Source organism: Mustela putorius, unplaced genomic scaffold (genome assembly GCF_011764305.1).
Source record: "Mustela putorius furo isolate JIRA1106 unplaced genomic scaffold, ASM1176430v1.1 tig00003949_pilon_pilon_pilon, whole genome shotgun sequence".
Taxonomy (NCBI): Eukaryota; Metazoa; Chordata; class Mammalia; order Carnivora; family Mustelidae; genus Mustela; species Mustela putorius.
In genome coordinates, this window is record NW_025422093.1 from 5,123,621 (window position 1) to 5,256,272 (window position 132,652).

The window sequence follows — 132,652 nt, forward strand, 5'->3', positions numbered from 1 at the left end:
GGATGGTAATCCCTGATACTGGTCACTGGTGAAACCTGCCACTGTCAAGCAAGAGAGCTATCTGTCACGGGTTAAAGTCTGGACAAGCCTTTGTAAGAAACACTGTGGAAGGTATCCCTATAACGGCAAACTGTATTTATTCCATTTCTTTTTTTTTTAATTTATTTTTTATATTCAGCATAACAGTATTCATTATTTTTGCACCACACCCAGTGCTCCATTTCTGAAATTGATCGCTTCTAAAGCTAATGTCTGACTAGGACATGGCTGGAGGGGAAGGGTAAGAAGGTTGTCAGGGCAAGTCCATTCTCCTTTTTGGGGCCAAAGAGGAATAGAAGATAATTCACATAAATCCCTCCAATGTGGGGGATAAATGTGGCAGAGAAATAAAAATCCAATGTGATTCAACAATAATTAAACAAACAACCCAACTGAAAATACTACATACAGATACTAATAACGTTGTATGCCTGAAATGTGTATAATGTTATATACGAATTTTACCTCGATTTACAAAAAGGGGCCAAAGACCTTAATAGACACCACACCAAAGAAGAGAGATAAATGGCAAGCAAGCCTACGAAAAGATGCTCCTCATCACACGTCATCAGGGAAACGCAAATTAAAACAATAATGGATCCGGCCACACTCCTGTTAGAATGGCCCAGATCCAGAGCACGGACAACAGCAAATGCTTGCAGGGAGGCAGAGCGCCAGGAGCGCTCCTTCATGGCTGGGGACAAGGCAGAAAAGGGACAGTCGCTTTGGAAGACAGTTTGCGGTTTCTTGTGAAACTAAACATATTCGTACCATACAATCCAGCAGCGCTGGCAATTGCCAGTCTTGGTATTCACCCAAAGGAGATGAAAATTTATGTCTTTATCAAAACCTCCTCACAGATGTTCATAGCAGCAGTTGGGGTTCACAGCTGCCAACACTTGGAAGCAACTGGGATGTCCTTCCGTCGATGAACAGGTAAAGAAACGGTGGTCCATCCAGACAGCGGAGAGTTTGCTATCCAGCACTGGAATGAAAGGAGCCATCAAGCCATGAAAAGAAATGGAGGACACTTACATGTAAAGTGATAGAAGCCAGTCGGAGAAGGTTGTATACTTTATGGTTCCAACTACATGCCGTTCCGGAAAAGGCAAGACTATGGAGACAGTAAAAAGATCAGCAGTTGCCAGGGCTGGGAGATTGGGGGAGGAATGAAAAATGGAGCGCAGAGGATTTTCAGGGCAGTGAAAATACCTATACGATAGCATAATGATGGAAATCTGTCATCGTACAATTGTCCAAACCCACAGAATGTGCAACACCACGGTGAACCATAAGGTAAACAATGGCCTTTGGGTAATTATGATGTGTCAATGTAAGGGCATCAACTGTAGTAAAGGTACCACTCTGGTGGGGGCTTTTATAATGAGGGGGACTATGCAGAGAGAGGGGCCGGGGATGTATGGGAAACCTCTGTACCAACCTGTCAGCAATTTATGACCTTGAAATTACTCTAAAAAAAAAAAAAAGTCTTAATAAAAACAACAAATGTGGGGGCTCCCTGAGAAGACATCTGAATATTTTCATTTGGTGGAAAAGAGGAAATCAGGAGTTGAGTTCACTATGATCTGTCCTGGGAGGCAGATTTCAGGAGCAGGGCAAAAGGTGAGTTTGCAAGGTGTAGGCCCAGGAAACCCGAGAGGATTATTTAGAAGTTGATCATTAAGCACCAAAAACAAAATTAGCCCTCCAAAACTCTAGGAGTAACACAGAAGAAAATGAATCCATCCCTTCAACAACATGACTGTGCATGTTACCCTCCACCATCTCCACCGCCAAGTGAACACCTTTAAATATCCTCCTGGTTTTGCACACAGATAATTAAAGAGTGCACTCTGATTGCTCATCTCATCTGTTCGATAGATGTGAGTCAATGTATGGAACTTCCACTCTGGCTGTGGTTCATCTCTGAGCATTCAGCTTTGCAGGGGAATTTTCCTTTTCTTTCTACTTGGGGTCCTAGTTCTTTAAATTCTATCCTTATTGGCAGGCTGTTGTCATGGAGAAAAATAACTTTAAGTAGCTCTTTGAAAAGCTTTGAGTTGCTGTTCCCTGCTATTTAAAGATCCCCCAGTAAAGCGAAAAGTGCACTTTGTTTCCATATAAGGCACTACCGCTCCACGGCGAGAGTGTCACTGGGGCCTGATTCCATGTGCTCAGAGCAGAACATGACATGTCCTGAACATCTGGGGATCATATTTATTAAGCATGTCTACCCAGCTGAGAAGGCAAAAGAAAAATCAGAAATCCGAGCTCTACTATCTGAAATCTTTGGCCAACCACGATTCTGAGTCATTATGAGCCGAAGCAAATAAGACAAGCCAAATCTTATAATCACCACCTATTTCGCCTCCCACGCGGAGCGTTTGCTCTATGTGGCCTTGGAACTAATTGCCATAATCCATTTCTCTGCCACCTCCTCATCAAGTACTCAGTATCTAAAACTTTCTTCATTTCAATTCACAAGCATTTACTAGACGCTTAAGACACGTCTAGCTCCTGGTTGGACATGGTAGGGGTACATTGAAGTATAGAATAAGTATAGAATAAGTATAGAAGTATACATTGAATATATAGGAATATGTGCTCACCATTTTGTTTTGCTATAGGTATATTCTATCCCTGTCTATAAAGTGAGCTCACCCTTCAGTGAACTTGTAGCCAAATTTTGTTATGCCCAGTGCTCAGGTTCAGGAATAGTGGAGAAAAACTTCACAAAGAAGTCGAGGATATACCAGGGGTTGTGGATCTAGAATGTTTTGTCTTCATTTCTAAGTGCTCAAGTATTTTTAAATAAATATTATTCTTGGTCTCAACTTATTTATATTTGAAACCAAGAGAATCATTGAAATAGTATGTCTTCTTGGTTGTCACAGAAAACATTTTGCCCATCTAAAAAGGGGGCTTTTCTACTTTAAATGAAATATTCTGCCTTATCAGTAATTACTAGGTTTTAAAGGACTGGCTTCAGAGATTGGATCTGAGTTTGAGAGACTGCTTTATCTTTGTATCATTCATGTATTCATTCTATGATTTACTTATAAGTAAGATTTGAGAGAGAAAATAACGCAGATAAAATAAATGAAACAGCCAACACCATTGAAACACCAAGTGATACAGAATACTAATGATTCCCAACTTTGTCTGATGATTGAACTCAGTCATGAGTATATTTTAAAAATGCACATTCCCAGGCCCTTGCACCTGATAATGAATCAGGAACTCTAGGAGGAAGCCCCAGAATCAGCAAGGTTCTGCCCTAAAACATGGCTGAGTTCTGTAAGACTTCAGACAAGAACAGCCTCTCTGGTCCTCAGGTTCCTCCTTTGTAAAAGAAGTGAGGTGATTGGGCGCCTGGGTGGCTCAGTGGGTTAAGCCTCTGCCTTTGGCTCAGGTCATGATCCCAGGGTCCTGGGATAGAGCCCTGCATCAGGCTCTCTGCTCAGCGGGGAGCCTACTTCCCTTCCTTTCTCTCTGCCTGCCTCTTTGCCTACGTCAAATAAATAAATAAAAATCTCTTAAAAAAAAAAAAAGTGAGGTGATCTAGACAACCTCTGAATTCCTGTTTTTTCTCCGACATTCTGTAATGTTATGATTTAAAGTAACAATATGTATAGTTTTATAATAATCAATGTAAAACGTCAAAGAGGGCTTCATGGAAAATGAGAGACATGGCATGCAAGAAAAACAAACAAACAAAAAAAAAACCCCATAACAATCCAATGAGTGCATGATGGGTCAAAGGATGGACTTGGATTTGAATCTAGCTCTGCCACATGCTGGCTGGATGACCTTAGCCAAGCAATTTACCCCAGCCCCGCCACACCACCACCCACCACTCCCCCTCCCCGCTGCCAAGGCATCCATTTCTTATCTATAAAATGGGGATAGGAGTAGTACTACTTTCTGGAGTTGTAACAAACATTCAGAGAAACAATATATATAAAGCACGTAGTAACCACTCCATGGTTATTAGAAGCCTTACTCTTATTGGTGACCAGAAGAGAATAAGAAATTCCAGTTGGATTAAAAGATCTTAAGCAAATACATACTAGTCTTTAAGGAGTATGGCATATTGGCCAAAGGGGGGAACTGGCTTGCCTCTCTGTTGGAGAGAGAGTTTGGACAGCTATGGTGGGGTTAGATGACCCAGTTTGTCTCAGTTCCCTAAATCCACACGCTACTAGAACATCCTTCAACATCAGCTGCTTAAACAAGAGCTTTCTCCCCTCCTGCCCTGAAAGAATCCAGATGTTGTGTCTTTCTACAGCGGACCTGGTTATGCCAGGGTGGATCACACGTAGCATCACCCCACTTTAGCAGAGCAAGGAGGCACCAGTCTCTGGAACCACAGCTTTCAAGGAAATGGGGCTGTGGCTGGCGTGCCAATGATTCGGCCTCGCCCTGGGCTCAGAAGAGCAGAGTGACAGCCAGATTACCACTTGGAAGAGGAATATGTGCTCACCATTTTGTTTTGCTATAGGTATATTCTATCCCTGTCTATAAAGTGAGCTCACCCTTCAGTGAACTTGTAGCCAAATTTTGTTATGCCCAGTGCCCAGGTTCAGGAATAGTGGAGAAAAACTTCACAAAGAAGTCGAGGATATACCAGGGGTTGTGGATCTAGAATGTTTTGTCTTCATTTCTAAGTGCTCAAGTATTTTTAAATAAATATTATTCTTGGTCTCAACTTATTTATATTTGAAACCAAGAGAATCATTGAAATAGTATGTCTTCTTGGTTGTCACAGAAAACATTTTGCCCATCTAAAAAGGGGGCTTTTCTACTTTAAATGAAATATTCTGCCTTATCAGTAATTACTAGGTTTTAAAGGACTGGCTTCAGAGATTGGATCTGAGTTTGAGAGACTGCTTTATCTTTGTATCATTCATGTATTCATTCTATGATTTACTGAGATTCTAACATACGGGAAGCACTTTGTCAGGAAGTGGGGCAGAGATTCACAGGTGAGTAAAATAATGGATTCCTAAACCTGCCTGCAGAGGTTTTCTTTCTATAGTATCAGAATAGGGTCCAGGAATGGGAATTTTAGCAAAGCTCTAGTTGATTCTGAATGGTCAGACTATGTTTAGAAACACAAATATGGAAGACTAATGTTTAGAAGATATAGCAGACTAGTGTTTAGAAACACTAATATAGGGGCACCTGGGTGGCTCAGTGGGTTAAGCCTCTGACTTCAGCCCAGGTCATGATCTCAGGGTCTTGGGATCAAGAAGTGCATCAGGCTCTGTGCTGAGCAGGAAGCCTGCTTCCCCCTCTCTCTCTGCCTGCCTCTCTGCCTACTTGTGATCTCTGTCAAATAAATAAATAAAATCTTAAAAAGAAAAGAAAAGAAAAGAAACACTAATATAGAAGATCCAAAGACAAATAAAGGATAATTCTGCTTCAAGGAATTTACAGCAATCTCTCAGACTTTTCAAGTAGCCAAATCCAAAGCTACTTCCAACTAGCCTTCCAAGTAGCCGACATCTGTAGCCAGTGCTTCCAACTTTCTTCCCTCCTCTCTCTCCCCAGTCAATTCACCCACCGCCTGCATGCTTTGTACTAGGAAACAGAGTTGGCACTGGCAGATAAATAAAAAAGAATAACCTCTCCTTCTCAAAGCATGTATTTCAGAAGCTCATTATCATTAAAATTTGCCATGGCAAACTGAGCATAAACTACCCTCTCACACATATGCATCTGATATAACATGTGTTTTGTCTTGACCCACGTGGAGCAAAGTCCTTGTCCTAATGGAGCAGTTTCTTATACAAGCACATGAGACTAATTTCTGAATGTTCATTCGGTGATGAACTTGAGAAAGTGGAAACCACGAAGGTAAACATGTAGACTGCATCTCTCCATTCAGGCACGACTCTGTTCTGAGCACTGGGCCACGTTCTCAGCATTACCAAATTAAAAGGGTGGGGATAGTTTTGAGGGATTTCAGTATTCAGATTGGGTTGGCTAGGGTCTGTTTGGCCCCCAGGACCAGCAGAACTAATTAATAGTGGGGCAAATAATAAAGATATTAAATTAAATAATGAGAAGGGCGGTCATTCCAGAGCTGGTTCGTCAGTTCATTCTCAAGAGGACTGGCTTGGCATCTCCAAGAGTCTCCTGGGTTTCCCATTTTGTTCACAAGATGGTTCGGCAGATCCAAGCACTCCATCCTTTATAACCTCATCCCAAGGAAGGACAAGGGAGAAGCCAAGGCCAGGAGACGGCTTTTTCCTTTGTCATGGAGAATATATCTTCTCATAAGATACCAGTATATTTCCCCTTACATCTCACTGGCCAGAACTGAGTCATTTTTCTCAACCTTGGCTGCAAGGGAGGCTGGGAAAGGAAGAGACTGTCGAGTAAGCCAGACAACATCTTCTTTTAACAGAGATGAAATGATTATAAAATACTAAGGATGTAGTATTTAACCAATCGCGCAATTACATGAGTGTTTCTGGAATAAAGAAAAAAAAAAAGAGAATAGTTGCGGAATGCTGGGAAATTTAAAGAGAGACAGAGATCTATTAGATGAAAGAGGAGGTGGGTTTGAGTTGATGGAGAACAAAGGCGGAGGGTCTTTTGGGTAAGGAAAGAACTCAAGAAACTCGGAAATGGCATTAATGACTAGAAAACACTGCAGTGTTTTCCAGGTTATTTATTTTCATAGCACCAACGTTATGCTCTTCCCAATATTTATATCAGCATTAGGATCATTTTCTTATTTTATATGCTGGATAACTTTAACTTTAAATGAACAATATCTTTCATTTTTTAATTTATTATTTTTTTAATTTTTAAAATTTTTTTTTAATTTTTATTTTTTATTAACATATAATGTATTTTTAGCCCCAGGGATACAGGTCTGTGAATCGCCAGGTTTACACACTTCACAGCACTCACCATAGTACATATCTTCCCCAATGTTCATAACCCCACCTCCCTCTTCTATTTTTTAATATTGTTTTTATAAGGTGAAATTCACATAACATAAAACTAACCACTTTAAAGTGTAAAGGTCAGTGGAATTTAGTACATTCACAATGATGACAAAATTACATTTTAAACGGTCTAACTTGTTGATGTTTTAGGAAGAACATTCACTGACCCAAGAGTCCGGAGTTCTGGTTCTAGTTCACACTCATCCAAACCAAGCCTGTAACATCAGCTAAGTTGTTAAACATCTATAGAACTGAGGTATCTCTCTGTAAAACGGTGGATGACTTTCACTGTTTGAATCAAAATCACCTTGAGAAGTGTTTAAAAATATCTGGCATTGTTTCATCCCCAGAGCTTAATTCAGTAAATCTGGCATATGTGATTTTTAACAAGTCATGCTTAAGAACTAGGAGACGATTATCTTAAATTATTTTAGATAATTTCTAAGATTCTTTCATAACCTTATATTTTTAGGATTCTGAGAGCCATGATTCCACGGTGAACAATATCTTCGGGGGGGGACAGAGAGAGAGAGAGAGAGAGATTCCCCAAGAAGTTCTCCAACTATTCAGACAAAATGGATGCAAGTCAGCTGGTTACGTCACAGAAATTTCCATTCCGAAGTGCAGAAGGGAAAGAGACAGGCATATTCTTTCCATTTGATGCCACTTGTAATGAAGTTTTCCAAGTATCCGCGAGAGGTGTCCTGAGTGGGGGGAATAGGCTAGTGCCAGATATCAATTATCAGCAATATTCCAAGCTCGGAAGTCTCCAAAACGCTGAATTATGAGATCCTGCCAGAATCTATATGAGTGGAAAACAACCAAAGTAGGGCAGAAATGTGTCTCTGAAATCTGCTGGTTAGATGGAGACTAGCAAAGCCTTAGATTAAAGTAATACTTGATCTAATGTAGTCTCTCTTTTCTGACTCCAGTTACTCTGTATCTTACCCTCATCTTTCTTTTATCTGTCTTGGTAAACTCACAATTATTTTATTGGTATGTTTGTTGACCTGGTTTTTATTATTTCCCCCCTACAGTAAAACCTCTGTGAGGACAGATAATAAACTATTGTTCACCACTGTATCCCCACTGCCTGTCACAGGCCCGTGAACTCTCAAATAGTTATTAAATAAATGAATGAGTGAATAAATGTTCCTGTTAACTAATTTTCCAGAAAGTTACCTGACATCTACAAAGCTGTCCAGGACTAGCTGTCCTTCCATCAGGCCCACTTTGTTCATCACAGTAGGAATCCACCTGGGTGTGGAACATGTTCAGCAAACAAAATGTATCAAAGCAAACACCACCACACCGTCAATAAAAGAAGAAACATCACTGAACACCTACTAAAACAAGCCAAGTGATTTGCCGCATATTAAGGGAAGCTGATTCATTATCAGCTGTCTCCCCCTAGTGGTGAAGAATATATTTATCAGGGCTCCCTGGCTTGGGATCTTTTTTAAAAGAGAGGAAAGCAGCCAGGCGCTTTTGCAGAAAAGTGCTTTTGCTACCAATTTCACAACCTTTGAATTATATATAATACATACACACATAAATTTAGAAGGAAAAAGTGCATGAGTTGCACTTTATCTTAATGATCTGTTTGTTAACCCTGGAAAACATAGCTGGAGTTAAAAATAACTTGCTTAAAATTCATTTTGAACTCTATCTGCTCGTGTCATTTCACGTGCTTATGGAACCCTTTCCTAAGAAAGATTTAAAATAGCTATTTTTTCTCAAAGGCTCTCAGAGAAGAGTATTGATTTCTCATTTAAAATTTGACATTTACTCTATCACATGAACAGATTTTCCTGGAAGCAAGAAAATCATGACGAAGTTACCCTAAAGCTTGACATAGATCAACTTTTTTTAGATGAAGTTCAGAAACTATATGTTTAAAAAAATTCAGCCAAACTGCTACTTACAAATCATTAGTTGCAAAACAGCTAGCAACTTAACTGAATTCAACATTTCCCTGATTCTACCCGATCCTAGCCCCCAAAACACCCACAGAAACCTATATTTGTATCTACGGGTATAGATTGAGGAAGGCTTTTAAAAATAAGCTATCCAAAATGATCTCTAATTCTGAAAGTATTAGCAGAGCAAAGAACATATTTTTTTCATATATACATTTAAATTTGGTACTCTCTTAGCTAACGAGGTCATAGTGAGTTTTTAAGAGAATTTAAAGAGAGAATATCATTTGCTTATAGGACTTGTTTCAAGTTTTCGGGCACATGTGTGTGAGTGTGTGTAGGTACTAGGAAAATTTTTTTTTGAGCATCAACTATGTACTAGGCATTGAACTTGGCATATAACCCTCCTAATAAACTGATGAAATAGACACATTATTTTCACCATTTCACCAGTCTGCTCAGGTATATATTAAATTCCTGGCCCAAGGTTGCCAACTGTGGGACTAGATCTTACTGGTTTCCATCAGTTATCCTTTGAGCAATTTTTCAGTTCATTGGTACTATTCAACAAGCAAGAACTTAGTAACTGCACGACATTGGGCAAGGAGGGTGCTCAGCAATATTCAAACAACTTCAGGGAATATTTATCTTCTATGGATTAAAACTGATGAAAATCGTTCTACCTTAAGAGGCAGTGAATTTGCGACGCCTGGGTGCCTCAGTTGGTTCAGCGACTGCCTTTGGCTCAGGTCATGATCATGGAGTCCTGGGATGGAGTTTCGCATCAGGGTCCCTGCTCGGCAGGGAGTCTGCTTCTCCCCTGACCTTCCCACTTCTCATGCTATCTCTCTCTCTCTCTCTCTCATTCACTCTCTCTCAGATAAATAAATAAAATATTAAAAAAAAAAAAGAAGAAGAAGAAGCAGCAGTGAATCTAATTGACGACTACAGTCTTACAGGAGATCAAAATCTATCCTTAATGATACATCTTTCATGCACTATTACTGATAATCTGGACATATTCTAGAATTTTCTTATTTAACCAAACCTCAATTATTACTTCTTCTGTTGACAGTTGCTTTCATTTTTCCTAAGTGTAAAGTGTGGTGCCCTGGGCCTTCTTTTCAATCATCAAGAAAATGATAATTTAATTAAGGATTTTAGTTACTTTAGAAACAGTTAACCAATATTTTATTCTATTAGATTTGTGTGGCCACTGGAACTTTCCCACCTGTCCATAAGAAACTTCCCAGGGTCTGGGAAATTGGCTGCTTGCCTGGTGGGATTGCAACATGCTAATTGTAGTGTCTTCTCTAATACACCAGATGGCGGTGGCTCCTTTATCTGTATATAAGTGACCCACACGAAGATGTTCAGACTAGTGCATCAGTTAGGTTGATAAAGAAAGGAAAGTCATAGTCTTAAAGCGTTACACTAGGAAAAACAAACACGAAAGAGGTCATTATTTCTATCAACTTCAGGTGTCAAATCTTACCTTCTGAGTATCAGGGGAGGAGCCCAAAATGCCATAGGACCATTACCATGGGAAACTGACGCTGGACTAATCCTGAAAAATCATTTTGATACAACTAATCTTTTATTTAATATTTCGGAGACAGCACCGCGTTTGAAAACCACAGCTCATCCACGTGACTTATGGGAAGCGAACCGAAGTAGACTGAGCCAATACCTTTTGAAAGAAAAGAGTTTCATTGTTTTCTTGCAGGGGAAGGATGCAAGCATTACCAGGAGTCTGGAGGGAAATGGGGCTGCCGAGATCCGTGGGAAAAATAACTTTCAAGCTGCTTAACAGAGAGGATGACAATTGGGACTGGTCTTCCTGACAATCAAACCCTGCCAGATCTCCTTTGATTGGGAACAAAGCGTTTCCCCAGAGTCTCCGTCGGGTGAGGTTAAAAGTCTACGGTTCTACAGCCCCTCGGTATTTCTTGCTCATGGTTGTCCTTTAATCTTTTGAAAACGGGCTAGGACGACTCCTCAGCGCTGAGGCCGAAGAATCTTCTAGGACTCCCGCACTGAGACACCCCCCCCCCCAGGTAATCGATAGATACAAAAGGGCTCGGAGAAATACAGCGACACAATCTGTGAGGCAATAATAAAACGTCTTCGTTGGGAATTAACATTCAGAAAGTTAAATTTATCAGGAAAAAATTACCTCTGAACACTAGGAAGGTCCTTTGTCCTCCATGGACCTCAGTTATTCCTCCCTCCAGACGCAGAGACGCGCGCGCGTCTCCGACTGGGGCAAGTCCTGTCCAACGGTCCAGCCCGCGGTCCAGTCCGCGTCTCCAGAGCAAGGCCGGCAGAGGTTGGACCTCACCTCTGCCGTGGTCTTATTTATTTGTTCCCTTGGTTATTGTCTATCTCCCCTTTGTAGGAGAGGGAAAAGAAACTCTTCTTTGCCTTACTTGTGCCCGTGGGGTCCTGAAAATCAAATTGACAAAAGACAGATTAACGGGAGAAGAGGGGTTATTTCACATGCATATGGAGGGCCTAAAGGAATGAAGCGAAAATCCCAAAGAAATGGTTAGACCAGGGACTTAGATGCCGTTTGAAGGAAGAGCAACACTTTGGTGGAACAGTGACAAAACAAAGGAAAAGTGGCTTTGGCACGGAGGTAAAATGGTGAGAAGGTCGATGGAGGAGGGAAACGGATAGAAGATAAGGATTATTTTAGTGAGGTTTGTTTTTGTAGGTCCATCTGGCCACTGTCTCTGTCTCAGGAGATAAAGGATGTTCTGCTTCTGACACAGGAGAGGGGCACCCTCCTGAAGGGAATTTCGTGTACTCTGCCTTTAGACAGGTCCCCGAGGGTAAAGCGCTTTTACCCGCATCGGCTCTTTCTCAGTTCAACTCAAAATATTTTTTATGCCAAAGTGGCATATTTGGGGAAAGCATATTCTGATCCCCTTCACCTTCTAGAACTCGAGCTCCAGAGCATCTTCTAGAAGGCACTCTGGAATGCATCTTGTTCAGTGCTGGATCCAGAAGACCTAGAAAGTGCCTGGTGGATGCGAGCACATCGAGCACATCGGTAGCTGATGTTGAATATGAATGGATGACTTTCCTCGATAAGTAGTATTGAATACATGCAAGAATTGCTCTTCTAAACATGTTTACTCCAATGTCTCTTGTTAGCAGATAGGTCTGTGATTAAAAACTGCTCAAGGAGAACATCCAGAGTTTGTACTCTGCAATGGGGACACTAATTGTGCCCTGATTTCTGATATACTTCCTTGCCTGGAGGCCTGAGAGGCTGTGACACCGTCCGTGAACTGATGCAGACTTTCCTGCTTCCTGTTGAACCTGCTCAGCACGGTTTTCTGAGTAGGTGAGGTCATTGCTTGATTTGGGTGCCTACCCTCCTTCCTGGCATTCTTGATGCCTTCCGAGCTTGTTAATGTACCAGAGAGAATTCAAAAAGGCTGTTGAGATTTTTTTTTTTTTAAGATTTTATTTTTTGTCAGAGAGAGAGAGAGAGAGAGAGCACAAGCAGGGGAGCAGCAGGCAGACAGAGAAGCAGGCTTCCCGCTGAGCAGGGAGCCGGATGTGGGACTCCATCCCAGGACCCTGGGATCATGACCTGACAGAAGGCAGACACTTAACCGACGGAGCCCCCCAGTGTCCCGGCTCTTGAGCTATTTAAACTCCAGAGTGAAGGAACTAATCAGGCCCTTTCTGAGAGGAGGTGTTAATTTAGAGCAGGCATAACACAGAAGTATCTTCAGTGTCTAAGGCTGAGTGTTCCCAAGACAATCTTCATATATATTATAATCCGGTGGCAGACCAGCCCCACCGATATTTTTCCACCCACAACGTAACTTAATTTGTTTTCTATTTGATTCTTAACTCCCCAATTTTGGGGGGAGGGAGGAAGATTTGGTATTTTGAAGGGTCCTTTGAGCAATCTTTGAGCTGCAAGATATCTTACCGCTCATCTAACACGGTGTTTCCCATACTTGTCTAAACAGAAGAATCACCCAAGGTGCTTGTTAAAAAGGTCCATTCTCAGGCCTCACCCTGTTGATTTGGATTTGGTAGGCTTGGGTGAGGCAAGTGGTATCTGTATTTTTAACCAGCGCCCCAGGTGATCCTCACATTCAAGCAAGTTTGGGAAGCACCAACCTAACACAAGGCTTTCATCTGAATGTTCGTTCATCTGGGTCACAGGGCTTGAGAATCTTCTCGTGCTCTGACCTGATTCTTTCCCATATGCCATCTGGCCTCCACTAAATCGCTATCCCCCCTTAAAAAAAAAAAAAAACTATTAAAATAAGACAACTGAGCACCTAGAAATGCTTCCTCAGTATTTCCAGTGAAAATGTTAAGCTGACTTCCTTCAATATTCTCTCTTTCTGAAACATCTTTTTCCTCAAAGCCTCTCTACTCACTGTGTGTGTGTGTGTGTGTGTGTGTGTGTGTGTGTGTGTGTGTTCCAAAGGAGCATCCAGACTTCTGAAGCAAGCTCCACAAAGGACATCTCACGATGTTCTCTGGACCAGCCTACGGCTCTGTGGAGGTAGCCATCGGTCTCTTCAGTCCTGCTGATCTGGAACTCCATCCAGCATTACTTGGTTTATCTGTTGTGCAACAGAATCCGGGGGGTAGGGGTCCAGGCCACTGTTTTGATCATCAGGAAATAAGAACAGTTGCTAATCTGCTCTCACTAATGCAGTCCATCTGTGCATGAGCCGTTTGTGTGGTTCTTCTGAAGAAGGACATCATATTCTCCATATAGTTCAATGCTTAATACTTGCAATCAAAGAGACAGAAATATCCATCCAGCCTCAATTCTTATAAAACAGAGCTGAAAGCAGGTGCTTCAGCTGACTTTAGATGACTCAGCCTGACTTGATGGCCAAAGTGGGTGAGTCATCTTGTCTACTGTCTGAGGAAGGAACATAAGTTCCAGGGACCTCCGAAAGCTCATTAAGCTCATAAGGAACTTGCTGGTTCCACTTGAGTTACCCTAACCTTGTCCCCTTAACACTTTTTATCCCTTCTCATAGAAATCCAAGCTGAACTTAAGAGATAGCAAGCAGCCGGTCCTGTAGGAACCTATCACATCTACGGTGAACTTGTTACTTCCTTTTGGTATGATGTGTCTGGTAATCTGGGATTTCAGGGGAAAACCAAAGTGTGGGTTTTGCCAGGGATAAATCCATAGATTTGCTAAGCCTCATGATGAATGAAAAATAAGAAAAAAGAAAGAAAGAAAAATGAATAGATAGATATATGTGCCTAGTCTGTGTTTACTGAGAGAGCTCAATGTAAATTTTTAAAATTTATAATAAAATGTGCTGGGGATTAAAATTATTTATATACTATTTGATATAAAGAAGTTATGTTTTCTACCTAGATTCTCTTCAATCCTTTGATGTATTTGAAAGTCTCTCAGATCCTGAACCTTATCTTAATTGGCTACTTACTCCACAACTGCTCACCTTTTGTCATTGTAATAGTATTAATAGTTGCTATAGTTAGTTAGCATTTTCTTCTTTTTTTTTAAATTTTATTTCATTTTTTCAGTGTTCCAAGATTCATTGTTTATGTACCAGACCTAGTGCTCCATGCAATACATGCCCTCCTTAACACCCACCACCAGGCTCACCCAACCCCCCCATCCCCCTCCCCTCCAAATCCCTCAGTTTGTTTCAGGATTTACTTCTTACTCAGTATTGGGTCGACTTGCAAAAAGGGAGGTACTAATTTACTTAGAGGAGTCTAAAAAGGGATGCCTGGGTGGCTCAGTCATTAAGCATCTGCTTTTAGCTCAGGTCATGGCCCCAGGGTCCTGGGATGGAGCCCCGCATACGCATCGAGCTCCCTGCTCGGCAGGGAGCCTGCTCCTCCCTCTCCCTCTGCCTGCTGCTCCCCCTGCTTGTGTTCTCTCTCTATATATGTCAAATACATAAATAAAAAATCTTAAAAAGAAAAAAAAGAGTAGTCTAAAAAGATGGTGGCTTTTTAAGGAAATTAAAAATATTAATTATTTGTTTATTTGTTTAAGTGAGGGATTTAGAAAGAGAACTGGGAAAATATCAATGGTCAATCTTTCTGTGCTAGGTTTGTGAATGCCAAAGTGCCCATTTCAGTGAAATACTCTCTGAAAATCGGACTCCAAGATGGAAAAGACCAACGTCCTCAAACTATAGCACCAACACTGACATTCCGTCATCCCTAAGGTTGCTCCTTGTTCTGGAAGATTCTGAGGGTTGAGTCAGGTCGAGTATGGGCTCAGATTCCTCCTGGAGCTGATGAGTGCATGTTTGGGCCACACAATAAAGACAATACGGGAAATATGAAAAATGTTCTCAGATGTCTCAGATTTGCCCCTTAGCATCCAGCAGTGCTAATCCGGGCACATGGAGCCCATGTTCAGAGGGAGTTAGCTTCCTGGTTTGCTCATGTCCTCTCATGAGCAGTACTCCCAAAAACCCTGTGGGGCAGACACAATACGGAAAACCAAGTTTAGAGATCTTCCAACTCTTTCCTTTCACATACGAGAAAGCTGAGACCCTAGGAGGTGATTTGCCAAAGATCATAGGGTGTTTGTGACCAACCACAGCATAAGCTCAGGTCTCCTATTCTTTCTTCTATATCACATCTTTTTTTTTTTAAGTATCATTTTTGGATCTCAATATCATTACTGGAGTCTACATTTGCACTGGGTATTTGGTGGTGGGGGGGGGGCGAACGACACCCAAACAAGAACAAATGCTCCTTTAGCCTCTTTACTTCCTTACAATGGCAGAATGGAAAATTTATCAGATGCTTCTTTCTATGAAATCCTCCTTAAAATATTACCTATTTTTACCTCATTCTTATATCTAGAGGCTCATGACCTGTTTTGCTTTGTCCTTATCATTGAGAGATTATTTTGTTGCACATACACTTCGACCTAGAAATGCATCGTAAAGGTAGACTCCCAGAAGTATTACTGTAATCTACGTTGAGGCAATGATTGAAACCATCAAAAACAGGATGTATCTACATCAGTATGGACTGGTTTAAAAAATTGCATTAGAGACATACATAGTCCATTTTGCTATTAAAAAAACAAAGAAAGGAAATGTCTCTATTTACTAATACAAAGAGATGTTCAGGATATGTCGTAGAATATATCACATGTACACATGTATGTGGGATGACTGCATGTGGGCTTGTTTTTTAAGTGTTCATATACATGCATATCTTTATTTCTTTGTTTCCACACAGAAAATTCTGGAAAGATACCCAAGAGCGGTACTGTTTTTACTATTCACGCTTTTACTTGATAATTTCATAAGTAATAAGAAAGAGCAGGAGGAGGGAAAGCCATTGTGTTTTTCTAAATCTGAGACTGTTAGCCAAGATCAATAGATTTGGCCCATTTGAAAAAAGAAGTTAGTCCTCCCCGGCAAAGCTGCTGGAAATGGAGACAGGGAAACGTGATAGAGACAGATGGTGAAACACTTGACTTTTACCCACTGCTTTGGTTTTCCCCTTTGGCCAAACACGTTTAAGAGCCATTTAAAAGGGAAACACTATAATTACACCCTACATGATAAATAAAAAGAGCAGCAAGATGATAGGATTGGACTCTTAATCCTTATTACTATCTCCTCGGAAGATGGGTGTGACAGCCTCTCATTCAGAAGACACCCGAGGCCACACCTTGTTTGTCATATTACATCTTGTTTGTCAGATCCCTTATGCTTGGTTTTACGGCAGAAAGAAAAATAACCCAAGAAATTTCACCCAACAAGCTATCCAGGTTAGCTAAGCATTTGCACAGACACACAAACTTGGCCAGTGTCTTTCTCCTTCCTGTTTTGGCAGATTGCACTTTGATGACGAGGGATGGGTGACTGTTTGTAAATGTCACCAAACTAGCGTTTCCTGTTTTTTTTCCAGAACTTTGGCTTTATGACAGGTGAAGCTTAAGGTAAAAACCTCACAAGGGTCCATTCCATCTGATTTTTATTATGAATCTTAACATAAGGAGGGCTTTCATTGATTTAAGGAAGATGGGAATCTCATGGAAATGCAATCTTTTAAAACCTTTCTCAAAAGCAGTTTCTAGCCTACTAAACAAGAACATTAAAAATGTCTTTATGTTTGACTCTCATGCAGTGTTGGTGGGAATATAAATTTGTACAACTACTGTAGAAAACACTATGGAGGTTCCTTAAAAAATTAAAAACAGAAATACCATATGACCCAGTAATTCCAGTATGGGTATTTGTCCAAAGAAAATGAAGACACTAATTTGAAACGATATATGCACCCATATATTTATTGCAGCATTATTTGCAATAGCGAAGATATGGAAGCATCCCAAATGTCCATCGATAGATGAATAAGGAAGCTGTGACATATATAGGTACATAGACACACACGCATACACGGTGAAATATTACACAGCCCTAAAAAGGATGAGATCATGCCATTTGCAACAACATGGATGGATCTAAAGGGTGTTAGGCTAAGTGAAATAAGTCAGACTGAGAAAGACAAATACTGTATGATTTCACTCATACGTGGAATCTGAAAAACAAAAAGTGAATAAACAAAGAGTCAAATCAGACATATAAATACAAAGAACAAACTGGTAGTTGCCAGTGGGGCGAGGGCTGGGGGGAATGGGCAAAATGGGTGAAGGGGAGTGAGGGGCACAGACTTCCAGGTATGGAATGAATAAGTCACAAGAATAAAGACACAGCACAGGGAATATAGTCAAGGTTGTCCTAATAGCATTGTATGTATACACTTGTGATGAGCACAGCATAACAGATAAAAAAGTTGAATTACTATGTTGTATACCTGAAGCTAATGTAACATTGTATGTCAATTGGACTCAAAAAGATCTTTTTAAATGTGTTCATTTATTTTTTTAAAATATTTTATTTATTTGTTTATTTGTCAGAGAGAGAGAGAGAGAGAGAGCGCACAAGCAGGCAGAGGTGGAGAGAGAAGCAGGCTCCCTGCTGAGGAGGGAGCCTGATTCATGACTCGATCCCATGACTCTGGGATCGTGACCTGAGCTGAAGGCAGCGGCCTAACCGACTGAGCCACCCAGGCATTTCTAAATGTGTTTATTTTTTGATATCATGATTTCACATCCATTAACTCCATCCTAACCACATAATCAAAGAGGTAGACAAGATTTATTACTATAATGGAGTCATGCTTGTATAGACCAGTAAGAATTAAATCAGCTGTAGTGAAAATCAGTAAAATTCATATGACAGAATAATTCAGTGTCATTAAGAGTAACAATGACAAGATTCATATGAACTATGCACGTACAATACCATTCTAATGTTATTATTTTTAATGCTGTCAGTCTCCTCAGATTTGGGATGATTTTCTGCTTTTGTACTTTCTAAGTTTCCTACAATGACTGTTTCTTGTTACCAGAGAAACATAAATGTAAAGATGTCACCAATTTTCATGAGAGTTTGCTCAGTAACTACTGCCTTTCACTGGCCCACACTCCCCACAACGCCAGGATCAGTGTCCACATAATAAGCAAGCCACCAAAACTTAGACTGAATGGTAAGCAATGCTGGTGCAAGAAAGCCAGAGCTTTCCTTTCCTTCAGTTCCAATGAGGCCTCCTAGTGGTAGGCAAACGTCTAGATTTGGTCTTTGTTTCCTATAAACGTAAGAAAGACAGTAACCGGAAGTCCATCAATAAGAAAGAAGTTCACTTCTCACCCTGACATTATAAGCCAGTTATTGAAACAGCCTCAGAAGTTAGAAGAATGACACATCTGATGTTACTATGTCCCCAGAAGGTTGAACTGTGAGCAGCTAAGATATGAATATCCAGAGAGTTCTAGCCCACAACACACACACACACACACACACACACACACAGTTCAAGAGTAACAGATATTGACCCCAACATGTTACCAACAATTAGATAAAATTGTTCATCTCCTAATTTATTTGAAAGATCAAAATCTAGTTTTTTTAAATAAAGATTGTATTTATTTATTTATTTATTTATTTATTTGACAGAGAGAGAGAGTGAGCACAAACAGAGGAAAGCGGCAGGCAGGGGAGAAGCAGACTCCCTGCTGAGCAAGGAGCCCCATGCGGGGCTCGATCCCAGGGTCCTGGGATCATGACCCAAGCCAAAGACAGACTTTTCACTGACTGAGCCACCCAGGCGTCCCCAAATCTAGTTCTTCTTGGAGTAATTCATCAATAAACGTGTGCGAAGGGAACACCCAAAGGACTCAGTAATCCCTCCGGAAGCTGGTCGTGAGCAGACTCTTAAAAAGGCAAATAGGCTTACAGCAATTCAGTTTTTAATATAACAAAAATGTGAGTTGCTGGAGGTGTGGTGCTACGCAGCACTCAGTACCTCCTTCGTCAGCACCAACAATATGTGAAACCGGGTTTCTCAAATGGACCAAGGCTGAGACTGGGTCATCTAGGTAGAGGAGCACTAAACACAAGTGATACCCTCTCCTCCTTCTCCCTCTGTGCATCCCCATGATTTACCTGGGAGCTGAGATGCTTCCTGGAAGAACTCCGTGTCCGAAACTAGAGATGCTAGCACAGACATGACTGGCTGCAGACAGACTCATCCCCCAGAGGGGTACCACGTGGGCACCTGCCACCTCAAGGTCATGGTGAGCCTCTCCGCCCAGCTCCCTGGTCAGTAGCCTGACTCTGAGCATGGAAAGCGACAAATGCTGTTAATTCAGGACCTTTCCTACACCTCACCACCCCCCTACCCTGGCCAGCTGTTTCTGTTTACCAGCATACCATTGGGAGAGTCCCCGCAAAACAGCACATGTAGGGAATGAGGTGCCCGGAGCGACAAGCCACAATCGGCAACATGGTGTGGGACGGTCTAAAAATTGTTCCTTTGCCTTAACCTGTGGCTGAAGCTACAACGTCCTGTACCACTCCTGCTTTTTCATCATCCTGACCTCGGTGATGTCCAAATTAAGTGAATTTGGAATTTTCCCCTGTATTCAAGTCTCCAGGGGTCTTTCTCGATAGCTCTGAGGCCTATTCCACAGGAGGATGGCATCAAGAACCAACGAAGGTCCCCCAACCCAGGAGCTGCCTTCTAGCATCTAGGAGAATCTAGGAGAGTGCCAACAGGGAGGGGCGGGAGTCGTTCCCCTCCTCGTGTCATAGACCGCACATTGCATGTGCAGGGTGATTAGCAGGGCTCAGCATCCCTCCGGGTTAGTGCTGTGAGGAGAAAGGGGTCAAGGACACAAATTACCCAAGTGGGAGGTAAAAGGAAAATTACAAAGTATTATGGGGGCACACTGGGAAATCATGTTTCCTGCTGGGGGAAACCAGAAAACTTCCCAGGGGGAAACTGATACTGGAATTGGGGCTTAAAGGCTAAGTAGGCTTTCAATAATAGATGGGGAGGAAGGGGGGTGTTTGGCAAAAAGTATTCTCGGTCATGAAGACAGCATAGACGGAATTACTGTATTGTTTATACTACTTATTTTCCGTGTATTATGATGTTTTGACATCTCAGAATCTTTTCTGGCTGGGGGGAGCCTGCCTTTCCTGGGACTAATCAATTCGGGGAGCTAGTAAGGGCTCCCTGGGAGTGTGCCTTTGATAGATGAACCCACCAATCCAGAGCCCTTTCTCCTCTCTGGCCAGTGTACGCTAAGAGGCAATATTCCTCCGCCTGAGTCTTCCCAGCACCAGTTACCAGGCAACTAGAGACCATCCCAAAGGCTTCGAGCCCTTCGTATTCATGGTAGCCAGTCCTAAGTTGTTTGCCCTGTCCTGCCTTGTTTCTCCTGCAGAAATCCCAAAAGAGACAACATCCAGGTTTTCCTCTGGCCCTGTCTTGGCCCACCAGACCAAAATCGGCGTTCCTCACATGGCCCTGCCTGGCACAGTGCGCCTTCTGTCTCTAGGACCTGTGATTCTAACACACTTCATTTTCCTGCACGTCTCCTGTGTCCCCTCCTGTGGCCATACCTGACTGACCATCTCATCAAGGAACACGCAGCTATCAAAGAAGGAAGTTCTGGTTTGCTGGGCTGTGTGTGTTTAGGAGGCGAAACTGAGGGGCGGTTGACCAAGTCTGTGAAGGATCTAGACCTTCCGTGATGGAGAATCGATGACAGAAGCTTCTGAACGGGGCGGTACCCGGGGCAGAGCTGTGCTTCCGGACAAGGCTGGACAGGGCTGGAGGCAGGAACCTAACAAAGTTGCGGGAGCCATCCAGATGAGCGGGCCTCAAGACGCAGAGAGAATAAAGAAGAGTCAAGGACCAGAAGACAGTGGTGTCATCAACAGAGAAAGTGAACTATGAAATCAAGTTTGGGGATAAAGATGAAGAGTTTGGTTCTTGAGTTACAAGAATAAAACTTCTAGTATAGGTTTTAAGATAAAGGAAAGGATTAATGACATTTTGAATGATTGTTGACAAGTTACTATGATAGCGTCAAAATGAAAACCTGTTACAAAGTGATCGTTTTGACTTGCATTTTGTTCATCATAACAAATGTGAGCATCTTTTTATTCATTCACTCATTTATTCCACAAATACCGAATTTCTACTATGTGTCAGTGCCGGACTGTGTGAGGGATATAGCAGTAAGCGCAAGAGACTAAATTCCCTGACTCTGGACCTTGGCTTCTAGCGAAGAGCAATGAAAAATAACCAGAGAAATAAGAAAATAGATAGTGTACCCAACGGTGATCAGTGTTATAAAGAAAAATAAGGCAAGAAAGGAGAATAGAATATGCTGGCATATTCTATGCCATTGAGGGTGCAATTTTAAATAGGGGAGGTCTCAAAAGCTTCACAGGTAAGGGTGTGGAGAGGAAATATGTCAAAATAGCAATTTATGCATAAGAAACAGTGAGCATAAAGGCCTCTGGCTGGATCATATCTGATGTCCTCTTTGCAAATATTTATTGAGAATTCATTGTTAGTACTCTGGGAACTGCCTGCTCATTTTTATCTTAGGTTGCCAGTCTTCCTATTGATTTATAAGAGTTCTTTGCATGTTAAAGAAATTGGTCCTTTAAAAAAAAGAAAGAAAGAAAAGAAAAGAAACTGGCCCTTTTTTATGGCTCAATAATATTCCTGTGTGTGTGTGTGTGTGTGTGTGTGTGTGTGTGTGTTTGAGAGAGAGTTTTTACTATATCTTCCTTATTCATTCATTCACTAATGGAGTTACAAGGAAAAAAAAATAAAAGTAAAAAAGAAACTAGTCTTTGCCTAGCATTTATATTGCAAGTATTTTCATCATTCCTGTTTGTAGTTATAGTGCCATATATTTACCATATATGAGTATGTATCATGTTTAGACATAATTGTGATTCAGAAGTATTAAATTTTATGCAATAAAAAATTTCAACCTTTTCTTGGGGCACCTGGGTGGCTCAGTGTGTTTAAGCCTCCGCCTTCGGCTCAGGTCATGATCCCAGGGTCCTGGGATCGAGCCCCACATCGGGCTCTCTGCTCAGTGGGGAGCCTGCTGCCTCCTCTCTCTCTGCCTGCCTCTCTGCCTGCTGGTGACCTCTCTCTCTCTCTGTCAAATAAATAAAAAATATTAAAAAAAAAAAAATTCAACCTTTTCTTTATTGCTTCTAGGTTTCGTGTTTTATTTAGAAAGTTTATCTCCACTCCAAGGATAAAGAAAATTCATTCTTTTCTTTTCTTCCTTTAATTTTATGGTTAAATGAAAAAAGACACTTAGAACTTGGATCCTCTGAAACATATTGTAATAAATACAATAGGATTTACTACCTAAGAAACAAAGGACTCTTGAAATTAAAAAGCTTCCAAATCAAGTGAAGTCATTTAATCTGCCTTCAGCTCAAAAAATATCGGGCTCTGCTCAAGTCCGCTTCTCCCTCTCCCTCCGCTTTTAACCTTTGCCAATCTCAAGAAAATGGATTTCTAACTTCCAATATCCAAGAAAATGGATTTCTAAATGCAATGTAGCAGGCAGGGTCATGTTAACTGAATTTGACAATGCCCAATGCCACCAGCCATCCTCTAGTGTCATTTCCAGGGTGCGCCTGTGGCACTCAAGTTTTACAAGATGACTACAGGTATTAGGCGAAAAAATTTCCATGTTAAAAGAAGTTTGGGAATGTTGGAATACTTATTTTTTAACTCCAGGACAACCGAGACCCTCTAATATATTAAGATCACGGAGCGTCTCCAACAGGAGCACTTTTGTTTCATAACGCAGCTGGGGAACCGGTGTTCTCTGCCTGCAGCGGTGATTCCTAGACTTGGTTACATCAGAAATACCTAGAGAGATTTTTATAACACAGACAGTTCAACCTCATGCCTGTTCCACTGAATCAGAATCAGTGAGGATGACAAGCGCAAGTTTTTCTAGCTCTCACTGACTGGTGTTTTGGAATCAGTATCCAGAGCAGACAGAGGTTCCACTAGCGAATTAGAGGAAAATTCTTTGAATGCGGAAAATTATTGAAATTCTTGAAAGCGGAAATTATTTGAATGACTATTTTCTCAATTCTCCCAAGGATGGGACACTCTTCTTGATGCACTGGAGGGAAGCTAATTCATTGCGTTTAATAAATTCTTGAGGGCATTATGATTTAATTCTTCCCCAAAACCCAGGTTAAAAAGAGCTGGTCTACAATATCATGTAATAGCTACAATAGAGCTATATATACGGTTCTTATTGGGAGGAAAAAATCGAACCCCTTACATCTTACCACCTCATATCCCTTACAAACAACACTAAATGTTGAATCTGGTAGCAAAGATGGGCAAGAGGACCGAAATTACACTAAACTCCATTGGGCTAGCACATTCACTTGCAGCTGCTCAAATTAATAGAGTTCATTAATAACACAGAGTCCTTTGTAATAAGATCTAATTTTTTCCTTTATTCTAACCTCACGCCTTTACCCTATTTACAATTATCTCCTCCACCAGGTCCTCAAAAGAAAATATCATATACTTTAGACCCCCTGAACTTTAATGCCTTGTGCAAAACTAGGTACATTCAATTTTGAAATTAAGAATGATTTTAATAACATGAGTAACCTAATGTATAATCATAGTGCCAAATATATCATGCTTATTGTTATAATTATTTCTCTTTCTAAATCAATTGGTTTGTAAGCTCAAAGAGTGCATTTCATTATAACCTAATTGGATTCACAGAGCTGTGATCTCCTTGTAACCCTAATCCCTATTACAAAATGGAAAAATCATCATTAAATTTGATTTAAGCACTCCTTTTGGGTACTGCCACCTACATTACCCTCATGGCAAGGATTTTCTATTAAAAAATCTTTCTCTGAACTAAGAATTTTAGTCATTTAGAATAACCAAGTTGAACACATATCCTAGTCAGTATAAAAATTTAACACTTTCATTCCCAGCAATCAAAACTACTACTCAGTCAAAGCCTGAATCACTGAAAACCACAATTACCAAAGCAGATTCTGAAAAAGCATTACTCCTCTGAAATGCTCTGTGAAGAAGGGGTTTTAGGACCTAAGGAGTTGAGGTGCTGTTGAAATTCACTATATATCTTCGTATCTTATCTCCTTTAGAATCTCTACAGGTTTTTCTTAAGTTTCTATTCAAATTTTTCCAAACTCGTTAGATCAAAAATTCTTTTTGAGTGTCTCGTTTAATCACACCCTACAAAACAGTTTGGAAATTGCTGAGCTGGACTAACATTTATGGAACATCTATTATATGCGCTAATTTCACAATAAATTCATTTAACATTACAATAAACCCCACCTTAGCTGGTGCCAACATACTGTGTGAAATCATCCATTCCCCAGGTCCAGAGAGTTCCTACTTCAGACAACAAGTCATAGGAAAATCGAAGAAACCAGAAGGTCTGCTGGATTTCAATCCCACAGACAGTTCTTTCTCGCTCCTGTGATTACAGAGTACTCTGTGAACGCTCAGTTTTATGTTTGGTGGATGTGTTGACATTTAGTTCGGGATGGACAACCTAGGTTGCATGGTCACGTGGGGACCTGTTTCAGCATTCAGTTTTCACCAGGACCGAGTGCAACACTGAGAATTATTTGATAAATAAAGAATAAATATTTTCAGAAGCGGGCATGACTTAGCTCTAAAATCCTACAGCTCTGCACTGTGATTACCTTACGGGGGTTTCTCAAAGCCCCATATAGGATCTCCAGCTGCCAGGCTGGTTGGGCAGAAGGCCCAGATAGTACAACCTCACTGGACCAGCGAGGCCCAGTCAAAACTGGCATACTGACAGGTTGTTACCTGGTAAATGGGTCAAAGCAGTACATTCAAATGCAATGTGTGTTGCCTTTCAAATCTAAAGAAACCCACCAAAGGTTGTACCTTCTTGGTGATAAAAGTATAAAGTATAGCCATTTGTCTTCCATTCTTTAGGAAATACCACATTTCCCAGGCCACACAACCCTTAGAAATTTCACCTAAAAGACATGCCTTGAATTTCCATGTGGTTTCTCCCACCTCCAGTGTGCAAGCATTTTACCAAGGTATCTAAAGAACTCATTACTTGCTACTCACCTGGTCCACTCAGTGCGAGGCATCCGGTCATGGACTCCCATGCCGTCCTGTCCTGTAGAAAATGGTGAGATGATCTTGGTCTCTGGGGGACAGACTATTGCCCCAAGCCGGAGTGTTGACACAGCTCTGAATGAAAATGATGAAGGTATACTGCTGTCCCTAGCAGATAAGGCAAAATGCTTTTGATGTATTTTGTTATTCAGAACTGGGGGTGGGGTGGGGGCAGATGTTATTCAGATCAGTGGCTGAGTCCCAGCTATTGTTCCAGCAGAGAGCCCACACCTGTAAGAGCTGTAGTTGTAACTGCAATCATCTGCAGCTGTTATTATTCCAGACTCATCTGTATTCTGTAAGGACCAGACAGATGAGTTGATGTTGATGTGAAATAAATCGATAGCCCTACTGCTTTCAAGAGTTTGATGGTGGCACTGGGTCCTTGCAATTACTGTGGGGATGCAGTATTAATCACTGTTTACTATTTGGGGGAAGAATGTAACAGACAAGGACTTCCTCTTAGTCTATCCTATTCTAAGCCTCCTACTCCAGCAGTTAGGATGCCATTGTGGGGGTATTGCCAGTAGCTAATTAGATCTGCTTCAACCATGCTTTTGGAGATTAACACAGTATGGTTTTGCAGACCTCTTAGGCCAGGTGTGATATGAACTTAGGTTAACTTTCCATTTTCTACCTAAACTCCAAAGTCCCCACTCTAACTAATGGACCACAGGAGCATTTAGAATCCTTAACAGGTTTGCATGGTCTCAGAGCCAGTGAAAAACAATTTCTAAAAATTTCAGGTATTTTACTTTATGTACTATGATTCACCCTGGTAAATGGCCATAGATTCCTTTGAAAAGAAGCTAGGTAATAGATTTTCAGTATGTAATTGTGCCAGTGTTGTAAGATGCAGGCATCAGGTTGAAGGCCCTCCATTAATAGGGCCCTGTGAACTGGCTCAGATTAGAAAATGTGAATGAGACTATGACTGTTGATGACTTAGGTCTGTTGTAATCAAACAAATGGCTACCTATCTATTTCAGTCCAAGGTACATCACAATAAATCAGGTGCCCCCCCAAGGTAAAACTAGTCTGAATACTGCTCTGGTCCTACCACTCCCTACAGTAACCACAACTACTTTGTCTCTGGACATTAAGTGCTGCCACTCTACTGCTCCCACTTCAGGCTCCCCTCATCCTCACTATAATTAAAGAGGAGAGCCCTTTTCAGTTATGGCATTTCCCACCATTATCTCTGAATTGCAGAAGACAGCTATGGCAAAGCTTTCCAAGGGTACTTACTCTTTGTCTCATTTGCCTTGGTTATGAAGAGTCCAGTGGCCCTTCTGAGAGAATACAGTGAAAGAGTGGGGAGCAGGACACATATGATCTATCCTCTCTGATATTCTAGCCTCCTAAGCCTTTAGATTCATGCTTCTACGTTATACCAAGAATGTTCTAGCAACTCAACTTCATTTAATGTAGGTCATCATTGATTTCACTTAAAATCAACTAACTAGACCAAATAAAGCCACTCTCAGTTGCTTAAGTTAACATAATGAATCCAGAATTTCTGTAAGTACCTCAGAATAAAATGTTGGCCTGTTTCTAACCGGTCTATTAGGTTTGCCATCCATTCTCACACCTATTCTCCAAGTTTCTGCCAATTTAAATCAGCCATGTCACAAAATTCTTTTGGCATTTAACCTATCCCTTGTTAGTTAGACTTTGTAGTTGTTCCCCTATACCATGTTGGTTGCCAATCTAGAGATGGTGTGGGGTAGGGGTGGGTCTTAAGAAAGATCAGCATCTGCTTCCAAAGTAATTGCCTAAGGTAAAGTTGTAATAGAATTGTCAAGCAAAGGGAAATCAAAAAAGCAGGAAGACTTAGTGGGATTTGGGGGATTTACCCATGCAAATTTCCCGATTCCAACTCTCAGGGTCTCCATCAATGCTATAATTTTTGTAAAAGATATCTATACTTACACAATCATTCAGCCATATGCAGAATTACACTTAACTGTAGTTTTAAGATATGTTAATACCACAATTACAAGAGATAATGTATTTTTTAGGACAGTCATAATTATGATTTTTCAGTAGTCTAAACCTAAGAATTTAAAACCCCACACTCATAAGCTCGGTTAAAATTTGCACTAGCCCTTTTCATTATTCTTATCTTAGTAATCAATTGTAACAGCCACTTCATTTCCCAAAGACTTCCTCTCAAACATTTCATTCCAAGTAAAAATATACGAAATAGATAAATATATATTTTGCCAGTGAATGTCATGAATCACCACTACCAGTTATCAATGCCCTTAAACCTAAGTAGACCACATTCCCAACTTTGAGAGTTTGTTTCCTGGAACTGCTTCTGGTACAAAATGCTTTCACAATAAGTGTTCAGTAAGAAAAACAGAAACCACTCTAGAAGGTATTAAGTGTACATAAGACCTAATTAGGACATTAGGCTCTTATAAAATCATTGGAAGGGATAGAAGACAGAAAGTCAGAGAAGGCCATCACTTGTTTTCAAGTTCCCTGCCAATTTTCAGGGAATCAGGATATTACTTCTCCCGTCCAGGCCAAGAACTCAAAAAGCTGCCAGAGACAGAAAAGATTGCCAAGTATTCTATTTGCTTTCCTTTATTTCTTGTTTCTTGCAGTTATGTAGTCTCCATTGAAACGTGAGAATTTAGATGCATCATTTCTGGGTTAGGAAAGAGAAAATCCCTCTAGTGGTCACAGCTGCCTACAGCACTGAAGTAACAGGTGACAGGTAATCTAGAGGTTGCTGCAAAATTTCATACCTGTTGTCACAAAAAGTGTAACAGCCTCTGCTTCCCTCTGCCTTCCAAACTGTGTATGAGTAACTCACTGGCAGAAATAAATTGGAACTCAGTTGGCAGGAAATTCCGGGAAATAGTTACAAGACATCCCCTGCTATATGGGGATACAAAGAAAACAGGCAAGGTGGTGCTGAGTACCAACAGACAATCTGAAAGAATATATAAAGACAAAAACAGTAACTTAAAGATATAACCACAAAACAAGAAATGATAAAGAATGGCAAATATTTTTCAATAAATGAAAAACAAAATATGGAGAAATTTAAAAACATAAGAATTTAAATGGAAAACTAATGGGTAGATGAAATGGCAGAATAGATATAGCTAAAGGAAGAGAAGGTAAAAACTATATCCAGAATTCAACTCAGAGAGACAAAGTCATTGAATATGTGAAGAAGTTAAGAGGAAAGAAGATAGAATGAGAAGGACTAATACATGTTCTCTCTAGTTTCCAGAAGTACATAAGTTAGAAAAGAAAATCGATCTTAAAAATAGTATTTGTTGAGATTTTCCTGATATGTCAACTGTTTAAAGAACCCAGTTCTCAAATTCAAGAAGCCCAAATAACCCCTGAACTATGAAATACAAGGAAATCCATAACTAGGCCCACTGTGGTAAAATTTCAGAACACTATACCAAAAACAAACAAAAAAGATCTTAAAAACAGCTGAAGAGAAAAGAAAGATCACCTCTCAAGGAAAAAAAAAAAAATAGAGTGACAACTGACTGCTGAACAGTAACAATGTCAATAAGAAAAGAATGGAATGATATCTTCAATGTACAGAGAGAAAAGGACTATCAACTTAGTATTCAGTATCCAATGAAACTCTCATGAATGAGAGAGAATAGAGTGATTTCAGTAAATAAAAACCAAGTTTAATACAGAATGGGAATAGTGTGGATAACCTCCAAACAAGTAGCAGAGGAAATAAAGATAAGAAAAACTCAATCCAAAATGAAAGGCAAAAAGGGAAAAAAATTTAAAGCAAGACAAATAGAAATTATATAAAAAGATGGGGGTAGTAATACAGATATATAAGTCACCATATCATTATAAATAGTTTACACTCTCAAATCAAAAAGCAAGTAATCAGATCAGGAAAAAAAAATCAGTTATATGTTATTTGGGTAAAGACAAAACTTAAGGACAAAGAAGACTGAAAGTAGTAGGGTAGAAAAGAGAACCAAGCAAATATCAACCAAAATTAGCTGCTTTTGCTCTATAAACATCAGAGAAAATTGATTATAAGGCAAAAACTTTAACAGAGATAAGAAGGGCCATGTGTAACAATATAAGAATCAAGTCTTTGGGAAGGCATAAAATGCCAAATGTTTGTACCTAATAATATAGCCTAAAATAAATATAGACACTGACAGAACTAATAAGGTGTGGTTGATATGCACGCTATTATAATAAGGGATTTATAACAGTTTCTTCAATAGTTGATGGATTATGGAGGCAAAATAAATTCAGGTGGGATATAGGTAGTATAATGAATAGTCAAATAAGTTAATTTTGTATGTATGTGATATAAATAGGTATATCATTGCAGCCAACATTAGGAGAATATACATAGTTTTAAGTATATATGAATACTGATCATGTAATAGGCCATAAAGCTAGCATAAACAAACTCCAAAGGACTGGTGTAAAAGCAGCACATATTCTAATTGGTATGTAACAAATTTACAGTGGATTACAAAAGATAAATAGGGGGAAAATCCTTTCAATTAGAAATTTTAAAAATACACTTTCAAGTACATATGGGGCAAAAAGAAAACATAATACAATTAGAAAATACTTAGAATTGAAGATTATAAAAACATTTCACACTGAAATTTGTGGAATATAACTAAAAAGGTACTAAAAGGGAAAACTGTCGCCTTCAATGCTTATATTAGGAAAGAAGAAAACCTAAAACAATGAACTAAATTTCCAATTTAAGAAATTAGAAAAGCAGTAACAGAATAAATTCAAAAAAAGTAGAAGATAAAACACAACAAAATTAAAATTAATGAAACATAAAAAGAAAAAGAACAATAAGAAGAAACGACAAAGGTAAGACTTTATTCCTTGAAGAAATTAATAAAACAATAAACTGGCAAAATAAACCAAGGAAAAAAGAGAGAAGAACAAAGATAAGTTATTCTGAGACACTTGAAATCTTAATTAAATGGATATTTTAGTAGGGAAAAATGCAGTATACCAAGAACTGACAAAAGTCCAGGAATAAGGATCTGAATAAGTCCAGGAATAGGACTGATACAAAACCAAATCAGCAGCATAAAATCTTCTCACCAAAAAAACTAAAAACTAAGCCCCAACAGTTTTATACGTACATTCTAACAAATATTTAATTATGAATTAATTTCAAATTTGCAGAAACTGTTCTGGAAAATAGCAAATCCTAATCTAGCTTTGATATCCAAATAAAAAAATATATATCCAAACAAAAATATACAATGTCAATATAAGAAAGGAAACTTACAGACCAATCAGTCTCCACTTAAATGCAATAAAATATATAAAAATAACATATACTAATCACATAGGATTTATTCCAGGAATTCAAGTTTAGTTAATATTATAACATAACATGATATAAGCTACTATACTTCTCTACATTAAGAGGCTAAAACATAAAAACAGAATAAAATAAATCTTATTAGGTATAAAAGAAAACATCCCTTCAAATTTACATGCATTTGTGGGATACGTAATTAAAAATAAAATCTCTTAACAACCAAAACCCGAAAAGAACTATAATAACCTGGAATGGGTACATACCTAAAACCCATACCAATCATCATACTCAATAATAAAACATTAATATATGAAGATATTCCATGACCTTGATAGGAAAAGAAACAAAAATGTACCAAGCATAAGACTATTGAAAAATGACTAAATTAACATTCTGATCTTCTGTTCATCCAAACATGCACACACACACACACACTCACACACACCTATGAGAAAATCAGAGAAGATAAAGATCTTCTACAGGATAATTTTAAAAAGAGAGAGAAAGAGAAAGAAAACTAATTCAATAGAAAGTAGCAATTAACATTTAAGGAGTTTCAACCTAACCTTGTAATCGTGGAAGGTAAATTCAAACAAAAATGAAGTCTGCACATACATCCAAAAAAATGCCTAAAATTCAAAAGACTGACAATGCTTAGTGCTGACAAGGAGGTGGATAAGAGCAACATTAATACAAGCTGGGGTGATGATAAATTAGTAAACTACTTCAGAAAACAATTTGCAATTACCCAGCAAAGTTAAATATACATTTTATAACACAGCAATTCCATGCACATGAGTGTGTGCTAGAGAAATTCTTGTATATCTGCACCTAGAAAATGTATAAAAATGTTCATATCAACATTGTCATTGATAAAGTTAATACAAATATCTGAACCCACAAAATGGTGATCAACCCTGTACCCCAGTCCACCTCACCTCATGCACTGGGCATGGAGCCTACTTAAACAACAGCAACAAAAATACATATTTCCTATTCTTCCCTTTCCCTTTTTGTGCAAGGTGAGCACACAATACACAATATAACACAGATTCTGATTTGAGTATTTTTTTATATACTGATGCACGCTAAGAGGAAAGTGAGTTTCTGAAGAAAAGTAAATATGTTACTTGTTTCCAAGGAGTTTCAATTTTAAGAAAAATTAAGAGGCTTAGGCTGTTGTCCTTTCTCTGCTACTAACTCTTCATGTGATTCTTGGAAAATCACACTATCAATCCATCTCTCAGTTTCCCCAAGTATACAAAAGAAAGGAGACTACAGGTTTCTAGTTTCCTATCCATCTCCAACAAAAAAGGTCACAACAATGTCTGAGTTGTGGGTGCTGAAGTACATCAATCTTGAGTTAGACTGTACAGAGATTCAGGATGTTACCCCAAAATATGCTCCATTGGCATATTGATTATTTTGAATTAAAGGTACCTGAGAAACAGCCAATGTAAAAAGGATACTCTGACTCTCTTGTATCCTCCTGAAAGCAGGAGGTTAATCTGCCATGGAAAAGGCATCCTTCTCACCAGGCAGGGAGTTTAGGGCTAATAGGCTATATGAACAAATCGTGTTACTTTTTCACCATTTTATTACCCCCTAGCCCAAACTTCTTTGTTTTGTCAATTCTTCACAAATTTATTATTTTTGTCTAAATGGTATCAAAGCTTCCTGCTTTTGGTCACTTCTTTGAGTCTCATACCTTTGTGAGGCTCCCCTACATACATACGCAATTAAAACAGTTTTTCTCTGGTTGATCTATCTTTTATTATGGGGAGGGGAGAAGTGTCACAGTCAAGAACCTAGAAAAACATTTTTCCTCCTCTACAATAGATCTGACAACTATTAGCAATGCCTCAACATTTTAATCATGATGAGCTGATTTTTAATTTTCCCTCACTTTTCATGCCAACCCTTCAGAGGTAAAATCTGTAGAAAAGAACTTTAGCTGACTCAAATATGGCATTAAGAAAGAAATGAGAATGAACATTTTGTTCATGTTTAGGGCAGTTTCTTTTTATGAAAGACTATTGAATGTTTTATCTGCTGGAGTCATTACCGGTTTGTTTAAAAATGACTACTAGGGCACAAAATACTAAAATAATCCATTCTAAGGACTTCAGACAGGATGCCCAGTAATAATCAGCATTAGGCTGCTATATGAATAAATATTACAATGACGCAATATAAGGAGAAAGATGGTGTGTTTAGCTCAAGTAGATTCAAGGAGTTGATGACCAATGTTGGAAATTTTTAGAAGCAATATAAGTGGTCATTTGGTAAACAAAGTAAGTACATTTCTTGTGGTTGATTCTCTTTAATAGAAGTATATACTTTAATATTATTTCCAGTAACACTTCTGTGAACGTAATAGGACTATTAGATCTCAAATCTGAAATTCTCTGGGTTACGGAACTACAGAGGGACCTTGCCTTCAAGGGTTTTATAATTGGTTTGGAAAAACACATCAAAGCACAGTAATAACCTTATGCTGTATGATTACATATCCACTCAACTTCCTTTTCTCTCTCTTATTCCCTCTTTCTCATAAGATTTCCACGTGAATAGAAAAAAATTTATATTGAGCTGTAAGTTGTCCCCTAATATTTTAGGATCTATAGCTTTTCAAATATCTTTAACCCATTATTATTCCTATTTTCTGTCATCAGGAAATTGGAAATAATGGGTTCTCTCCTCAAGATATCAGACATGTACTTTTTAGATTTAGTATTAGGAAAACATGGGAATATTTCAGATGAAAATAATTCTTCAGAGAATGAATGCCAAGAGAAAATGCTTTCCTTTCTTTTGTTAGGAGAACATTACTAGATTAGAAATAATCATTCTGGGGCACCTGGGTGGCTCAGTGGATTAAAGCCTCTGCTTTCGGCTCAGGTCATGATCCTGACCTGGGTCCTGGGATCAAGCCCCATGTCAGGCTCTCTGCTTCAGCAGGGAGCCCTAAAACCCCTTTCTCTCTCTGCCTGCCTCTCTGCCTACTTGTGATCTGTCATATAAATAAAGTCTTTTTAAAAAAAAGAAATAATCATTCTTCCACCAAAAGTTATTTCTTGCTTTAGCTCCTTCTGTGTTCAGTTTATGCTGTTATAGTTTCATAATAGTTTTTTTTTTCTGGTAATATTCCATTTGATCAGGTGGAAGTCTAAGACCCTTGACCTGTGTTGGGAACCCATGCTGGGGAAGGATGAGATATTTGCACTGCTCAGAGCTGAGGGTACAACTACAAATACTGTATAACACATAGATTCATTCATTTAAAGACATCAGACAGTTGCTGAATTAAAGAAGACAAGAATGACTAAATCTCTCAAGTAGAAAGAACTTCAGCTCTCTGGCAATCTACAGCCACTTTTTCCTTTGGGACATTTGCAGGTTCTCAGAGATTGGCAATCTGATTTTTTCCCAGATAGCTGTGGGAAAGAAAAGCCAGCAGAGATTTTAATGGTCTTGTGGGGCTACAAAGATGTAATTAAAGTCTTGAGGGACCTCAAACACACAGTCTTTCAAGACATTGTCTAATTTCTGAGGCTATGAGGGCAGGTTATTAAAAAGCTAATCATAAAACTTCTGAAACCCAAAATAACTTTTTTTTTCATGGACTTTTGGAGCTAAGGAGACAAAGAGTAGACTTTAGAACTTGGAAGTTAAGCCAAAACCTCTGAAAAGTAGAGGGAAGTTTTCCACTGTTTCACAATGCTGAAGAGACAAAGATTAGATCCTGCTAGGAATAGGGAGGCCAGTGAACACACCACCATTCATTCAGTTGAAAACCCTGAAAGACAACATCTCAGTAACAAATCAGAGGCATACTAAACCTTACCAAAACTGAAAGTCATTATCAACTCTGTTCAATGTCTGACTGGTTTAAGATTGGGACTGACTCAATCCCAATTTCATCTGTCTCGCAGAGGAAAAGATGAACCCACTGTGAAAGAAGAAAAAGTCATATGGGAGTACATATTTTTTAATATACAATGACCAGCATTCAATAAAAAATTTCCAGACTTGCTATGAGTCAGGACCATATTCTGAAAACCACAAGTAAAAGCATTCAGTAGAAATAGAACCACAGGTGACATCGATTTTGCAGTGAGTAGATAAGGACTTTAAAAAAACTATGATTTATATGCTCAAGAATACAGAGAAAATAAAATTTTTAGAGAAAATAAATTTTAAAATGGAGAATTTTTCAGAGAATTATTATCTCTAAAAAAGGATCAAATGAAAATTTCAGAATTTTGAAATACATATATTATGTGTTTAATACAGATTAGACACAGAAGACAGGATTAATGAACTGAAAGGCTGACCAATAGAAAATACCCAAAGTGAAGTGCAGAGAAAACAGGAATGGAAAGTAATAGAAAAAGCACAAGAGATATGTGGGGCACGGTGAAAAGGTATTAATACATATAATAAGGAGCCCTAGAAGGATAAGAGAAAATGAAGCAGAAATCGTATTTGAAGATATAATGGCCAAGAAGTTTCCCAATTTGAAAAATGACACCAACATACAAATTCATGAAATTCTGGCACAGATTCAAGAATAAGCCATCAGCAACATAAATATAAAGAAAACCATTATCGAGGCATATCATGATTAAACACCTGTAAATCATAAGGCGAGGCAAGGGAAAGAATCTAGCTACATGGTGAAGGCCAGAAACTTGGGGAAGGCTGTCTGAACAACAACAAAACGAGGATGACTTCCGGGATGATCCAGGGTGGTACACCTGGCAGGCTCTTTCAGAGACGGAGGTGAACGCTCTTGAGAATAGTACAGGATAATCTTGAGCTTCACTCTTAGCTCTCTTGTGTTAAGAAACCTAAAAACAGTGATAAAATCCCGAGCAAATTTTTGCCTTAATTTATTTGAATCACAACCAGTTTGCTCTCTATTATCTCTAATATATAATTTGTATAATTTATTCTTTGAGAAACACTCCAAGTTTCAGGAAGTGCTTGCTTTTTGCTGGATATCCTGAAGATCAAGGACTACGATCCCTGACTTTCTCAGCCAGGAGTTCAGCCTTGGAAAATTTGAGCCAAAGTACGGAAGATCCAGAATATATGAGTATATGAGTATTGCCTAGGGGCACTTTCTCCCCTTCTCTCTCTCTTTACAAGAGTCAATCAGAAATTAGAATAAAGGAAGGTGAGAAATGGGCCAGTAATTGCATATTAAATTGCTCTCCACATATTTCTATACCCCTGATTATGAACCCCTTCTCTCTATGCAAATAAACCATCCAGAAATCCTATTAAAATGCAGATTCCAATTCAGTAGCTCTGGGGAGGGACCTGGGATTCTGCATTTCTAACAAACACCTAAGTGATGCTAGAAACCGTTGGTCCATGGATGATTTTAAGAAACAAGGTTTTAGGGGTACCTGGGTGGCTCAGTGGGTTGGGCCACTGCCTTCGGCTCAGGTCACGATCTCAGGGTCCTGGGATTGAGTCCCACATCGGGCTCTCTGCTCAGCGGGGAGCCTGCTTCCCTCCCTCTCTCTCTCTCTGCCTGCCTCTCCGTCTACTTGTGATTTCTCTCTGTCAAATAAATAAATAAAATCTTTAAAAAAAAAAAAAGAAAGAAACAAGGTTTTAGGTAAATTCAAAAGTAACCTAAAAATTGGCCACTCCAGCTATTAACTGTGAGCTGCTTTAGGACAGAGCGCTTTAAGATAAGTGCTTGAAGTTCTCCTAAGGAGAGAGGGGGGTGTCCGGTGTTTGTACTTTTGAAGTACTTACTACAGTATATTCTGAATATTAACTATTGTAGTTGAGAAAGTATGCATGCTCCTTAGAAGTAAACGGTTCCATGGTCAGAGAAGTTTGGGAAGAATTTGTATACTTTTTTCCCCTCTAGGAGATTCATAATGCACATTTGCATTTTAATGATTCTGAGCCATCTGCAGTGGGAAAATATATTTAACCTGATAATTCATTTATTTAACTATTAACATTCTGAGAAAATGGTGTTCCATGAAACTAACTTTGGGAAATGCAGCCATACACAGCAGTAGTTTTCAAGTTCTGGTGTGTATCAGAATTAGCTGGATTGCTGAGAGAGAATACAGATGCCAGGGCTTGCTGAAGTAGGATAGGTCTTGGGCCTTTGTATTTTCACCAAATTTCCCCAGATGATCATGATTCCCACCAATGTTTGAGAATCTCTGCTATAGAGCAATCTCAGAAGAGTTCATTACCATCTGGGGGCACAGGGCTATCTGTGAGCCCAGTTTCCACCTTGCAGAAGCCTATGCTATGTGGGGGGAGGACCAGCATCAGCTATCAACTACCGCCATCTTAGAAAGAACATTCAGACCGCATGGGGCACCGCAAAGATTCTTCTCTCTATTCTACATGCTGGAGGGATTCTTCCAAGTCTCTTTTTTTCAGTCAACAGAGAGGGAGTTATTCCTTAGCCCTGTTCTAAATCGAATCTTCTGAGAAGTGTTTGCTTTAGAACCAATGCATTTGTTCATTGAACGAGTCTTCATTAATCAGCATTTTGGCAGTATTCAGTGAAAAAGACAGGTCAGGCACTCCCATAAGGCAGGGTTAGGGGGACAGACCATAAACAAGTAAACAAATAATTTCCGATAGTAACCCATGTCATGAAGAAGATAAACAGTGTCACAGGACAGGGAATGAGGCAGGATTCTGTTTATACATTGTGGTTCTGGAACACTACAAAAGCTGTAAGGCCAGTCAAGGTAATTTGGATACCATTCCAGAGGCCAATAGTGACTGAGATTGGCCTTGATGGTTCAGAAAACTTCACCAGCCACCTCAGATATATGTGGTCAGGAGGCAGCCTATATCCCTTTTAACTCTTACAGTGATTGGCTTTTACAGAATCCTCAGTGACTACTGGTGAATGGCTGGTTGGATAGATGGATTGTTGAATATGTTCTTAATTCTAGTGATTTTGACAGACAGGCAAACATGGCTTGTATTTCCCATAGGTGAAGTAACCTTATTTCCCAGGTCTCACTGGTCCTGGGCCTTCTCCCACTGTGGCTCTGCTCAGACTCTTAAAATGCTCTCCTTTCTTCTGCCACCCCCAATCCTACTCAGCCTTCAAATGCTACTTCCTCTTTGATCCTCCCCAGCTGGAAGAAAATGTACTTACTCACTGTTTGCCCCTCCCCCCCCTTTTTTAAACATAGCTGATGCTCTCACATACTCTGCAAACACTCCCTCTGAAGACTCACTCTGTGCCAGCTCCTACACCTGGCACTGGGGGGACATACTGTGGATAAAAGGTGTAGACATGGCCTCTTGTCCATGGAATAACAGGCTAGTGGGGGAGGCAGGTGTGAGTCAAGGAATCACACTAATAAGTCTAAAGGGGCACCTGGGATTCGTCCTACAGGGAGGAGGCACATGGTGTTCTAAGAGTTACAAGGCTGCCTTGGGGAAGTGACAATTGACCTGGAACCTGAAGGCTGAGTAGAAATTAACCGGGTAGAGAAGAAAAAGGGCATTCCAGGCACCCGGCCTAACCTGTCCTAACTGTTGTATAGGGGGAGAGCAGAGTAATGGAGAGGTTCTGGAGGGAAGCCAGTGGCTGGCAAGGCGCAAGTCAGCACTGAGGGGCTAGAGGAAATCGGAAAGGCAGGCCAGAGCGAGAGCACAAAGGCAAGCTTCGGGCTTTGTTCTGTGTCCAACTGCCACCTCTCTCATTTGCCCTGCCCATCCCCCTACCTCACACCTCCCTGTGTTTCTGCTAGGGTGTCCCTCCCCTAATAAGAATCCTGGTTCCCTTCACCAGCCCTTTGTTTAGGATTACATAAGTGTAAGGACCTATTTAGCCAGAGCGACTCCATCTTGGTTAAAAGCCATTTTGTTGTTTGTGCAGTAAAACTTAAACTGACTCTGCCCCTCTCCCCCAGAGAAACTTACTTAGAGGCAAGTCTGGGAAATCAGTAAAATATGGTCGGCTAGTTCCTAATAACAGAGCCCAGAATACAAGGCCAGGTTGGCCAGTTCCTGATAACAGAGCCCAGAATACAAGGACGAGTCAGGCCAGGTGGAGACATCCAATCAGTAAAAGTACACATATTGTCTCCCTAACTACCAAAGAATGTAAACCCCGCCCTTTGGGCCCCAAACTTGAGCGCCAATTCTGACCAGAGTAATCGGTTAGTTCAAACAGCTACTATAGGGTAAACTATAATTCAACTGGCCACCTGCATGTGACCTAACATGACTATGCAATGTTACAATCTCATTGGCCACCTATGTGTGGCCAGGCTTTTGCTCTATAAAAGGTAGTCTGTGAGCCTGGGAGGGGTCACCCTCTTTGGAGGTGGCCCTGACCAGTAGGTCTGACTTCTAATGCTTAGCATAGAATAGAGCTTTGCATAATTTTCACCTTGTCTCAGTCTTGTTTCCCTAGCCAATCAGTCTAACTTCTAATCTTATCATAAAATAAAGCTTTAAATAACTTTCACTTTGTCTCAGTCTCATTTTATTTAATAACAGACCTAGCAATAAGAAATTTCAGCTATGATCTCAAGTTATAGGTAGACTTAAATAGGAATAAAATCAAAAGGGTGCATTCTTGAGATAGAGGGAAAAGGCTACCCTGCCTTGAACAAACACAAGGAATTGAGATCTAGAAATCAGCTGTTTCTCTATGATATATCCAATCAGGTAAATGTAGTGTCCCTCTCATCAGTCTGCAAACTACCGATCTGAGGTGTCCAAAACGTGTACCCTAAATTCTGACAGATCTGAAACTCTGAAATTCCTTCCAAGCTAGGGTGTTTCTGTTATAAGGAAGGCATCTAGAGATTACAAAGTGTGGTATTTATATTCTCCCATAGCAGTTTGCATTAAAGAGGTGCAATTGTTTGTTTGTTTTTTAAGATTTTATTTGTTTATTTAACAGTGAGAGAGAGAGAGAGATCACAAGTAGGCAGAGAGGCAGGCAGAGTTGGGGGGGAGCAGGCTCCCTACTGAGCAGAGAGCCCAATGCGAGGCTCCATCCCAGGACCCTGAGATCATGACCTGAGCCAAAGGCAGAGGCTTTAACCCACTGAGTCACCCATGAGCTCCTAAAAAGGTGCAATTATTGATAACAAATATAAAACTGAATTGTAGGACATTGGGAACCATTGTGTGATCAACAAATAGACAGACTTAGGGCAATTTCTGGGACTCTTGTCAAAGAGATGGCACAGTGGTGAAAAGAGCACAGGCTGAGATTCGGAAAGATGGTATTCTGGATCTCACTCTGGCTCTGTCATGAAGGAGCTCTTTGGCTCTGGACAACATTTCTCAATAATTATAAGCCCCACCTTCATTGTAAAATATGGTGAAGTCACATTCTTAAGTATCATCAGGAAGCAAAAATAAAGTATCATCAAAACCACCTGAAAAATGCTTGAGGAAGGCAGGATATTGGAGCCTGATATACCACATGTCATCTCTAAGTCCAGTGTGGCCCTCCTCCCCCAGCACTGGACAGCATTGCTGTTGACTCAACTGAACACCAGGTGAATTAACTGGCTTGCATTTGGGAGCCACACTGTACCAAAAAAGCATACTGTCTCTTGAAACACTGAAACCACGTGAGATAAGATGCTTCCCAAGAAGTACATGGTCCCAACTGAGGCAACAGGGCCAGGTGTCTATCTCCCATTTCCCCTGATAATGTTTCTGCACATACTAAGAGAAGAAAATGATACCTCCTCATGCCTACCCACCTCCAATGCATTTCATAAGGTTAGCCATGGAAACACGTCACAGGACAATTCACAAAGTCCACGTCAGTGGAGTTAAATTTCCAAAACCAGTTTGTCACGTCCACATTGTTGGACACAGCCAACATTTACATTAATGTAATATCAGTACTTATGACAGAATCCCAGGGCTCGATGTTATTTGAAGACTCCCGGTCCCATTCCCTACCCAAAGTAGAGTCCCATCAACCACAAAGGAGGGAACTGCACAGAGACAGGGAGCTAGCTCTCTCTTCACGAGATGACCTCCTCCACATTGCCCTTAGACATGTTTTATTGAATGACTTAATGTCTGCTTCTGTAGAACTCTCATTGACTGATTTTCATAGTGCCTTGCATACCCACACAAAATAAGTATCCTTGCATGAGACAGAACTTCAGATATTCAGGGAGAGTGATCATGTCTCCTCTTCCCACAGGACATGGGTATCAAAGCTCCCATTCACCATCGACACCTGCCTCCACATTTACAAAACTTACCAGTGTCCCCACTACAGTGTGGGCAGGAGAGCCAGGCCTGCCTATATGTGAGGTTCCTCTCAGAGAAAAGCTCATTTCTTGGAATGGCTTAGATTTTAGAAAAATGGCTACACATGTAGAGTAAACACAGCATAGTGCTATAGATTAAAGATCCTTTTCTACTTTTTTCTTTTTAAGATTTATTTATTTGAGAGAGAGAGAGAGAGAGTGTGTGTGTGTGTGTGTGTGTGTGTGTGTGTCGAGGGGAAGGGCAGCAGGAGAGGGAGAGAGACTCTCAAGGCAGACCAAGCTGCTGAGGGCAGAGCCCGACACAGGGTTCAATCTCACAATCCTGACCCGAAATCAAGAGTCAGACCCTCAACAAACTGCACTACCCAGGCATCCCAAATCTGTCTTAAATGAAAATTTCAGATGTGTCCATTTTATTGATACAGAACATGGACAGAAAAGAATAAAAAAAAAAAGAAAAAATTCACCACCTTAATTATACACACACACACACACACGCAATTCAGTGTCTAAAGCTCCCCGTTGTTTAAATTTTGAAATGTTTCCAGGGTTTGTGTTTGGGCCTGCATGTATGCCATCTCCAGAACTCATTTTTTAAGGATCCAGCCTAAACAGAATTAAGATACTAGGATTTGTTTATGTTTTCTAATGCCCAGAGATAATTGAGAATGTTACAGTTATTTTTCAAGAACACTATATGACCTGGTGAATCCATCAACTTTAACACAAGTTAAGTGTAAGAACAGACTAAGGTTATCTCCTTAAAAGCTCTAACAGCTCCTAAACAAATGGCATCCCCTAAATTTTCCCAATTCCGTGGCTCTTAAAGGACAAATGGCTAAGTAACTTACTAGTGATATACAGTCGTTCTATTATCTATTGTAATCCCTCTCTGGGTCTTGCAATGACTGAGATGTATGGCCTATATAAGCTGGGATGTACACTGTGAAATCTGTCCATGGTTTTCGCTAAGAGTTGCCAAGTTTAAAAATAGAGTGTAGGAAAATTACTCATCGTGTGGAGGAAGATGGGAGAAAAGCACAAATGGGCTTTTAATGAGGACTTCTCAGTGCGAACATATGTAAAAGGAACTTTTAGATACAGGCATTGTGATAAATAAAAACGATCCTGCTAAGTTCTCAAGAAAGCTTATAGGTACAAGATCATGGTGATTTTATGTACAGTGAACAGCTTATTCATGAAAAACCATTTTGTTCACTGTTCAACGGACCAGCACACTTGGCTCCCCAGAAGCATTTCAACTAGACAAAACATACCAACACATTAGTCATAAATATAGCTTTATTATTATAATATTTATTTCATAATCTAAAAACTTTTTCTTTTTATTTCTGGGAAAAGAACATTCCAGATTCCATAAAACTGATCTACCCTGCAGAATGCTAGAAAACAGTGTCTTAGCAACCTGAACTTTGCAGCTGAAAATCTATAACCTAGTTTGGGAATAAAAGAATGAAAGACGAGTTCAAAGAAAAATTTCTTCCTTACAAAACAGATAATAAAATTAGATCCATTCTTCAGTTTAGCCTTGAACATGTTTTCTCAGGAACTTTGGTAATTTCTCCAAAAATCAACTCGCAGGTTGACTGGCCATGTGGACAAAAAATATATATATATTTAAAAATAAGACCCAAGTGGGACATGGTACATGGCCTAGGCCATGGCATATAAGTGAATTATCCCCTAAAGTGAGCCAGCTCCCATGTTCAACAGCAAATTTATGTCTCTAAAGATGTACAACATATATAATGCAGTGCCTTGTATGAAGGTCAGAATTTAGTTGGAATTAAAAAGAATTTTTTAATATAATCTTAAAAGTCATTTGTCTTGTGTAATGTACATCGAGTAGCTATGACATTATGGTGCTTTCTGAAGATCACAGAGTACCACTGTCAAAGAGAGCTGTCATGCCCTCAAGGCATATTAAATTAAAACTAGAAATGTAGGTTATGTTAAATAAAACGAAAAAAATCTGGCTCTACCACCTTTAAAAACAAGCTGTTGTCATTGCACACACGTGTTACAGGACAAATGGCATGCCACACAACTAACGAGTCCACTTTTTAGTATGTAAAAGGCTAGAGTGCAATCATGGTATAAACATCAGTAATATATAACTTTGGAGGAGATTAACTCTCCAGATAAACAATAATTGTAACACTACAATTTTTACAATGTTAGCCTAAACAGTAATATTCACTTCACAGCAAAGTTTTTTTCCCACTTGATAGTTGCCTATACACCAGACGAATGGCTCACCCCCGTGAGCCAGATGTCAAAGTGAAGGTTCAAAACCAACATTTTCACTATGATAGGTTCGAAATGTTTGTATAATGATAAGTTACACTTTTCGACTTACTGGCATTTTAAGTAACTTCATTATACCTATTTTTAATGCATTGCTAATCTGATGTTTATTACAATAACAATCATTCTACTAATCATTCTACTAATGTTAATTAGGTTACAGTTTTAATTTTCAAAGAAAGAGAATTCAGCTTACATGAACTAATATATATAGTTTAAAAACCACCCACCACAAATACACACATTTTGCATGAGTATTTAAAAATAAATTATTAATATACCTGACATATATATTTTGTGTTATATATATATATGTGTATATGTATACATTTGTGGACATAACTACTCTTTTTTCCAGAAGGGTGTCAGCACTTGTAAACTCTGCAGAAGACCTGATGATATTGTTAACGTTAAAAAAAAAAAAAAAAAGTTTAACATGGAAATTCATTCTTGAAGAGAACCATAAAGCAGGAGGCCCTTAGGAGATGGTTCTTTGTGGAAACGAAGGCTATTTTAGGGAGGGACAGGAGAACAGTCTCAGACTGTGGACCCCACATGCACCGTTTCAGAAACTACTTTAGAAAGCAGTGTCCAGTGAAAGCTTCAAACACCTGGTGGAAAGGTAAGGACGTATATTTAGTCATCAAAGGGCACCGAAGCAGTGGGAAGTGGAAAAGTGAGGCCAGCAAGGGAACAGTCATGTCCACAGCCCACAGTGGCTGCTGCTACTCCCAGGGAAGCAGCGAAGGGCTGAGTCACGTCTGCAGCATTGCCAGGCCCTGGCTCACGGGGCACTAGACGTGCCATCTGCTGCTGTTCCAGCCCTTCAGACCCGGAACTGGTGATGGGTGTTGATCAAAGAGTTTCGTGGTTGGAAGGTTTTGATGGGGTTTTCCATCCTAGCCCCAGGCAACACTATTGGTTTTGAAGACAGAGGCTGCAGCTTGGTCTCGGGGTACAGAACACTCAGCTGAGGGAGAGAGCAGAGGCACCCCCAAATCAGAAAAAAAAACACGCATCCAGAGAAACAACAAACCTGAATCGAACAAACTAGAAATGAGAACTGAAGTCGAAGATGAGTCCCGGAAGCCACCCAAACACTGGAATCTTAATTAACCACAATAGTTGGGGAAACAGGAACCCTTATTTTGGAAACTTTCAAATTAATTGAGGGCAGGTTAAAAACAAGTAAAAATCTTACCGTTGCACTGCTGTTAAGAGAACTTTGCATTCCTATTCTTTGTCCCACAATTTAGAGAGGAGTAGACACAGAAGACCTTTTTCCTAGTGCCCGACATCTGGTGTGGCCTTGGGCCTTGGCTCAATCACCCCAACACAGAACCCCAGATGCAGAAACTACTGGAGAATGGTCTGTTTATTTTACAAGTTGGAGCTTTCTTTTAACTAAAATTTTGGAATAAGACAGTTTTGTTTTGTTTTGTTTCCAAGTCTTTCTGTAACCTGCCTCTTGGTTCTAAAAGGAGCCTGTAATAAATTTCTGGTTCCCCAAGATTCCCATTTGTTAAATTCTGGTTAATCTAGGTGCCTGTTTGGCCACAAAATAAACGTGTTCTGCCCTTCTTTTTCCTAATGTGTCTCATTGTGGGATGTATCCCAAAAGGCATTACCGTTGGCCCCCAGAGCAATATTCTGCAAAGCCCGCCAATGACTCTTCTAGATGATGTTCACAATCGCTGTTGGCTTTTTTTTGGCCATTTTGGGCCTGATGTTGCCTTTCCGGCTAAACCCCAGAGGCTCCCCTTTCTTCGACGGTCTGCAGAGTTCTCTTGGGGACTCAGCCTGTTCGTGAATGGATTTAGCAGGCTGCATGCTGGCTCTATCATCCTTGGCTTTTCTCAGGTAGCTCCTTCCTTTTGGATGGAAGTGGGTCTTGAGATCAGCGTGGTTACATGCAGGATGTGGGTGCCCTCTACTTCTACAGATGGTTGAGCAGAGGAAGATGAGCAGAAAGAAAGATTTTGTTTAGAACCTTAAAAGAAACAGAAGAGGGAAAAAAGAAAAAAAAAAAAACCATCCACGGCACAATTACTCCTGCACACTGGAGTGGCAGAAAGACTGCCAGTAAGTCAAATAGGAAAAGATATTTTTCTTTCAAAAAGTCCTGTGGCTTTCATGAAATGATCTCATGATGCCAAATTCTCAGGGAGAATTTGTCTCTTACCAGTGACAAAACTGAGTCTCCCAAAATGGAAGGGACTCCCCAGAATAATACATACAGTTGGTCTATGGAAAAGATGAGACCAGAATCCAAACCCTTGACTCATTAAGTGACTGTATATAGCAGTATTAGTCATGCAGCAATCATAAAGTATGTGATTATGTGATTCCCAGCATAAATTTATACATATATTTATATTATGTATATCTAACGTGGTATATATATACTATATTAATACTACTATAGAGCTATGATAATTATACTATACCTCAGTAAGAGAAAGTTACACTATAGAATACTGTAAAAATACTGGGTACTAACATACTGCCAGAAACTAATAGGCTATTAGCATAGTTAAAAGTTGTAACCACAATTTACAAAATTAGGTGCCGAGGCAGGTGCATTTTCATCGGAAATTCTCAAATCCATTAAAATACAAATATTATATTTTAAAAAATGTAACAGGAAAGCACATCATGCAAATATAATCAAATGGCCCAAGTATAAAAAGGTATACATACAGGCATTTGGGTTTCCTATTTGAGGAGATATCTGTAAGCTGAAGGAAAACAAATAAGAAAAAACATTACTTCACTTAAAGGTTGGATTTGGCTTTAAGAATCTCTCTGGCTTATATTTTTAAGAAAGCGTTCCCATTAAGGAAGCCAGGAACTGTTATCAGTAGCACGGCCTGTGGCACCTTCCAGAACAGCAGGGAGCACAAATGTCTTGTGATCGGCCTCAGCTTCCTCAGGGAGCCTCTGTGGCTCCTTGCTCTGAGATTTCCAAGAAGCCCATTATCAGTCCATCTAAAAAATTTCAGAATGTCAAAGAGCCCTCTCACAGAGCAACATTTGAAGAAAGATGTTTTTTAATACTAGAATGATGCGCCATTATTTCTTGATTAATTCAGGCGGCATGTGCAGCTAATTCACTACAGCTGCGCTTGGTCACAGTGTATCAACTAAAGGGAAAATTGGCATCAAATGTTTATTGCCTAAAATACATCATTTCTAAAGTGAGAGCATATGAAGACCAACTCCACAACAGTCCCTGGGGCCATCTATCATCGAGACTATTTTCCACTCCCAATGAAGTGTCTGCATGCCCTTTTGTGGCTGGGCTCAAATATCACTGGCAGAACAAATTGAGAACTATCATTTTGTGAGCCAGATGTCACCATTCCCTTCAGAGGCAAACCCAGTGCATTCCCAGCCTTCATTCCTGACCTCCCTCATGGAGCCTCTGCAAAAAGAAGTGCTGACACAATAGCAGGCAGAGACCCACAGAAGAAGAGAATGATAAAGAAAATGTGCAGAAAGGGCCACCTTGGTGTTGGGGCCCAGTGTGGCCAAGACATGAGTCTTATCATATTCAAATAATCAGAGAAACCAAGGTCAGCATAACAGGGTCACTCCCCCGAGTCCCCTGTCTGCAGTCAGAAGCATATCAGAAAGAAGCTTTCCTAAACAAACTTTGGAGGGCCATGGCCCCAGGAAGGCAAGACCAGATTCCTGGCTTCTGCTTTCTGACTCAATCAAAAGTAAGCTTTGCCACTGACCCTGGGCATACTGGCTGGATTCAACAGGAGATTCATAAGGTGGACAGAAAAAGGCATCTTCCTTGCAGGAAGGCCTTGACATTATGCAATATACAAAGAAGGTTGGACAGAGGGTTCAGGCTGGCAGGTTCTGGGAAACCCCAAGGTTTCAGCATTTCCATCTTTCTGCCATGGCCCCACTACCACTAGTAAAAGTTTCTCAGCTCAGCTCCTCGAATGGACTTTAGTATTTGTATAAACTATTAAAAAAAAAAAAAAAAAGCTTACAGAGTTTTTCTTCCTTTAAATTGCTTCCTGCTTTCCAAAGCTATTCTTAAGGCATAGCAAATTTTTTTTTCACTTCACTGTATATATGTATGTAAGCATACAGTTTGATGATGTGTTGCATATGTATATATAATACTCTTTGGAATTTTATGTAAAGTTAAGTGTCTGTGTGTGTGTGTGTGTGTGTGTGTGTATTTACATGCATATGCATATCTTCGTCCCTGGGGAAAAGGCCAAAGATGTTATCTAATTCAAAGTGGTCCCTGACTTCCAAAATGTTTTAAGAACCAAAACCTTGGTGCCCATGAATGTCACTGATGGACCCTGCTAGGACCTCAGGAAACTACAGGAGTTTACTGTGTATTACAGAAAGGGAAATGCACAAATAAATACGGGTAGAGATGAGCCATCAACCTCGCATATACATAGATATGTAAGTATCGTAACTTGTGCAGGTCTCATATGCCACACAGTGGACAAAATACTGGCTATATAAAACCACCACAATTAACCCTCAAAACAACCCTATGAGGTAAGCATTTTCATCCCCATCCTACAGATAGAGAAAGTAAGGCCAAAAAGTTAAGTAGCTGGTTTGAAGCCTCCATGATTCACCAGTTTCAGAGCTGGACTTCAAACCCAAGTTAGCACCTTCCACGTCCAAGCAAGACTTCATGCTGCTCAGCCTCCTTAAGGAGCATGTGTTTGTGGAAGAGCAAGTCTGTACCCAAAAAGTTAAATGGAATCCATGGCTGGATCCGAATTTCTCCAGTGATCCTACAGATCATGAGGCTTGGCTGGACACGGGGCCTGCTACCACGGTCCCCCCAGAACCTCACATGCTCTCCTCCCTGCAAACACAAGAGGCCACTAGTCCTTCCGGCCCCACAGCCTCTGGCAGATGGAAACCCTCTTCCTTCTCAGGTTCCATCATTTGTCTCCATTTTCTCATAGTCCAACTACTTTATAGGAGGATGGAGATCAAGAGAGTCCTTAAGGAAGGTTCCACGTTGGAAAAATACAAGCAGCTGCATGGAGAGCCTATCTGAGTGCAAACATGGTGTCCCAAGTTGTTTCAGGTTGGAGAGACTGGGCGCTGGGTCTTCCTCCCACCTCCTCTCTGTGTAAATAGCAGCACTGTATACTCAACTGTTCAGGCCAAAATCTTACATTCATTCTTGATTCCTCTCTTTCTTTCACCTGCTAAAACCTAATCCTTCAGCAAGTCCAACTGGTTTAGTCAACATTGTCCCCAGGATATGTCCTATACCCGCCATTTCTTTCCAGCTCCGCCCTCCCGAAGCTGCCATCCCCCCGTTCCCCTGCCACACCATAATGGCCTTCTAGCCTTCTAGGTCCTGCACCCCTCTAGTCTATTCTGCACCCAGCGGCCAGGAGGATTTTGCTAAAACACAAATCACCTCCTCCTTACAAACTTCCAACAGCTTCCCTCTGTGCTCTGGAATGAATCCAAACTCCTTATGTGACCCAGAAGCCCCAGCACGATCTGGAACCTTCTTGCATCTCCGGCTTCAGCTCATTATTCAGATGTGCCAAGCTTGTTCCCTCCTAAGCCACTTCCCAATTTTCACAGAGCCGCCTTGGTCCCGTTATTCAGGTCACAGTCCAAACGCAGCCTCTCGTCTGCAAGGCAACTCCTGACCTGGAGGGACTCGTACACATTCTTACATTTTTCATTACAGGGGTTATCAGCCTCTGAGATCATCCTAGTTACTTGTGGACTTGTTTCTGGGGTCATCGCCCTCCTCAGTCACCCTATTTCTGCAGCACCCAGTAAGTGCTATGTTCCCAGAAAACAGATACTAAATGAATGGCTGCTAGCCTTCATTTACAACCTGCAGGAACTAAATGCAACACTTAATCTGTTTCATAACCTTCCTTTTGGCATGACTTTTGGCAGATGGGATATTAGGTCACTTTATGTCTAATTTGACAGCATTTTTTAGAGCACAAAGACAAAATATCAGAGTAAGCATGTTATGTTATAAGAAATCAGCCAGGTGAAAAAGAACACAGATGCTCAAGAGAATTAAGGGGAAATACAGATGCTGAAACATCATTTCAGAAGAGGCCTTTACTAAATGTGAGGGGGAATTTTTCTAGGGCCTAAAAGAATCTTAAAGCCAGAACGCACCTTGGAAAGAAGCACCTCATACATCAATCTAGAGATTTCACTGCTGTCTGGAGGTGGTAAAGAGAGAAGGGAGAGGACAGCCAGCGCTTCTCCGTGCAGCCTTCATGGTGAAGAAGAGTCAGGTCAGCTGGGGACGGCACTCCAGGCTGTCCTGAGCTGCAGCGTGGAGGGCCTGCGTCAGAATGTTCTGCTCCATCTCAGGGCACACAGGAGCAAGGAGCTCTCCTGGGAGGGGCTGAGGCCCCAGAAGCCAGGGCTCCTCACTGCTCTGTGCCTTCACTAAGCTGGGCCAAGTCAGTCAATAAAGCGAGGACTCGAAGCTTTTCCTGCTAAAAGCATCCAAGTTCTTCTGTGTGTGGAAGGCCACAGGAACCCTGGGAGGCCAGACTTAGCACTTGCATTACATCAAAGACAGTGTTCCTAATTTCACAGGTGCGTGTCTATTGTTCAGATTAAAGAGCTGAGGGAAACGGGAGAAAAGGTCTGAGGGTGGGCAATGGGGATGTGCTACGTAAGGTTCAGAGAGGAGTTTGGAGGACTTCCATGAACACGGGGGAAGTGCATCTCTGCTCTATCCTTCCAGAAACAAAGGGCCTCATTCTGGGTCTTTTCAGGGCAACGCACCATCCCCACAACAGTCACAGTCGCTTCACTGCAGCCTGACCATGTCCTATTCACAGACAGCTCTCACTTCTATGTTCCCCACTACTGTCTTAATGGCGTTTTCCTGTATTTCACTCAGTCAATTCTTCCTCGGGTAGATCAAGTCTGATGAGGGCAGATCATGTCATGTTTGAGACACAGAAGGCATATGCATGGATTAATTCCCTGATTATTTGTATCTAGAGTTGTGTGTGGACATGTGTGCCTGTACATCTATGTATTTATGTGTATACATGCGTGTGCACACGCACATAACTTCATACCTACACAGTTGACTAGGAGAGGTGAGACCTGCCCAACTTCTGATGGCGTGTACCAGCTTGGAGAAGAGAATCACTGGCAATGTCTCTTAAAAGATGTTTAATTTTCAAGCTGGAAAAATAAACTGAGCAGAGGAAAGAGCACAGAAATATAAATAAGAGAGAATGATAGACTTCTTCCCTTCCTCTTTGCCTTCCATTGCTTTCTCTCTTTCTTTAAGATCCTCTTGGCTTAGTACAGTAGACGTTTATCCATTTCTGGGTTATTTGTAACCTAAATATTAAAAGTATTCAGGCTACATTTTTATTTTAGAACTGTTAACCACTCAAGTCAGGTGACGATCAGAGAATTTAAGAGGCCAGAGACCCTAGCGAGCATCTAGTTTAACTGCTTTGTTTCATAGAAGATTTATAGGCCCAGGAAAATAAGGAGCAGGGCCGGAATGATCTGGAAGCCAGGCCTTCACATCTCACATCTAGGCCCCGTGACCCCATGCTGCACACTCTCCTGGTAGAGAGCAAGATGGGGAGAAGGCAGGGAAGGGTTCAGAGTGTCCCTCCTGCTACACAAGTTGGGACTGGCCTCACAGTTTCCCAAGAAGGTAAGAGAAGACCTGAGGAGGGAAGTGTAAGCTCCCTCTCAGGAGACCACAGACACCAACAGGAAAATAATAAACATATCAGGTGGCTGAACCTGCCTTGATTACAGTTACTGGAACCACACAGAAGTAACACACTTACTTTTTCCAGTCCACTTTTGTTCCTGACTGGAAAGTTCTAGAGCTCCCGCTGCTGCCCTGCTCTAATGCTGAGTGCACATTACAGTAAGATTGCATAACATTTCTTCACTTCTTCCTTCCTCCCTCTCTCCTTTATTCCTGTTGCCCGTCTGTCCCTCCCGCCTTCTTTCTTTTATCCACCTGCTTGTACTCTCATTTCTTCTTTTGTTATTTAATCACGTTTCCTTTACGTCTTGGCTTCCAAAATGCTCAAACTAAACTTTTTAAACAACCAGTAGCAACTTTACCGACATTTCGGTTCGCATAAATGTTCCCTGTTTTTCTTTCCCTCATAGGTACAGTCCACTTGCGGGGTAAGTAAAAGAATCGTTTTAAAATCTTTGGGAAAGGGATTAAGCATAAATAAAGTCAAACAGATCATGAAAATGTTATAAACCACTTTGGGGTTTCAAAAATCCTTCCTTTGGCCTTGTTACCGATACCAAAAAAAAACTGTTTGGAGGGCAAATAGGACCACCCATCCCCCTCATCTCAAGGGCGATTATTTATACCTCCTTCCACCCCTAAAGAGACCAGGGAATCCCGATCAAGCCACTTAGCAGAACCTGAACCTTCAACCATATCCACAGTTCCTATCTGGGCTCCAGGGGTTTCTCGAGTCCCTGAAACAATATATAAACTTGTATGCAAATATTTATTACAGAACTATAACCTGTGAAATTTTCTAAGACTTCTTGAAAATCTACTTAAAGAATGTCTCACCTATTGAGACTTTTGGATGGTGCTGCCCCTCCTCTAAAGGAATAAAAAAAAAAAAAAAAAGAGGCATGTGGTTAGATTTTGCTGTTACTGAGAAAGGCCAAAGCTTTCTTAGGAGCTCCTTAAAAAGATTCCGAACAGGGTAATGATACCTTCTAGTCTACTTGAGCACCAGGGTTGGGACCGATGATTTCTTCGGCCACTTCCAACTCTATTATTCTTTAATATAAAAAATATCTCTACCTATTTCTCTTGGTGTGGAGGGGTCAGGTGAAGACAACCATGTATCCAGAATTTTGTTAACTTCTAAGGGAGGTGTCTGGGCTTCACTGTATCACCTCATACACAGGGATGACGGGTGCTGATGTCGAGAGGTTTCCCAAAAGTCATTCCCCAGCTCCCCTTTCCTCTGTCCTTGACCCAATCTTGCCAAACCCAAGGACTGCAAGCATGGTGGCTGGACCTGTGTGACTTACCACGTGCTCGCTGATGTCTCGGCAGAGGCCAGCAGCCTGCTGGGTTTGATAGTACTCTAACTGCTTTTCCGCCAGCTCTACCCGCTGCAACAGATTCTCAATAAAGTCCTGGAGCCGAGCTTTCCCTTGAACCTCCTTCTCAGCTGCTGCTTCCAAGAAATGGTTGAATGTAACGACTTCTCTGCAAGGCAAAAGTGTCAGAACACAAAGCGGAGAAATGAGACAGGAATTCATTCCTTCAGCACGTACTTACTGAGAGCTGACTGTGTGTCGGACACTGCCCTGGGCAGCGTGCTCGCGGCAGTGACAACAGAGGTAACATGATGTTTTGGTGATTACACTTTGAGATTACATTTCAGTACAAAGAGAAGGTCATTATCGAATATCCAAATAAATATCTGGGCTAGGAGTGATAAGTGCTAGGGAGAAAACTGAAACTGTGTGCAAGGGGACAGAAAGTAACAGAAGGAGGGATAGCATGAGTGGTATTTCAGAAAGGGGTCAGGGACCACTTTCAGGAGGGGAAAAGAGGAGACCAGATACCTGAAGGAAACAAGGAATAAGCCAGGAAGATTCACGGGGAGGGTAAGCCAGGCCTTTATGGGAACAGGCAGACAGGACGGCTGCCTGGCTGCAGGCAGGGACCGGGGAGGACGGAAGGAGCAGGGGCCCCTGTGACGACTCCAGATTTTCTTATAAATGAGATGGAAAACCAGTGGACACTTTTGAGAAAGGTTCTAACTTACATTTTAAAAGTCTAGCTGCTGGGGGAGAAGAGAGCACAGGGAGGGAAGGTATGGAAACGAAAGGGCATACTGAGCACTGAAGGGTGTAAAATGAGTCATCTTGTCCAATTATGCATTTTTGAACTAAAAGTGAAACAGTCCAAGAAATGTCATCCTGAAGTAGACTCAAGGTCCACCGGGAAAGCTATGTTAGCTGACAGAGAAGAATGCACATGCAGATTGCCCTTCCCCTAAAAAGCTGAGCAAAATATCTCAAACAATATTCCTTTATCCGCATAATTCATTGTCATTTATAGACCCAGAAAAGTTGCAATAACTTTATTACTATTTGATATCTTTTTATTTCTAATGCATGGATGAAAACAACACTTTCCTGAATTATAATGAAATTTGTTCTTTATAAAGATTCAAATACAGGAGGAATATAAAGAAGAAAATACCATCTGAAACCCCGTCATCCTGAGACCACCACCTGTAACTATTTGGTAGCCATTCTCACCGGCAACTCTGCATACGCACACACGCGCGCACACACACACACACACAGGTGATTGGCCTGAGAATTCTCAGCACCAGGTAATCAGCACGACCAACATATCATCACAACTCCCTTCATCCAGTTCTCTATAAGAAATTATAAAGATCCTTTCGGCCTTCCCCTCCGTCATGCACACCACCAGGGGTAATGAATGCCATCATTTTACTACTTGTTGGCTATAGTACTTCTTGTATATGCCTTCAGGATCTCTCTAGACTGTCAAGAAGTACCCCCTCCTTTTTCTGGCCACGTTCAACATATGCAGAACCAAGATTCTAAAGACTGCTCAGTCTCCTCCTAGCCTCTTTCATTTCAGATTAAGAAATCCCAGTTGGAAAACATCTAACCTCATGTTCTAGATAGTTGATGAAATCCACTGCCGTCTCTGCACCTTCCACTATGCTCCATCGTTTCCTGAGAGCAGGACTTCAGGTAAGCCTGACCCAGGAAGTCTGGCAGAAGGTGTTGGCAAAAAAATGGTTTCTTGCTCCTTTATTCTTACAACCAGTCAGTGACTCGCTTTTACAATTAGTTGTGATTTTTTTCTCTCATAAATAAGTCACACTTGGCTACACTGAAACCTTTCTGACACTTCCTTCAGAGTCAAACATCTCTGCAAAACCTTGGAAATTATGTATTTATAAAAATAGAAAGGAGATGGTTCTGATGAAATGCATCACAGAACTGCTTATCATAGTAGCCCCCTTTTTTCCCTAGTTTCCTAGCCAGGATCAAATATAAACCCCAATTCCTTAATAATTCTAGTATTTTTCAGTAGCTAAGAAATATTCACATAAAAGAAATGAATCCCTTTGGAAAGGAGCTTTCTCCCATCACCAAGTCTCAAGTTAATTTCCAGATGTTTCTGTATGAACCCAGCATGGAAGCAGTGCATTTTCCAAGCTGTTCAGGCCACAGACTGGCCAGTTTTCAAGCTCTACCATCATTCAGCTTTGATCCGCCTCTAAGTAACCTTACCTAGCCGCAAAATAATGGATGGAGGGTCCATCCAGGTGCTACGTCCAGCATGCCACAGCTGTTCATGGCTCCAAGGAATGGTTGGGATCCTTTAGATGGAGCTCAAAAGTACCACTAGAACAAAGAGCCCAGGAAATGGCTATGCCTTCCTCTTTCCGATAAAAAGGCTTCCATTCATTCAGAGTCAAGCCCATTGTAGAAACTTCATAGGTGATATTTAGGTAATATTCATATATGACACCTGAATCATGACACAGGTCTCCAAACTGTACTTCTCAGGAAAATAGCCAAAACCCACAACCCTCTCCCCTACCCAAAAGAAAAACATAGAAAAAGAGCCAATTTTTTTCCTGTTCATTTTGGTTTGTAATAAATAAATAAGGCAATAGATAAATAAAATAAAATAAAATAAAATAAATAAAATTTCCTCATTATAGAAATATTATTTACATTTATTTGGGAAACATAAAAATTGACCTATTGAAAGATCTAAAACTGAGCAAGGGCCAAATCAGCTTTTTTGTTCTCTGCTTAAGCCCATCATTCGATAGTATACATGACACATAATGTTCACTATGTATTCATTGTAATGAGTATTTTAAAAGGACAAGGAAGAAACAAAAAATGACCCACAATCCCAACACCCAAAGGTAACTACTATCAACATCCTAGTATGTTTTTCCAGTCTTTTTTTTTCTCTATGCAATATTTACTATGTGGGGTTCTCAGGCTGTAACGCCTAAAATGTAAAACAGCAATATTTGACAACTTAATCCCACAGGATTAATATCTCAAAAGCAAGAAGACAAATCTGAGTGCAATACAGTTTATGGCTGTATTTTAAATCATGGAATGTTTTGCTATCGGTTCTATATAAAACTTTTGCAAATTAACATTAATGCTCCTAGCTGATCCTGGGGAGCTATGTCACGTCGCAGAAAGAAGCATCTTTTTCTAACATCTCCCTCACCCAATTACCCTGTGCCCTGAAGCTGAGAAGTTAACACCCTTTGCATTTTTCAACCAACCTGGCGTCAATACTAACATAATTTCACTTTATGAGTGGTTCACATCAACTAAAAAAAGAAAGAAAGAAAAAGAAAAGACAGAAGAAGCCTGATGATTTCATTTTAAATACGATGTTATATCAGACGATGGCTGGAGAAGTGCCTCGTGCTGAGAATATGTCTGGGTGTATTAGATAAAAACGGTTACCAAACCCAGTGACTAATTGGGGACTAGCCTGTGTGTACAACTTGATTCCCCTTTCACATCCTGTTCATTCTGGACTAACAATATCCAGAAACATTTCCTATTTCCCCAGGGAATCTTGGGAATTTCCTGAATGAAAAGGAATGAGGTTTAACCACATTGCATTTATAAGCACTTTAATAATTAGACCAAACCGTCGAATAACCATTCAAAGTGGAAGAAATACTAATGGGTTTCAATACAAAGAAGAACAAGATATTCCCTGATAGGATTTCAGATCTCATATCTTGATGAATCTTGAAGAAACTACCAGTTGTCAACTTTTGGCATAGTAGCCAAGCAGAATATCTTCTGTTCTCTGAAAAAGCTATTAAAGTACACCTCCCTTTTCTTACTACATATATATGTGAGCTTGGATTTCCTTCATCTACTTCAACCAAAAGATTTGCAGCAGAAGAAATGCAAAAGTGACAAGGTACAGCTGCATTCTATTTAAGTCAGATATTACAAATATTTGCAAGACCTATAAAACCATGCAACTCCTTCTGCTAAATTGTTTTTAGGAAAACAGTTATTTTTATACAAACATGTTATTTATGCTAACAAGCAATAGATTTCTTATTATTTTTACATAAATTAATAATTGTTTTTTAAATTTCTAAATTTTCTTTTTTTTGTAAGATTTTATTTATTTGAGAGAAAAAGAGAGAGAGAACACGAGTGGAGGTGAAAGGCAGAGGGAGACGGCGAGAGAGAAACAGATTCCACACCGAGCAGGGAGCTTGATGCGGGGTTCGATCCCAGGACCCTGAGATCAAGACCCGAGCTGAAGGCAGACAGTTAACCAACTGAGCCACCCCGGTGCCCCTAACTTTTAATTTCTAATACAGTAAATATTGATAGATAAAACTCATGCAAACAAAACTTCTGGGGGGCCTCGGGTATTTTTTTTTTTAGCAATATAAGGAGAAGGGGGGCCAAGGAATCTGAGACGCTGCCCCACTCGGTACAAGTGCTACTGAATCTCAGAACGCGGGTGCGGAGTGGACAATGCGGTCTGCAAGCCCAGGAGGATGCGGTCACAGCCCGCACATTTATTTATTCTGCTATTCCGTAACTCAACAAACATTTATTGAATGTTAGCTAGTACTGGGTTTAGTGTTGGGGCTTTCGTGAACCCACGGCTATCCTTGAGAAGCTGACTGCGGTACGCGGGGTCAGCCCACATTTCCTGGGAAGGACTGAGGAGTATATATTTCGGATTCCGCAGGCCATCTGGTCTCTGTCACACTTACTCAACTCTCCCTAGCACAAAAGGACCACAGGGGCTGTGTAACAATAAAACTTTATTTACAGACACTGAAATTTGAATTTTGTATACTATCTATATGTCATGAATTATTAGTTTTCTCTTGAGTTCTTTTTCGAATTAAAAATTCTTGGCTCACAGGCTCCTCAAAATCAGGTAGCAGGCTGGATCAGGCTGGTGGTGTGCTAAGCCTGGATACAGTCGGAGAAGCAAACATTAAAAGAAACAAATACTGAAATAAATATGTAATTACAAAGCTGAGCTGAATGACTAAGAGAAAGAATAACACGATGCCATCTGAGAGAAGAGGAAGACACTTGTGCGGTTTTATTTTAGGTTCTCAACCCTGTGACCTAGAATACAGGGGGAAGACTGGAGGGCCAGATGGGTGAGAAGACAGAGGGAGCCCGTGTGAAATCCCATCAGGCCGTGGTGCAAACCAGCTTTGGGGAAGCTAACTGATTCTACCTTACCTCCTGCCCTATCTTTGACTTCTCTTATATGTATTTTTTAAAGAGGTTAAATATAAGAGAACTCAAGGTTTTAAGCTTTGGTGGAAAATATGCTTATTCAAAATCAATATTTGGTACTAAAGAAAGAAATACCAGTATAGGAAAAGAAACTGGCCTGAAGCTCACTGTTACGCAGAATGATCTGCAGAGCTAGAAATCTGTCCATATCTTGAGATTCAGAAACAGAGGGGCACCAAGTGAAAAAGCCCTTATAGTGCAATCAAAGCTTTATTTGGAAAAAGTATTTTCCCCCCATGCACTTATCCATTTACAGGATAGCCATAAGGTCTGAAACATTGATAATATTTAATTTTTTTACAGATCAAACCTTTCCATTTCTTCCTCTGAGGTGGGTTAAAGACAGGATAATTCAGAAAAATTAAAGATACACTCTCATGGGATGAAACCACTCTAGAAGCAGGTGTAGAGACAGAGGGATTATGTGCACTGTGGTGTTCGCTACAATGTTACATAGCCATCGAACCCTGCACTGTTAATAGGAGACAACACACTGATCATATCATGTACGGTAATTTACAGTTATTTCCCTATGTTTCCAGCTTTCAGGGCCATCCTGTAGCCTGATGTCCCCCTTGGGCCTCATAAATGCACATCACCTCCCTCTCCGTTCCAGCACCAGGAATCTTCCTTCATCCTGGCTGTGAGTCAGATTCTTATTTCTGCACACACCGTTTTTCCACTAGGGTCTCTCCCCTTGCCTTTCCCTAGTCCCTGTTCTTAAGGAGTCTTCTGACCTCAGGGCTCTCCCGTTAGGAAGCTTTCCCACACATGCTTAGGTGTGGGTGACCTGCTGTGTTCTCCTGCAGAACGTTGCACCCTGTCACAACGCACACTGCAGAGAGGACCAGTCATGCCATGTACCCCATTCCACTGGGACATCTGTGTGGTCAGGGACCTTGCCGCCTCTTTCACTGTGGTCACCCTCGCACCAAACACAAGTCCAGCACACAATAGGCGCACAACAAATTTCTGCTGAGTGCGTGAAATGTACAGTCCATTTCTAGTTGAAAATCGTTAACTGACGAAAAGAGCCTGAGGTTTCTTTTTATCTTTTTCTAGACAAGTACGGGGCATAAAACCAAAAAGTAATCCACAATACAGGTACCTCCCACAGGACCAAAGGTGGGATCGAAAATGGATGCTTCTCTTCCATTCTAAACAACACTTTAAAATCAGCTTCTCCTCCCAAAGGCAAAGCTCTACCAAGTTATTTAAATTTCATTTTACATTACTGATTTATGAACCTCTTTGGAGGTATGTGAAATGGTAAAAATACCTCTGGCTAAAAATAGGCTAGCTATTGATCACAGAACACCTCAGACAGACCGTGATGTCAGCCACAAGGCAAATCCTGAAGCTGAAGTCTACAGCCAGCCAGTGCTGGGAGCTGGGCTGCCGACCTGGAGTTCAGGGCTGGCTCCTGCGTACCCCCATGGCCCCCCAGGCCCCCTGTGGAATCGGCACCTGTGGCACATCTGAAGCCAGGCCATCTCTACTTTTGTTGGCCTTTGGCCTCAACTTTCTCTCTTGGCTTCTTTGACTAAACCAAAACGTATATAGTTCTCATTAAGAGCTTAAAAAAATACCTTTAATGAGAAAGTCAAATGACTCCTACTGGTACTAAGTCGACCAACACTACATGTACGGCCCTCAATCCAGAGAGAAGGCGACTGACACTAGACAGGGAAAAACGGAATATTCTCCTTGGTCTCCAGCCTTTAATCATCCCGAACAGGACATGTTTGACAGTCCAGTTTTTCCTACATTATTTTTAAGTCTGCAGGGAAAGCAGCCTGGAAAGAGAGGACCTCATTTACATAAACACACTAAAATATGGAGCAAACAGACCCCTCCCTGTCCCACTGAACCCTACATGTAATGTGATTTTTCTTGGCCTGTTTCCTAGCTATGGATCCATCTGGAGACCAAGTTGTTACTGCTTTCACTGATCAAAAATAGGAATGCTGTAATTAAGTGGCAAGAGGGTTTAGCTGTGCAAAGCAAGTTACCAAGTCAAACTTACCTTTAAAAGTCCAGCATCCCACAGCAAGCTTAGGATAGAAACCTAAATGCCGGTTACCTGGCTCAGGCCACCCTTTATGCCTCTTTCATCATGTCCCTAGGGATCCGTTTAACATTTAATTTTACCTTCTGGCCTCTTGCTGTCATGAAAGCAGAAACAGGACTCACCTGCTATTCTACCCATGACCTAGAACAGTATCTGGCCCTCGGCAGGGACTTAGTGCGAGGTTTGTCTCCTGGGCTGACTCCCAGCAGAGAGCAGGGCAAATAATGAAAGAAGGGAAGGATTATCTCTATCAGAGTTCGCAAGGGAGTAGGATGGAGTTGAGACAGAATTACAAGGGGGCCCCTCATCACAATCAAGGGCTGGCTGTGGCACATGCTCCACTTTGACTGGCCATGGACATCCAGAGAGTCAAGTTAAAAAGACCTGGCCTGGTATTCCAGAAGCTGAATAGTGTAACCACACTTATGACGCCAGCATTTCCCTATTTCCCAACACTTTTGATGCCAGCTGACATTTGCTTTAATCTCATTAGAGAAATAAATGATGTCACCATAGCAGTTCTCTCAAAACAGCAAGGAAGCCAGCCCATTCCAAAATGGGCCAGATTCAGTATTACATAAGTCTTGACGCTTTGGGCAAATACCACATTTTCAAAAGTCTGGCTGAGACACAGTGAATTAATGGGAAAAGCACTCAGAAGAGAGACAGGGAATATGGGTTTCGATTTCAGCTGTGCTACCAAATTTTTGTCCTTGGGCAAGTCATTCCACTGCTCTGGGCCTTATTTTCTACTTCTGTAAAATGAGAGTGCTATCCTGAAGGAGACAGGAATACCTTTCAGTTCCCAAATCACACGACCTCCCCAGGGCCCCTCACTAACAGTCCTTCTTCTTCCTGCTGTCCCTTCAACGTCACTCTCCTCAACGCCACTGATGCGAACACTGCCCTTCCTCCTCACTTTCTCAGTGTGGACACTCCGCATTAAAAAAAAAAAAAAAAATCTGTTCTTTAATGGCTTATCAACTTGAAACCATACCTTGTATTTAAGCACTTGCTCAGCTACCTTGGGTCTGAACATGGACATGATTACAGGATCTTTTATTCTTCCTATGTAGGATCTTAGCTCCTTAGAGGAAAACAGCGAGAGTTTTTGCTCCCCGTATGCCCATAGCACAGTGTCCGGCCCATCACGGGTGCTCAGGTAGGGCTTCCCAGTCTCACCAGAGGAAGGTACAGAAATACTCGGGATTCACGGCATTGCACGGGTGTGCTCCAAACCTTGGATGACCAACTCAGCTACCATCCAAGTCCGTCCTCTCTTGTTAAGGGATACCTTACTGCAAGGTCGGCTGGGATTGATTTACCTGATTATGGGCAGTGCTAACTTATAGCTCTGAAAACTCCTGAATAAGTAAATACCTGCTTCAGTAGGACTTGTAAAGTTGCAGAGACTTTGCGAAGATGATGGGCACAGCTCCCTTGGATTTGTGCTCCAGAGACTTACAGACACCTCTCTCCAGAGGCACAATGAGACTCACCAGCCCCAAAGTACAAGATACTGCCTATCCAACCCATTTCCTCTGTTAGAGTTTACTTCGGCCTCTACAATGCACGGTGATTCAGCCTATAGACAGCTTTGGGGCAGAAGCGGCCCTGGAGTCTTTCATTTCAGTTTGAAAGAAAGGATTTTAAAGTTGAGAGAACAAATCCGTAAGCAGAAGAGCCTCATGCAAAATCCATAACCAAGTGTGCCTCCTAAGCCTCACTTGAAAGGCTTTTAAAGTGGATGGAAAAAAAAATCCATACGCAAGAGAGTCTCATGTAGGTGTTCGGGTTTTTTTTTAATGGAATCTCCCATTTGGGTCTCAAAGGGTCCCCAAGTTGACATCCACATCGACTAGGACTGTAACCACCTGCGTTTTCTCACAAATGAGTCTTGAGAGCTCATTTGGAGGGGTTTAGCCCCTGGTTTGCTTTCTGGCCAAATAGGGTTGTCCCATACTAAGAGGTCACCTCTTGGGTCCATGACACAGCACTGTGAGGCTGGTGAGGAGGGAAGGGCCTTGTCCCAGGCAGGCAAATCTAGTCAAATGAATTCGGTTTCAATGGTGTGGCAGATGGGCAGCTGACTTGCTCTCCATCCCCATTTTGGGGGCAGAGGCGGGTGTCAGGGAGATTGAACACCACAGACCCTGACAGAGCTGGCCATAGTCTCCCTCTCAGACCAAGAGCTCTAGTGTCCTTCCTGGAAACAAGACTCTTTCAGTGTTATTTTATATACAGAAAGAGTGATTATTTGAGACTTGAATACAGAAACTGACAAGCCAGGCCAAATGAAGGCTTAAAAAAAATGGAGACTTTGTTAATTTTATGTCTAAAAGTTTAAGGCAGCTTCACTATATTTTCATTTAAAGTTTTTGTTTGTTTGTTTAATACTATTGCTTCCCCTCCTCCCCGGCTGTCCAAAATGACATACTAAAAACCAATTCATAATTTATCTTCAGATATACTCACAAAAACGTGAACAAAGATGTATGTATAAGGATGTTAACTGAGGCATTATTTTTAATACTAGAAAAACAGAACAAAACTGTGTATTCATTAATAGCAAACTGATGGAATCAGGCATGAATGCATCCACACCACAGAATACCATGCAAGAGCCAAAAGGAATGACATAATCCTATACTCAGGACCTGAAAGATGCCTGCGACATACCACATTAAAACGAAAAATATTCCATGCACAAGTGGCAGAACAGTATATGTCACGATTCCATTTGGGAGAATATAGTATGTCCGTGTATAAAGTACATATGATTGTATCTACACAGGAAAGCTCTAGAAGGACATTCACTGACCTAAACCGTAGCTTTCTCTGGAGGATGGAGCAGGGTATCGTTGGAGAGGAAGGGACCCTTTTAACACATACAATTCTACCCTGTTACATTTTTTTTGAGTATGTATTACTTTTTCAATTGGTCCTCAGGTGCTAGCACTGGGTTAACATTATCATAATTGATCCATGCATGTCCCACTTTTACAAAGTCAACCAGATGTTCTTAATAATAAAGCACTTTTGAACTCACAATGCCAAATAAAATTTAGATCCTTGAGAATAACTTAGATCTAACTATAGGATTCTCCCTGCCATCATACTGGCTTCCTTCCCAGCAACCACCAGCCCAAATCACACATTTGTTATTACTTGTGTAATTAATAAGTAAAATATGACAAATCAATATGTGAAGTTTGTTTTCCTTTTAAATTCACTGCTCTTCAACCAAACAAACACCACAAATTTCATTCTAAGCTTTTCTTTGCACATAGGGAACCCCAACTGCCATTTTTCCGGTGATGCAATGTTAATCACCCTGCTGGCCACAATAGTTCATCATGGCACAACTTCCCACAAGGAAACTCCAGAAGCCCAGAGAGAAACATTTTTCATTACAGATCATTTCCCTAAAAGGCAAGTAAATCCATGGCTGATTCGAATCTGTGCTCACTAGGTAATTAAAAAAATTTCTAGATGATCAGAGCAGGTTTTCCCTCTAGGTACAATGTAGGTATTTAGTGACACTAGGTAATGGTCTCTTTAATATATAGGGTTTCTCAGCCTCAAACCAAACAGAGAAGCTTTAACTACTACATTTTAAGAGATAATACAGGGTAGAAGTGTTCTAGTAGCCACGGAAAGTAGGAAATTAAGTCAATCTCTATAATATAACCCAGATTATTTGAAACCTTGCTCCTACTTTTTCCTAGGGTATCCATTTTTATGCTCTTTGATTCTACAAATTCTGAGCCTCCATTTAAAATTAAATCTAACATTCTGCATTTGGGAAATACACTGCATTACTAGGTAAGCTTTTCTAGTTTGAGTTGAAGCCATAGTTATTGATGAGGAAATGCTTTTCCAAGTACGATGTCTTTCACCTCTATCTTGTGAAAACCACTTGCCAACTCTGTGCGAACAGGCCTGACTGACTCTAGTCATACCATTCTACAAAAAGAAAATTCTCAAACTAAAATCACAGAAGCTAGCAGGATCAGAAAGTCTCCTCTGGGTTTACTAATGTCGGCTTCTTCCAAATAAAAACTATAATTAAATGGATTCTCAGCTACCAACATTTAATTAACACGAGCAGATAATCCAAAATGGCAAAGCAGCCAGAATTACTGGTATTCAGAGCATATTTTTATACTTGAACAAGACAGCATCTCATGTTCTTGACTCTGCTAGGCGGAGGCTACCAAGAAGGAATGGCTGGGCTAGAGCCCCCTCTCTGCCCGCCCACTCACCTCCCCCAGCTCACCAGCTAGCGCTGGGAACCGATCCCACCATGCATAGACCCCACTACTCCTCTCTCTCAAAACGTGCTGTAGTTTCCAAGGCGAGAAGGGACTCCATATTTTGTCTTTCCTGCTGCCGGCTCGTAGACTATACACAGAGAGGATAAATAGTATCAAAAGCCTTGTGGGTCCCGAGTTCAACTGTATCAGTGAGAAAGGCAGCCGAGGTACCTGCAAGCAATAAAAACCAATCCTGACTTTACATGTGCCCGTACCCCGGGGGGAGGTGTTTAAAGCGATGGTGCCGCACCACTTACTCTTCCTTTCGCAGCAGCTCCTCCTCCGACTCGGTCAGGCGCTGCCTCAGCGCAGCGATCATCTCCACCGCCACATCCACCTGGCGGTTCAGGACCCGCTCTCTCCTCTGCACCTCCTGCTTTTTCTGCGTCAGCTGCACAAAGGCCGCCCGAACTTCCAACAGTTCGGCAGTTTTCTGGGCCAACTCTTTGGTGAGCTTATCGATTCTCTTCTCGATGGTCCTGTCCACGGCCTCGACCATCCGGTTGAATTTTTCTCGGACATGAGCCTCGAAAGCGGCTTTGGTGTCCGGGGTGGGCAGTCCGGGACTGGAGCGCGGCCCCTCCAGCGAGTCTGCACGCAGGTCCAGTGCCGTGTAGGTCTGCACGTAGGACACGGGCCGCTCGGCCACCACCTCGAATGGCTTCCTGTCCTTGGAGTGTTCGTGCGAGATGCTGTACAAGTTCACATAGCTGGGTTTCTGCTTCACCACGTGGCCGGTGCCCTGCAGTTTTCCCTGCTTCAGGGGTTCTGAGGAAGTAACTAGGTCTGTGTCTTTGAAGGACGGAAAGAGGCTGCATTTGGTCAAGAGGGTTCTTTCCTGGTAGCTGTGACTGAATTCCAGATGGGCCCTCAACGAGGACAGACTTCTAAATCTGGTATGGTCTCCACACCTCGGGCAGCGGAATGGCAGGCACACAGCAACATTCTCGAAGGACTCCTGCCAGGGGTATCTGCTTTCCTCAAAAGCCTTCTGTTGCATTACTCTTCAAGTCCTGAACAGGGCAACATAAAACAGATAGTTCACACATCTGTTTAAAAAACGCTCCTGAGGGGCACCGAGTGGCTCAGTGGGTTAAAGCCTCTGCCTTAGGCTCAGGTCATGATCCTGGGGTCCTAGGATCAAGCCGGGCATTGGGCTCTCTGCTCAGCAGGGAGCCTGCTTCCTCCTCTCTCTCTGCCTGCCTCTCTGCCTATCTCTGTCTGTGAAATAAATTATAAAAATCTTAAAAAAAAAAAATGCTCCTGAAACACTTGTGGCCCGTTCATCAACACCACGGGCAGAGGCCTTTGGCTTCAAATGCCTTTGGTATATAATGTCTCACATTAAAATTAAAACCTACAATCTGTGGGCCAAATCCTTTCTGTGTTGCCTACTGCTGCTTTTGCACTAAAGGCAAAGGTGAGTGACCTCTGCAGCCTGCCAAGACAAAATGATTTACTCCTTGGCCTTTAGGAAAAAGCCTGCCAGCCTCTGCAACCCCTGCCCAGGATAAAGAAGGTGGATAACATTCTCTTTTTGCAGATGAGAAAACTGGAGCAAGGAGGTAAAGTAATGAATTCAAAGCCAGATGGAACATGGCAGCTCCAGAAGTGAAATTCAAGTTTCTTGCCCTCCCGAATTGAGTGCACTAACTGCAAATCTGTGCCCTATTTTACTGATACAATCCTGATAAGCATGAATTCCAAAAATGAGGAAGACTCACATGAATTGTCAAAACTGTCCCGAGAGAGCGAGTTCAGCGATCTTTCTTCAAACATAAGAATGATATTACTCAAGCTAGGTGCAGTGGCATTAAACACAGAATCAGCTGGAAATTTTTCAACCTGAGATTTTGCTTTCAGTTATTGCTGTGATGCCAGAAAGCAAAATGTTATTTTAATGACAGTCTCCATATTCCAGAATTACTGACATTTGGAAACTCAAGATATCAAATACGTTTTGACCCACTAGGGGCCATGGCCATGGCCAAGACTTTATAAAGATATGGTTTTCTGAATGATTTATCTCATCTCTGATCCTGTTTTAATATGATAACCTTTAGAGATGGCCAATATGTGAACCTGGCAGGTATCAGCATAACTCTTTTAATAACAGGAAGTTCTTATTTCCTTGTAAGAATTTATTATCTTAGCCCTAGCAACAGATGACTGCTAGCACCCCTATTCTGCAAGCGGGGCATATCTATTCCCTCCAGGAATGGCTTCTATTTTAATGTTAACAAGACTTGGGCCCCCAAAAGAGGAAGCTCAGCTAAGGGTCTATACCTGCAAAGTGTTGTTATTGGAACCTCAACCTCTTCGAAAAGCAGAGGCCCAAACCGTCCCCAGCCAGCTAGGAAAAGCCTCCAGGTTAATAAGCCTCTGGCCCCCCAGAGAGGAAAACCTCTTCCTGTGCTACTCCGGCCGTAAGATAGGCTGCAAACCCTGGCCGAAACGGCAGCAGAAAGGTGAAGGCAGGGGAAGTCAGGATTCCAGGCGGCAAAGGGAAAGGGTTGGCATCCCTGACTGGGGAAATGGGTAATCACACACTCTGGGAGTACTCATGCTTTCAAGGGCCCAGCGGAAACCCCAATCTACAGGGTTGGCGGAAAAGCCCTAATTTCCCTCTGCCCGCCCAGGGCAGTCTGGCCAAATCACTGCCCCGAGGGTCCCGGCTCTCCCCGCCCCCGCTCCGCTGCGGGCCAGCCCTCAGGTGCCAGAGTGGATTCGTGCGCGCACGAGTTCCCGCAAGTGGGGGCCGACGGCGCAACTCCCCGCGGCGCGGAGAGGACGGGACCCCTCCCCAGCCCGGGACCGCTCGGCCGGCCCCCTCTGCCGCGCCCCCCGGGCCGGGCCGCAGGCGCAGAAGCCCAGCTGCCGCCACTTACCCGACTTGTTGCTGCAGCTGCAGCCGCTGCTGCTGCCGCCGCGGCCGGTGCTACTGCTGCGGGAGCGAAGCGGTTTTCAGCAGAGCCGTAAATCAGGCTAAGCCGGGGCCCGCTCCCACCCCCCGCGCACCCTCGCGCGGGGACCCGCGGCGTCCGGGGCGGAGCGTGGCGGGGGCGGCGCACGCGGCTGCCGGGGACCCCGGCGCCCGAGAGCGGACGCCCGGGGAGCGGGGGGCTGGGCCTGGGGCGCCGCGGCCCCGCGAGCGACACCCCGCTCTGCTCCGCGTGGGGAGGCACCGTCTGCCCGCCCCCAGCCGTGAAGCGGGATGGGGCTCAGGATCCCACTGACATCACGCGGGGAGACGCCGGGATCGCTCCCCGGGGGGAGGGAAGGGGAAAAGCGTGCCAGGCTTGGAGGCGCTGCGCTCTCTGCAGGCCCCGGCCAGCTCTTTTGCACTTTACAGTTACTGGGGAGCGGGAGAGTGTGGGTGAGGATGAGGCGCGGCTTGGGTATCTTCGCTAATCTGCCGGCAGCAAGGTCCGGTGGTTCATTTTAGGACCACTTCTTCCTAAGCAACGGGGACGAGAATGTCCCCGAATAACCTAGAGTCTCCTCTAGCCTTACCAGCCGAGCATCCTGGTGCTATGTTAACCGGCAGAACTAAATCTAGTGAAGTATGTGGGTTGTGAATAAATAAAGCGAGAAGACACCCCCCCCCCCAACGCCCTCTCCCGGATCTGTGAGGGACACGCCTCCTCCCTCCCCGAGTCCTCAGGCATCCAGTCCCTGCCTCTCCCCGCAGGAGCGAAGATCTCTCATCCTACGGAGGTTTTCCTTCAGAAAGACCCTGATGACTCAGCATCTTATTTTAACCTGTTTCAGGGTATTCCTGGTCTAACTCTTGAAGTATGAAACCAGGGTAAAAGTTACTGTTGGGTTTTCTTATTAGGGAGATTCTGCTCATCCGTATTAGTTATTTCAATGCATCTTCTCGACTCCTAAGGGTGTCTCTGTTCTCAGAGTTTGCCATACTGCTCCTTTCAACGCTGATTTTATTTCTGCTGTGAATACCTCAATGACTATCTTAGATTTTGTTTGTTTATGTAATTAAGAGCCCAAGCTCTGGAGTCAGACATGATTCAAATCCTAATGCTGGGATTCAAATCCTGACTCCTAGGATCTGCATCAAGTTGGACTTTTCTGTCTTGGATTTCTCATCTGTGAAAGAGATAATGGGGAACTACCTTCTACTGGGGTGATGAGGATCAAATGAATTTGTGAGGGTAAAACACTCCCTCTGACCCAGAACAACACTGATAAAATCAGCTCTGGTTATTTCAGGTACAAGAGAGAAGCCTACGCATCTATTAAAAAACAAAACAAAACAATAACACCACCAACAACGACAAAACAAAAACGAAGAGAATGGGAACTAAATACGCACTCACTTCCACATAAAGGGTGGTATAGGCTGTTGTGCTGGGGTGCTTTCTCTTTGAAAAGATATTTCATTGAATTCATCCGGTGACCCTCTCAAAAATGTTTATTTCAAAAACCAATTCACTTAGTAAAATATTTTTAAGTGTGAAATGTACATGTATCGGAGGGCAATCTCATCTTGGTCATCTAGCGGATGAGAGGAGCATACAGGGAAAGCCTTAGAACAAAATAGACCAAATGTAGCCCTTGAGAAAAAAGGCTCTAGGGTTCAGGCCCCTCCCATTTCTTAGCTCCCTGCCTCTGGTCCTTGAGTTCCTCCCGTTTAAAAAAAAAAAAGGATAGGGATTTTCAATATCCTTTTTTCACCCTAAAAGTATCAAGGATAGTATCAAATAATTATGGAGAGGTTGTACTATGTAGGGAATAGAGTTGAGCACTGCGGGAAACTCAACTTTGATAGACATTCAGGACCTTACAGTTACACCACTTGCTCTTAAGTGGTATCCTCCCACTTCCAACCAGCAGCATGAGCATTAGTTAGTAACTAGTTAGAAATGCAAATTACGTGCCTCACACCAAACATCCGAAACTCTGAAGTGGGAGCAGGCATTCTGTGGTTTAACAAGTTCTGCAGGTAATTCTAATGAACACTAGTTTTGAGAACCTCTCATTTACACAGTACTTCTTCATTTACTGTCTACAACAAACCAAAAGGTGTGCTATCTCCATGATCATTGTGTTTACGCTGGGCACTGTGCTAAGCATTTTATTATCTCATTTAATCTTGCCAACACCTGCGAAGGAGAGGGGACCCTGTGCCCTTGGTTTCAGCCACACTGGTATTCCTTTCTTCCTCCAAGTGTTCAGTTTTTCCATCTCAGGTCCTTCTTTCTGGATAATGCCTACTTATCTGTCAGGGCTCAGCTTCCGTGGTGCCATTCCCAGGAGGTCTGCCCTGATCCTGCCCAGCCATTTAGCTCCTGCTAGTAAAATTTACCACAGCAGAGTTTATCACAATGGAAAAAATTTGTAGAATTACCTATTTAATATTTATGTCCATTATTAAATCATAAGCTACATGAGTCAGGGACTTTGTCCTACTTCCCAGCATATTCACAGTACCTGTTATGGTGTTGGTCACATACAAAGTGCTCAGTAAATATTTTTTGAAGGAATAAATGTTGAAATGAATTCCCTTTCTACTTAAGGGAAAGCTGAGGCTCAAAAAAGTTAACTAACTTTCCTAAAATGACACACCTAGAAAGGATTAGAGCCAGGACTCTAAACTCCACAGATTTTAATCACTATTCTCACAGCCTTTCCAATTTCTCACAAGAAAATAAAATTCTGAGAGAAAAAATGACTTTCCTGAAGTCATATAGCAAGTAAGTAATAGAATCAGGATTAGAATCCATGTCTCCTAATATGTATGTTCTTTTATACTACATTATGCTATTTTATCCTGCCCTTCAGGATCTTACAGCTAGTGGGATGGACAGGCATAGATATGTGGGACAAATTAAATTTGTAGTAAAAGAAATTAAGTAGGACATAGCTACAGGGCTTAGAATTGTGCCAGGTACATAGTAGATGTTCAATAAATGTCTACTGAATGAATAATGATCATTCCACCTTTGGAATATTTACAACATGTTTCCTGCTGACTGTTTATGACGATATCTAATGTTTCTCAGAGAAGGGTTCTTGAAGTCTGGGAAGCTTGTTAAAATGCAGATGTCTGGAATTTTTACCTGGAATAATTACTTGAAATCTATGTGGTATGATTCTCGAGAATCTGCATTTCCCCCTATCTCCAGGTAACTCTCATATCCACTGAAGTCTGAGAAACAATTCGTTGTTAAAATCCATTCAAGGCAGACATTTGTAGTGCAAGGGGAAATGCTGCTTGAGATGTCATGAAAGTTGCTGAAGGTCACACCACTTACAAGCATCAGAGATAGTAAGGATATGAATTGTCTAGACTCCAAAAGGCTGTGCTCTTTCCACTGCCACCATCAAAGAGAGAGATGGGGAGTGGAAAATACTCTGGGCAAGATGGAAGAATAGGCAAGGAGGAAGGAGGGAAGGAAGGCAAAATGATTACTGGGGAAAAAAGATTTCATTGAAAAGGGAAAGAGACTATGGCCAGGGTTGTCAGACCATCCTGCTGAAAGCCCTGAGAACTGAATGGAGATTTATGAATGGAGATTTACGGGCTGCCTTGCCTCTCTCCTTGTCTCCTTGTCTCCTTGCATCTTCTCATGGCAACCAGTACAGCCTTTCAAACACAGGTTTCTTGACCCACAGAGGCTTTCTAAATGGCAAATGCACTTTACTAAATACAGTGGTTACATTTGCCAAAAAGTGACTTTAGAAGGACCAAACACAGACCCTTTCAAATGTGAATAAGCTCCCCAGATCAAAGGAGGACCCCAGATTAGCATCTGTGTGCCCTTCGACCCCTGAATGACAGAGCTAGGAAGTGTCCTGAAGATCAGAGGCAGTCCTCTTCAGTCAGACAAATCATGTCACACAGAATGTCAGGTAATTATGAAAATCCAGGGAGGAAGGATATGAGTAAACTTGCTCCAGACTGACGTTAAGTATTGACTTTATGTAGCAGATAAGTTCTCTGCTGTTACATCTTCATCTCCCTAACACACCTAATTGCATTTATGTATTCTGTTTATCCAACAAGAATAATGGCGTGCCTACTATGTTCCATTACTAATTGCTTGCTTCGTTTCAGCTTCAGAGTCGGCACTCTAATCTAGCTTTAAACCCTCTACCAGAATAATCTACTAGAAAACTCTATTTCTGTTAAATTTTGTTGGCATGGCAACCACCAAGCAACACCATGGAGAGTGCCTTAAATCCCACAGCAGTCTGTTAGCCTGAGTGAGTCTGCAGAGAGGAGGCCATATAGAGAGGCTAAAAATAGACAATTTACAGCAAGGTGCCCTGCGCCTCTACCACCCAGGACGATTATTACTTATTTCCTCCCTTGGCTTGGGTTAGACTGGAGCCATATCGGAGAATGGGCCAGGCTTCCAACTGGCACGGTTTTCCAGCCCTATTCCTGGACTGGGAATGTGGAGACCTGAGGTCTAAAGCCATCTTCACCCCCTAATGAGCTGAATGAGGTTCTATTCAGGTGGGGCAACGTATCTGGGATTGAGTGTCCTTGTTTGGAAAGGGCAGGAGCTGGTATGAATGAAGGACTCCCCTAGTTACTAGTCTAACATGTTTGTCATTGCCTGACTAACAAAGATTAGGGGACTAGGGAAGGAGACACAGCAGTGATGATGGTGGCAAAATTTGTCAACAGGTAATTCAGCAAATAACTTTAGTTGTCATCTCTTCCAGTAATATCAGCTAGTGTGTATCAGTTGTTGACCACGTGCTGAGGATGATTCTAGGTGACTCCACAGAATATGCTATTTTACCTTCCTAGCAAGACTTGGGGAAAGGCATTACGGGTACCCTATGTTAAAAATGAGTAAACTGAGACACAGAGCTATAAAGCAAATATCATTTTCACAGGAGTAGCAAGTTATCTAGCTAGGATTTGAATTTGGAACCATCTAAATTCAGAACCCACAGGCTGACCATGATTCTGTTGTATCCCTTGTGCCTCGACCATTGCCTGGCACCCATAGGGCTCTCAAAGACTAATTGTCAAATGTGCAGTAAATGACCTGTATGCTAGAAGGTTCTCAGTGCCTATTTTTCAAAAATCTTCAAGGCTTTTTTTTCTTTCTTGGTAATTTATTATGTGAAGAGAAACCTTTGAGACATCTCCCCTAAGTGAAATGGTTGCAGGAGAGCTAGAAAGCATGTTGCTGTGGAATAAAATACACAGAAAAAGATACAGTTAAAATAGGGGGATTGTTAGATAATGAGTCTGAATTATGCAATTATGTGACGAATGAATTATGAAACTGATGTTCTGTCAAAATAGGGCCTGTTTTCTAGGACCCAGAATACATGGGCAATTTTGTTCCTCTATTTTAGGTGAAATTTTGTTTTTAGAAGCAGAGAGGGAAAAGAAAGCTCTTATAACTATAGGCAAGAGAGAACTGAACTTGAAAATAAAATACAGGCTATAGAAATAATTCTTATTAGGAAGAAAGGTTGCCCCCCTCCCTACACCCCCGCTCTGCCCCCAGCAGTGCAGGACTGATTTTCTAGGTTATGCTAAGAGATGTATTGTACTAGGCTCATGGCTAAGATCAGAAGGTAATTTAAAAAGACAGCTTCTTTGGAGCATGACTATTATCAGGTGAAAATAAGTAGTGTTTTTCAGTGTCTACCACCTAGTCTAATTCCTCTCTAAAAATAAGTTGTTAGATTAAAGTTTTTATTGGAGATGAACACACAGGTAATTTTTCATATCGTAAGTGTGAATCATAATGAATTTTCACAACTAGATACACTCATGTGACCAGAATCCAGATCAAGAAACAGAGATTCTGCTTCCCAGAACATTCCTTTGTATTCCTATCAAAGACCCACTGTTTCCTCCCCTGGGGTAACCATTACCCTGACAGCAAACAGCATGGATCAGGCCTGCTTCTGTGTGCTTCACGTAAATGAAATCGTATTGCACGTAACCTTTTTGGTTTGGGTAGATGCTGACTAAAAGTATTCAAAGATGTTATTCAAATTTATAAACAAACCTACCCATCATGTGGAAGGGTCCCAAACACTACACATCCTCTCCAACTCTTGGAATTTTCTCATGTTAATTGAGCCATTCTGGGGGATGTGTGCTGACAATCTCATTGTGGTTTAATCCACAAGCCCCTGCTGGCTAACAAGGGTGAAGCACTCATTCACACATGTTTTTGGATATTTGATATTGTCTTGTGAAATGTCTGTTCAAATCTTTTCTTCATTTTTCTCTTGGGTTGTCTGCCTTATTCTCCTTGATCAGTGGAAGTTTCTGTGTACTCGAGATACAGTCCCTTGTTATAAATACATATGAGGAGATTTTCCTTTATATAAATCAGCACATTTTAGGTCTCATTTAAGAAATCTCTCCCTCCTTCAAGGTCATGAAGATATGTTCCCATGCTGTCCTCTAAGCCTTTTTGTTTAATTTTCACATTTAAATCTACAATCCAACTGAAATTATTATTTGAGTAAGAGGAGAGAAAGGGGTCCATATATGTTTTTTCACATGTCCAGTTCATCCGGCGACATTTGTTGAAAATATTATTCTTCACCCATTGCATTATTGCCTTTGTCATGAATCAGGTGACCATTTATGTGTGGGCTCTCTAATCTAGTTAACTGATTAGTTTATATAACTTTGAGTTCACTACTCTAGCTTTATGATGTGTTTTGTTCTCAGGAACAATGAATCTTCCAGCTTTGTTCTTTCTCTTCAATTGCCTTAGTTATCCTTGGGCCTTTGCATTTCTGTATAAATTTTAGAATCAGCTTGTCACCTTCTCTAAAACAAAAACAAAAACAAAAACAAAAGCCTGCTGGGATTTTGACTGGGATAGTGTTAATTTGTAGATTAGTCTGGGAACGGGCACATTGAGCCTTCTAAATATTGAAAGTGTATTCCTAAATTCATTTAGATATTAGTCTCTCTCAAGAATGTTTACTGGGCATTGCAAATCTTTTGTTGAAATTATTACTATATAGCTTATGTTTTATACTAACATAAATAGTACATTTTAAAATATGACATTGCAGTTGTAACAATATATAGAAATACAAATGATTTTTAAATAATGATCTTGTATTGCAGATTTCAATTATTATTGCAGATTTCAATTATTATTTCAACATTGCAGTTTCAATTATTATTTCAAATAGTTTATGGATTCTTTTGAATTTTTGTAGGATATAATCATGCAGTCTAGAAATACTGACAGTTCTTTTTTTCTTTTTTTCTTTCAAATCTGAATATCTTTTAAAAAATATTGCAATGGATAGGACCTCCAGCAAAATATTGGATGTAAGTAATAACAGCTGGCGTTCTTGTCTCACTCCTGATCAGAAGGGAAGTTTTCAATATCTCAACATTGGGTATGATGTTTGCTGTTGATTTTTTGTAATATTCTTTATTTGTTTTAGAAAGTTTACTTTTTATTCTCAGTTTGTGAAGAGTATTTTTTAATATATAATAAATGAGGGAGAGAGAAGTTTTGTCAAATTATTTCTCTGTATCTATCAAGATGTTCATTTAAAGTTTCTCCTTTTTTTTTGGTTAATATGGTTGGATTAACTTTTGAATGTTAACCCAATCTTACATTCCTAGAATAGGTTCGATTCATGTCACTAGATTCAATTGTCAAAAAATTTTTTAAAGATTTTTACATCTGTGTTCATGAGTGATAGGTCTGTACTTCTTTCTTGTAATGTCCTTGTCAGGTTTTGGAATTGTGCTATATTGGTCTCAACAAAAGTTGGATTTGAAAAACAGTCTGTATTCTGGAAGAGGTTAAGCAAGATTTGTGTTATTTTTCTTTTCCTTAAATATTGTGAGAATTTACCAGTGAAACCAAGAGAGCCTAGAATTTTCTTTGGGGGAGATTTTTTTAAAATAATGAATTAACTATCTTTAATAGATAGTGAACTATTCAGATTTTCTACCTCTGACAGTTTGGGTAAGTTGTATTTTTCTAGGATTTTATCCATTTCACTTTAATGGTCAAATTCATTGTTGTTAAAGTATTTAATTACCAAGCAGTTGCATTATTCTAGTTATATTTTGTTATTGATTTGTATTTTGATTTTATTGTAGAAAAATAACACACTATGAATGACTTTAATTTTTTCAGATTTGTTGTATCTTTCTTTATGACTTCAGTAAAAGATCCATTTGCCCTTGAAAAGAAGGTGAATTCTATCATCTCTTGATGTAGTATTCTATATAAGTCAGATCAAGTTGGTCAAGTGTGTTGTTTTTATGGATATTTTTTGTTAGACTATTTTATAAGTTATTAAATGAAATATGCTAAAGTTTTGCATTAAGAGTATGGCTTTTTCAAAATATATTATTTATTTATTTTTGAGAGAGAGCTGGAGAGAGAGGGTGCACACACAGGGGTGGAAAGGGAGGGGGGCGGGCAGGGGCAGAGGGAGAAGTAGATTCCCCAAGGAGCAGGGAGCCAGATTCAGAATGGATCCCAGAATCCTGGGGTCATGACCTGAGCCAAGACGCTTAACCAGCTAAACCACCCAGGCGCCCACAAGTATGGATTTGTTCATTGCTTCTTTTAATTCTGCCCATTTCTGTTTCAATATTTGAAGCTTCATTATGGAGTACATACAAATTTAGTATTGTATGATAGTGTCCTGCTGGATTCCCACTTCAATAATTACGAAACCTCTGTCTTTATCTGTGATAATTCTTTTTGGCATTAAATCTACTTTGACTTTAGTATAGATATACCACTTATGTTCAGTGTTTTTGTGGCTTTGTTGTTGCTGTTGTTCTTTATTGTCCACTTTTCTGTGCTTTTATCTTTCAAGTGTGAGTCTTTAGGCACAATGTAGCTGTTTAATCTAATCTAACAACCATAAATCTTGATGTATTTAGTTCATTTATGCTTAATGTAATTACTTGCATAGTTCAGTTTATATATACAATGTTGCCATTCAGATCTTATTTATTTATTTATTTATTTGGAGAGAGAGAGAGAGGGAACAGAGGGAGAGAGACAAGCTGACTCATGCTGAGCACAGAGCCAGACATGGGGATCGATCCCACAACCCTGAGATCATGATCTGAGCTGAAATCAAGAGTTGGATGCTTAACCGACTGAGCCACCCAGGCATCCCACCATTCATTTTCTATTAAAACTATCTGTTTCATGTTGCTTTTTTCCATTTTTCTTTCCTTCCTTAGGACTAATCATACTCAAAAAAATACCATTTATCCCTTCTATTATTTTGTAATTTTTGTCATTAACTATTTATACAGTGTGGTTCATCTAGACATGCAACATATGTTCTTTTCTTATAATAGACTAAGACAAATTGCAACTTTTCCTATTAAACTATCTCTCACTTTTTGTTTTTGTTGTACATATAGTGTTAAAACTCAGGTGATGTTATGATTATTGTTTGTATGATTCATGTTTGTATTTACCAATTTAGTTTCCCTCTTTGGTGTTCTTCATTCCCTTCTGCATTTTCATGTTTTGATTTGGGATCCTTTCCCCTGCCTAAAGATACTTCTTTTATTTACCTTCTATCAACATTCCTTTACTTTTTTATCTGAAAAAAGTGCTTATTTCACCATCATTGTTAAAAGATATTTTCACCGAGTATAGAATTATAGGTTAGGCATCATTTTATTTTAGCTCTCTAAAGATTTCGTCACAAATCATCTTTCCCTGTGTGGAGGCAGTTGCAGTGTACTACTGAGATTCTTCTTGTAAGATGGGGGTACTGACTCTCCTCTAGCCAGAAGTATTGCATGCTGACAGAACCTAGTTTGGTCCCTCTCAAAGAATCACCCTTGAAGACAGTGCCTTGTTCAAGGTTATAACAAATATCTATGATGTGGAAACCAGCTATGTGCTTGAGACAGGACCCCTTCCCAAGGGTGTGAAACTACAGAAGATTTCACCTTGCTTTGTAGAAGCCTAACTCCCCCAATGTTGACGTAACTCCAGAATCCCCTGTGCTTTTGACACTCCCCACAGCTCCCATTTGTTGCTCCAGCACCCATGATCCTAAAAGCTTACTGGTTTCCTTTGCCCTGAGCAAAGGCTCTCCTTCTGGCTAAGCCAGACCTTTATCCTGAGCCCAGGATCAGCAATGCCTCCATGGAAGAAAGAGCTGGTGGCTGAAAGCTCATCTGGGAAAGTTCTTTACTCTCTGTGAATGCATCATATCCACCTTGTCCTTGTTATCAACCAAACTTTGGCATCCCCACAAAATCTGTATGTTGAAGCCCTAAGCCCCAATGGTAGTATCTGGAGATGGAGCTTTGGGAGATAATTAGTGTTAGACGGTATCATGAGAGTGGGACCCTCATTATAGATTTGTTTGCCCTTAGAAGAGACACGAGGGAGCTTGCTCTTTCAGGCTTCATAAGCACATCAAGGAAAGGCCATGTGAGCACATGAGAAGGCGGCTCTCTGCAAGACAGAGAGGTCTCATCAGAACCTTGGCCATACTGGCACACTGATCTTGGACTTCCAGCTTCTCAAACTGGGAGAAAATTAATTTCTGCTGTTTCAGCCACCCAGTTTAAGATATTTTGTTATGGCAGCCTGAGCAGACTAATATAGCCTTCATTGCTTCCATAGTTCACTGAGGTTTTTAAAAGTACAATTTTTAGAATTTTTTTGGCCTCTTCTAGTTTTTGCAATAGAACATTAGCCTGAGGGGCACCTGGGTGGCTCAAAGGGTTAAGCTTTGGCTCAGGTTATGATCTCAGGGTGCTGAGATGGAGTCCTGCATTGGCTCTCTGCTCAGCGGACAGCCTGTTTCCCCTCTCTCTCTGCCCACTGCTCTGCCTACTTGTGATTTCTCTCTCTGTGTCAAATAAATAAATAAAAATCTTTAAAAAATAAAAATAAATTAAAAAAAAAACAACAAATAAATAAATAAAAAAATAAGAACATTAGCCAGACATGACCTATTATGTCCTACTGGGAAATGGTTGAAGAGTTTAAATCAGATTTCTATTGCTTTCAGTATGTAAATTATTTCATTGTTTTTACTGCATACTTACTGTAGTCCCCCAATATCCATTCTCCCCTTCCATAGTGAAAGAACCCTCAACCTTTACCTGGGTACAGGGCTGCCCCCAGAAAGACTATGTTCTCCACCCTCCATTGGAGCTAGATGTGAATCTTTTATTCCCTTAGAATGTGGGTGGAAATTATGCAGAGAACTTCCTGGTGGTATCTGCAAAGGAAAGTAATCTGCTCTCGCCTCCCTTTCCCCATTCTTACAGGTGGGAATACACATATGGAAGTGCGCCATCTTGTACTACCTCTTGTACTTAGGACAAAGGCAACTCCTTTGGAAAAGAGGAGAAAAGTGGGGGCTAGTCCCCACATTTTAAGTGAGCAGAGCCACTGTACCAGCTCAGAATTTTATTTGAGGGAGGAATCTCGCTTTTATAGTTTGTACTATTAATGCTTTTTCTCCCCCATTTATACTCTTGCCCTTAGTTTATCTCCTTTTAAAAATAGTTCTCTTGAGGTATAATTGATACAAAATAAACTATACATATTCAAAGTGTACAAATTTATCTCCCAACTAATATACTTACAATATCCTCCTCATTTGGTGTTAGAATGTTGGTATTTGTGAATACATGAATTCATTCAATTCATTCAAGTATTTACTATGTGTTGTGTCAGGCCCTGGCTATGCAGACTTGAAAGACTGTGGCCCAGAAACTAAATTTGAAGCCCAGATATGACTTATTTGGCCCAACTGGGGGGGGGGGGGCGTGTGGTAATAACTGCCAGCGACTGAGTAGAAGTTGCTCTCATTGGGTGACACTTTGACTTTCTCATCCAGGCTACTACATTCCTTTAATTTTCCTTCCTGGTCACTATTAGAATTAAAGTGTGAGACTCTTGGGTTAGACATTTTAAGATAAAAGACATATTCCTTGTCTTCAATATGCTGGTATTCCCGAGGAGTGATGACCAAGTATGACAGTGTCCGTATTATAACATGGGTGGTCAAGCCTGTGGGTCAAATCTGTCCTGCCATCCCTTCTTGTAAATGAAGTCTTTATTAGAAACCCAGTCCTGCCCATGTGTTAACATACTGTCCACGGCTGCTTTCACACCACCGCGGCAGGGGGTCATGGTTGTGCCTGAGACTGTGTAGCTTCCGAAATAGGTTTCTGTGGCATCTGGAACAAGCTGGCTGGCTAAAATAGCAAACATTAAACCTCTCACAGTTGTGAAGGTCAGAAATGCAAAGTCTCAAGGTGTTGGCAGGGCCATACCCACTATGAGGGGCTCTAGAGAACAATCCTCTTTTGGCCTCATCCAGCTTCTGCTGGCATTGCTTAATTCATGGCTTCGTCACCCGGAGCCCTGTCTCTGGTTACATTGATTCCTCCTCTTCTACCCGTCTTCTCTTCTGTGTGTCCTTTATAAGCCATTTGTTCTTGAATTTAGGGCCCACCTGGATAGTTCAAGATGCTTTCCTCATCTCAAGATCCATTACATCTGCAAGGATCTTTTTTTTTTTTTTTTCCTCCCAAATCCTGTGACATTCTCAGTTCCTGACTTTAAGACATAGATCTTTTAAGAGTCCACCATTCGGCCTACTACCCTCTCAAAACTGAAAATAATAATTACTTAGCCCTTCGCAGAAAACAATCCCCAATCTTCACTATAGGGTAGTGCAAAGAAGAAGGTCCTTTAACTCAGACTACTGGAGGCGGGAGATCAAGAACACTTTATTTCTGGAAGAAGTGATGTTGGAGCTGAATCTTGATGGTTGGATACAATTTCTCCAGGTTTGAGAGGTGTTGAAGAGACATGAGAAGAATAAGAGAAAGAGGGAAAGTGTTTCAAGCTGGGGGAATAGCATCACACAAAAAAGACAGAAGGAATAGAAACACTGTGGCATGTAGGTGAATACAAGCAGCTCAGCCTGGCTATTGTCTCAGGTGCGTGTGGGAGAGACGCGATGGCCAGTTCATTAGAAACCAAATTAAAAATTTTGTGTATAATCCAAAATACCATAAAGGACAATGGTGAATTTTAAATCAGAGAGAAAGGTAATGGGATTTGCATTTTATAAGGATCAGCTGGGACTTTTACATATAGATAAATTGGAGAAGTGTTAAGAATTAAGTCAGGAGACAAGAAGCTATCCCGGGCAACTGAAAGTTGTTATGAGTACCTGAACTGAACTGAAGTGGAGAAAATATGGAACTTAAATAGAATTTAGGAGGTAGAATCAACAGGACAGGGAGATTCTTTTTCAATGAATATGGCAAGAGTTGAAGATATAAAACAATTCTGAGATTTCTGGACTGGGAAAGTAGGTAGATGTTTGTGCTGAATATGGAGATAGAAAATACGGACGAGTAGCTTTGGAGGGGAGGATGGAAGGTCCCATGGTACACCTGTTGTGCTGGGGGGAAGACAATGTCTCATGTTGTGAACATGTTTGAGTTGTGGACATCTAGCTGAATCCACTGAATGAGTCCTTGTATACATGGGTCTGACAATTAGGAAGATGCTAGGAGGGGAAAGATAGGTTTTATTATTATTTTTATCCCTTTGAAGACCACATTTTAATTATCTTTATCTGTTCCAGATCTTTCCACTTAGAGTGAGGCAAAGACATTTTCTTTAAATTGGTAAGATTAAAGGATACTAGGAAGTTACTCTTTACAATAATATTGTGCTATGTTCATTACTATCAGGTAATGAAAATCAACTACCACTTCACTTATATTTCTCCTCCTACTTTACAAATACTAATTAGTGTTCAAGTCACTAATGCATGATGAGTAAGAGCTCCACAGAGATTATTCATATACTTCCTGGTTGCTGGGGATCCAATCTATCCACACGGTGATTTGGACACACAGGAAGTGACTAATGCAGGGGTTAAGTTGCATGATGAGATAAGCAAAGCAAGTAGAAATTGCCTGATTTGAAAACTTAAAAGGAAGAAAGAAAACAAAAATTTCCCCTTTGTGATCAGTTTTCAGGTATTTTCCAGGGTTTGATTATTCAGTTTGTATCTACCTATAATATTTTAGCTAAGTATTGAATATATTTTAAGGATAAGATGTATTTCTTAATTTTCCTTCTTGTTGCCAACTTGCGGTGACTTGCAAACAAAGATTCTGTGACGTCATTCATTCACTCAGGCATTGTCCTACCTGACGTGATTTTCATTTACTGAGCCCTAGACATGGAAACTGAGTTCAGCACACCATGCTCTTTCTGACATCACGAGGAGTCTAGAAATCTTCCCCACCCTCTAATGTCCTAGACCTAGACAAGAGTCCCTCTCATTCTTTTTTTTTTTTTTAAGATTTTATTTATTTATTTGACAGACAGAGATCACAGTAGGCAGAGGAAGCAGGCTCCCTGCTGAGCAGAGAGCCCGACGCAGGACTCAATCCCAGGACCCTGAGATCATGACTTGAGCCGAAGGCAGAGGCTTTAACCCACCGAGCCACCCAGGCGCCCCCATCTCATTCTTAGATTAGGAAAACTTTTTCCCACAATGCTGCTGTCATTAGTTCATCTGTTATTTTTTTGATCGCAGGACCTTGTTTGTTTCCTTATTCGAATTGAGCACAGTCTTTATTATCTACATTATTTTTTCTCAAACTCAAGAACTTAATTTTATTGATATTTCCTATTTTGAAAGACTGATTTGTCTTTTGAAAAATGTTTAGCTGTATAGTTATTGTTTCTTTCCTACTTCAAAACCCCAACTTCCTAGTGTTTTTTATTTTGTTGACCTTTTTAATATCTTTAGGATGTAGACTAAGAATCTGCTCCTTTTTTGTTATTCCTTCTTTAATAATGAAAGTATTTAAGGCTAATACTTTTACTCCTTGTTTGGGTTTGCAGCAGTGTCTTATAGATTTTGATGTGAAGTGATCTCCTTGTATTGCTTTCTAAATAGTTCATAACTGGTTTTGAAATCATCCTTAACCCAGTAGTTACTTAGAAGTGCATTTCTCAGTGTCCAAGTAGTTGGAATGTAAACATATTTCATTATGTAACACCTGTTACATTCAAAAGACTATTTGTAAGAGTGGGCACCCATCAACAAAACTAAAAAACAGAATATTAGCAATATCACTGAAGCCCACCTCTGTGCTTTCTTTTCTTTTCTACTCATCAATTTGACTAACCCTAAAATGAAACCACACTATCTCATTACTCTGGTTTTATAATAACTCTTAATAACTTATGGGAAGCCCCCATGTTATTTTATTTCTTAAAGAGTGTTTGAAGACTATCAGAAATAATGGCATGGTCAGGAACTCCAAGGTCCTGTCCCTCAACAGAACACTAAAAACTGACAAAAACTGTCAAAATCAATGGAACTCTGGAAAATGGTCAATGGCTTACAGCAACCAGGCAAGCTCTTAATCAGGAAGAACCAAACAAAACTTGGTAGGAAATCTTGGTGGCATTTCTAACCTACTCTTGCCCCCGGGGTAAAAATACCCAACTTGTGCTTCTTGTGATGCTCTGGAAAACCACAGCCCATGGAGACAGCAGAGCTGACCTTGTTCTCAAAGAACAAGGTTCTCAAAGACCCACAAGTGTGGTTGTGCTTTGACCTGTCTGGTCACTCCCTGAAGGACGAGAGAAGAGCTTGCCTTTACTTTGCCGAACCTGCAGCTCTCTCAGGACAAAGAAAAGCTGCAGCCTGGAGAAATGTTTCAAAAACATTTACAAGCAGAAATATGACTTTCTGGGACTGGGACTAAGGCTATCTGTCGAGGCAAACAGCTGACACTCCAAAAAGTCTGGGGAAAGGCTGTGAAGTGAGATCCTTTGAGGAAGAAGAGTTTTGAAAATCTTCATCAACCTGGGAATCAAGAAGGCCACGTGCGTGCCCAGGGCGGAGCTCTCACACACTGCCAGTGAGAAGGGAGAATGGGATCGCTATTGTGGAAGACAGTTTGGGAGTTCTTTACTAAGTTAAACATACAATCACCATATGACTCAGCCTCTACCATCTGACTCCACTCCTACGTATATACCCATAAGAACTGAAAATAGGCGTTCAGACAAATTCCTACAAGAGTGTTCACAGCAGTACTACTATGATAGCCAAAAGGTAGAAGCAACCCAGAAACTAACAGAAAAACAAATGCAGCATATTATATACAATGAAGTATTATTTAGCCATTAGCCATAAGGAGTCATAAAGTCCTAATATATGCTACAACATGGATGAAACATGAAAAAAGCCACAGACTCTATATTTCCATTTATATTAAATACCCAGAATAGACCAATTCATAGAAACAGAAAGCAGATTAGTGTTTGCCAGGAGCTGTGGGGAAAGGTGAATGGAGATTAAATACTTAATAAGTTTGGGATTTCCCTCTGGGGGTGAGGAAAATGTTCTGGAGTAGATGATGATGATGGCTGTTCAGTTACGCAAATGTTCTAAATGTCTTTGAACTGTACACTTCAAGGTGGTTACGATGGTAAAATTTTATGTCATTGGTATTTATCCGCAATTAAAATAACAAGTGAAAGGGCACCTGGGTGGCTCAGTCTGTTCCACGTCCAACCCTTAGCTCAGGTCTCAATCTCAGGGTCGTGAGCCCAAACCCCACAGGGTGTGGAGCCTACTTAAAAAAAAAAAAAATTTAAATTTAAATTTAAAATTTTAATTTAAAAAAATTTAAAATAACTGAAAAAAATAGTGTCTGGGTTCAATTTAGGTCAAGGTTTCTCCATACACAATTTTTAAATAGGCCTGTCAGTATCCTGACCTCTTCACATTAGTGAATCTTTCAATCTATTAACAGCGTATTGGTCTCTAAGTTGTCTTTTCATCTCTTATTTTAGTTTAGTTTTCTTTTTTTCTCTTAAAAGAAGTTGCTTTCTTTGTTAGATTTAGTCCTACTCACCTTACATTTTACAATAATGTTTTTGTAAAATTTCATATACATGACCGTATGAATATAAATCATAATGCATGGTGTGATGAAGTAACACAAAGTACACTTGTGTGAACGCTAGCCAAATCAAGAAACAGAACATTGCCAGCACACCTCTGCCAGAAGTTTCCTTTGTATTTCTTCCCAGTCACTAACTCTACTCTGTGCCAAAAGGAGGTACACTTTTCAATTCTAATTTAATGTCGTTCAATTTCTCAATGCTTCCATTGTAATGAGTGCTTTTGGTTTCCTGTTTAAGAAATCCACCCCCCAAGTTTATTAAAATAGTCTCTCATGTTATTACATTTTAGATACTTCCATTGTGACTTCTTTTTTGACTCGTAGTTTATGTGAATGAATTTGCTTAATCTTCAAAAGTTGGGGGTATTTTCCAGTTTTCTTTTCTTTATTACTGATTTCTGGTTTAATCTCACCATAATCAAAGAGAATATTCTCTATGTTTTCAATCCTTTCACAGTTGTAAGCCTTGCTTTACGGCCCAGAATGTGGTCAACAAAGGTTTATTTCACATGTACCCCCCAAAATGTGAATTCTATCACTGTTTGATGGGTGCTCTATAATGTCATTTGGGTCAAATCTGTTAATCCCATTTTTTAAATCTTCTTTACATTTAATGAGGTTCCCTTTCTTTCTTTCTTTCTTCCCTTTTCTCCATAAAAATGCTTGAGATCTACTAGTATACAACAAGTATACAACACAATATTGTTAGAATAGTCATTATGGGGGCCCCTAGGTGGCCCAGTGGGTTAAGCCTCTGCCTTTGGCTCAGGTCATGATCCCAGAGTCCTGGGATCAAGCCCCGCATCGGGCTCTCTGCTCTGCGAAGAGCCTGCTTCCTCCTCTCTCTCTCTGCCTGCCTCTCTGCCTACTTGTGACCTCTGCCTGTCAAATAAATAAATAAAATCTTAAAAAAAAAAAAAAAAGAATAGTCATTATGCTATATATTAGATCCTTGGAACTTATTCATCTTTTAAGTGACTTGCATCTCTTTATTTTCCTCCACTGTCAGCCCCTGACAAACACCATTCTACTCTGTCTCTTTTGAGTTTTGATTTTTTTTGTAGATTCCATATGTAAGGGATACCATATAGTAATTGTCTTTCTCTGGCTTATTTCCCTTAGCAAAATGCCCTCCAGTTTCATCCATGTTGTTGCAAATGATAGAATTTCTTTCTCATGGCTAAATAGGATTCCATTGTATATACATGCCACATCTTTATCCATTCAGCTATCTATGGACCTTAGTTTTTTTTAATATCTTGACTATTACGAGTAATCCTGCAGAAAACTTGGGAGTACAGGGGTCTCTTGAGGCACTGATTTCATTTCCTGTGAATATATACCTAGGAGAAGGATTCTTAGATCATATGGTAGCTCTATTTTTAATTTTGGAGGGAACTGTTTTCCATAATAGCTGTACAATTTACATTTCCACCAACATTGTACAGGAATGGATTTTTGACTGTTTTATCATTTAGTGAAAGAAATATGCAAATTTTCTCATTCTTATGGACTTGGATATTCCTCTTTTTAGGTCTGTAAGTATTGTTCTACATACTTAAAAGACTTATAGCCAAATGCAGTATACAGATCTTGTTTCTACTCTGATTGAAAAATGTATGTTAAGACACCAGGGACATTGGAATACAGGCTATACCTTGGATGATATTAAGGAATCATTGTTAAATTTGTTGGATGTGATGATATCTAGTAGAGATACAGACTAAAGGGTTTTGGGTTAAATTTTATAGCATTTTATAGAATTTGCACATAGAGCAAATTGACAACACTGAGAAATATATTTAATATTTTTTATACCTAAGAACTCTTCATACTCACAAAGATATGATGAAGACATGATTGATTTACCACATGATAAATATATAAGCTAACCTGATATTTTGTCAAAGGCCTTAAACAAACATAGACAAAAATTGCATTTTTAAAAATTACTCACATATGATTTTTTTCTCTGTTTCTATATGTGCTAACAAACATTTTGGGTAAAAATAATTCAATATATACAGTTATAGATGGGTGAGAATATTTTCAGGAAAAAAACCAAAAATCTAAGTGATGGTAAATTTTATGTGTCAGCTAACTGGCCTGAGGGGTACCCAGATAGCTGGTCAAACATTATTTCTGGGGGCACCAGAGTGGCTCAGTGGGTTAAAGCCTCTGCCTTCAGCTCAGGTCATCATCCCAGGGTCCTGGGATCGAGCCCCGCATCAGGCTCTCTGCTCGACGGGGAGCCTGCTTCCTTCTCTCTCTCTGCCTGCCTCTTTGCCTACTTGTGATCTCTGTCTGTCAAATAAATAAATAAAATCTTGGGAAAAAAAAGAACATTATTTCTGAGTGTGTCTGTGAGGAGGTTGATTCAGTAGACTGAATAAAGAAGATCTACCCTCACCAATGTGGGCAGGCATCATCCAATTCACTGAAAGCCCAAATACAACAAAAAGGAGGAAGGATGAATTCTCTCTTTTCTTCCTCAAGCTTCGACATTTATATTTACTGCCTTCAGACATCAGAGCTCTGGTTCTTGGGGCTTTTGATTCTAGAACTCACATCAGCTGCTCTCTGCTTTTTAGACCGTTGACCTTGGACTGGGACTTAACACTATCAGGTCCCCTCATTCTCAGGCCTTCTGACTCAGACTAAATTACACCAATGGCTTTCCTGGTCTCCAGCTTGCAGACAACAGACTGTGGGACTTCTTGGCCTCCATAAAACCAGTTCCTGCAATAGATATCTTGTATCTATCCATATATATCCTACTGGTCCTGTTTCTCTAAAGAATGCTGACTAATGAAACCCATAAGAAAAATTTTGTTTATTTGTTAAAATAAACCCCAAAACCAAAAACGTAGTCTGACTGAGGTGAGATTTCTGACTAAAATAAGTTTGCTAAGATGTAAACTGTCATCAGTGCCAGCGGTCTTCAACAGGAATCAACTAACAAGGCTGTGAGCCACCCAATGTAAGAAGAGAATGCCACTGTGAGGACATTAAACTCAGTGTGGTTTTTGGAGGCTGACCATGCACTGGGTGAAATGGAAACTAATATTTTTCCTCTATTCCATGAGTTTGAAACCACCCCCAAGCAGCGTTTAAGATATCTGTGCAGAAATACTAAAAATACTATTTGCTAATTGCCTGAGCCCATCTCTTTATAACCCGTATAGTAGGTACTAACTCTTCCTGTTTCAGATGTGGAAACTGAAGTTGAGACTTTCTTAAGACATTACAGCTTATGTGTAGTATAAATTCAGCAGCAATCTTTTACTGAGGGACTACTGTGGGACAAGCAGGGTGCCACGTATTTTGTCAACATAACTGTAAGGAATGAGCTCACAGGGAAGATACGATTATATCCATTTGATAGATGCGAAAACTGAGTTTCTGAAGGCTTAAGCTGCCCGAAGCTCTACTCTTGGTACTGGGTAGCTGAGATTTAATCCTGGATCAGTTTGGCTCTAAACCCTACATTCTTTCTTGTGTATAATAACACCATCAATTGCATGTATTCAAATTAAAAATGATCACTTAACTACATATATATGGGATTGTTTTAGAACACGTTATCTTTAAAATGTTCCTTTCCATTTTCTTTGCTGGTTGTTTTCTTTCTTTGCCATTTAATTAGTTTTAAGAAATTAAAAAAAGTAATGCTTGCTTGTGCTGTTTTAAAAAAAGATCAAATACTAAGAAAGATATAAGTAAAAGTCCCCCATACTCTTTCCAGAGATGACCGCTGTTAAATTTGTTACATAGTCTTTTTCAGAAATTTTCTGCCTGTGTTCAAACACATGCACATAGATTTTTTTTACTTAGATGAACACATATTTTGCATACTGTTCTGCACCTTTCCTTTTTTTACTTAATATGCCTCGCATATCTTTCTATAGAATTATATATAGTCTATATTTTCATTTTAATGGCTACCTACATTTGTGTCCCATTTATGGATGTACATCATCTATGTGACCAGTCCCTAATAGAGTCATTTCCCCCTTTTTATTGCCAACAAGACTGCAAATATCAGTCCTGTATTGATATCTTTGCATACTTATGTGAGTTTATCTGTCAGATTGAATTGGATGCTTGAAAATCAAGGATTACCCTATAAGCAAGTCCTAATTTGGGTTATAATAAAATAATAGAGCATAAATTTCAGGGACCCAGGAGATTCAGCAGTCAGTTAAAAAGAGTTACTATGCAGCATCTTTATTTTCTACTCAAAGCAACATTATTCAATAATCAGATATTTCCACATTGACTTCAGTCTGCTGCTGGTGAGCAGAATTCTTTCACATAACTGAGCTGTCTGGACTCACCATGTTTTACCGAGATGATTATGAAGGTTTTGTCCACAGGTGAATGACAGCTTCAAAAGGAAAATAGATTTTCATTCTTTTAATTACCTTCCTTAAGGTAGAAATCACTGGGTGTCCCAAGCTAATTTGTTGAAGTAGGTTAGATCAATTGTTTTGTATTTTTTTTAGATTTATTTACTTACTTGAGAGAGAGAGTAAAGGGAGGGACAGAGGAAGAGAATCTCAAGCAGACTCCCCCGTGAGCACGGAGCTGGAGGTGGAGATCAATCTCAGGACCCGTGAAATCCTAACCTGAGCAGAAATCAAGAGTCGGAAGCTCAACTGACTGAGATACCCAGGTGCCCTGGGATAGGCTTTTTGAACAGAGATTTCTCATAAGCGCTACCATGATTGGATGTTCAATTTGTGATGTGAAGTTCTTTCTAAGAATGGAGTCTGCCTGTCCTAATATGACTTACTTGCAAACAACTGATATCTCACAACTTGTTATTGGTCTTTTTCCTCAAGAGACAAAAGATCATTGAATATAGGGATTGTGTTGAGATGGCCCTAGAGAGTGTCATGCTAAGCAAAATAAGTCAGAGAAAGACAAACCCCATAGGATTTCACTTACATGTGGGGTTTAAGAAACAAAACAAAGGAACAAACAAAGAGACAAACAAAAACACAGACTCTTAAATGCAGAGAACAAACTGGTGGTTGCCAGAGGGGAGGTGGGGCAGGGGACAGGTAAAGGGGATTAAAATCACCTCACCTTGATGAGCACTGACAGATGTATAGAACTGCCGAATCATTATATTGTAGACCTGAAACTAATATAACACTATGTTAATTATACATAATAAAAACAATTACAACTAAATATATGGTGTGTTAGAAGGGGGATTCGACTAAGGGTTTATTGGAATGAGGGTAAAATTCTTCTTAAGTGAAAGTGTTGACCTAAATAATATACCTTTTAAATTTTGATAAATATGGTCAAAATGCTCTCTAAAAAGTTCTTTAAATGTATATTCTCACAAGCTTATGGTACTCTGGGTCCCATCCCTCTCCACACGCAAACTCTCATCCTGAAAGTTCTAACTGGGGAAAATGTAATTTGTAAAATAAGATATCTTGTTTTTCAATTGCATCCTGAAATTATGAGTGGACCTTAGCAGCATAGATTTCTTTTATTTATGTATTGTCCATCTAAAAATTTCTTTTAAGTACCTCAAAGCAAAGTGGGGAAATCATCTCATGATATGTGCATATGAAGGCAGTAAAATGAAGCAAGATAAGTCCAAATTGCTTTTGCAAAACAGCTTCTTTTCTGCAGGACTGCTCTGACTTGTTAGCACGTTCTTGCGCACTGTGGCTCTCTCAGAGGTAGGGTGGAAGAGGGGCTTGAAGGAGAATCTTCTTTTCATACTCCTATCCCCAGCTTTCTTACCACAACAGTTTATAAGAGTTTCACCTCTGGGTCCTACATGTTGTGGGAATATTATTTATGACTATATATCACTGGGTATAAAACTGTAACATAAACGGTGATTTGCTGTTACTCATTACACAGCTGTGTTATATATTTGTCCTCAAGAACTGTCTTCTGTGATGAGCAGAAAGGGGGTTAGATAGTGTAATACATTGTCTGCCAAGATAACTGTCCCTCTCGTCAAGCAGTGAAGACTATTTTACTTCCCTTTGACTCCAGTTGGTCTTGCGACTTGCTGTAACCTACAGAATGCTATGGAAGTATTAGGCAGGAAGCTAGGCATGAGTGGCAGGAGGATGGGCCTTAGAGGTCCCGTTGGAGAGCCCCAACCGAGGACCTCAGGGAGACCATCCCATTCCACCCACCCTGGATCGCAGGTGACAGCATCTCTGCAGAAGAGTTACATTTGCTTGCTTGTGAAGAAAGCAGCCCCCTGTCCTTATCTGACCTATGTCTCTAGAATAGAAATAATGTCTCTTGTTTCCTACCCCTGCAGGTATTTCGAATGCATTTTGCAAAAGGGCACGGGTAGTTGGCTAATTTGTTATATCATTCAATTCTGTCACTCAATTGTGGCAACCTTAGGACCCGCCCCAAAGAAAAAAATGATAAAAGCCAACACCCCAAGTTTCTGGGACCTTTGTCTCTCTTGACTGGCCCGCTCCATCTTTCAAGTGTACTATAATAAACTTTGCCCGGATTGACTTTCATACACTGTCCTGCATTTCTTCACTGCGGCAGCGAAAAGCACTGAGACTTCTTTCCTTTCCCAACTCACTCTCCGTAGCACAAGTGATGTTGGGCAGATTCTAGCCCCAGCCTTTAAGAAGTCTGGCAGCTTCTGCTTTCTCTTGTTTATAGGGTGAAATAAGAGTTGAGCCGTTATGAAGAGAGAGAGAAAGAGAGAGACCCAGCTCGCTTGCAGCCATGCCAGTCACCTCACTGATGTGCCCAGCAAGGAGCTGACGCCATCTTAGACACTCGGGTCCCATAGAGCTTGTAGCTGACTGCAGGCACAGGAGAGATCCTAGTCAGCCCCATGACAATAGGAAGAACCACCTCAGAGCTCAGTTAAGTCTCAGAAAATAAAAGGTAAAAGAAACTACAGTAGAGACTAAGAGAGCACCTAGAAAGAGAAAATCATGTGAAATATAAAATGAAAACCAATCGCTAAGACAAGGGTGCTGGGCGTAGGTAGATGGGGAAGGTCCCAGACCTACAGCAGAGGACAAAACTCTGAGCCTGAGTTAGGGTTCAACTGCTAGGACCCATAATTGAGGCCTGTGTGTTTCCAAAGAAACTGTGTCATGATGGAAACATTCATCTGTGGCTGCTGGGCACTTGAAATGTGGTTAGTGCATCTGTGGAGTTGAATTTTAAATTTTATGTGATTTCAGTGAATTACATTCAAATTTAAATAGGCCCATATGGCTAGCGACTACCATACTGGACAGCGTAGCTCCTAGGGTAGCTCATCACGTGTTAGACTTCTCCGTGAAGAAAGGATAAAAATCAACAACTCATCCCCAAATTGTGTCCTTCCATCTGCTTCCTTCTCTGAATTCTGACAGGAACCTTATTACTTAGACCTTGAGTTGCTCTGCTCCCAGAGAACTGCTTAGAATGACCATATAATCTGTCAATATTCCCATTTGGAGAACCCAGAATCAGAAGTGGGTTCCTGCCTTGTTATGGCTTCTGAGTAAACAGAGGTTAGGTTGGGAATAACAACTTCAAAAAAAAAAAAAAAATCTGTCTTTGCTTTTTACTCCATGTCTATAAATAATCTTGAGGTGAAAGCACCTATTTTAAAGGACATTTCTAAGAACTTTAATTAAGGTGTTGAAACTCAAACCCAGACTTCTATAAATGACTGCTGTGTTTCCCAAACTTCTTTCCATATAGAAATATTTCATGTGTATGACTTCTATTAACCTCTTGCAGCAGTCATAGCACACATTTTGGGGATGCTTTTTTAGAAAACTGCAGAATTTTTATTAAACTGGGCTAAATGTCATTATGAAATATTGAACATTTCAACCATGAATACTACATGATAACTTTCCAAAATCAATTCCATTTCCTTAATTAGAAAATTAATCATTTGAGATTATTAAACAAATATGAGGCAAGATTAAAATGATGATTTTCATTTCCTTATGGGTTAATTTTTAAATATTTAACAAAAATCGGATAATACTCTTCTCAGAGAAGGCAAGATTTTAGCTGAGATTTAATTTAATTATATGGTAACTAGGCTCCAGAATTTTAAAACACTGTTTTTAACATTCCTACCTCCTGAAGGCAATATTGACATTCACATGAACAAATCACCCTTCTTTTATACCTACCACCAGGCAATCAGCCATGATTTTCCAAGGAGCCAAGGACAAACAATTATTTCAAGGACATTTTTTTGCTAGAGGAAAATTCTTGCTTTCTTAAAGAGAGAATAGATTTTGTTCTGCTTCACTGTCTGACTTAAGACCATTGAAATTGAAAATGTGTTATTTCTACTTCCTCAAAAAAGACTTCTCAAAAGACTCTCCTACCCTCCAGAGTTTGTTCCAACTAGATAGTCAAATTAAGGTACTCCTCCCCAAATTCCTACTCATGTGAATTTTATTGTTTGTAGCAGTCCTCAAAGACTATCTTCCTCAGTGGTTCTTGTGTTAGCTGTATATTAGAATGGAGGGGGGTGGTTTAAAAAATACAGATTCCTGGGCCCCACTTCAAGGAACCTCAGCAGGGGGCGGGGGGGGGAGGAGCAAGCATAGATATCCTTAAAGTCCTTTGGGAGTTTTAATGACATTACACTATTGAGCTAATCCATCCTGCTCACTTAACAGACATGGGGACTGAGGACCCGCCCGCTAAGTGGGATGTCACCATTTCATGTCTTACGTATGAGGCCATTGGGACTGAAGGAGCCTGAACAAGTAGTGGCTTTCCAGCTTGTGCGTGAGTCACCAGGGTTATAAGATGGTGTCTCCAGGGCCATCTTGGGGGTGAAGGGGACAGTGAGGGAAGGGGAGACTCTGATTTTCCACCAGAGCACCCCTTCAAGCTGTTCATATATTGAGGTCCTTCATATATTGTTTGAAGAGAGGTTTCTACTGCTAAAGTATGCCAAGTCTGAAAAATCACCCCTCAGAAAATATGTACATCGTGTGTACATTTCTGAGATGTTTATCAAAATATCTTAGAGGTCAAACACCAGTTCAACTATTAATGAAATGTAAAAACACTTAAAGGAACAGAGGACTGTTTATTCTTAAATCACGTTTTCTCCCCCAAGTGTTTGATGAGCTCTAAGGGGCTATCTAAGCTCAAATATTTGCACCCATGAGAAATCTGTGTACCAGATAAAAGTGTCAGAAACAGGACAGAAGTGCACGTTTTTGAAATATATTTCATTTTTCTGCAACTAAGTTTATTTCTATTTTTATGTCCTATTACCCCTGCGGTCTAATGCAGCCTTCCTCTGCCCATGGTTGTGTCTAAGTCAGGGGATGTAGGGCATTCCAAGGCGTCTCAGAGGTCTAGGCCCTGGTCTTCTTCTGTCCTGGAACAGAAATATCTGAAATATTCTCTTTCCCACCTGGCCTCAGGTCATGGGTACATCTGGCTCTTGTCTCCTCCTGACCTCAAAGTCACTTAGGTCCGGCTCTCTTTATCAACAGCCTTTGCCCATTCTTGGTGTCTCAGGAAAGCATTCTGCTGCTTCTCCAGCCCTACTGGGTTTGGGGGACCACGGGAGCTGACTCAGTCTCCTCTGTGCAGAGAGTCCACCCTCCCCATCTCTACTCTGTTGCTTCCCTACCACAATGCTGAAATGGGACCCATAAGGCTTGCTGCCTTTTTTGGCTCTAGGAGGAGCAGCCCCAGCAGTCCGGACCAAAGCACAAGCTCCCTCTCCAGAAAAATACAGTGTCTAAGTGTGCTCTGATTCTTCTTTCTTATGGATACCCTAATTGAAAGGATGGGAAAAACGGTCTTGAACTGGGAACATTTTCTTTATTATTCTGTTCTGAAGTCTTCAGAATCTAGGCTCTTGTAACTCAAAACACCTTTTCTTTCAAGACAGTTATTTTTGCTATCATTCCAAAGGTCTATTTTAATACTCAAGCGTGGAGCATCGCCTACTTGTGTCATCTTTTTCAAGAAATTGTCCCAGTGGTGGTGAGGAGAGTCACAAGAGGCAAAGGAAGATGGTGGGGACAGGGTGGTGGGGGGAAGAGGACACATGCACCAGTTAACACCTCAATATAATTTTTTTCTACACATGTATAAGGGAGGAAGTTTGATCAGGTTTTGATCAATTTCTTGACCTCCCTTCAAAGCTCATCATTATTTCATCCTTATCCCCTGGCTACGTATATACTCCAGTGTCAAGCGAAAGGAATTCATGATATAAATTACAGAAATACCATGTGATAGACAACTAGGCAGTCATTTATAATCATGTTAAATTGATATTAAAGGACATGAATAAAACGTTTTGATTCTGGACATTAGAAATGTTATGGTGGCTGCCTGACCACACTGGGCTGTAAGGAGGAAAGCCCCACCAGCTCCTCTCCCCTCAGGGAGGTGGGGACTGAGAATTTGTTTGACCTCACTCCAGGGTCGCTGATTGGTTCATGAGTGAGTAACAGATCGAAGAGTAACCAAACAGTCCACTTACCAACAACCTATTATCTGTACAGGCTTGATGGAAAAAATGAGCAGGGCAAAATTTGAAATCTGTACTAAAAATCCAGAAATCATGAGACAGTAAGTTTGACAGCTCAGTTAAAAGGTCATAAGGTAAAATTGACACTGGAGGAGCCGCTGTGAGAAGTAGGAAGCTGAAAGTATGGGGGCACACAAGTTAAGAACAAGTAGAGCAGTTGAAGACAGAGTGAAAAGACAGCTGGAGGGCAGCCACCAGAAGTCTCCGCAGCTGCCTCAGATGCAGACCCACACTCCAGCCCGTTCCACAAGGGGCTTGCCCTAACCCGACCCCGGCTTTTAGATTTCCAAGACAATTTCCTTGCCATTCTTTGTAAATCCCATTATTAAGCCCTTTGTGCAGTCAGGCCTCAGTGGCTCCCTACTGCACAACTTTTACAAGACTATAGCCCGATTTTATATTTTTAACGTGTGCTTACATAATATGCATGCCTATGAAGTAAAGTCACAAACTTACTGACAATACTTTTAGATGTACCAAGATTATGTGGCTTCTTTATTTCTTTAGTAACTGATTTGATCACCCAAAAGTTATTAGTCACTGCGTGCCTGGGACCATCAAACTTAACAATGTTCCAGTATGCTGTGGCATAATCCAGTATACACATTCACTTAAAGTTCAACCCCTTAGGTTTTTGTTAAAGATCTATCTCATGTCAATAAAAATAACACATTTATAAAGTCATTCATTGAACCACTGTTTGTAATAGCAAAATGTTATCTATGTCCATCAATAAGGAAAGAGTTGAATAAATTATGAAGCATCCTTACAATGAAATACCCTCCAAAAAAACAACAGATGCATTGTAATACCATACAGATATGGGAATCCCAATAATGTATTTTAAATGAGAAAAAAATAGTGATGCCATCTTTGATTTAAGAAAATGAAAAATCAGATTAAGAATATATATTCATAATTGGGGAGGGTATGTGCTTTGGTGAGTGCTGTGAAGTGTGTAAACCTGGCGATTCACAGACCTGTACCCGTGGGGATAAAAATATATGTTTATAAAAAATTAAAAAATTAAAAAAAAGAATAAATATTCACATTTGCTAATAATAGCATAAACTCTGGAAAGACACATCAGAAGCTAAAATAATGTCTTTGGTGGGCGTGTTCTTGGGGGAGTAGGATTGGGATAGAGGGAAACAGGATTCTTTCCTTTAAATCTCTGTACATTGTTTCAGCTTATAGATCATGTAAATATATTGATAGAAAAATGGAACATATTTTAAAAAGCAATTAACATTCAACCTATGAAAGTGATTTAAATAGTATCTATTGTGTCACTCTGGGTAAAAAGACTGGTCCCTTTAGACTTACCCTAATTCTCTGGGTGATGGAGTCATCCGTGGTGGTCGAGTGAGGGGAACTGGGAGCCCTGCTTGGGATCTCTCTTTCCTGCCTGGTCATGCTTTCCTTGCTGGCATCTGCAGCTGAAGTTGGCAACGGCTGTCCTCTGCTGTCTGGTCTTTCTGAATGGGACTGACCGAGTGGTGCTACCAGGCTGACTTGGTCTTTATCTTAGAGCTTGCGGGGACTCAAGACCTCCTGGGTCTCTCCCACGTCTTCTCTCTGGCTTTACTCTGAGTTTGATCCCACAGCCTCTGCCATAGGACCGTCCTGCTCAGGCCTGCTGATTTCCAGAGAGCAATCTTCACATTGGACCTTTATCCCCAATGTCATTTCCCCCTCCACTTTCAGCAAATCCTGGGACCAATCAGTGACACACAGGAATTAGAAGAGTTCTGGAAAGCTGTATTTCTGTCCTCCCTGTACCTGCCATGGAGAGAACTTCCCAATTCACATTGAATTGGCCAGCTCCCAGGTTGGTATATGAAAAACTTGCAAGGCTATCTCCCCCAGAGATCCAAATGTGACTCTGAAAAAAAAAAACTCCTGCCCTTAGCATTCCCTTCCACTCTTCTTATATATTTGGCTTTGGACAAGCGAGGACAAATTTGTTTTATAATTTTTACTTTTAAAAAAAGCAAATGTTTTTTAAAGAATTTTATTTATTTAACATACAGAGAGAGAGAGTGAGCACAAGAAGGGGGAGAGGCAGAGGCAGGGGGAGAGGCTGAGCAGGGAGCCCAATGCCAGGCTCCATCCCAGGACCCTGGGGTCATGACCTGAGCCGAAGGCAGATGCTTAACCAACTGAGTCAATCAGGTGCTCTGAGCAAATGCTTTTTAAATGTTAATTTTCTGTTATGACTGGAGAGAACATGGGAGTTTGATGTATTACCCTTTGTACTCTCCTAAATTTGTTTTCTTCTTCTTCTTCTTCTTCTTCTTGTTCCTCTTCCTCTTCTTCTTCTTTTTCTTCTTCTTCTTTTTTTAATTTGAAGGAAAAATACATTTAGGCCCTATATTTAATGATGTTTTGGGGCTATTTTTAGACCTAGTTTTGGGGGGACAAACATGATTCAGCATCATGATTGGTTTGTGAACTGCACAGGTGAGATGGGGAAGGATTTATAAAATTAAACCTGAAAGATAACCCCCAATGCACACATGTGCATGTGCGTACACACACACACACACACACACACACACACACACACAGTACATCAGTCATTGGTTGCTGTTGGTTTTTTCCTTCCACTGTCCAGATAATTGTTTCAAATCACGAGTTTATTTGCTTAGTTCAAATCCTACCTAGGAAACAGATATGGCAAGATAGCTTACATGGCTCTTCCATAACTATCTTTTCTCAGGTGTCAAAATTTGGTTTTTGAAGTCCATTCATCTGGTCAAAAGAATGCTGACTTTCTTCCTTAGTAATGGTTTTAATTTAAGGTAAAAATGTACTCAGAAAAATACTACCTCTTTGGAAATCTTGGTGAGTCTGTCTTCAGATTTCTTTTATGTAGAAAATAACTCTTGGGTTCTCAAGCCACTGTAGTTGGGTTTCTTTTAATATCAACCTGACTTAATTCCTACCTGAAACAATCATAGGTGAGAATTTGTTCATTCATTTACTCATTTAATCAACAGATAATGATTGCACTTCCAGATTCCAAGTGCTGCATAAAATATTGAGTATTCTGGGACCAGATATTGGAAAAATGAAAATAAGAGAATAATAGTAACAATGAACAATATTAGGCTGACTCCATTTTCCACTTGCTCCTCTAAATCTGCTGTTCATGGATCCTGCTTTGTGCCCCTATGGGGCTGACCCATGTGACTGTTATCAGCGAACTCCCTACATCTTTGGCTCTAGTTGGAGAATATCCCCCCCAGGTCCCTCCCTGTGGGATTTTCATAAACTGGCTTCATCCCTCTACTGAAAGTCACAGCTCCTGCCAGGCAGCCCTCTCCAACTATGATTCTCTCTGTCTTCAGGCTCTCACAACTGCCCCTTTTTCTTATTAGTTCAGGCCTCTGGTGGTCATCCTGCCCAGCTGTACTAAGCTTGGGGTCTCACTACATTCTTCCCAGACCTTTATAAGGAGTTCCTTTCCAAAACTCTTCTCAAATTAATTCAACTGGAATGTACCATCTGTTTCTCTTTTGGGAACCTAATGACACAGCCCTCATTTATCAAGAATTTCTTTTGTGCTACACACTGCCAGGCATGCCATTTCATTGAATCTAGTCCACACTTAACCAAGTTACAAATCAGACTGTTGAAATAGAAGTTAACAGTAACCAAGTTGTTAACTAATTTCTTTTATTTTCCTCACCACGAATCTTAGAGTCTTGCTCTTATACAATACAGTATAATCAGCATTTAGCAGGGATATACCCTTCCATCATGCTCCCCCCAGCCACAGTTACCTTCCCTGTGGAAGGAGGGGCAAGGTATCAAGAAAATCGTACCACAGAACTTGCTGCTAAGTATTAATTATCTTGATGCATAGCAAGAACTCTAGTTGACCCGTTACCTTAATTCAAACAAAGGGCTTAACCTGTACTGGTAGTTTTACAGACTGCTGTGATGACTTAAAGACACATTTTGGTGATTATGTTCTTACTGACCGCAGACCCAGTGGTACAAAGTGGTCTTATGCAACACACTAGAAAAACTCTCATATTTGGTTTTATGAAAAAATACTGCAGCAATTCTCCCCCAAAGTAATTTGATTTCCTGAAATCATTTTCCCTTACGTGTTTTTACAAATTCTGAGTTATATATTCCACATAGGGAAAGGAATTCTCTAGGCAACATGTGGAATTAACAGAGGTAAAAAGAAAATCATTTCTGCTGGTGGAACAATACTCCCTGTTACTTTCATTTGAGTAGAAAAAGCCCAGCCAAGTCCATTTATCACTATCAAGGACAATAAGGAATTTCGCTTCCTAAAGACTTTCACATTTTCTTCCTACCTTATAATACAATTAAAAAAAAAAAAAGAACTATGTCCAAAGTGCATTCAGTATGTTTCCCCAGACAACATACATTCTGTAGTTTCAACTTATTTGTTTCTGGTATTACTGGGAGCAAGGGGAAAGAATCCAAATGGTTTGAATTGTTTAACAAAACCTACAGGCTGGGAGCTCTTTGAGTCACAATTCCAGAGCAGCCCTCCAAATACGCATGTCCTGAATCCATTATCCAAATAATCTTGGAGTAGCTTAATGTATCCTAACTATAAAAGCCTTGATTATACAGAATGATAATGATGGCAAAGAATTCTGCCAAAAGCATTCTGTAGTACAGGTGTGAGGCTTGCCTGCAGCATAGAAACCCAGTAGTCATTTGGTTTGGCTTGGTACATTTAATCCCAATATAAAATTTTCAAGAAAATGTGGAATTCCTTACAATATTCTCTCCCTGGGACTGTGGAGAGAAATGTACTACTCACACCTCTGAATTTTCCTTGACTATTGTAGTAATAACACAGATGCTGAAGACTAGAATAACTCTGGCAGCTTTAAAACACGGCTGCAAATTCTTTGACACTCCTACCATTGAAAGATAGGGGCTCAGCCCTTCTTTTTGAATTTGAAAAGCTAGTGACAGTTTTGATCAAGAGAGTATGGCAGAAGGAATGCTGTATGATTTAGAAGTCTGGGTCATAAAAGGTCATACAGGAAAGACTTGTTTGCTGGAACATTTTTCTTAGAGCCTTGAGCCACCATGGAAGAATCTGACTGCCCTAAGTCTGCCATGCTGGGAAGGTCTGGAGGAAGCACTCCAGTTGAAGGTCCCAGCTGAGTCCTGGCTTCCAGCCATCTATCCCTACCAAGGACACATGAATGAAGATGACTTGGACTCTCCAGACCAGCCCAAATTTTCCAGCTGAATACCAGTAAGCAAACAGAAAATCCTCTAGGCAACCCCTGCTGAGATCCTGAACCATAAAATTGTGAGATGTTATTTTAACCACCAAAATTTGGGGAAGTTTTTTGCATAGCAACAGATAGCCAGAACCTAAGTTATCTAGTCACTGGTAGGCATGCCGCTACTCAGCAACATAGTTCTATCTGATAGTCAAGCATCTGAACCACAAAGTCACACAGTAATGCAGGACTGGAGCTTGATTTCAGTGATTACTGAGAACTATGTGTTCTTTCTTCACTATGACATCTTTTCATGTTGGTCATAAAATTTTCAAACTAGAGTATTAAAAACAACTAAGTCCCTTGGCTCTCAAATTGTGTTCTCCGGAGCCTTAGGAGCCTTTAAAAAAAAAAAAAAAAAAAAAAAAAGGTGACTCAATGATAGAATTGCCAAGCAAGGGAGGTTTTGGCTCTGTTTCAAACCACATTTGTTCTGCTTTTAGAAGCCGCATAAAACATATTAATATTCCACTTAAGGGATCTTTTAAAAAATGTTTCATTACTAAAACAAAACTGTCAAACAAAAACGTTTTCAAAGTAGTGATCTCATCTGAAATTCTCATTTCACAATAAAAAAGCCAAGTCTTGTGATTATACTTATCATGGTGAGGACTAAGTAATGTATGAAATTGATGAATCAATATGTTTTGGGCCTGAAACTAATATAACATTATATGTTAATTAAACTTCAATAACGAAAAGGCCACATCCTGAGAAACAAAGTGTCTTGTTCAGTATTATAACTAGTTATGGGCAAGTCAAATTCTGATTCCTATCACAATGATTTTACCATGATTATACAGTTAGCCTGTGTCATGATTATTAGCAAGACCAAAGACTAAGATGAGGTGATTTATCCCATCAATATTTACTGAACAGTTGTCAGGTACCAGTTCCCATACCAGGTGGAGATGTGGTGTTGACCGTGATGCCTGTGACCATTTTTCCCATTGGTGTTACCTCTTGACAGGAAATAATTATCAATCAGTAATCTACGAGCTTCCTTTATGAAAATGGCTTTGGTGTCCATCACCAAAAGCCTTTTGTTATCTTATTCATAACAAGTGCTATCAAAAGGGAAATATTAAAAGTTGTATCATTTAGTCTCTTGCTGAAGACAAATTTCACATTGTAAGAGAAAGAAAAGGAAGGATGCAGGAAATATAATAATTTAGAAACGGTAATAATTAGGTCCCCATTAATCAGAGAGGGCCATGGAGCACAAGAGCACAAGGAATCTGGAATTTTTAAGTTGTTATAAAATTACCAAAATAAATTTTCAAGAAGTTTTACACACTTCTTTGAGTTGTTTACTCAATTTTGTTTGAGAACATCTTAACTGTTCCAAGAATTTTTTTAAGTACTACATGATTCAGGTAGCATTTATATAACATGCTTTATTAAGATTAAACTAAACGTAAGTAGGAATGTGAGACAGTTTTGACAAAAAAATAGGCCACTTGAGAGGGTTTATGGACGTGGGTAATTTCCAAGCATCTACAGGCATAGAGATAACATATCAAAATAGCTAATCAATTGAGTCATAAAAATTCAATCTCTTCAGGCAAGCCAGTTACAGAACTTGTGAACCAAATGACTCTTTATGATTAAGTTAACACCATGGACTCTCCACTGTCAAAGGTGCAAAGAGGTATTTTAAACTTTTTATTTTAATTTAAATTTATTTTTTAATTTTTAATTTTTATTTTTATTTATTTTTTGTTGTTGTTGTTGCTTATTTGACAGCCAGAGATCACGAGCAGGCAGAGAGGCAGGCAGAGAGAGAGGAACAAAAGCAGACTCCCCACTGAGCAGAGAGCCTGATGCGGGGCTTGATCCCCGGACCCTAGAATCATGACCTGAGCCAAAGGCAGAGGCCCCAACCCACTGAGCCACCCAGGCACCCCTTAATTTAAATTTAAATAGGCAAAAGCTCTGCTTGAACTGAGAGAGTCTAGCTGTAAGAAAATCTTTCCAACACATTCTCTTCTTTAAAAGACTCCAGTTTTGGCAAAATCATATTCAATTCATCTACAAATCTTTTACTTTGCATAGTCCACAATTGATCATATTTAGTTTGTGTAAATTTTATGTAGTCCAAAATGATCATATATAGTTTGTATAAATTATTGGTTTTCACATCTATAAAATATAAATATCTCACACAAATTTATTTTTTTCTTCTTAAAAATTGCTATTTTATCTAATTTATTTTTATTGAGGTATAATTGACATAGAAAATTATATTATTTTCCAGTAGACAACATAGTGATTTGATATTTGTATACAATATGAAATGACCACTACAAGAACTTTAGTTAATGTGTCTGTCACCATACCCAGTTATAAAAATTTTGTCTTTTTTCTTTTCTTATGACAAGGACTATTTTTTTAAATTTTTAATTTTTTTTATAAACATATAGTGTATTATTAGCCCCAGGGGTAGAGGTCTGTGAGTCACCAGGTTTACATACTTCACAGCACTCACCATAGCACATACCCTCCCCAATGTCCATAACCCCACCACCCTCTCCCTACCCCCTTCCCCCTGACCCCCCTCAGTTTCTTTTGTGACATTAAGAGTCTCTTATGTTATGACAAGGACTTTTAAGATCTATTCTCTTAGCAGCTTTCAAATATGCAAAACAGTATTATTAACTATAGTCACTATGCAGAGCACTACATCATCATGAACTCAATTACTTTACAGATAGAAGTTGTACTTTTGACCACCGTCACCCATTTTGCCCCTCCCTGCAATCATCAATCTGTTTTCTGTATCTCTGATCTTGGTTTTTTAATTTTTTGTTTTGTTTTTAGATTCTAGATATAAGTGAGATAATACAGTATCCGTTTCTCTTTGTCTGACTATTTCACTTAGCATAGTGCCCTCAAATTCTATCCATGTTGTCAAAAACGGCAAAATCTCATTCGTTTTTATAGGTGAATTACATTATATGTGTAAAATAGTATTCCTGGGTGCCTGGGTTGTTCAGTGGGTTAAGCGTCTCTCTTTGGCTCAGGTCATGATCTCAGGGTCCTGGGATCAAGCCCCGCATCAGGCTCTCTGCTCAGCAGGGAGCCTACTTCCTCCTCTCTCTGCCTGCTACTCCTCCTACTTGTGATCTCTCTTTCTCTGTGTCAAATGAATAAATAAAATATTTTAAAAAATAGTATTCCTATGTATATAAAATACCACAACTTCTTTATCCATTTATCCATTAATGGACACTTAGTTTGTTTTCATATCTTAGCTATTGTAAATAATGCTGCAACGAACACAGGCGTCCGTATGCCTTTTTGAGTTACTATTTTCTTTTTCTTTGAATAAATATTCAAAAGTGAAATTTCTGGATATGTTAGTTCTATTTTTAATTTTTTAATTTTAATTTCTTCTATACTGTTTTCCATAGTGGGTACACCAATTTATAATCCCAACCAACCCAACACAAGGGTTCCCTTTCCTCCATATCCTTGTCAACACTTGATATTTCTGGTGATTTTTGATAATAGCCATTGTAAAAGGTGTGAAGTGATAACTCACTGTGGTTTTGATATATATTTCCTTGATTAGGAACATTGAGCATCTCTTCATCTGTCTGTTGGCCACCTCTATGGAGGTGGAAATGGAAAAATATCTATTCAGATCCTCTGCCCATTTTTAAATTGAATTGCTTGGGGGTTTTGCTATTAAGTTGTATATGTTTTGAATATTAACCTTCTATTAGATATATAATTTGCAAACATTTTCTTCCACTCAGTAGATTCTTTTTATTTTGTTGATGGTTTCCTTTGCCGTGAAGAAGCCTTTTAGTTTAATATAGTCCCACTTGTTTTATTTTCACTTTTTGAGTCAGATCCAAAAAATCATCAGCAAGACTCACGTCCAGGATCTTACGCCTATGTCTTCTTCTAAGAGTTTTATGGCTTCAGGTCTTACTCCAAGCCTTTAATCCAGTTTGAGTTAATTTTTGTATGTGGTGTAAGATAATCATCTAGTTTGATTCTTTTGCATGTACTGTTCATCTTTCCTAACACTATTTATTGAAGAAGCTGTCCTTTCCCCATTGCACACTCTTGACTTCTTCATTGTTAATTAACTGACCATATATGCATGGGTTTCTCATGCAAATTTATGCTGATGATTTCTAATCTCTCATCATTCAAATGATGAAATTGACATCATTCAAATGACATCATTCAAATGTCATTCAACAAAGATGGAGTCTCAGCATTACATTGTAAACATTTATCCTCATTGTATGCCATAATACAAATGATGACAAATATAAGGTTGGGTCTCTAGTAATGCAGAAGCAATACTTTGAAAACCTTTTAACATCAATCTTTTATGTGAGCTTTTTACTTCCATTTATTTCAAAAGAATCCTTAAAAATAAAAAAATAAACTTCATGCACATAAACAAACACACACACATAATTACTTCCATATATTTATTTATCCTCCCAAATCTGAGATTTTTGTGACTACAGCCTTTTTTCTTGAAGCTTTATATATCATGCTGTTACTACAGAAGCCCATCCCAAAGACAGTACTCAATAAATGTTTGTTGACAGAGTAGATAATAAATAGTACTTTGCAGCATCTCATCTACATTGATTAATTTCGTCTTGTTTTTCACAGCAACCTAATGACAAAAGAAGGTCAACTAAAAAAATGAGGCTTAGAGTATTTGTCACTTTTACAAGTATGGTATTATTTTGTAGTGGAACCAGAACTGCACTTTTTTTTTTTTTTTTTAACATTTTATTTATTTATTTGACAGACAGAGATCACAAGCAGGCAGAGAGGCAGGTAGAGAGAGAGGAGGAAGCAGGCTCCCTGCTGAGCAGAGAGCCCGATGTGGGGCTCGATCCCAGAACCCTGGGATCATGACCTGAGCTGAAGGCAGAGGCTTTAACCCACTGAGCCACCCAGGCGCCCCAGAACTGCACTTTTTTGACAAAATCCTTCTCCTTTCCATTCCTGAACCTGGTTCCCCTCGTAGAAGGAGGAAAGAAAAGCTTTCAGATTTTTTACTCTGATCTTTGTGATCCCAGCAAAATTAGTCTGTGTTCTATTTATTCTCAAGCACTGTGCTTTTCTCATCTGTTTCACAATAACATACACAATCTGTAATTACGTATGTATGTGTGTATTTGCTGGTTTATTGTCTGTCTCTCCTACTAAACTACTAAACTCTAAGCTCTACAAGAGCAGGGAGCCTGTTGCTTTCATGACCCAGACCCCAGCCTGGTGCCTTTGGCATAATAGGCATTCAAAAAACAGGTAGGCATTAAAAAAAACACATGTTGGCAGTTGAAAGTTACAGAAATTGTTTGCATTCTGTCCTTAATCCCTAACCACAATAGTGTTAGGAAGCATGCTGACCATGGGCCACAGGGAACTCGAGGAAATAAAGTATTGCAGGCAACACCATCACCAGCCCCTCAGATCCTATCTTTGTGAACTGACCGCACACTCAGAGGCAGGTAACTGATATTTATTCTCAAATATTAGCTTTCCGTCTCTTTAGATGTCGTTTCCAATAGAATCTGACATTTTTTGTTTGTGATTGATTTCTTACATAGGACAAATAAAAGTTGAGAATCCTTATAGCTTGGTAAGTACTTCTTTTCATTGTTGTAAACTTTTTTTTTCTTTTCAATTTTGAAAATAAAACACGCACCTGATATAAAACTCAAACAAATAATATATTAAAAATAACTCTTCTATAAATCTGGTCCCATTTCCAGAGAAAATCTCTTATTTAGTTCCCTGTAAATCCTTTCCCAAACGTTTGATTAATTTACTCCTCTATGTGGATATATGCACATATGTATGTGTGCAATCTTATAATTTATTATCCTAATCAAGATGCTTTTGAGGGTGAAAGAAGGTGCTATTAATAATTATGTAGAGACATCAAGCATAAGCCAAGATTGTCCTCAGCAAGCCTTGACACGAGGTCACCCAACCAGACCCTCGTAGTGTGCAACAAGACCATGACCTTTCAGAGCCTGGTTTGCTGAGCTGTCCAGCTGTTCTGTCATTTTGCTTTAGAGCTTAGTTTGTGATGAAGATTTTACTGGTCTGTAGGGAAAGAAGAATTAAAATCCAATCATGAGATTTGTTATAAAGCTAAATTGATTCAATTTAAAAATTTATATCATATTCTGAAATTATGTTCTTCCCACTCTTTTTGGTACTTAAATGTCATTTTGAGTGCGTAATGGTTGTCATTTTCTTTTTTCTTTCCCCAAAGTCAGTTCCAGTTTGGAATTCATTTACAGGGAACAATAACCCATTAAAATAGGTCTAACCTAAGTTTGGAAGTAGGTAGTCATGAGCCACTATGAAGGATCGGTGGTATCTCCAAAGACCCACTCCTTCTGCATATCTGCTCCACCATCCTTAGCATGATACCTCCTCAGTTCATGGTAGTAAGAGAGTCACTGCGATTCTAGGCATCATGTTCAAGTTCCAGGCAGAAAAGGTAAAGGGAAGGGCCTTCTATTCATAATGCTTAGTTTATTAAAAATTCGGCAGTAGAAGCCCTCCCTAGTAGATGTCCTTTTATATTTCATTAGACACAAGTGGGCCATGTAACGGCCTTCAGACCACTCACTGACCAGGGGACATCAAGACAGCTTAGAGAGCTGTTTAAAAACAAATCCCCTACATCTATATCTTTGGGGTAAATACCCAGGAATGCAATTGCAGGGTCATAGGGAAGCTCTATTTTTAATTTCTTGAGGAATCTCCACACTATTCTCCAAAGTGGCTGTACCAACCTGCATTCCCACCAACAGTGTAAGAGGATTCCCCTTTCTCCACATCCCCTCCAACACATGTTGTTTCCTGTCTTGCTAATTTTGGCCATTCTAATTGGTGTAAGGTGGTATCTCAATGTGGTTTTAATTTGAATCTCCCTGATGACTAATGATGATGAACATTTTTTCATGTGTCTGATAGCCATTTGTATGTCTTCATTGGAGAAGTGTCTGTTCATATCTTCTGCCCATTTTTTGATATGATTGTCTGTTTTGTGTGTGTTGAGTTTGAGGAGTTCTTTATAGATCCTGGATATCAACCTTTTGTCGTACTGTCATTTGCTTAGAGAGCTGTTTAAAAACAAATCCCCAATCAAGGGATGCCTCTGCTCATACCTACAATGGATTCCCCATTGTGCTCAGGGTAAAAGCCAAGGTCTCCCTGGCTCTATACCATCTGACCTTCACCGCTATCTTCCCTGTCTGATCTTCCCCTTACTCCTCCCTCACTCATACTGGTCCAATCACCCTGGGCTCTGTTGTTCTTTGAACGCAGCCAGTATGCCTCCCTGAAGGCCTCCATGCTTGCAGCATCCTCTGCCTCCAGATGCCATATGACTCATTCCCCTTTCGCTGAGGCTGCCTCTAACCACTCTATATGAAGTAACCCCCAACCTCCACCTCGGCCTGACTTGCTACTTCGTCTTGCTCAGTTTTTCTCCCTAGATCACCACCCAGCCTACTGTATTTGCTTATGTAGAGAGTAACTGTCTCTTTCCCCTAGAATGTAAGGTTCTTGAGGGCAGGGGCTTTGTCTGCTTTGTTCACTGCTGTATCCCTAATGCTTAGGACCATGCCTGGCTCATAGGTGTTTGATGACACATCAAATCAATGGAAGAATGACTACTGTGGTCGCAAGTCTTCTGATTCACCCTCAGGCCTGAAGTAAAGACCTACCTTTTTTCTAAGGTAAAGAGAGCTCCTCTCTCTAACTGAACAGGTCTGACTCTCAGCAGGGAGGAAAGGCTGACAACTAGGTGACAGGCAGTGTCTGTTAGAAGGCTCTTACTCAAGAAATTGAAATACTGAAAAACAAATTTCATTCCAGCCAATTTAAAAACAAACAAACAAACACCAAAATTATAATATCTAGAAACCCTCCTGGGTACTGAGATGATTGTTTCCTGAGCTTGTTTTTGCTCTGCCCCCTCTAGGGTACTGGTGACCTTGATGCTCTGCTCTGCTGAGTTGGATGATCCTTCCAGGACCCTTCTTAGCTGTCTGCCTTCTCAGCCTTGAGTGCTGACAGTCTCCACTTTCCAGGGCTGCCCTGTGGGTAGCTCCTTCTCAACTCTCTAACCCCCCAGCTGTTGAAAATGGGACCCAAACAAATAAACCACTCTTCTTTTTTTCTTAACCATAAATTCCTTAGAAGCAAACCAACAACAAACCCTAATAACTACATCAGTCAAAACTGAAACAAAATCTATTAGGAACATCAAAACAAAATATATTAGCAGGTACATGCAAAAAACATTTAGTAGTGAAATAATTTCAAAATTATGTAAGTTGCATTTCTGAACGATAAATTCTCTATTTGTTACTAATTTGAATCAGGATTTTAGTCTTTGGTCATTGATCGCCATCGGAAATGTAATTAGATTCAAAATAACAAGTTCCAAATTGTTGTTTTTATTCTCACAACTTGTTTTCTGCCTCTAAATTTTATCCCTCCACCTCCACTCCTCCCTGCCTGGGGCTCTTACAAATTTTTGTGAGGAGTTCACCTCTATTATTAGTCTAAAATTGTACTTTAGCAAAATGATGATCAAATGTCAGGAAATTGGTAGCATTCTGCCTAATTTGGGGTTGCACAATTCAGAGAGTGGATGTATCTACCATGTGGAGAACAGCCAGTGGGGGTGTGGGTGGGAGACAAGGGAGAGGAGGACAGATTTCCCCCCATCCCTGGCATGCACAGAACATCTGTTCCTTTATATTAAATGGAAAATCAGGCTCACCACAGCACGATAAGCCAACTTCTGAGGTATAACTGGGTATTGAATATTCAAAAGAAATAGGATGCTCTGTAAAAACAATTTTCTCTTGGCAAGTCGGGCTTTCCTTTTGAAAATTTGTAGAAGATTAAATAAACTTTTATCACCATTTTGACACTGGATTTCAAAACAAATGTTAAAGTGTTTTATATTCATTCGGTCTTAACATGATAAACAGATCAATGGCCCTATTGAGGAGAAATGATGTGTATATTTTCATAGAGTAAGTTGATGCCACTACCATTGAATAGAATGTGTCCAACCCCTTGCTCCATTCCCTGTATGTATGTGTGGACATGTGTGGTGAACATATATTCCATTTGGTTAAATATTTGTATATTTAAAAAATGGTGAAAAAATTGATTGTAGCAATCCTATTTGGGATTTATGGAATGACATTTTTCTTTTTCTTTCTTTTTTTCTTTTTCTTTTCTTTCTTTTTTTTTTTTTTAAGTAGGCTCCTCTGGGAGTAGAGTGCAATATGGGGCTTGAACTCATGACCCTGAGATCAAGATCTGAGCTGAGGTAGAGAGTTGGACACTTAACAAATCAAGCTACCCAGGCACCCCATGGAGTGACAAATCTTAACAAGACTTCCCTTCACGGTGTGGAATTCAGACGAGGGGTATGTCTCTTGTTGAGAGTGGTAAATTAAGGGGAGTTCTTTTATCCCCAAATATATTAAATTGTAGTAATTTTTTTTCTTTGTGCTGGGTATTCCATTGCACTGACTGCAGCAAATTGAATATCCAGTTAGCTCAGTACAACCTAAGAACCCTCTGTCTTTTCAGATAATTACTGAGATTCATCTACAAAAGTTTGAAACTCTCCAATAAAAACAAATACAAAGACGCACTTTAAATAAGCTGCGTGTTCTCTCCCAGAGTTTCCTGTGTCAGACTCCCAGAGAAAGCCCATTATTCCTCCAAATGAGTTTTCTGATCGCTTAAACAAATAGAGCGTTCTGTTCCTCTCATTACTTGTCATAATGAATATTCTCAAATTAATGGATCACACAGTTAATATGTATGACATTGTTGTTTTCTTACAGATCTGCTGTCAAATCTCAAAATAAACAGGTCCAAAGTTAGAGAATAGATCTATATGGTTTCACATATTTTCAAAGCTCATTTCTATTCTTTCCATTCTAATTTCTGAAAGAATAACAGAAGCATAATAAGTGCTTCCTTTCTTGAATATAACTTCCTGAATGTAGTGAGAAATACAGGACACTAAAAATGTTCAGCCTCAAAACTGAAATCTTACAATATTTATCAACAAATACGAACTTCTCTCTCATTTTCAGAGAAGCTGGCTTTAGCAGACATTAGAATTTTCTGCTGCTACTGATGTGGTTTGGAGAAGTGAGAAGATGGATAGAGATGAGAATCTCCTTCATTTCTGTAGGACAAAGTGCTTTCTAAGATGAAATTCAGATGTGTATAAATATAGGTCCATTCCAAGTTAGAATTTTAGAATTATGTAAGTTTGTGGGAGGAGGATTTTAATAAATCTGTATTTATTCAACAAAATGATATTAAGAGAAAGAATGATGCTTTTTTTTCCTCTTTTTTTAGAAATATAGATGTCAAGTTCAGGAAGATCAGTAGTCTGATGCAGATTTTCTCTCCTCAACTTTAACCTCCCGGGTAAGTTCTGTTCCTTTACTTTTTCTTTTTCATTTTCTGAACTTTACTGTACTATTCATTGGGAGTGTAATGGGGGCTTAGTAATTCAGATTTTCACAATAATTATAGTAAATGAGTGTGAATGGGTCCTTGAAGTCTCAAAGGAAGACCAAGAGAACCTCAACTTTATAAAGAAATGAGTACTGTCAAAACAAAACTACTCAGGAAAGCACCAAATGAACTTGTAACTTAAACACAGCTTTTTTGATAAACTCACTGAGAGAAAAAATAGTTAAATGTATCCCTAGAAAATGGGATGTTAACTATAAGGCAGTTAATTTTAGGGGAATTATTTCCCAAATGTGATGACTCTGTTATTTGTTATTTAGTGTTAAACTAGAGTCTTTTTTAGGCAATAATTAGAAAACTGGGTCAGTTGTGAATTTCATAATGGGTCAAAATTAAAAACTTTGTTTTTAGGCCTTTTTGTAACAAGATAGAATAATCAGATTCTACATCTGTAAGGAATCCTGGAAAAGTTCAGCCCTATCCACTCTCTCCCTGCCTCCCAACCCACTCCCTGTTTATTTACTGATGAGGAAACAGAGCGGCCAGAAAGCTGTGGAAGGCCAACAGTGGAGTTGGAAGTAGTCTAGGTTTAAGCACATGCACCAAGAGTTCACCTGCTTCTGGTTTTTGCTCATGAAGTTCTCACCATCTTGACTTCCTAAAATGCAATTGTCATCTTATCAACTCTTGGAAAGTTTTGTGGAAACTTTCACCTCACCTTATCTTCTGCCATTCCTTTGCAAAACCATGATATACAGTGCACATGGCATCTGTCTTCTCTGTTATAATTGCTGATTTTCCTCCATCTCTTTCATTAGACTGACTGGAAGTACAGGTGTTACATATCTGACTTTCTCAGCACCTACACAATACCCAGAATATATTAGGAACTTAATGATCTATGTATTTAAAAGATTCAATCAATAAAATTATAGTCTCCTTATTTCTTTTTTCTTTTTTTAATAGTCTCCGTGTTTCTAAGACTACATTTTTCTCTATGCATTCTATACTTAGGCAATACAAACATTTTTTTTTAAAAGATTTCATTTTTTAAGTAATCTTTACACCCAACATGGGGCTTGAACGTACAACCCTGAGATCAAGAGGCACATTCTCCACTGACTTAGCTAGCTGGGTGTCCCATGTAAACATTTATTTTTATTATTATACCAAACATTTTGAACTTTTTAAGTATTTATTTTGTTTGTCTAGATAGCACCCATTTCTATGTTCAGTTAACAATATTGGGAAATAGCTCTACTCTATGTATGGTTGAATAGGGTGGACCCCCTTTTCAGCTCCAGGAGTCTCAGGAAAATTGATCGCTGTATTTCATGTCTTTGGTTGGAGAATTTGTCCCATGGAAGAGTATAGAACTCAGCCAGATGAATCTCACTAAATCTTAGGAGAATTGGGAAGTCTTTTGGAGGAAATTCTGCCTAGGCTAAAACTGTTACTGGTAAAGATGATGTTAGTTTATACCTGCCTAGGGCACTTCCTGGAACCTGATAGTGAAGCCAATAATGAGGGGAAAAGAATTGTGAGAAAAACAGATAAATAATTGATAATATCTCTAAAGCTTTTGAAAATAACCATACCTGAAATCAGTAATATCAATTACAATGCCTTTGGCTACACACAACACAACACTGCAATAGAAGTGATCATTGTATTTTATCTAGCAAAGAGTTCAGGGGTAGATTGTTCCAGATTTGCCCAACATCTCTTGTGTAACCACTGCAGCATCACATTCTCACACAACCATGACTAAAGACAGGAAGGAAAAGTCTTTTCCAAGGGTTCCAAGTTGACTTCTCCTTGTGTCTCATTGGCCTGGATTAGGTCACATGCCTATACCCTAGCTGCAAGTCAAGTTGGGAAGCTGGGTAGGTGCAGATCTATCATTTTCCACCTGCACAGTGAGAGACAGGCCTTTCTGGCAAGGGAAAAAAGGGTTTGGGTGGGAGGTGGGGAGTGGGGAGGGTGTGTTTTGGCAGGGAGCTGCTAGTAGGGTCTACCACACTGATTTTCCAAGTACCTGAGGATAAATAGTTCATTTATTTAGGCTATTTTGAATCAGCTTCTGTCCTTTGCAACCAATTGTGTATCATAAAATATTTCATTTAAAAAAATTCATCTTTTTATTATAAATTTTAAAATATTTAAGAGAAATTTCTTATACATTTCTATTATATTACCAAAGAAATAAAATATTATAAAGGTTGTTCAGTTTTAGAAGATGGGTTTGCAGTTCATATTTTCATACAGGTGACCCAAACATTCCTGCATATTAAATAGACCACTCATGCACTTACTGAGGAGATAACTGAGCTGTTATCTCACAGACAGGGCACTGGAACAATTTCAACATAAAATCAGTTAATATTTCAGAGGGTTCTTCATCTTTATCTTGTTTTCAATCTTTGAGGTAAAAATATTTTCAGAATTTAAGATTGCTGTGCTGTTTCATCCACCACACATTCTATAAATGCATGTCATTCTGTGGCTCACTGTTTAAAATTTCTTTTAGAGAGAAAGACAAAAGAGTATAAAGACATAAAAACTGAACTCAGATGACTGGCAGAATTGGGACTCAGAAATTTTCTTCTCTTCACACACACAAAAACTAGGCTACTTTCAGTGAAAATTTTATTTCTTTAGTACATTTTTTGGTGATTCACTTTTAAAGACTTGAATCATTTGTAAATTAGATATTCCTTCCAATTTTTTCTAAATGATGTTGCTTAATTTTTTTCAAAAGCCAGGACAGATGGCTTGTTTATTTTCAAATTTAATTATAGCTGTACATATGAGGAGCAAAATGGCTACAGTTTTTTTGTATTTATTTTCTCAAAAATTTTCAGACAGTTTAGCAAATACTGAATTTCATCAGCTTTCATAATGGGCTTAGAAAATAGGCATTAGAAGGGCAGGTGGACTAATTAGGAATGAGTATTGCAAAAAAATGAGCTTTGTACTTCAACCACAATTGTAGTGAGATATCAAATTCTTCTAACTACAGATTAGTGAATAAAACTATTTTCTGATCAGGGAACCAAGATAAAGGTTAATCCTAACGGTAGTTTAGAAGTCTCTCCGAAGTCATTCCAATATTCTTTTAATCTACAGTATATTTCAAATTACATGTTAGAAATAATTACTATTTATTTAGTGCAAACAATTAGTACCTAAGATATGAACATGATAAAAATGGACAAACTGGGGAAAAGGGCTAAAATCAAAGCTGAATGTAACCATGCCTTTGGGGTTTCTCAACCTTGGCGCTATTGACAATTTAGACAGATAATTCTTTGTTGGGGGAAAGGGGTCATCCCACGTACTGTAGGATGTTTAGTGTGTCCCTGGCCCCTTCCTACTAGATGCCAGGATCACTTCCCTTCACTGTGACAACCAAAACTGTTTCCAGGCATTGACAAATGTCCTCTGAGTTCAAAACTGCCTGGATTGAGAACTACTACTCTAGATCCTACTCTAATTTACAAGAAATTCAGAGGACAGAGGAACAGGACATGCAATCAACAAAACCTACACCATGGGAAATTATACAGATCAAATAACCTGTTTCTTCTCTACAACTAAATCGTAAGAAAGAGTAAAAGGGGATTAAGAAACATATCGACCAATTTCAATGTATGGATCATGTTCTGACCCAGATTCATACAAGCAAAGTATAAAAATGTGATGTGATGATAAGAGAACTATGAACACACTGGCTGGGTATTTTATGATAGCAAGGAATTATTTACATTATCGGACTGTGGTTATGCTCCTAAAAAGAGATCTTGTCTTTTAGAGAGCCTTCTGAAATACTTCCAGAAGAAGTGATATGCTGTTTGGTATTTGCTTCCAGTTTATCAGGGCTGGAGCTGGAAGGAGGGGGCAACTTAGAGAAATAGGACTGATTATGATTTGATAGTGTTGAACCCAGGTGATTCATGAGAATTCATTAAATTATTCTTCTTACTTAGAATTATGTTTAATATATGCCATTACAAAGAATTTGAATTTAAACATATTTGAACACCTTTTTTTTTTTAACAGTTTTAGCTTCACACACCATCCTTACACTAGAAGCTTTTAATTTTTTTACTGCACTCAGTAAAAAACTTAGTTACTACGTTAATTGACAAAAGAAAAACAATGCATTTGCTTTAATCTAAATTTGGTGGCTCTATTGATTAATTTAAGTGTTGCTAAGTCACTATCTCATATTAAATAGAGCAAAACCTGACACACAATCTGACACATTAGTTTTTAGGTAGTATCCTTTGCCAGTCTCCTGGGGTTTCACAGAAATACTTCAGAACAACCTGATTCAAATTTCATAGCTTAAACACTTCCAATTGTTTAAATAATTTTTAAACTGCCATTTAAAAGACTCAGTTTGGAGATCTACTTATCTGTTAGCACGTGTGCATATTAATTTGGTTTTCCTAAGACTAAGAGTGAAGTTACCTCTGCCATCTCTGTTAACTCTAAATCCAAGATACTCTAAATTCAAAATTTTATAAGTACCAGGCAAGATACCTGGAGGGAAGGGAAGTCAACTCAGGAAGACCAGAGATTCTAATGAAGGGCCTCCTCCCTGAGACGTGAGCTGAGTGAAGGGAAAGGACGAGACATGGTGAGGTACCTAGGGTCCAGCAACAGGGGAAGCCATTGGTGTCCTTGTGCCTAGAAGGGTAAAGAGAGGAAGTGATATTACTGAAACCCAAAGGCAGTTGAAGCCTTGAGGTAGAGGTAGAGCTGGAAAGGCAGACAGCCACTGCTCAAAGGAGTGAGGCAATGAGGAAGAAACATGGACTCCTGTCTCCCCACCATCCTTCAACTACTGCCAGTGCCTCCTGCTGGCTGACCAACTGGAGCCCGCAGCAAAGGAGCCTGGGAGATGTGGGGCCCTGGGCTGATCTCCACAACACAGCCCAGGGCATGGATGGATGATGGGCACGGATGGACAGAGAATAATCAGCAACCGTCTCCCTCCCCTCCCCCTCAAAATGGCAAAATGAATATTTAAAATCGGTAGGCCGACTGTGTCAAGGATTAAATAACAAAAGAATGAAATCAAGTAAATCCTTCAATCTAGGGTGACACTTGGGTTACCAGTGGCAATTACAAGCAATCCTTGTTTCAGGTTCTACTTAAAGATTCCATTTACATGAACATGGTCTCCATATGTCTAATAAGTTTAAAATTTTCATTTTGTGGCAATCAGTCAATTCAGCTTTGTTCTGTCCCTGGGGTGGCAGTCTTGGTTAGTGTGATTTGTACAGGATGCTCCCAGCAACTTCTACTTCCAGTGACATCTGCAGAGATGGCTACTAACTTGCCTGCTCCTTAAGTACAGATCCCCCACAGGTTGCGGGAGTGTCCCTTTACTGCAAGGTCCCTTCTCTGGGATCCAGTTCTCTCTGCAACGTCAGCTGCACTCTCAAGGTGTGCAGGGATCTGCATGCTGCTCCCAAGCTTTGCTGGGTTCTGGGAGGGCTGTCAAGGACCTTTACCTTTGAGCATGGGAGGGAGCATGGGAATCCTCTGCTGCTACAAAGAGGCAAGCATATCTCCGTACATAGTCAAATATCCCTTCTCTGGGGCCTCACTGCTTCTCCAGTCTCTATCGTGGCGTAAGGACCAGGTCCTCTTGATCTCCAGGTGTTTCCCTTTTCCAGGGACACACAGTCTCTAAGCTCTCTTAGCTTTTCCTCCTACTTTTCACCTCCCCTAACCAGTTGAATCGTTTCAAGTTTGAGAGCAGTGTCTGTGGTAGAAACCAGAGTTTTGACACTTTTTTTTTTATATGGCAAAAAAAAATCTGACTCTAATCCTCTCAGACACAGGTTCTCCTATTGTATTTCTATTCTATTCTATTCTATTCTATTCTATTCTTTTCTATCACAAGTGGAAAGGTAGTGTAGAAGGCTCTAGAGCCAAACAGATCTGGTTTAAGTCCCAGCCAGGGTGCCACTTATTAGTTGTGTGAATGAAGCAAGTTCCTGAATTTGAGTTTTCCCCCCTTCCCGTCCTGCATTCACCTGCTTCAGAGCAGTGAAGGTTAAATAAGACAGAATATATAAAGCACTAAGTATCATCGCTGCCTAACAATAACACCAAGTAAATATTAGCTGCTCCTGCTGTTATTACTCTATGTAAAGTCTCTAATTCATACTTTATATCATGGGGCGACTGAAAAGATTCAGTTAGTATCTAAGCAAACAGACTTCAATTCCCTTTTTAAAGATTTTTTTAAAAATTTTATTTATTTGTCATAGAGAGAGAAGCGAGAGCAAGCACAGGCAGACAGAGTGGCAGGCAGAGGCAGAGGGAGAAGCAGGCTCAGTGCCAAGCAAGGAGCCCGATGTGGGACTCGATCACAGGACGCTGGGATCATGACCTGAGCCGAAGGCAGCCGCTTAACCAACTGAGCCACCCAGGCGTCCCTCAATTCCCTTTTTAAATGGGGAGAAGACTTAGAAAGCATAGAAAACAGTCAGAAAAAATGGAAGGCTTTTCTAAGCACATCATTTAGTTAGTATACTAAGGTCCGTAGAAATAATTTAAGAGTAGGTATGTAATCTATGAAATCAATGTGCTTAGGAAAATATATACTACTTTCAGCAATGCAGGGAAGAAAGGAATTGACCCCAATTAAATTAAGTGATTAAACTTAACATTCAGTAAAAAAAAAAAAAAAAACTTAACATTCAGCATAATTGGTTAGTAGAATTTTCAAGTATTGTGTTTTTAGGATAATGATTCTGTTATCTTTATTCTGCAGTTATTTTCACATTTTTTTCCATTTTAATATTCATCTGTAATTTAGCAATTGCTAAATGAAGTGGTAAATTCTATAAATACATAGAGGAAATGATATTTCTCAAATATAGTAACCATAGAAGAGCTTAACCCTTCTCAGAAACCCAGTATCTCTTCAACATGCCTTTAATTCAAAGATTTAATTCTTACCCAACATTTCAGATCCTTATTCTTTACTATGGCTTGCAGGTAACATGTTTCTTGCTAATATTATATCTTCTGCTAAAAGATGAATCAAAGCATTTGATTCTTAATCTCTTGGGTTCTAGCTTAAATTAATAAGAGATTTGTGTAGCAAACATAGATTCACAAAAATCCAAACCAGGGTACAAAATAATTAAAAAATGCAAGATGTTAATGTACCCTTTTATACTTTTAGCTTGAAAATAATTTTCCCCTAATCAATAGTATAATAATGAGAGGAATGTTTGTACTATGAAGTCAAATATAATTAATTGGAGAATAAATCAAGTTTTGCAAAATGTATTAGAAGTAGAACTAATAAAATTACTGCAGTATTATCACATTAGTATAGAATAATTAAAGAGAAAATGAGCACATCAAACTTAAAGGCTAAAAACACGATTTATAATATCCATAAGGATTAACAACTTACAAGAGAATCACTTATTTCTTTAAACAGTTTTGGCTTATTAAAAAATAGAAGTGTGAAATGACTAAGACTTATTGCTAACTGACCTGTTTTTAAAAAAAGCAAGTTGATTATTAGGAAAGAAATTGAGAGCCAAGAGAAATAATCTATCCTAATTGATCATTAATTAATTTTGACTGGTTATTCTTGCTAGACATTTGTAAGAAATTATTAATATTGGAAGTACTTCAATAATTTAGCCAAGTGTTTGACATAAGTTATTTTAATGATACATGAAAGATATCTTGTTAACATTCTGGAATGAATAACTTTATTCATACCATCATAAATATGATGATCATAATAACAGATTCAAATTTATAGTCTCATTTTTGAAATTAATTACTATGGCATCAGACTGACATTTTACCTAGTGTTGTATAACCTTTTGATATTAATCTTGTTAATCTGAGGTTTGAAATGTATCCACAGAAATAAATAATGATGAGCCTGAGAAATTATTTAATGTTACAAAGTATATGAGAGCATTGAAGTTGAGGGCGGAGGTGGCAAGGTTTTTTGTTGTATTTTTCATCTCAAAAATTAGAGATTTAATAGTCAAAGTTGAAATCCTATGTTTGGTTATACCTCCAACTTTTCTCCAATAAAAACTACAAACAAATTCAATAGAATTGAGGCTGGCTCTTGGCTTTAGACAGAAAAATATTACTATTGTTCAAGAGCTCTCTCTTAAAAGCTAGATCTTGCTTTATTTAGGAAGAGAAAAATTGCTGCTACTACAAGGGAAAAAAATAAAAGGACTTTCTCAGTGGATGAATGACTATATTCTGTGGCAGGTACAGCTGTAGCATAGGGCAATCAAGGAAGCATTTCATTTAAAAGGCATTGCAACTGTCACGACCACTGAGCTCCTGGTCGATTAAAGTCTTGGCTTATCTAAACTATGACAGTTGGATCCGGGAGGCAGGAAAACAAGAAGCACGGCAGGATCTCCAGGGCTGGGCATCTTTTCCTTCTCATATTCTTGTTTCCCCACTGAACTGTCTACAGGTCCAACAGCATTTATCACTTTCAGGCTCACAGCTGGAAAGACAAACCAGAACAAGAGCCTTTCACAACTGTTCTAGCAAGATGAACACATATGGAGATGGCCCTGAGGGAGATCCTGTCCTGCTACCTGGGTGAAGTCCTGGCCGTTACAGTAAGCAGTCATTTTTAAATGACGGAAAAAAATACTGTGGTAACTCATCATTAACAACCAATTTTGGTCCTTCAGCAAATGTTGTCATGGAAAAGGCTGCATCAGAAAACAACTTAGTGAAAAAAATGCTTTATCATATATTGGAATTGTACCTCACGCCATATAGTATGTATCAATGTTTAGACAAATACATAATAAGTAAATGTTGGCAATGTATCATATTACTAAAGGTCTTTCAGAAGAGATTACCAATAGTAGTATATTAAAGGTACCTAATAAGTAGTAAATTTTGTTGTTATTCTTATAATGCTTTATAATGATTACATTGTTTCTACCCTTTTCTATAAAACTATAGAATAGACCTGGATAGATACTAAGGCTTGTTCTAATTTCTAAAATTTTGTGATTGAATCTTCCTGGCTCTGAAAGTCTTGTACTACATTTTTCCAATAGTCATAAAAATTCTGACCTGATTAAGCCATAAAGAGTTGACATCAACCCAAATCTTTTTTTGCTAACATTGTTACACAATACATTTTATTCCATACCTTAGAAAAACACAGCATAGCATCTGCCTTGTACACATGGTAGTAATTACTAAACCATTCTCATATTCAAAATATATACAGTAAAATCTTCTATTATTTAACAAATCTAACCTGTCATTCATTAAAATGAATTTTCTGGAACAATCAACACTTTTTCAGGGGGAAATACTTTGAGTAATAAAAGATGATTAAACACTTAATCGATAATTTGTTTCCTCTAATAATGAATTAAGATATAGAAAAAATCAGTAAGATACAAAGGACTTTTAAGTATCTTTTTACTCATTTCCACAGACTTTTTCCACTTATAAAATTCATTTTTGTTAACACTGCATTATGTTAGAAAGTAATTTATGATAATCCATATTTCCATAGCCATACTTTTCATTTTATTAATTTTGTGAACTTAAAACACAGCTAATAGAGGCAAATTTAGTTTCAGTAAATAAATAATGTCCCCAAGTGGAAACTAATTACATCTTAGATAATACAATACATATAATTTTATGTATAATTTCTATAATTAGCCCTAACATAAGAAACTATTAAACAAAGAAGCATAGTAGAATTTGATTAAATAAAAACTAGCAGAAAAACAAGATATTAGGGGCGCCTGGGTGTCTCAGACAGTCAAGTATCTGCCTTCAGTTCAGGTCATGATGCTGGGGTCCTACGATTGAGCCCTGCTCATTGATCTCCCTGCTCAGTGGGGAGCCTGCTTCTCCTCCCTCCGCCCCTCCCCATAACTCGTGTGCTCTCTTTCTCTCTCATAAATAAATAAATAATATCTTTAAAAAAAAAACCAATAAGATATTGGGCATTGGGAAGAAAATTGTTTCAGCAGGGAGATCACCTGTTTTTTTTTTTTTCTATTCAATATGAGTGTCTTTTTCTAGGCACAACATTTTAAGACAATATTTTAGTTAGACACTTTTCCAAATATGAATCCAGTGTATGATTAGTACATTGAATTCTTCAAAGTATTTAGTGTTATACATTAAGGAAGACACATTGAATCTGCAAGTAAAGTCTCAGATTTCATTTATACCATGCCAGGCAGAAAGAATGACAATATTGTGACATTGTTATAAAAACACCCACCAGACAAAGAAATGAAACTCCAAGTGGTTAAGATATTATTAGGACATGGGGCACCTGGGTGGGTCAGTGGTTTAAGCCTCTGCCTTCGGCTCAGGTCATGATCTCAGGGTCTTGGGATCCAGCCCCGCATCGGGCTCTCTGCTCAGCAGGGGGCCTGCTTCCCCTCTCTCTCTGCCTGCCTCTCCGCCTACTTGTGATCTCTCTGTGTCTATCAAATAAATAAATAAATAAAAATCTTTAAAAAAAAAAAAGAAGATATTATTAGGACATAAAAAAATAAAGATATGTATTTGATGACTGTATTTTCGAGCCTACACAAATGTCCTTTGAAGAAGTCAGAGCCACGTTATTTGAGTCACAGAAGACAAAATGTTTCTTATTGATACAGTATATACTATCTTATACTTTATTTATTTCAACTGAGGAATTTAGTGCATGCTTTATAAATGAATGATTTCTGTAAGTAATAAAGAAATGGTTTGAAGAAATGGAATTATATTCATGGCAGAGTAAACAAATGGAAAAAATTAGAGCAGTGGCTGTCAAAGTAAGCTTTCATTTAGCATTAGCTATTATTTAACACTTCATTTGAGCGTAACTAACCAGGAAAGGTTATACAGCTCAAAATGAATCCTAAATCTTTAAGATTTCCCATTGCAAAACTAGAAAGGACAGAAATAAGTAATCCATTCCAGGTGTCTTATATATGAGAAGGAGCTCAGCTTTTCGTGTATAATTATTCATCACACAACATCATCATTATTGTGATAGCAGCAGTCAACACAGCACTTTACAGAATTAATATGGAGCCTGCCCTACCAGCTTGGCCATTCATGAAACAGCAAATGGCAAGCCAAAAACAACAATCCTATAACACCCAGAGTTCCCTGTCATGGACAGTATAAGTGTTCAGTTTATGGTCTTTGTTAACCAATACAGAGTTGCTAACCAGGCTCACACACACTGGAAAGTGGTCACAAGATGTGCTCCTGCCTTTAGTTTTCAGAAAGTAACAGGAAGGCCAATTTTATAAGATTTTATGATTTGTTTTTTCTAATGTGGTGCTCTCAATGGAAGACAAGGGTCAGCTCACGAGAAGTCAGAATTTTGTGGTGAAGAAATGGCTGAAGAAGTTTAAAAAAAAAGGCAGTTTAATAAGCTTGGTTCTGGAAGTCATGGTAAGCAAGCCAGCTCAATGTTCACTTTGATATCACACTAACAAAAAATATAATTTTAAGGTCAAAATAAACTTCTTTTTCTTCCAAAATTACCTTTAGTTTTATTTCTCTTAGGTGTAATTTTTAACTTACAACAAAATTTCAAAAGCATTAAAGACTCTTTAATGAAGCTTATGTTTACAAAAGAAAGTGTGCATAGTTATTTAGATATTTTAGACAGACATGTCACTACTTCATGCTGAAATCATCAAGTTATTCATTATACCATTATCTGATATAAGTCTTGAATTTTCATAACTTCTTTAATGTTTTCTTCTTGGGATTGGCATTAAAAAATGGGAATAAACCAATTCAATATTGTTAATGGTAATACTACTGGAATAGGTTTGCACCTCCTTTATATTTTTCAGACACATTCACAAATACTGGATACCAAAACCAAGCCAGTGCAGCAGACAGGGGAAGAATTATTAGTTCTACTTGAAAGGTGAAGGGATTGAGTTCAGAGTCACCAAGTGACTGGGCACATGGATACTAGGTGGCAGAGTTAAGACCATACTTTAAATCCTGTTTCTCAGTTTTGTACTCACATCAGTCAGTATGGCCTATAAGATGCTGTAGCAACAAAAATCCCCAGATCCAGAGATTCAAAACAGCAAAGATGGATTTCTTGCTCTTAATACATGTTCATCACAAGATATCTGGGGCTCTCTTTAGTCTTCTCCTTCTGAAGCCCAGGATACTGCAGCATCCACCATCTGGAAAATTGCCTGTCATTGGGACAGAGGGAGAGAAAATTGTAGCAAATCACACACTTGCTCTTAAAGTTGCTACATAGACACTTATTCATGGTTCATCAGCCAAAGCATGCCTCACAGTCATGTCTAACTGCAAATGGGCAAGCCTATGAGGAAGTGAACAAAAAATATTTTTGAGTGAACAGAAATATTTTGTGAATATCACAGATTACAATAATCCTTCAAGGCACCAAATATGTGATTCATTCTCCTTCCCACAGGCAATACATACTCACTCCTCCCTGAAGGAGAAAACCCACTTATAAAGTGAGGACCAGAAGCACAAAGAGCAGGATTTATGGATGACACTGCAGCATAGTCTCTACAGCAGGGAGAAGTGTGCTTCACGTCTAGGTGTAGCTCCTCTTGAACCAAAACACCTATGAACTAAAAAGGCAAGTCATCTGCTTGCCAAACCTCCAGTACCCACCGGTGAAACATGTTCAGGGTAACTTCAATAAAGATTCCTATTAATAAAAGAGAAGAATGGGAGACACGATACTTCTGTCTCTAGCTGGTATGAAATCTCAGGGAGCAGATATGTTAAGGATCCCTATTGCAGAGGGAGAGGAAAAAAAAAATTTTTTTTTAATTAGACCTATAGCGGGCTTTCCAGTGCATTTATTCTCCATGGGTCTTTGTTCTATTCTCTGAAAAAGCCCATCTTTGTCCAAAGATGAACAATGATGACTTTATTGGGACACTGAACAACTTTTTCAGGTGGCAAGAGAAAAACAGATAACATGGCAAGTTTCCCTTAAAACCAAAAGTGTGCAGTATTAAGACTGCTCTTTATTCTGCAGTTAATAATATTATATGCTTCTTATATTTTTGGTGTTAAAAATACCCTTTCCTGTGGGCTACTATGTCAGCATTAGGACAGACTTCATGAGAAGTGATGCTTCTCATTATTGAACCAGTTTGCATGAAATATAAATTTTGTGTAAAATATAACTTTTGTACTATTGCTGAAATCTCAGGAAAAAAGAAATAACTTTTAAGGGACTAAAAATCGAGTAATAACCCCCCAAGCCCCCAAACAAAAAAAACAGCCAGGAGTTGAAATCTGAGCTATAAGCTCTACCTGCACACAAACTATGTGCATACACATGTGGTTTTGCTCTGCCAGTGGCATGTAGAAGGACCTGCACCAGAGATTCTGATAACAAACTGAGAAATCTGGGCCAACTGGTTTCATTTATCTAGAGCCTTATGGCTCCCAGAAGAAGCATGTGCAAATCCCCTCTGGAAGAAAGTTGAGATTAGTTAATATGAAGATCCAATTAAAGGTTATAAAGCACAAGGAAACAAGTCACCACGAATAAATGTCAGTGGAAACCTGCAATTAATATCATAAAAAACTACACATATAAGAACGACTAGATACAGAATGAAAAGGATGAAAAAGATTGAAAGAAATTAAAAATAGTATCACATGAATGCACAGGCAACAAACAATTACCCAAAATGATAAGAAAGATACAAAAAAAGTAACTAAAGTGGAACTCTTATAATGAAAAGTGTAATGGTTGAAATAAAGAAACTCAGTGGTTGAATTTAAGAGAAAATTAGACACAGATAAAGAAATATCAACATGGAAAAATACTCAGAATTCAGCCACAAAGAGGCAAGAAAATGGAGAATTTTTAAAATTTTTTTATTAATATTTAATGTATTATTAGCCCCAGGGGTACAGGTCTGTGAATCGCCATTTTTACACACCTCACAGCATTCACCATAGCACATACCTTCCCCAATGTCCATAACCCCACCACCCTCTCCCTACTCCCCTCCCCTCCTACCCTGGCAACCCTCAGATTGTTTTGCGAGATTAAGAGTCTCTTATGGTTTATCTCCTTTCCTGATCCCATCTTGTTTCCTTTATTCTTTTCCTACTCCCCAAACCTCCCATATTGCCTCATATCAGGGAGATCATATGATAATCATCTTTCTCTGATTGACTTATTTCACTAAGCATAATACCCTCTAGTTCCATCTATGTCATCACAAATGGCAATATTTCTTTTGATGGCTGCATAGTATTCCATTGTGTATATATACCCCATCTTCTTTATCCATTCATCTGTTGATGGACATCTAGGTTCTTTCCATAATTTGGCTATTGTGGACATTGCTGCTATAAACATTCGGGTGCATGTGCCCCTTCGGATCATTACATTTGTATCTTTAGGTTAAATACCCAGTAGTGTGATGGCTGGGTTGTAGGGTAGCTCTATTTTCAACTTTTTGAGGAACCTTCATGCTGTTTTCCAGAGTGGCTGCACCAGCTTGCATTCCCACCAACAGTATAGGAGGGTTACCCTTTCTCCACATCCTCGCCAACATCTGTCATTTCCTGACTTGTTAATTTTAGCCATTCTGACTGGTGTGAGGTGGTATCTCATTGTGGTTTTGATTTGTATTTTCCTGATGCCGAGTGATGTGGAGCACTTTTTCATGTGTCTGTTGGCCATCTGGATGTCTTCTTTGCAGAAATGTCTGTTCATGTCCTCTGACCATTTCTTGATTGGATTATTTGGTTTTTTGGGTGTTGAGTTTGCTACGTTCTTTATAGATTTTGGACACTAGCCCTTTATCTGATATGTCATTTGCAAATATCTTCTCCCATTCTGTCAGTAGTCTTTTGGTTTTGTTAACTGTTTCCTTTGCTGTGCAAAAGCTTTTGATCTTGATGAAATCCCAATAGTTCATTTTTGTCCTTGCTTCCCTTGCCTTTGGTGATGTTCCTAGGAAGAAGCTGCTGCAGCTGAGGTCGAAGAGGTTGCTGCCTGTGTTCTCCTCAATGATTTTGATGGATTCCTTTCTCACATTGAGGTTCTTCATCCATTTTGAGTCTATTTTCATGTGTGGTATAAGGAAATGGTCCAATTACATTTTTCTGCACGTGGCTCTCCAATTTTCCCAACACCATTCATTGAAGAGGCTGTCTTTTTTCCATTGGACATTATTTCCTGCTTTGTTGAAGATTAGTTGACTACAGACTTGAGGGTCTATTTCTGGTCTCTCTATTCTGTTCCATTGCTCTATGTGTCTGTTTTTGTTCCAGTACCATACTGTCTTGATGATGACAGCTTTGTAATAGAGCTTGAAATCCAGAATTGTGATGCTACCAACTTTGGCTTTCTTTTTCAATATTCCTTTGGCTATTTGAGGTCTTTTCTGGTTCCATATAAATTTTAGGATTGTTTGTTTGAAAATGTAGAATATTAAATAAAGGTTAGGAAATGAAGAAATAGAATAAGATTTAACTTATGTCTAACTATAGTCCTTAAATGACAGAACAGAGGAGAGGCAATTTTTAAAGAGTTAATACATGAAAATGAAGGGCATAAATCCAAAGTAACAAGAGATCCAGAGTAGTGAACTAAAGAAATGGTTAAACATTAGAAACATTTCCTTTAAAATCAGAAAAAAGACAAGCATGCCCACTTCCCCAGCTTTTTTCTAACATTGTATTAGCTGTCTGCCCTCCTCACTTCAGTATGTCAGGTAAGAAGAATAACAAGAATTAGAAGAGAAGGAAACAAAACTGTTATAATTCACACTTTGTTGTCTACATGGAATACCGCCCCTTGCCCTCGGCAATCTTTTTTTTATATCTTTATTTTTTTTTAAAGATTCTTATTTACTTATTTGACAGACAGAGATCACAAGTAGGCAGAGAGGCAGGCAGAGAGAGTAGGAAGAAGGCTCCCTGCAGAGCAGAGCCTGACATGGGGCTGGATCCCAGGACCCTGGGATCATGACCTGAGCCGAAGGCAGAGGCTTTAAGCCACTGAGCCACCCAGGCACCCCACCCTCTGCAAACTTATCATTTATTAGAACTAATAAGAGAATTTAAGTTACCAAGGATAAATCTATATTTGGATATAACACCAGCAAATGGAAATCAGTGTTATTTTTTTCTTCTTATTTGTTTTTATTTTTTATTTTTATTAACATATATTGTATTATTTGCCCCAGGGGTACAGGTTTGTGAATCATCAGGCTTCCACATTTCACAGCACTCACCATAGCACATACCTTCCCCAGTGTCCATAACCCAGCCATCCTATCCCTCCTCCCCCACTCCCAGCAACCCTCAGTTTGTTTTGAGAGATTGAGTCTCTTATGGTTTGTTTTCCTCCTGATCCCATCTTGTTTCATTTTTTCCTTCCATACCCCCCACAATTCCCCACCCTGCCGCTCAAATTCCTCCTATCAGAGAGATAATTGTCTTCCTCTGATTGGCTTATTTCACTAAGCATAGTACCCTCTAGTTCCCTCTAGTACCTCTAGTTTCCTCATAGTACCCTCTAGTTCCATCTATGTCATCACAAATGGCAAGATTTCATTTCTTTTGATGGCTGCATAGTATTCCATTGTATATATATACCTCATCTTCTTTATCCATTCATCTGTTGATGGATATCTAGGTTCTTTCCATAATTTGGCTATTGTGGACATTGCTGCTATAAACATTCGGGTGCACGTGCCCCTTCAGATCACTGCGTTTGTATCTTTAGGGTAAATACCCAATATGGTAGCTCTATTTTCAACTTTTTGAAGAACCTCCATGCTGTTTTCCAGAGTGGCTGCACCACCTTGCATTCCCACCAACAGTGTAGGAGGGTTTTCAGGATTATTTTTATAGACTAGCCACAAAGAGAAGACATATTTTTAAAGCCATTATTTACTGCAGCAAGAAGAGATATAAGGAATCCAAAAATATATGGAACAAAAGATACATAAAACCTATGTGGAAAAATGTACACAACTTTTATTGAAAGACATTAAGGAAGATCTAAATTTGCAAATATGTGATGTTCATGGAGAAGAACTCTCAATACCCAAAACATGTAAGTTTCCTCTTAAGTCAATACAATAGAATTCCAACAGACTTCTTTGTTGTTGCTTCCGAACTTGAGAAGCGGATTCAGAATTTTACACAAAAGAGCAAAGACTGAGAAAGGAGAAAACAATGGTGAATATCTATAAAGAGAACATCTCCAGAACGAGAGCAGGAAGACGTAAATTTGTCCTTTGCCTATTTGATGGTATTAATTCACTTGAAGAAAAAAATTCCTAGAAAAGGAGTTGAGTCTGTTTGGGAAACTAGAAGTGGATAGGAGAGACAATAAGGGGGATGGTGGGAAGTGGAGGAGCAGAATCAGAGAAAAATTGAAAGAAGTGAGTCTATAAGCAGTCTTCTCTGTCAGACAGACAATTCCAGGTCTTGCAGTGTGAAACCATCATATATCTAAATCAGCCATTTTCCAAAATACTTGTGCAAAACTCCTAAAATAATTTTCAAAAAATTTTTTACCTCTTAATTTATTTTTAAGGGGGCATCTGTCATGTTTTAGCATATATTTAAATAGTTTCAAAGGATATAATTGTTGGTGTATTGAAAATAATTACAAGGTACAATTTAAGTGATTATATTTACTAAGTGTGTCTAATGGTATCTCAAATGTTAAAGATTTGATACTCAGCCACTATCATCCATTTAGAAAAGACCTGAATCCCTTTATCTCTAAATCAGAAATTTTACATTGCTCCTTTTCCTACTTGAACTGCTATTTTTATTCCACTTTCTCCACAGACTTTTCTGCTTACATAAAATATTTTTATGCTCAAGGTCTTTATTGCTCATCCTATCATGTTTCTCTTCAGCAAGCATATAAGTATAAATTGGAATTTAATACATTTTTACATTTCACGTAACTTTAAGATTTAATGATTTGGATTACATTATTTAAATTGTTAGTAGTATACAGTCGATAACAAAATAAGTGTATGATGAATTGTAACAGATCAATACTAAATATCAAAAGTAAAAGTTTTCTGGAAATCAATCTCCTAATGAGATAGATGAGCCCTATTTTTCCTCCAATAGTTCATGCATCCATGGGCAGAAATTAGTGCTAGAATGAGACAGTTCTCAACACCAAGTCTACCTCTGCTATGTAAGCAACAGAGCCTCTGGTTCATGAATTGTAACAACAGCAACACCAATGAATTTAATTGCCCCTTTGCCCCCTGATGGTTTTTATACCCAGGAGCAAGGCTGTCGTAGGACTGGCTGACAGTGATGTCTTTTGTCAAATGGGAAAAGGTGACTGTGCAAAGGGGGATCAATGTGAGGCCCAGACAACAGGCAACTTAGATAGATCAATTTTAGGATGGGGAATGTAAACTGAAGATCTTAACAATGATTCCTTTAACACTGCCCAAGCCTATACAACTTTGGAAAGTTTTTTGTGTGCCGCTGTTTGCAGACCACTGATTCAAGTCATGTAAGTAATTCCTCTGGCAGATTTTCTTGCTCAGTAGAGAGCCCTCTGATTTTAATGTCATTTGAATGTCCTTAGGCCTATGTGTGATACACAGGTCACATTAACACATTAACTACTCAAATTGCACTTCACTTCATCCCTACCTGCTGACAAACTTCTCATCCTTTGCAAAATCTACCTACCTCACCAGCCATCCAAGCTCCCAAGCAATGGCTTTTAAGCGTTCATAGATCAACCCACATGGCCAGTTTTCATCTCTCACTGGGCATAGGCAACAGCATATTACAGCGGTTCTTTCACACTTTCGCATGCTAAAATGTACTGCATATGAATCAAATGTAAGTCAAACTTGGAAGCCAAAAAAATATCATTTTGCCAAGTAAGAATCTTTTAAAAGACCATACATTATCACCATTGTGTATCTTGTACAAGAATATTTCAAATATCTTTGAATGATTTCTATTATGACATGTGGAAGACACACAAAAGAATATATGCAATATATATGTAAGTTACTAGGTAAACACTAAAATGAATAACCGGGAACCTACTATCCAGCTTAAGAACTAAAACATTACTAGTAGCTTTGTATCTGCATGCTCGGTCTCCCTTGCCTTTCTCCCAGAGATAGTCACTATTCTGAGTTTTGTTCTTAGCACTATTCTGAGTTTTGTTCTTGGCACTCTCTTCCTTTTAAAATATAAGCGTTTTATCACATGTATGTGTTCCTAAACAAAATATTGTTTAGATTCTCTTATTCAGCTTCATAAAAATTACATATTCTATGTACTCCTCTACAACTTGATTCCTTCATTTGATATTTCCAAGATTCAGCCATGATGTTACATGTATCTATGGTTTACTCATTTTTACTGACATATGTCATTAGGTACACCACCACAATTTTTTTTTAATCCATTGCTGTGAAATGAACGTTTGGATTGTTTTATATTTTTGCTATTACAAACATGTTGTTTGTATACATTTGTAAGAAGTTCCCCAAGGATATATGTACCTAACAGTGGAATGGCTTGGTGTATACATTTTTAACTTTGCAAGATAGTTCTGATTTTTTCCCAAAGTAATTGCACAAATTTATATCACTTCTACCAGTGTAGAATATCCTTTTCACCTGTAAATTCTCCAGTCCTTAGTATTATCAAACTTTTTCATATTTACCAATCTAGTAACTATAAAATATTATCTTGTTCAGTACTTAATCTGTGAATTAGCAATTTAAAACACAATAAAGTTGAGCAACTTTTCACAGTTTATTTGCCACTTGGGTTTAATCTCCTACAATATGCCTACCATAACATTTGACCATTTTCCATTTGGATTTTTTATTGATTTGTAGTTCTTTATAATATAATCATGGTATTAATTATTTTTCGGGGGTAGGTGGTATATTTTGAATATACCCAGCCCTATTCACATAAGATTTTCTCATTCAGTTCTCAGGGTTCTGTGGGTCCTGTACACTGGCCCATAGGTTCTAATGCTTCTTTCCTATAGTAGCAAAGTCTCATGCTTGTGTGGATAACCAGTTTCTAAAGCACTCTCACAAATCTTATCTCATCTGAGTCTCCCAACAACTTTTAAAAAACGAGCTGGGTATTATTATACTTGTTTTATAAATAAGGACACAGAGTGGCTTGCCCAAAGTCATAGAGCTAATAGTCCTCAGATTCTGTCTTCCATATCCTCCTTATGATTATATGATGCTTCTGCTATTTGTAGATTATGGCTTATTCATTTAAGCAAATGCTGCACCTCTGCTCAGCATCTCTACTTCAGTTTTTTCTTTTTTTCTGTATATGATTCAAACTATAGCTCTAGTCTATCAAGTTCGTTTTAAATGCATCGCCTACAAGGTAACAGATGAATAAAGGAAGCACTCAAATAATTTTTTAATAGGAGTTTTTTACAAGAGTCTAGGAGGATATTAGAAACCACAACAGTTATCACATTTTTTAAAAAAAATCACATTTTTAAATATAATGGGTCTATTATGTAAGAGAGCTGATTTCCCCTTCAGTATTTTCCATTCTTTTGGCCTTTTAGAGATTTAAAAGGAGGAATGCAGGGATTAAGAGAAGAAAAAATGTGCTTTAACATTTATTAGTATTATCTAAATTGGCTGTCTTATGTCACATACTGATTTTATAATAATTAATTTTTAAATATTATCTATTTGTTATATTAGAGATAACAAATACTTGTAATTAGTCTTACATGTTGAACTTATCACAGGAAGTAATATTGGTAGACTAGTAATCCCATCATTCACTTTCATCTGAAGCTTTTATACTGGGCAATTGGGTAAGCATCCATTGACTTCAGGAGCCTGCAGAGGGTGGGATGTTAGCTCTCAAACGTGATGCCCAGTTGCTATTTTTTAAACAGGTGAAATGGTAAAATGTCATTTTTTACTTTCTGGGAGTTGCTTAAATTCCTTCTTTCCTTCCTTCCTTCTCAAGCTAACCAAATTACTCACGTAAAATCTTTAACCTTTTGGTAGTCTCCATCTCTTTTTTTAATGTGCATCACATATACCAGAGAAAACTATGTTTGATGAAACTACCAGAAGGACCTGGGGGTAAATAAGGAAACAGCATTCCTGCTTGGAGGTATTTAAATCACCATATGATAGTTATAACTTAATACTTCCTGGACACATCCCTTGATGAATAATAAAAAGATAGGCCTACAATATTTCTTCTCCGAGGAGAAAGGTCTTTAATAACAACTGTTAATTCCACAGATAATTACTAAATATGGCTTTTCCTAGATCTCTTTCTTCAAGAATAAATGCATTTCCAGGTAGTATTTACTCATCACATATTCCTACATCTGTATCCAATTTAAAACTGGTTGGCTTGTCTGTTTCCATAAAGTGATAGTTTCTATAAGTATTTTGGTTGGAGTCTGAGAGCTGTGTTATATGACAAATAATATATGTCTGATGATGAGCTCCCTTTGTGTATTTCCTTTATGAGTCAGGTATTCTACTGGGCTCATGCAGCTCACTTTGAGTAGGGGATAATTATATCACAAAGTGGTAAGCATAAGAGAGGGGTGTGCATTGGGGGAAGGGAACCTAATGACTTTGGAATTCAGATCTGTGCTTGGAAAGAATGAGGTGAACTCATTGTGTTGGTAATTTTGAGCTGTACACATTTTATAGTTGTGTGTAAGGATATGGGTCATTCCTAATGACCCATGCATTCCTAATGTAAGGGGATGGTCATTCCTAGCTGGGAAGCTTCGAGTATCATCTATTCCAGAGGGCCTCAAAGAGGCAATTACCTATTTGAGAGGACAGGCACTCTCCATATTTTCAGAAGTAAGTCTTCAAACCAACTGCTTAAAAAGAGCCTTGTGGATTATGTGACCATACAATTTATTACTCACTTTGGACAAGTGCAAGATTCTTGGGACACTGGGACAGCAAATCCAAACAGGGAATGTCTCAGGCAAATAAAAAAATATTTTCATCCAGTTCACGGAAGGAAAAGTGCCCAAGGCCTTCTATGAGGTGATGGTGTGAGAGTTGATCTGGTTGATT

General features: G+C 39.6%; 1 protein-coding gene and 1 long non-coding RNA gene across 6 annotated transcripts; one reads left to right on the top strand and one right to left on the bottom strand.

Moving 5' to 3' along the window:
* Nucleotides 1-42,379: 42,379 nt before the first annotated feature.
* Nucleotides 42,380-96,395, bottom strand: ZNF365 (zinc finger protein 365). 5 transcript variants are annotated; one of them, XM_004765687.3, is made up of 6 exons: nucleotides 67,072-67,206; nucleotides 64,441-65,196; nucleotides 52,484-52,664; nucleotides 46,124-46,161; nucleotides 45,052-45,359; nucleotides 42,380-44,393 (listed from the first exon to the last, which is right to left on the bottom strand). In XM_004765687.3, the coding sequence occupies exons 2-5, from the start codon at nucleotides 65,181-65,183 to the stop codon at nucleotides 45,098-45,100; spliced, it is 1,224 nt and encodes a 407-aa protein (XP_004765744.1). In that variant the 5' UTR covers nucleotides 65,184-65,196; nucleotides 67,072-67,206; the 3' UTR covers nucleotides 42,380-44,393; nucleotides 45,052-45,097. The 5 variants fall into 5 exon arrangements, 4 of the variants coding, with proteins under 4 accessions (XP_004765744.1, XP_004765745.1, XP_012918526.1 ...); XR_200429.3 differs by having other exon boundaries at nucleotides 44,256-44,393; nucleotides 44,625-45,359; XM_013063072.2 differs by lacking the exon at nucleotides 67,072-67,206 and adding exons at nucleotides 89,238-89,295; nucleotides 96,019-96,395 and having other exon boundaries at nucleotides 44,257-45,359.
* Nucleotides 96,396-109,341: 12,946 nt separating this feature from the next.
* LOC106007151 lies at nucleotides 109,342-119,315 on the top strand. Its single transcript, XR_001181718.2, has 3 exons — nucleotides 109,342-109,441; nucleotides 110,394-110,465; nucleotides 119,011-119,315. It is a non-coding gene; the product is annotated as an uncharacterized LOC106007151 (long non-coding RNA).
* Nucleotides 119,316-132,652: the final 13,337 nt, after the last annotated feature.

Excerpts from the sequence above, each read along its gene's own strand:
- ZNF365 (XM_004765687.3), bottom strand. The coding sequence starts at position 65,183 with ATGCAACAGAAGGCTTTTGAGGAAAGCAGATACCCCTGGCAGGAGTCC. Across the intron at positions 52,665-64,440 it reads GAGCTGCTGCGAAAGGAAGA|AGAAGTCGTTACATTCAACC; the intron begins GTAAGTGGTGCG and ends TTTGCCTTGCAG. Across the intron at positions 46,162-52,483 it reads GAGACATCAGCGAGCACGTG|CTTACAGATATCTCCTCAAA; the intron begins GTAAGTCACACA and ends GTTTTCCTTCAG.